General features: G+C 39.0%; 1 protein-coding gene across 2 annotated transcripts; it reads left to right on the forward strand.

Moving 5' to 3' along the window:
• Positions 1–51,847: 51,847 nt before the first annotated feature.
• CEP162 (centrosomal protein 162) lies at positions 51,848–120,280 on the forward strand. Of its 2 annotated transcripts, none has more exons than XM_058661049.1 (27): positions 51,848–52,003; positions 52,878–52,989; positions 55,736–55,847; positions 61,023–61,169; positions 61,495–61,678; positions 64,567–64,634; positions 67,850–67,968; positions 69,584–69,614; positions 70,465–70,581; positions 77,527–77,721; positions 78,096–78,177; positions 79,255–79,534; positions 80,385–80,643; positions 85,595–85,728; positions 85,983–86,210; positions 86,714–86,854; positions 88,560–88,672; positions 90,116–90,221; positions 97,639–97,765; positions 98,936–99,099; positions 100,205–100,306; positions 104,640–104,852; positions 109,238–109,887; positions 110,968–111,109; positions 113,148–113,246; positions 118,005–118,139; positions 119,472–120,280. In XM_058661049.1, the coding sequence occupies exons 2-27, from the start codon at positions 52,936–52,938 to the stop codon at positions 119,673–119,675; spliced, it is 4,206 nt and encodes a 1,401-aa protein (XP_058517032.1). In that variant the 5' UTR covers positions 51,848–52,003; positions 52,878–52,935; the 3' UTR covers positions 119,676–120,280. The 2 variants fall into 2 exon arrangements, with proteins under 2 accessions (XP_058517032.1, XP_004580478.2); XM_004580421.4 differs by having other exon boundaries at positions 77,530–77,721.
• Positions 120,281–121,896: the final 1,616 nt, after the last annotated feature.

Here is a 121,896-nt window from a genome sequence, read left to right on the forward strand (position 1 = left end):
AGAAAATTCAACGAGATACAAGAAAACACAGGGGCCAGTACTGTGGCATGCTGGCTGAAGTCACCACCTGCTACTCAGGCATCTTATATGGGTGCCAGTTCACTTCCAGGTTGTTCCATTTCCAATCCTGCTCCCTGTGGGTACAACTGAGAAGGCAATTAAAAATGGCACAGTGCTTGGGCACTGCCACCCAAGTGAGAGACCCAGAAGTCATACCTAGCTTCAGCCTGGTTCAGCCAACCATTGCAGCCATTTCCTGGATGGACTAATAAATGAAAATTCTCATTCCCTTTCTCTGTCTCTCATTTTTCTCTGTAACTCTGCCTTTCAAATAAATAAATAAAATATTATTTTCAGATAAAGAACTAAATTGTACTCTAGAGAAAAATGTATCTAACAGGCTTTTACAAAGCATTTCATGCAAGCATTTGCAGAATACATGCTTTTCATTAACACATGGAACATTTCACCGGGCAAGTCATATAATAGACCAGCCAAGTTTCAATAAACTTTCTAAAGGGTTTATTTATTTATTTATTTACTTATTTACTTATTTATTTATTTCAAAGGCAGAGTTACACAGAGAAAGAGATGTGAGAGAAGGAGAGAGAAATGGCTAAGGCTGGGCCTGGCTGAAGCCAGGAGCTCGGAGCTTCTTTTGGATCTCCCATATGGGTGGAAAGTGTCCAAACACTTGGGCCATCTTTCTGGGGTTTTCCCAGGCTGTTAGCAGGGAACCAGATTGAATGTGGAGCTGTCAGCACACAAACTGGCATATGGGATGCTGACATCATAGGCAGTAGCTTTACCTACTATGCTACAATGTTGACCCCTCAAAAAACTTTTAAAAATTGAAATAATAGGTATCTTCTCTGACCACATGGGGTAAAACATCAAGAATAATGGAAAATATATACATAAACTTAGGAACATGTTCCTGAATGATCAATGAATCACTGAAGAAGTTAAAAGATAAATCAAAAATATCTTGGGCAGGGGGTAGACCATATTGGCCTGGGACATGACACCAACTAGCTTGCAAGAGACCTGGGTCTGGGAGCAGCAGATCCTGTGGGGGATTTGTGGGCTTACCTCTGTGAAACAGCCATACCAGTTGGTTTGCTCAAGGACTGGGAGTGGTGATTGGCCAAGTCAGGCATGACCATGGAACTCACCAACAATCATGTGTACAATGGTTGGGAAAAGGCCATGCTGTTCCAGATTGTAGCACCTGCAGGTACACCCAAGAACTGGGTGTTGGGTAGGCTGGACTGTAACATCCATCAGCACAAAAGCCAACACTGGAGGGACAGACTATTCTGCGTAAGGGCCTAACAACCACTGGCATGTGTAAGATATGGATCTGAAAATGGGCATGGTTGTGGAACTTGGGGAACTCCCCTGTTGGACCGTAGCTCCTGCTGGTGAATATGTGAGTCAGTTGGCTGTTGGTCAGGCTAGACAGTGCTGCTACAATTGTTGGTGGGTGTGTGAGTTGACTCTGGGGGTGCAGACCAGGAAGAGGTAGACCAAACTGTAGTACACTTACATGCTTAGGAGCCAGGTTGGTTTGCGACCCATATTGGGCTAGGCTAGGCTATCACACCTACTGGTCTGTGTAAAAGCTGGGCAGGCCTAGGCTGTAGCACCCACCAGCAAGTGTTGTGACTTGGGGTGAGCTGGACAAGGCTAGGCTGTAGCAACTGATGACAAAGGCCAAGTGAGTAATGGGTTATGCCGGACTGAGTGGGAGCAATCACCAGCATGTGCAAAATCTATGGCTGGGAAATGCCTGGTCAGGGAGCAGAGAGGATGGCTGGTTGGGCTGTGGTTCCCACTGGTGTGTGTGAAAGCTGGAATGTGGGTGGCGAACTGGACTGGACATAGCTGTAGTACCCCTCAACATGGGTGTGAACTGGGTCTGGGATGTTCCAAACCGGGCTAGACTCAAGTACCCGCTGGTACTCACAGGAACCAGGGTAGACATAGGACAGGCTGGAGAAGGTCTTGGTAACTGTTGCACCATGCAAGAGCTGGGTCTGGGGTTAGACTAGGCATGGCTGGTTATAGCACCCAACGGTGAGATCTGGAATGGGTGTGAGCTGGTCAGTCAAAGCCGCTGTACTGGCCAGGACAGGAGATAGGCCAAGTTAGGCTGGACCAAGAACCCACCCATGTGTACAAAATCTCTGACTAGGAGGTGTCCTGATAGAGGAGCTTGGGGACCTTCTCCATCAGGATGAGTCCCTGCAGGTGAGTATAAGAACAAAGGCTGTGAGCAGCCCAGGCCAGGTTACAGTACCCACCAGCATATGTGTGGCTTAGATCTGGGGGGTAGCCAGGCTGTTTCAGTTCATAATACCCACTGGCAGACGTGAGAATCATATCAGGGTGCAGGACAGACCAGGTTGGACCACAACACCAGCCAGTTTACATTATGGTCATAACTAGGGGCTGTCCAGGCTGGGCTAGGCTGTAGCACCTGCCAGTATGAGCTGAAAGTAGGGTCAGAATAGTGGAGCCAGGCTGTAGAACAGTGGGGCCACTGGCAAATGCTGACCTGAGTGTACCATGCCAAACTGGGCCACAGCATCCACCAGAACACATAAGACTCAGGCTGTGTGGTGAGCTATATAGGGAACAGCAAGGACTCCCCTGCTGGGACACTGCTCCTGCTGGTGAGTGTGAGAGGTGGTACTGGAGGAAGACCAGGCTGGGCAAGGCTATAAAACCAGATGTACTACGTGTGAGCTGGGTTGGGGGAAAGCCAGGCTGGGTTAAGTGACCATATCTGCTGGTGTATGCATGAGCCAGATAAGCGTGGCTGGTAGTGCTTTGTCTCATCGTTGGCCAGCAGGTACTGAGACTGGGGGTAATTCCTGTCAAGCTAGACTGCAGAGCCACTTATAAAGTGAAAGATCTGGGAGTGGGAGTGAGGCTAGAGGGGAAATTGTGAGCACTTCTGTGATGTGCTATAGCTCCCACTAGTGAGCATGAGAACTAGGGCTAGGGGTGAGTTTGGCTGGGCAAGCAGAGGTACCCACAGGCATGAGTGTGGGCTGGATAGGGTGGCTGGTCAGATCTCTCACACATGAGTGGTTGAGGGGGGCCCAACCTAACTTGGCCCACCTCCTGTCCTGGCAGGTACTGTGGCCTAGCCTGACCAGCCCATTGATATACACAAATGGGATGTGGGATGGATTGGGCTAGTCTACTGCACACACTGGCATGCACAGGAACCAGGGCTAGGGGCAGGTTTGGTGGGGGTTACTAGGGTTTTCTCCAACTGGGCTACAGATCCCACTGGTGTGCGTGAGGGCAGAGTATGTGGTAGGCAGAGATAGGCTGGGCTGCAACATTCATTGTTTTGTGTATGAGATGGAACTGGAGACAGAACTGACTAATCAACCACCAGTATGTAGGCTGATGTTATCTCAAAAAAGTTTTAAAAAAGTAAAAGAGAGATGAAAGGATGGTGAGATGTAGGAAGGGAACATTATTATGCTTTTACAGTGGTATTAAAACCATTCTAATCATATTAAACATATTAAAAGCTAATTAAAATTTTAAAAATTAAAAGACAAAAATAAAAATTTCAAAGAATCAGCTTTTTAAATTCTAAAATTAATGCATAATTTTCAAAGCAGTTAAGAAAAATAAATTATCCACATTTATCAAACAAAGATAAACAAAAAAAGGAAATACTGGTAAACCATTTCCAACAGCATACCAAAAAGATTATATACCAGCATCAACTAAGATTAACCCAGGAATGAAAGAATGGCTTAACATGTAAGTAACTACATAACACATCAACAAATTGAAGAATTAAAACTATGTATGATCATTTCAATGGATACAGAACTAGCACTTGATAAGAATCCTCATTCCTTCATTATAACAATTTAGGCAGAAGAGGATCATGGCTAAACAAAAAAAAAAAAAAAGGCTTGATATGACAAACATGCAGCCAAAATTTCATAGGAAATAGAGGAAAACAGAAAGTGTTTCCTCTGTGAGCTGAAACAAGACAAAAATTTCTGCATAAACTACTCTTTGCCAGACAAGAGAAAGAAGTGGCCCTGAATTTGAAAATAGGTGGTCAAATTATCTTTATTTTGGACAACATAATTTTATGTGTAAGAAACTCTAAAAAACCCCGTCAAAAAATTGCTAGAACTGATAAACTGATAGTTACAGGATGCAAGACCACAAAACCAAAAACTTATTTTTAGATACCAGTAATTTACTTTCAAAAAAAAAAAGAAATCTTATTCAGAGTGCCTTTAAATTTTTAATAATAAATTTAACCAAAGATGTGAATGATCTTTACGATGAGAAATTTACAGTGATAACAGAAATTGAAGTAGACATAAAACCATGGAAATATATCCCATTTTCATGGATTGAAAGAATTAATATTAAAATATCCATAATATCAAAAGTAATCTACAGATTTGATGCAATTTTATAAAAATAATGACATTCTTCACAGAAATAGAAAAAAATCCAAAAATTTGTATTAAATATTCAAAGATGTAGAATAGAAAAAGCAACCCTGAATAAAAATAACAAAGCTCAAGATACCAGAGTACCTGGCTTCAAAACATATAAAATTATTACAAGTAAAAAAGCATGACAGTGGTGCAAAACTGGCCCACAGATAAATTTAACAGAATAGAGAACCCAAGAACATACTTTGACATAACGACATTCCTTTCAATAAAAGGGGAGGTAAATGGACTGTAGATACATGTATACACAACTAGGTATAGACATCTACACACATAAAACAGAAGAATAAAACCAGATTCTCACCATTTACAAAAATCAGTTCATGAAATATCACAGGCCTAAATGCCAGACCCAGAAACTATGAAAATATGAAAAGAAACATAGGAAAATACTTGGGGACATTGATGTAAACAAAGTTTTTTCATCTTTTTGGCTAAGACCCCAAAAGTGATGGCAATAGAAGCAAAATTATAACAAATTAGATTGAGAAGGTTCTGCACAGCCAGCAGTCAACACAGTGAAGAAAAAGCAGATGGGAAGGGAAAAAAATATTTGCAGTTGGTTTATCAGACAAGGTATCAACATTCAGAATATAGAAGGAACTGAAATAACTCCAAAAATCTAATTTCTCAAAGGAAGACACAAAATGGCTAACAAAGTAATGGAAAATGGAAAATATCAATAGCCATTAGAGAGACAACCTTGCAATACAATGGGTTAAGCCACCACTTAGAAAACCAATATTCCATATTGGAATACTGGTGTAAGCCCCAGCTGCTCCATTGCCAATCCAGGTGATACACTGGAAAGCCAGCAGAAGGCGAACCAAGCGCTTGGATCCCTACCACCAATGTGGAAGACCAGACTGCAGTTCCTGACTCCTGACTTTGGCTTGGCTCAGATTTGGCTCTTGCAGACATCTGGGGAGGGAACCAGCAGACAGAACTTCTTCCTCCCAACTCTGTCACTCTACCTTTCAAATGAACAAATGAATCTTTTAGAAAATTACCATCATATAAATACAAATCAAAAAGAGACTGAGATATCATCTCATCCAAGTTAGAATACCTATTTTTTTTAAATCCTGGTAAAATGTGGAGAAAGGAGGACTCACAAACTATTGGTGGGAACAAAAATGATAAAAGTCACTATGGAAAGTAGTATGGGAGTTCATCAGAAAACTAAAAATAGTACTCTTATTTCACCCATAAATCCCACTTATATATCCAAAAGAAATAAGATCATTCGGGTCCAGCGGCGTGGCCTAGCGGCTAAAGTCCTTGCCTTGAACGCGCCAGGATCCCATATGGACGCCGGTTCTAATCCCGGCAGCTCCACTTCCCATCCAGCTCCCTGCTTGTGGCCTGGGAAAACAGTTGAGGACGGCCCAAAGCTTTGGGACCCTGCACCTGCATGGGAGACCCAGAAGAGGTTCCTGGTTCCCGGCTTCAGATCCACGCGTACCGGCCCATTGCGGCTCACTTGGGGAGTGAAACATTGGATGGAGGATCTTCCTCTCTGTCTCTCCTCCTCTCTGTATATCCGGCTTTCCAATAATAATAAATCTTTAAAAAAAAAGAAAAGAAATAAGATCATTCAAAGATATCCCAGCACTTCTGTGCTTATTGCAGTACTATTCATGAAAATCACGATACACTATCAACTGAGATGTCCACCAGTGGATACATGGATAAAGATAATTTGATATACGAACATAATGGAACATTATTCAGTCATAAAATAAGAATGAACCTATCATTTGTAGCACTGTGGATGGAACTAAGGACTATCTAGTTAAGAAATAAACTAGGCAGAGAAAAACAAACATTGTATGCTTTCATTTACTTGTGGAAGCTAAAAAATCTTATGGAAGAGAAGGGTAGAAAGGTGGTCACTTAAGACTAGAAAGGGCGAGGATGGACAGAGGAGTTAGATAATTTTATGGAGAAAGTTCAATAGAATGAATCATTAACCACGAAGATGCTTTAAAAAGGTTTTCAAGAAGGGAATTAAAGTATAAGTTGACTTTGGTTCAAACATATTTTAAAATACATGAATACAAAAGACCTACCAAAAGGCCATGAGAAGCAGGTGTTTAGTCTAGCAGTCCACACAACAGAGTGCCTGAGTTCAGTCTCAATTCCTGTTCTGTGGCTCAAGAATAGGGATTCCTGTGGGCTGTGTAGGAAACCTGTACTGCACTCCCAGCTTCAAACCAGGTCCAGCCTCAGGTGTTGTGAGCATTTGAGGAGTCCATTAGTGAAATGATTCTCTCTCTCCCTCTCTCTCTCTCTCTCTCTCAAATTAACAGATACATAAATTTTCATGAAAAAAAAAATACTATTAAGAGAAGCTATGCACTGATTTCACAAAACTTTGTACCAAAATAAATTTTGTACTGAAATAAATAAATCTTGTACCAAAACTTTGTACCAAAATAAATAAATCTTTTGATTCCATTTTCATAAACCTTTTGAGACTACTTCTTGCAATCTATAAAAATATATGCTGTATTTCCAAATAACAACAAAAGAAGAAATAGCTATTGAACAAGAGTCCACAAATTTCCCACAGTGGAGTGATAACTACTTGAGGAGTGGGAAGTGCTAATCACACTGATTACATACACACTGTGTGCATGTATTGGACTATTACACTGTATTCCTTAAATACATAAAAAATATTATACCAAAATAAATAATATAAAATGACACCTTCTAGCCAAATGTTAAAAAGGTTATTTTTGAGATTTCATTTAATGGTAAGATGTTTAAATACATTAAAAGGGTGTTTTCTTTGGAACAGATGCACAAAGTAGTGAAAACAGATTTCTTACATCCCCAGATAGTACATGTAAATATAAATGCGCATTTGCAGGAAACTTACTTGTCCAGTGACTTAGCGAAGATTGGTAAGTTGGGTTCCATGTGGCTTCCTAGTCAGCTTTTTTGAAAATTCACAATTTCCTGTAAATTGCTAATATTATAAAGAAAAGTTTTCTTAAAGATTTGATAGTACCTTTTGTATTCTATCTAACCTGATAGGCTTGCAAAGAATATGCTTATTTCTCTGAAATTTAATTGCCTCCTCTGAAAAACAGAAATGATGCCCTCAGCTAGCTTCAATTCCGTTAACTTACAAGTGCGTTATATATGATTTTGTGAGGTCAACATGTTCATGACGAAAAGAATTATTGCTATGAGATGGTTATACTCAACTGCTAGTTATAATCAGCTTTCATCCAGAAAGAATACAGAACAGATAATAGCCAAGACTTATTTTTCAAAGAAATTTACTGAGAAGAAAAAAGCCTGCAAAATCCCTGAAAATACTAAGATTGTAGTCCTCTCTTTGAGGTAATCATAAGCCATTGAAATGCACAGGAAGAAATTTGACTTTTTCTTACCTTGAAAAATAGCATGACGATATTAAATGAACCACAGGCATGTGAAAGATAAAGAAAATAAACCCTTTGAATCTTCATTGTTTTACAGTGAGCCACAGTGACCTCAATCAGGTATGTGCTTTCCTGACCCCTACTCTGAAAGAGCAAATGTGGGCTGTAAAATGTATTAAGAATTTAACTTATTTGCCATGTGTGTTATCTGGAAAAAAAAAAAGAAGGGAAAAATCTTGCAGTGAAAAAACATTTTTTGAGAAGTTGACCACATTAAAAGAATAAGGCATAAAAGGACAAAAGGATAACGATTTCCCCCCATCCCTAAACTTCTGACCTGAACATAAGCACTCCAAAAGTCCCGCTTCGCAGATGGCTAACCCAGCCAAGGAGAAAGAGTCAACTGGATTTCAAATGTGACAGCAATTTTTTACTTAAATGAAAGATAGAAACTATCTCAACTTCATTATATTGAAGAGGGGAGCTCAAGTGTTCAACATGTGGGTCTGGTTTGAGTAAAAGTTTGCCTTTTTTTGAATAGAAATCATATGTAATCCCAGGCAGTGGCCTGAACCATTTGCTAATACTAATTGTTACTGGTTGAAAGAGGAGTAGGAGATTGTTCAAGTCTTCCCTGGCAGAAACCTGATCTGTGGAAATGTGCTTCACAGGAACAGTGATGAGGTTTGCAGTTGGCAGAAGAGTATGACATTGTGGCCACATGCGTCTGCATCGTCCCCTTGGAACACAATCAGGGCTCACATGAAACAACTCTGGGAGTGAGCTGATGGCCCAAAAAGGCAGCTTTGACATTCCTTTTCCTCCCCACACCCACTCCACTCTGATTTGACAACAAAAACTGAAGCGGGTGTGTGTATCATTTCTGAAAGCATACATTTTTCCAAAAAATGATTATTCAGTGATGTGGCTATTTTCAACTATAATTAATAGATGGGCATTTAAGATATAACACTGGCAAGTTAGAAAACCACCAAGTAAGGCCAGATGTACACACTGACTTGATATTTTAATTTAAAACAACAGCATCAAGTTGAAATGTCTGTAATAATGGGAGTGAAATCATAGAGTACTCATACAAACTGCTTACCCGCTACTTGCAGCATCTAAAAATCACCATGTTATAAAATTATTAACTAAATTATAAAATTATTATGAATTATTATAAAATTATTATAAATTATAAAATTATTAACTAACCAACACTTGAGCAAAATAAGTAGCATTTGTTTGTTAAAGCATTATAAAAATGAGCTTTTGCTCTTGTTAGATAGGCCAATATTTGACTATCTAGTTCTGTTAAATATAATAAAAATTATTTATGGTTTTATTTTTTAGTTATTTTATTTATTTGAAAGGTGGAGTGACAAAGACGAGGAGAGACAGACAGATCTTCCTTCCACTGATTCATACCCAAATGGCTGGAACTGGTCCAGACTGAAATCAGGAGCCAGGAGCTCCATCCAACTATCCTATATGGGTCCCAAGCTCTTAGGCCACCTTCTACCACATTTCTAGGACATTAGCAGTCAGAAATGGAGCATAACAAGCTGAACCACAATTGCCAGTATCATGTCTTATCTATTAAATTGTCTCAGGGCAAGCAAAACTGTTATCAAGTTACTTCATAACTTTTCTGATTTTAGATTTTCACTAATACAAAGAAATCCCCCCCTCTTCCATCAGCACTGCAGGAATGATATGTGAATCTGTCATTTCATTTTTATTGAGTATTACCATGGTTTCTTCCAGGTCATGGAAAAGGGTATCTAAGCAATATTCATTTGGGGAAATCAATATATAGTGTCAAGTGATTATCCTTTATGTACTTAGAAAATAAGGAATGACAATCCGATCGCAAAGTGACCATTCATTTCTACCCTTTTTTGTGTGCTCTAGATTAGTTGTCACATACCAGAGAAAGCATATTTGTCTCTTTGAGACTGTTTATTTCACTAAACATAATGGCTCCCAGTTGTATCCATGTTGCTGCAGAAGACAGGCCTTCATTTTTTTTATGGCTGAGTAGTATTCCATAGTGTATATATACTACATTTTCTTTACCCAGTCATCTGTTGATGGACATCTGGGTTGATTCCATAGCTAAGATATTGGGATTGGATTGTGGGTTTTAGGCCATATTTATATTCCAATGGAAATGTGACCTTGTGGTCTTTTTACTTTTTATTTGTTGAATGTCAAGATTAGTGGCAAATTACACCTGTGATAATATAGTGGATTAAAATGATGACTTTGCAAATACTGTTGAAGAGAGGGGATGGAAAGAACGGTTTTGTTTGGTAAGGGGGGAAATGGGATAAACTGTGCTTATGAAATGTACGGAATCTTTTCTTCATATTAATAAAAATTAAGGACCCAATGCTATAGCTCAAAAAAAAATCCCTCCCAACTGCAAAAGCACCATGATCCCATGTGCGTGCAGATTAGTGTTCCACTTAATCCACTTCCCATCCAGCTCCCTGATTATGACCTGGGAAATCAATGGAGAATGACCCAAAACCTTGGGATCCTGCCCCATCGTGGGAAACCAGGAGAGGGCTCCTGATTCCTGGCTTTGGATTGGCCCAGCTCAGCCACTGCAGACATTTGGGGAGTGAATCAGTGGATGGGATATCTTTCTCTCTGTGGATCTGCCTTTCCAATGAAATAAATAAATCTTTAAAAAGACAGAAAAGAAGGAGCAACATATGCCCCCACAGATCAGACATTTGTTAAGCAGTTATTTGAGAAATATAAACCCTACAAATACTTCTTTCACACTTGTTAATGTTCTAAATATTTTACCTTTTCAGCCAACATTTACTGTGATTACTTCACAAACAATGTAGCAGAGGTCCTGAGAGGCTGAGAACTGGTACTGAACATCCACGCTCTTTGTAAGACAGGACAATTTGATAGAGAGGAGGAATTATGATTACACGTTCTAACTCGGGAAAGGTCTGGAGTAGCCTAGCCTGTGGAAGAAATGCAAGAAATAAGAATGAATATGCCTTATCAACTGCTTATCAGACATCAAAGAATTATTTTGTGTTAATACTTTGCAATGTTACAAACTAGCACTATGAGGATGTTGTCACTGGCTTATAAAATAAAGCCTTGTCCTTTTGCCTGATTAGTACTCTTGAGCAGAAAACATAAGAAAAATATTCTCTTTCCACCTTGGGGTATTATAATCACAGTATATTATCAACAAATAATAGAACTTTTCCCAGAATTATAAGATTATTTTCAAGCAATTTTGTGAAAAGGGCTCCTTGGTTTGCCATTTTAAAAGTCTTTATTGTACAGCCTGGAGTAGATAGGCAGTTGTAACAATCCATACAAGCAGAGAAGTTAGTTCTCCAGAGTTCTAATCCTCACTTACTATCAAGTTTCTCCATTAGTAACTCCTCTAAAGCATAGCCAAGGTTTCCCAGGTGTAGACCATGACAATTATCAGTTATTTACCATGAAATTCCCTCTATTCCTTTCATTAATACTATTTGAAGCAAGGTCTACACTAACTTGTAATAGAATGTGTTCTTAAAAATAATTTATTTAAAAGGTGGTTACACAAAGAAGAATAGGGGAGAGGGGAGATACCTTCCATCAACTGGTTCACTCCCTGCATGGCCACAATGGCCTGGGCTGACCCATCAGGCTGAAGCCAGTAGTCTGAAATTCATCCAGATTTCCCACATGGGTGCCAAAACAAATTTTGTGCTGCTTTCTGGCATGTTAGCAGGAAGTGGATCAGAAACGGAGCAGCTGGAACAGGAATGCAAATAGGTGCCCAAAAGGAAGGTGGCATATGGGTGACAGCTAAACAAGCTAAGCCACAATGCAGGTCCCTAGGCAGCACTATTGAAGCCCTCACTAACTTCCCTCCTGTGGTCCCACTCCTGGCATGTAAAACATTAAAGGTCTGGCCTATTTCTGAGCCCTCAAGACTAACCACAGTAGCTGGCATATGATTCAGGTCAACTGAACTGATTAATTGGGACATGCTGTTTCAAATATGTAGTGATGCTGTGTGATGCATCAGGCCTTCTCAAACTAGGTTGTGAATTGGAATCACTCGTGAGGTGCATCTCACTAAAGTTCATGTGTTGACACATTAATTTTTCAGTGCAGTGGTGTTGCAGGTGAGGCCATAGTCCTCATGAACAGATTCGTGCCTCCATCTTGCAGAAATGGTTAGCTGCCATGGAATTGCCCCCACTCCCTTATCACTCCCATTCCTGCCTGTTTGGCCTTCTGCTTTCTGCCATGAATGAATCGTCACAATGCCCCACCCATGACATCGACTGGTCTCAGTACAGATGTACGGATCCCACTTCCAGAGATTCTGACTGGATTGGTCTGGGATATGGCCTATGCACCAAGATGTTTGAAGGTTCCCCAGATTATTCTTATTGGCAGCAATGACCTTGAACCATCCTAATGAACAAATGCCTCCCAGACTGAAGAAGAAAACTGCCGCTGCATGTTGAAGGGATAGCTGTGCTGTCTTCAGTCACCCTGCACCGACAGCTGTTCTTCCTTTCTCAGTGGTGCCATACTCTGCCTTTTTTTTTTTTTTTGAATAGTGAATTAGCAAAGTGTCTGCTCTTTAAATGTTGGCAACTAAATCAGTATTTAGATCAGTATGACGTGCAATGCCCCAAAATTTCAATGGGATGCAGTTGAATTGCCTTGGATATTTGTTCTGAGTAACTTTTCTGCTACAAAAGTCATTATGCCAGTCTAGGGAACATAATTTGCAACTCTCATTTACTGTCTCTGTTGTTTAGAGGCTTTCCATGCCGGTTATCTGAAAAATGTTTACATACCCTAGAAAGCACAACACATGGCAGAATTTCAACCAAATTTGTGATAGTATTATTTATTAGTGTAAGACTAGAAAGATATGTTCTATGAAGACATTTTTGCAAATACATTAGCATGAATCTTGAATCAATTAATAGCATTTTTGAACTCACTGGGTTTGTGCTCTACAATGAAATTAACTCCTTATCAGCAGTAGAACAACAGCCAACCTCTTCAACATGGCTTAACAGACCTTGGGGTTTTGGCTCTAGCCTACCCTCCTCTCCACTCCCAATCAGCTTTGTCAGTTGTCCCTGTGTCTCCCACCATCCATGCTCAATAGCCCCAGGTCTGTGTCTCTTATCCATAACACATGGAATATAAGTAGATAATTGGTCAAATCAGCCATGGCTATTTATGTAAGGGAGCTGAATATCCAGACTTTGAGTTTGTTAAGAGTATGAAAAGTAATGATTTGTGTCTCCAGTGATACCACTATGTGAAAATAATTGAAGTTTGTATTATTGTTCGGTGTATTTTAAGCATTTCCTTGGTGACAGAACCATTTGCACCAACAAGTTTTAGCACTATGCAGTTATTTAGTACCTGTACTCGCATCCCTGGCAGAGACAAACTAGCTGATCATCAAAACTTTTTTTCCCTTCTCCCAGTCAAGCACAACGCGATATTTTCCTGTGCCTTACAATTTGATATATCCCTATGAAGCTGGCCTGTGTTCTCAGCAGAAGCAGTAAGGCTTGGCTCATAAAGTCTCCCATGCACAAAACAGAAAGTGGTTAAGAAATCGCATTTATTTTTAACATGTTGACTGCTCAATATCATGTCAATTAATTCCATAACGATGTTAATTGTTGCAGATGGTATATTAGTGCTTTTATTTGACCGGGAAGATACTCTGCTGACTCTGCCCTCAGACCAGAGAGGGTCTTCCCAATAAGTAGATGGACTTGTCTGGACTATGGGATGTTGGACTCTATGCTTGGCAAATACTTGCAGGGAGGGAATTTCAACTAAACTTGAACTATGGTTATGCAGCAGGGTGGAGGAACCCACCATGGGGGGAGGGAGGGGGGAAGAATCCCAGATTCTATGTAATTACAACAAAATGTAATTAATGAATAAATTTAATTTAAAAAATGTGTAAAAAAATAAAAATCAAAAATCAAAAAAAAAATTCAAAAAAAATAAAAAATAAAAAATAAAAAATAAACTAAAGCTGCACTGTTTCATTCTTCTTCCAGCAGTTTTATGCCAACTAGTGGCTACAGACAGAGCTACAGTTGAAAGGAAGCCACAGTCACTGAATAGCATCTAGAAGAAAACTGCCTGTAGGATGTCAGGTGAATATGAATCAGTGCTTAATTCGTATAGTGTTAACAATTGAGACTTTGGATATACAGGCTACAGTCTATAATGCCATACTTGAACAGGAGACTCAGAACCCATGGGGTTTCACCATTTCCCCTCCAGGAAATAATAAGTTATCACAGAAACATCTCTGCAGAGGCCCACTCTAGGTTTTAACTATTTCTCTAGCCATTGCTTATCACCAAAGAAGTCCCTCTCTACTCACTCCTCTTTAGAGTTTAGTGAAAATGAGCAGCTGAGAAAGACGAAAAATACATTTGAACAACCCCTACAAGCGCTGTCCTGTGTGCATCTTCTTACATCACCTCCTCTTAACCATCATCAGACCCCATGAGGTAAGCAGACTTTGCTCAGTGGGCATAAGGGAAAACAACCCTCACACAGATTACCCAGGACTAAGTGGCAGTCAAGATTCCAAAGCACTCTCTGACCTTACCGTCAACAGTGGCTCAACTCAGTAGGGAGCCCTCCCGCACACGTGTGCGTGCACACACACACACACACACACACACACACCGCCTCTTCCTCCTCCCAACTTGGCATTGCCTGTGGAATGAGTACTCTCGGAAAGGCAATGTGGGAGCATCTACATGGAGGCCAAGTCTTCCTGCTGAGACCAGAGTGGGTGGAGGATGTGTAACTGGCCTCTGCATTTAAAACTTGGACCACTTTTTTGTTTCCATGGAAAAAAATATCATGCAGAGAAGTTTCATTTTTTCAAAACATATGCAAAAGCACTTGCAAAGCATCGAGAAGTATATAATATCCCTGTAAGGAATTATTAGTCTACAGTACATTAGCACTGCAATTTCAACACAGTGTGCATTAAGTGGCCTTTTGTGAAACAGTTTGAGAATTTAACCACTGAATGTTACATTGTCTCAAAGGAAAAATACATTCCAATTGTCAAACAATTGACTTACAACAGACTTTTGGAATCTGGTCCATTCATAAACTGAGAAGGGCCTGGATTAACATGAAGAGGACATATCATCACCATCTTCATCAAGTATTATTTATTAAGGGCAGAGCATGGTGTGAGGGCTTTGGGGTAAGGGAAAAAAATACAAGGGAAGTGTTAATCTAATTTTTCAATGGCTACAATTCCATGTCCCGATTAAGAATGAACTCATGCTGTTCCAAAACATCCTTCTCATCTTTCCCTTACTTCCCTTCCCCTATTTTCACTTATACTTAAGAGATAAGAAAGTAAAAGCCTTTATTATTTTTATTATTTGGTTTTCCTCTTGCTGTTCCAGTTGGGGGGGGGGCTGTATTTTGTATTTTTTGTCTCTCTAATGCACTTGGTCTTGCATTGGACAAACTCTTCCTCCTCTTCTCTTGTTATATCGGTCTTAACATTTATTTTTTCTCCTCTCAATAGTTCTAAAATTATACTAAGCAGTCACCTGATCTCTAAAGTGTCCTACTGTAACCAAATGAACACAACACTGCCAGATCAATGTCCTTTTCAGGCAGCATATCATGCTAACAGTTATCTCATTGAATTTTAAGCTCATATGATTTTAAAATATGTTTATACCTATAGCCCATCCCTACACAAAGCTTCCATATTCATATCCTCTTAGTCAAGTTAAGTTACATATTATTCCCCAAACATGCTTCCTATTTCTCTTTTCCAGAACTCATTGAAAGATCCAGCTGAGGCTTCAGGAAATGCTTTGGCCTTGGAGAAGAGTATTAAAGGGTGTGTAGATTCGTGTACCAGTAGTTTGAGGGACACTGTATACAGAGATGTCATAGTAAGCATATATAAAAGGAAGCATGTTTGGGGAATAATACGTAATGGTTATTGAACAACTTTCTTATATCAAGCACAGTGCCAGGCACTCTTCATGGGGTATCCTGTTTGGGTCTCACAGCATCTCTGTAAAGTGACTGTCAATTTTTTCACTACTCAGATATGGAAGCAGGAAATATGTGGTCCTGGTCAGTGATCAACAGAGGTCAAAACTGCAAAGCTCATGCTCGTCTCTTTTCACCGCACCCCTTTACTTTTTTCATGATTTCTCTGAGAGCAACAACTTAGAATATGCAATGCATGCTCACCAATGTACAGTGGATACCTTCGAGTCAGCAAACTTAGTTTCAAATATCTTTCTATTCTAAAATACTTACTACCATGCAATAAGCATCAGAAATTTAAAGTGATGTTAATGTGAAAGTTCCCTCATCCAACCTGATATTGTGGAGCTCATTCAACAATCCCCTATTTTGTTGCCATATGCCAGTAAAAAGCCAGGCTATCATGTTGTTTCGGGAGCAGTAATGTATTTTCATTCATTATATATGGGGTTCTCAACAGTGTGTTCCTCCGAAGAGATACTGAGAAAATAGGAACTAGAGCAATCGTGCCCTTGGTGTTTGCATCTGGCAAAATTTGAGGATAGGATTCTGAGTGTCAGCAAGTCTTGAAAATGCTTTGTTTATTTGTTCAGATATTCAAAGTGAGCGATTTGCCAAGCTTGCAAAAGCAAGAACAAGACTGAGAGACAAAGTGTTTCTTCTCAGTCAATAAGAGCTTCTAATATCATCGGGAAACCTATAACAATTGAGAAACAAGTACTCTTTTTCTCTTTCATTGGAAGACATCAAAGCTTGTAGACCTGGGATTTTGTGGGTAGGGATAAGAGAGTTCCAAAAATGAAATTCCTTCATAAAATTCAAGCCCCCTGCAACCAAGATTTCAGATCATAGAAACCATCAGCGATGGTGTTTACTCTGATCTCAGTGGGTTAGGAACAAAGTTAAGGTTGCTGCTAGCTCTCAAAGAGCCTCATTGTGATCTGATTCAGAGTTCAGTTCAAGACTGTAAATTACTATGATATTTTTATTGATACCATGAAAACATACCCTCACTTCTCTATTGTCACCAAAGCATGTTGTTGAAACACTTAAAATGCCTTGGTATGCTTTAAAAGTGCTTTTTCAAAAATAAAATAGACATGAAATTAATGGTGCATTTCAGTCAACACATACTGCACATTGCTTTCTTTCCCCTTCCTCAAAGCCACAGAATAAAACAAAAAAGGTCCAAAAAAGACTTCTGAACATTTCTCTGCTGGTAATAACATCTGGATAGGAAGAGGGGAAATTAGTGTTAGTCTCCTCTCATACTCTAGTGTACACATGAACAGCATTAAGGTAGTTTTATCATCAGATTTCACTTTTCAGTGAAGGTTTAATTACCAGCCCTTACCATGTCATTGCTGTGAGGGAGTTTGGTCATTCACCTCCCATCGTCTTGCTTCCAAACCTTCCTCTTGGCAGGCTGCGCCTACTCCCTCCCTGCCTCTGCTTTTCATGCCGCCTTGCAGAAACCTTCAGATCCAGTGTGACTGCTCAGCACTCCATCTGTTCCATTTCTTTGAACCCTGTATTATCCTAACCACACAGCCGTTTCCAGCCTTCGAACACATAATCTTAGTTGCACATTAGCCTGGAAATGGGCTTTTCCCTGCTTTGGTAATCTTATCCACAACATGTGCAAATATTACCTCATTCATCCTTGTGCTGGTTCCAGAGATTAACCCCAAAACTGTCACGATAAATGTACAATTTAAAACATAGTCCATTTCCTCAAACTTTATTTTGTCAGTCTTGTTTTAAATTTCATCCCCTGTTATGACGTGGCTACTAGAACTTGTCATCTTTCATACTGTTTCATTTCCAAAAGCTGGAGCCAAATATGATGTCATATGTTCTAGTAGCACAGCACTTATCTAGAGGAAAAAGCTTAGCCAGGACTTTTAATAATATTTGTATTTGTTATAATAACACATGGTGCGCAAGTTAGAAAACAGATTTTTAAGGAAAAGTGATGAGACAGGCTCTAGCCTCTAACTATGAAATAATTCCCTAAATATTTCCAATGAAAAACAAATTCTATTCTTTAAACTATTAGGCATTGATTGGTAGGGATTTTTTCCATCAATTTTCAAGTTTGGCAGAATCTTTTTAGTCAACCATCAGTTTTTCACACTGTCTCATAACCATTGCACAGGTAATACATAAAGTGTTAAGAAGTTATTCTGTACCTATCCAACAAAAAGGTTATTTAATCTTCATTAAAAGAAAAAACAACATTTAAAAGTCTGCTATCATCTAATTGTTAGTCATGGCGTTGTACTTATAGTGTAAGGGGAGGATGAAGTCATAGGAAAAGTAACAGATTCGGAAACAGATGGACCTAGTAAAATGATACCGTGCAAATCTCTTTTTCACTTTCATCAGAGATGACATGTTCTGCCTCAATAATGCTTGATCACCATCAAAAAATTAGGGAAAAGTGTTTTAGAACCATAAAATATTATGCAAATACATGGTATCGGGTGATTTGGGCCCTACTTGTACTTTTAACAGCAGGATTGGAGATGTGCACCCCATGTGGGCTCTTTCTCAGAGTTCACCACATGGCACTGTAATAACACCCTTAGGATCTTCCCTCTACGCTACCAGACTGCAAGCTTCTCCTTGTCAGTTCACCTCCTATCTCCAGGTCCTGGGACTTAGCTTGCTCTGGGAACACTTTTGCATTCATCTCTCCACTTTCTCATCAGTTCAGGTACCATTTTATTTGTTTTTTCCTCGTTGGAGCCCAAAGCTCTTGCTATCTTCATGACTCTGCTGTCTGCACAGAATAATATTAACTTTAATTTGCAAAGCCAAACCTTCCTCTACTATTATTTTTCCATGGAATCTGTTTTAGCGAAAAAGAGAAAAAACAGTAACTGAAGTAGCTAACACACACACAAAAAATTTCCTTGAAATCTTAGGCATGGATCTTTAAAATTCATGTAAATTAAAATAAAGTCTATAACACAACTAAGTTTGTCACAATAAAAATTATTTTGTCCTGAAAGCTCAAGTAAAATTGGTCCACCAGAATAACAGACCATATTTGTCCCATGCATTCCAAGACCCATTCTTAATACAAACTGGCAAAATGCACAGAAACAGTGCATTCTGAGTTTAGAATATGTTAAAGGTGAGGAGGCAGCACTGTAGTGTAGCATCTAAAACCATCATCTGTGATGCTGACATCCCATATTTGACCCACCTGGGTCCAGGCTGCTCCGATCCTATCAACCTCCTTCCTAATGGCTTAGGGAAAAGCAGCAGAGGATGGTCTAGGTGCTTGGGCCCCTGTCACTCTCACAGTAACTCTGCATGAAGCTTCTGGTTTCTAGCCTTGGCCTGCCATGACCCTGGCTTTTGCAGCCACCTGAGGAGTGAACCAATGGTTAGAAGATATCTCTTTCTCATTCTCCCTATCCCTCCTTCATTGCCCCCTCTGTCTCTCTGTAACTTTGACTTTAAAATAAATAAATGAAGGAGGAAATTTTACCTCATAAAAAGATAATTACTACATTTTGAGCAAACAATTACAACCATCTAATTACCTGAAAAGTTCAGATAATTTCCCTATTATGTCTCAATATTACAATAAAATAAGTTAGTTCTTATTTTTAAATTACCTCAAGAGATATTTGCTTAATACAAATCCCAATCATCAAAATTAGGTCTCATAACAATATTTAGCTATTATGTCAAATTTGAAAATTCTTGAAGTATCGTCAGTATTGATAAGCTCAAAGCAGTATAACTGGGGAATGAGGAACAAACATTAGCTTCTAGGTGCTAAACTCCCTTATTCTTATTTAAATCTAAGGTTGGAGCTAACTTTGATGTGAAAATGTACAAATCTAAAACAGATAAAATGACTCAGACACAGAACTTTACTGTAACTATTCTAGATACTGATATAGCCAGAAAAAGGACATTTTTTGTCACCAAGTGCTACTGGACACATCTCAGGAAGATAATCAAATCAATATTGCCAGAATGAGTAAAGCATTGCTTAAAGGGCGAGTATTCTGTCCTTCAAGTACGCTTTCTGTTAGCAGATATCACCCTTAGATAAGGCCATGTGAAGCACAGACTTAGATTCAAAATGACCTCTAACTAAATCCCAACTCTGCCACTTACCCACTGTGTGTTGTTTGAAGTCACTCCACGTATATCCTCCTTGTATTATCATATATAAAATAGTATTGTCGTGTGTGTATGTGTGTGTAAATCCATGTAAATTAACACATTGACTAGCATGTGTTAGGAGTTCAGTACTGGATGCAGGGATTTATATATCCACTGAAATATATCTACATGATACAGGTCCAAAATTGAGAACTTCTTGCCAAAGGATTTTGTAACTGGCTGTAGTGAACACATGGCTTAATTCCGGTGCATTTTGGGGGTTCAGTTAATGTTTACCTTTTAAAAAGAGAAAAAAAGCTGGTCACTAGAAGAACCTCAACTCCAAAGGAGTTAAATGTGATCATTCCTCTTAAGCAAGGTAGTTGGAGCACAAGCCTGATGCAGGTGAATTTGGAAAATAATGCGAACTAGAGGGAACCATATTAGCAATATTTATATTTACATTCACAAAATAGTGTCAGGAGTAGCTCTAAATCTGCATTGCATTGTATTTGACTATTGTAACCCTGTAAATTGATAGGGAGCTTCATAATATAAAACTGTTATTTCTACATGTACAATTAATTAATTTTACTTCCATAAAAGTAGAATGTTAAGAGCCTAGGGTATGTCGGCTTTTCTCTTTAGCTACTCTCATGGAAATAACATGATGTTTTCTGCACTATACCCTGCTTTCAACTTCAAAGATGTACCTAGATCTAAAAAGATATAGTTAGCAGTACAAAAAAGAATATTTCTGAAAGTATAGCTTTTAATTCTACCAAGTATTCTATTATTATACACTCTTGTGACCTTATGGAAATAGGAACCATGAAAATATTTTCTGGCTTGGGGGTTAATCTACAGTTCACTTTCTCCAATGTGTTCCACCAAGCCCAGATGGGATCCTAAAATGAAGTAGGTCCTAACTACAAAGCACCCTTGTAGCCTGAGGCAGGACAAGGCATTAGAAATATGTGTGCTATGTAGAAATCCCGCTGGGATCTCCACAAAGGGTCTGTCTGAAGGTGCGTGTCACTCTGGGAAACAAACCATTCTACAATTCTCAGTTCATTCTGAGCACTGACCTTGCAGAATGGGCAAAGGGGCCAATTCAAACCATGTGTACAAGCTGTGGTGCAGGGCAGACTGAAGTGCCCTTGCCACACTGCCTTGTGGTTGTGGTCCCAGACTCTTCCCAGCTCCATGCTTCCAGGACATGCTCACAAAGGCATTGACTTGGTCTTCTAGCAAAAGCATACTTAATATTATGGGAAAACATGAACTTTGGCATCATTCAGTAGTGTATTGGATTCTGGCTCCATCACATCCCAGCTGCATGACTTTACTCAAGTTATTGAATCTTTAGTGTTCCCATTTATAAGCGGAGACAACGATACCTATCTGCAGGATATTGCAAATATTAAATCAGAAGAAAATCAACCTAGTCCAATTGGTTAAGAGCCTTACTTTCTGTCAGCTTCAGTGTCCTCACCTGGGTCCTTGTTATTCAGTGAACTAATATATATATAAAGGGTTTCAACAGAGTTTGAAACATATTAAATAGTCAATATATATTCATTTTATTATGTAATAAAATATTTCACAGGTTGATATGGTAAAGTAGGGCCTCAAAAATGGAAATACTGATATTCTTTTATTTTCTCCCTAAACATAGTTTAAATGGAAAATAATGGTGTTATTTTCTTTGACTTACTGATAAAGTAGGAATGTTTAGAGCTCTTAGTATCTTATTGAAAGCCCCAAAATTTCTTACACCTTGTTTCTACTAAACTCAATCTGGTTCAAGTCCCCAAATTATCTGATACTATGAAAGACAGACTATGCTAAATATATTCAAATATAGCTAAAAAGAAATATACAAGGGAGAATATCAGTCTGGAATCAAAGTTACATGATAAAAAATTGGCAATATCTATCAAAAATATCATGATACTTATTGAATATCTTAACAACAAAAAAATCCTTTCCAAGTCACCAAATGAATGATTTCTATAGTATTTTACTCAAAACAGCAATTTTCGTCTGTGAACCAGGATACTTGAAAGAGGAGAAAGCCCAATTGTACACACTACCATGAAAATGATTCCAGGTGCAATGAGCCCTCAAGATCTAAATAACTCAGCTCTTAATTTATTTCCTTTAATCCACATGATTTCTCCTAGCTTCTCAATTGCCAGTCACATGTCTTTCAATAGAGTGCTGTGGTACCAAACTTTTAAACTAGATGATCTTGATCTGTTCCCTTAGTGTTCAATATAAAAAGTTTAGTTGGTATCTTAAACAATCATTTCCATTCCATTCACTGAATACAGGAAAATAGGTGTTTAAAGCCAAACTGACATTTTCATAAATACAAATATGTAATGCCAAGCCTTGGCCTAGCACATGATACTCTTCAAAGAGCATAAGGATTCAGAAGCAACCGAGTCATGGGTGTGAAGTGTGGCATACAAGGTGAAGACAGCTATTTGAAACAAATATCCATTGTAATCTCCGTTTAGAAGCATCCTTCAAAAAAATATAATACTGGAATATTGCCCTGTGGGCAATATGCATTTCTGTTCTGTATGAGAAAAATGCATGAATCTGTCAGTATCCACAAGGTAAAGAATGTTTACAACATAACAAAGTTCCATGAACAAATTTTAAACTTAGTCATTAAAAATAAATCTTTTGGCAACTAAAAATAAGCTTTTATGTATCATAAGTCCTAGTTTTATTCTGGCTTGTTCATATATTTTTTGATTTGTCTCTATTTTCTCATTTATATTTCATTTCATTTGAAAGAGATGAGGGAAAGAAAGAGAGATCAACTATTGGCTCACTCCCCAAATGCCCACAGCAGTTGGGACTGAGCCAGGTTGAAGCCAGAAACCTGGAACTCAATCTGGTTTTCCCAAATGGGTAGCAGAGAGTCCAATTCTAGAGCCCTCATCTGCTGCTTCCAGGATTCTCATTATCAGTAAGCTCAACCGAGAGAGTAGCTGGGACTCAAAAATGGGATGCAGGTGTCCCAAATGGAGACTTAACTGTTGTGCCATTTACCCATTCTACTTACTCTTCTTTACATGCAGGACTTATTTCTTGCAACCAATAATGTAAACAGTTAACTCTGCAAGCAGAAAAATCTCTACTATTATTGTTTTAAGATATATGCTTTAAAATTAAACTATGTGGAAGTTCAACCAGATTGAAACTATTAATGCTTTCCTCTAAGAGGTATGAGTAAGACTAAATTAGACTGAAAAGGTAATTTGTGAAAGTTTTATATGAAAAACAATGATATAAATTTTCCCTTTTAATAGTAAACTTTGTAACTTCCTACCGTAAAGTAGAAGAATCCATTCTGTAGCATCAGTCTAGAGTTTTTGGGAAAACAAACAGCAGTCATTTTTCATTGTGCACTCTGTGTCGACAATTTATATTTTAGAATAGAACATACATCTTCGTAACTTTTTACATGCTATGTAGGTGGTATCCATGCCAACATCAAACAAAGGAAAAAAGCACAGCTTACGAGCAGAGGTCAAATGATAGCTAAATCATTTCATGAATATACATAAAACTCTATTCATGGATTTCATGCTTTGGTGCTATCTTTATCTTTGCCACAGCTTATGTTATTATTTCTTTCTTTTTAATATGATTGCCCGGGTCTTTGATGTCATATGTTTTGCCTTAGTCAGCCATTTGGAGTACAGGTGTGGCACTGTGTTGTTGATGGAGTGTTGCTAGTCCAGAGAACTCCATCCAAAACAAACCCCCGCACGTGTAATCCAAATCCATGGATGAGTTAACCATTGTGCCTGTGCTGTGGTACTTACGAGAGCTCCTAACATAACTATACCAGAATATAGAATTAGTAACACACAAAATAAAGAAGACTCCTGAACTTTAGGAGATTCCTGTCTTCCCTTAAGAATTTGCAAGGATTTTTGTTTATAACTCTCTGTGTCCTACTGTAGTTAAATCAGTATTGCTTTATACCATCCTCAAAATAGGAACATTTCATGGTATTGTTAAGGATGCTTTAAAAGATTTTGCTTGAAGGGCAAAGTTACAGAGGAAGAGGGGAGACCGAGAGAGCCATCTTCCATCCTTTGGTTCACAGCCCCAAAGGATCACAAAGGTCTGGACTGAGCCAGTCCAAAGCCAGGAGCCTGGAACTCTGTCTGGGTCTTCCACATGGGTGGCAGGGGTTCAAGCACTTGGGCCATCTTCCACTGCTTTCCCAGGTACTTTATCAGGAAACTGATAAAAGGTGAAGCAGCTAGGACTTAAATCAGCCCTTCTATGGGATGCCAGCGTGGCGGCTTAACTCTGTACCATAGTAGCACATGTCAGAATGAGAGGCTTCAGAGAATTTCTTACAATGAAGGCATCTTAAATGCTGATCAAGAGTCCACTGACTCCAACAAACATAGGAAAAAATTGTTATTCCCTTGAAAATGTATTAACTTCCTAGCTTGATGGGGGAAATGATCACTTAGAACAGCTTGTTCCAAGTGATAGAACATAGCCTGGGTTTCAGACTCCACTTGGATCTTGCTTTCCAGGCGCTTTCTCATAACCTGTACTCTCAGCCAGTCCCGTGGCGGCAGATTGAGCACCCTGAGGGTAGTTGCCTGCCTTCAGCTGCTCAGCTGCTCTTCCTGCCAGGGCCCTGACACGCTGTCTCCTCCACTTTGGAAGTCTCTGTCAATGAATTCCTGATGCTTTTAAATGGAAAAAGCCTGAGTACCATATGATGATTCAAGAGATACCAGGACTTTAGGAAAAGCATTCATATTTTACCCTTCTGCAACGGGTCATATTGTCCTATTGCTTTTGTTGTTAGAAAACTCCCTCCAGTCTGCTAAGGTGGAGTTGGGGGAGGTCAGCTATATAAACTATGTACTAAACTTCTTAGCAGATTAAAAGTGTGAATATGATTTATAAACTGAATAATTTCTCCCTAAAAGTTATATATTTTATTTTGAAAACAAGGAAACAAATAACCAGAAATTTAGAAGTTTTCTGTTTTGTGCTGGATTGATGACTAATTGAATCATCACCTTGCACTGTCATGAAGGCTCAATATTGTGTAATTCATGGGACAGACAGACATGTATAAAGTTTAATGCAGAGCAATTGAGATATAGATATAGATATAAAGATACGCAAAGTCAGAAGCTAAAAATTACATCTGGGTCATCTGTGTGGATGTCAGTGACCTAAGTACATGAACTGTCACCAGCCACCTCCCAGTTACCTTTGCAAGATGCTGAATCAAAAGTGGAGGCAGAACTCAATTCCAGATTTGTGGATATGGGAAGTGAGCATCTGAAACAGGGCTTAGCCCTCTGTGCCACAATACCCTCACTGCACAAATACATTTTGTCGGGCCCGGCAGCGTGGCCTAGCGACTAAAGTCCTTGCCTTGAAAGCCCTGGGATCCCATATGGGCGCCGGTTCTAATCCCGGCAGCTCCACTTCCCATCCAGCTCCCTGCTTGTGGTCTGGGAAAGCAGTTGAGGACGGCCCAATGCATTGGGACACTGCACCCGCATGGGAGACCTGGAAGAGGTTCCTGGTTCCCGGCTTCGGATTGGCGTGCACCGGCCCGTTGCGGCTCACTTGGGGAGTGAATCATTGGATGGAAGATCTTCCTCTCTGTCTCTCCTCCTCTGTGTATATCTGGCTGTAATAAAATGAATAAATCTTTAAAAAAAAAAACAAATACATTTTGTCAGGGAATTATTTTTTTGAGGGGGGGAGTAAACGTGAGATATAAAACAGTATGTAAATTGCTAATATGAGAAGTCTCTCTGTGCCTTAGTCTGGGTTTCTATAATCCAAAAAGCAGAAAGATACAATGACTGCCTAGACCAGAACCACCCTTTCCCAAATCTCATGAATGGATTCCTGTATTGCCACACTGACAGAGCTACAGTAGTACTGAGAAACAAGTGCTAGGTACCCTCTCACGTTGCATCTCACAATGAAGAGGAGAGACCAAACCACATTGATCTCAGACCAGCTGCTCTCTGGCTGCCATAGCAGGCCAGCCAGGCAGCATCTCCACTTCCACTCTGGGCCTATCACTAGTGCTCCACTAAGTACAAAGAAGTAGATGCAAAATTATCATGTCTTTGCTTCTGGGTGCCCCACATTCCTCATCTGTCACAGAACCTGAATAACACACACACGCACACACACACACACACACACACACACACACACACACACCCCCCTACCTGTTTGCATCTCAGACAACAGTTCAGAAATCTGCTACCAGGTAAAGTCCGACCAAGTCACAGAACAAGCTGAGGTCTCAGCAGAGCTGACTACACTACCTCATCCCTCCTCTTGCCTTCCCAGAATGTCTCTCAGACCTCTACACAGTCCCCAAGATTTCCTCAGCCAACTACCGCTGCAGTTGCCTCTGCCTCATGAACCACCACCACCACACCACACCATCCAACTGTTGGTGATGTGTTAAAGAAGAATCCAGTGTTGACACAGAGAGAGAATGTGAGAAACTCAGAGGAGGGGAACAAAGGGAGAAAGGTGGCTTACTCATCCCTAAGAAACCAATTAAATACCTTGTTATGATTTGATTATTTGCTTCTTCTCCACAGTATTATCCATGAACACTGGCAATGAAGGACAAAATGGGTAGGGACTCAGGCTGATGTTCAAGTTATCAAATGAATATGAAACACAAAACAATCCCCGCATTTTCAACAGTGAAACTGAAAGGCAAAGTGCTGCAGTGGCTTCCAAGGCACTAAAGATGCCAGATGTCCACATCTTATATTTCAGCACCAACCCACCTTTTATTTGTTTGCTTTTACAATGTGGTGATGCCAGGTGTGCCTCACGCCACTTACTCCATCTCCATCAGAAGTTATGGATGACAACTGTCAGCACGTAACCACCCACCCCCACCTCCTTCCATTTTGCCTGATCTACACCAGACTAAAATAGAGCAAACTGATCACATATGACTAATGACAGAACTGGCTTGAGGGTATATCCACTCCCCGCCATTTTACTTCCATGATTCTCTCCCATTCTGATAAATCTGCATTGACTCAATCCAGTATCCTATCAAGAAGTTGAAAACAAGTACCTATTGCTGTAACCTACATTTGTCCTGATTTCCCTTCTCAATCTATGAGAGGGGTGAGAGCTGGTTAGTGCACAGCACAAACCTTAGCAGAAGGCAACATCGCTTTCCCAGTGCACTGCTGAGGGTAAAAATATATTCACATATTGTTTATTATACTTCAGAAATTAAAAAGCAAAAAGCTCAGTGTGGAGACAATTTTTCTAGCTGTATTTAGAGAGTGACCCGAGATGTGGGAAAGTTGTCTATTGCTTGTGTTATTTTTTTCACCCACTTTTGAATTCTTTGAGGCTCCATTTCCCTCGAGTTAAGCAGAGATTGCCACCCACCTTGGCTCTTCCTGCCTCTGCCCCAAAAGAACCTCTTTGTTGTTTTATCTAATCAGATTCAGAGCCCTGCTATGGTTGGCCCGCTTAGATTTTTCAAGGAGGTTATATTTCTTATTTCCCAGGCTTCAGAAGAACTAAAAATAACTGGTAAAAATCTGCAAGGCAAAGCTGCTTTCCCTGCCAGCATTCTAAGGAGATAGGATCGGCCCCAGCCACGAGGACAGAGTTTTGTTTTGCGACAAACTGGCTTCTGATATCAGTTGGACAAGCAGAGCCTCTGGCTTGGTTTTTGTCCTTCTGTAATAAATAGTTTTATTTTTCTCACTTTTCCAGTAAAAAAAAAATATCCAAATTCACACCTATACTTCGGTGGCCATATTAAAAATGATTTTTCTGCTAAAAATCTAGTAGATTTTAAATAGCCCCAATGTGCTTAATCTGAATGGCTGCTCTCATCATTTCAGTAAACTAATAGCCAGCTTCATGCTAATTCTTGTACTATACAAAGAATATTTCCAATCAGAAACTTAAGTAGCCTGTGTCCCTAAGATTCTTTGTGAAGGATTTGCTAATCAAGAAAAGCAAGCTTCTTTTTATGAGGTTTGCTGGCAGAAATGCCCGTTTCTAAGATGAATTATACCCACGGGTGAGGGAACAACTGCCATACATGAAAAATAAAATGTATCTGGTGCTTTTTCATGTTTTATTTTTTAAAGCCATAAAATATTAAGAGACTAAGGGGGAAAAAGTTCAAAAAAGGAATTGATCCCATTAATTAGCTAGGGCATCAGAGGAGATATAGGGTTTCAGTTCTAAACTTACAAATATGTGAAACTAGAGATTATGAAAATAAATATTTAACCATATTCCTAGTCATCTTTTTGCAAAGTTTAACAGTTTTGTCCTGAATTTAAAGCAAACAAACAATGGTGAATTTAGAACTTTGTTCAAGCTGCTTTCTTTGTCATGTTCACAGTAGTAATCCCATCTTGAAAAACTAAGCAATAAAAAAGATGAAAGACTCTCCACACTAATGCTAAGAAATGCCATTATTTTTTGCAAAGCACTTACATCCCACATTAAATTTTTAGGAAGTCATCTTATACATCACATGCACATATACACATATACACGTATACACAGACTGTGTAGTAGGAATGGTTAGGTTCAATTATCAGGCTTGCCAGACAAATCATTTCTCCTATCTGAGCCAATCAATTAAATCTGATAATAAAATTGATTTATTAAGTTAAAGATTGAAGAGGGATGAGTATTATTTCTCACATCTTTTGGGCTTTTCACAGAGGATCATAAGACAACCAGGAGTGAGTACATGTTCTCTATGTGACTTTTCAGTTATTTGCCTAACTCTGGCACTTTTTAAAAGTTCCAGTAAGGTAAGAATGATCTCTAACAATAGGGCTTCTTCAAGGTCTATAACAGTGCTGGCACATAATACTCCTAAATTTTCACAAAATAGTTTTTTTAATAAATGGATAGACAAATGAAAGCATTAGGCCCACCGTGGTGATTCAGTTGGCTAATCCTTCCCTATAAGGATCTCATATGGGTCCTGATTCATGTCCCAGCTAGCCACTTGCCATTCAGCACCCTGCTGTGGTTCAAAAAAGCAGCAGATTACGGCCAAAAGCCTTGGAACGCTGCACCCATGTGGGAGCCGCAAAAGTTCCTAGCTCCTAGATCCAGGCTTCAGGTCAGCTCAGCTCTGGCCATTGTAGCCATTTGGGGAGTGAACCAATGGATAGATAGTTCTCTCTGTTTCTTCTTCTCTCTGTAAATCTGCCTTTCCAATAATAAATAATTTTTTAAAAAATGGACACGTGGGGCCTGGTGTGATAGCATAGTGGTTAAAGTCCTTGCCTTGAACGCACCAGGATCCCATATGGGCACCAGATCTAATCCCGGCAGCCCTGCTTCCCATCCAGCTCCCTGCTTGTGGCATGGGAGAGCAGTCGAGAATGGCTCAAAGCATTGGGACCCTGCACCCATGTGGGAGACCTGGAAGAACTCTGGGCTCCTGGCTTTGGATTGGCTCAGCTCCAGCCATTGCGGCTGAATGGGGAGTGAACCATTGGATGGAGGATCTTCCTCCCTGTCTCTCCTCCTCTATATCTATATTTGCCTTTCCAATAAAAATAAATAAATCTTTTTAAGAAATGGGCACATGAACAGGTTGAATAATGTTCCCAGTGATGTTTTTAAAGTATGAAATATGAAAAGCATGCAAATGTTTCTGTTAGCATTAATACCATTTTACCTTTTCCTTTTCACTGTAAAATATTTTCCAATCTAAAATTTTTCAAACATTGGAAGAGAAAATTTAAGCCATTATCTGCCAAAATGAAGACCTCTACTACCAAATAGTTTTTCCAAGCAATTTTTTATTTAGAAGAAAGAAAGGATGAACATGTTAGTGAAGAGCAGGAAATCTCTGAGAAATGTTTTGTGTTTGCTATAATGTGGGGTAAAGCAAAGACCATGTGGCACCGAAAACCACAACAATTGACAACAGTTATAAAATGAAAATTGTCAACATCTTCATTATTTCGCCATTTTCAATAACCCTACGGTTTATTTTCGTTCCAAAAGCTTATGTCGCTAAAAAAAATGCTTTCAAAGCATGAAAGCTTATTCCAGTGACACTAAATGTTTGGAGACAAAAGGCACACTTTTGCAAAATATTTCCACAGGCCCACCCTTGCTCACAGATTGTTTTTTGGGAATATTTTGAAAATATTTTGTGCAACTCAAGCTATTTTAGAATGACATCATATACAGAACAAAGCATTTTAATGCATTATTTCCATAATAAAGAGAAGATAGAGATCCTCAGATTAAACAGTTCCACATATTTGAAGTCTCTGTGTACATGTACCTATCTCTTTTCTAATAAATATTTACATAAAGAGAGGAAGTTATTTTTAGTGGAAAAGATAAAAGGGAAGAGTGGAAGGTCACTACAGAGACCATATATGATCAAACTTTTCAAGTTATTTAGAAATATAGATCCGTTTAATTATTTTCCAATCACCTACTAGACTCAAGTATATCAGTGACACTATTTGTTTTTACAATTTTATTATTTTTATTGGAAGGGCAAATTTACAGAAAGAAGGAAAAACAGAGAGAGCGAGAGAAAGAAAGATCTTCCAACCACTGGTTCACTCCTCAAATGGCCAAAATGGCTGGAGCTGAGCCAATCTGAAGCCAAGAGCCAGGAACTTCAGCCTGGTTTCCCATGTGGGTGTAGGGCCAAGGATTTGAGCCATTCTCCACTGATTTTCCAAGTCAAAAGCAGGGAGCTGGTTCGGAAGTGGAGCAGTCAGGACTAGAAGTGGCACTCATTGGCATGCTGGCACTGCAAGGCAGATTAGCCTATTAAGTTTCTGCACAGGCCCTGGCACTTTTTTTTTAAAACAAGACTGTCAGATAGGGATCAGTGTGATAGCCTAGTGGGCTGGATCCTCCACTTGCATGCACTGAAATCCCATGTGGGTACCAGTTTATACCTGGCTGCTCCAATTATCATCCAGCTCCTGCATGTGGCTTGGGAAGGCAGTGGAGGATGGCCCAGGGTCTTGGGACCCTGCTCCCGCAAAGGAGACCTGGAATTGGCTCAGCTCTGATTATTGCAGCCACTTGGGGAGTTAAGCCAACAGACAGAATCTTTTTCTCTTTCTCTCTGTAAATCTGCCTTTCCAATTAAAAACAAATCTTAAGAAAAAAGACTGATAAATAAGTATAGTTGTTTCAGTATTAATGATGTTAATATTTAAGGGGCTGGAGTAGCTTAAAGCCCAAGCCACATAGCTATAGATTATATAAATAAGATAGTGATCTTATTCTGGTAACAAAGACATTGTCCTTTGCGCAATAGTCCCATGATTTTTAGCTGTGTTTCATGTATGCAAGTCATTTTTGGCCAGATACTGAAGGTCTAGTGTCAGTATTAATATCCACATCCAACTCTCACACATACTTGAACAAATGCAAATACACACTTGGACACATATTTGCAAATGCATCTGTTTGACTCCCTTCATTTATTTGCTTTTGTTTTATAACTGCGTTAGGGGCAGCATCACAAAGCATAGATGGGAGGGATTGGTATGATATCCATTCTCATCTGAATCTGTGAGCTGGATTTGCTCAAAGGGCAGTGGCCATTGGCAGAGGAGGATGTTCAGATGTACTCTGGGCAGACTGCAGAAAAGAAGACCTTTATGCCCAACTTTATGAGCACCCAGAACTGTTCTGGCACCCCAGGATTGGAAGCTGTGACAGCATCCTGAGAAAGCCGCTTGGTGTTTTCATAATAAATAGTGGTAGCCATGTATCTGCTCCATATGCCTCTGCAAACAGCTACAACAAGCATTCAGGGACCAGAGACTCAAGAGAAACAAAGCAGTCCTGCTAATGAGCACAGGTAAAGAATGGACAGGTGCTTTGCAGGGAGAGCATGTGGACTAGATGATAGATGAAAGGATGGATAGATGGGTAGGTAGATTATAGATTCACATCAGACTTGTTCTTTATACATGGAGACTTAAAGTCCTCAGGAGGTACTTCAAAAACTATCTTGATTGCGGGGGAACTTCAGCAGACCAAACCTGGGGCTCCCACATCTGTTTAAACCAGAGTGCTTCCGTTCTCAGATGTCTTTATACATCGGGGACCCACAGGACATGGCATTTGAAAAACCAATTATGCTGCCTGCAAAATGTAAATTACATAATAAAGCCCTAGTGTCTCTTTTTTCCAATGAAATTTGAGTTTCAATACCATTCCACAAGTTTTACAACAAAACAATCCATAGTGGATGAAAGATTAGAGTAGCTTTGAAAGTGATTGCTTTGATTGTCCTGAGCTAATTTTTCTAGCTATCTATATACTTGTAACTCTCAAAGCTACTTCATCCAATTTGACTATCAAGAAAGCAGTCCATTTCTTCCCAGCCCTCACTTTGCAGGGCAAATCCAGTTCTGCATTTGCAGCTGCCTCTTGGACATATCCAATTGTCTGTTAAATTCAGTAATTCTATGTATCCAAATCCTCTGATGCTTAATTGGTCATCAGCCCTCACCTTTCTTTCTTACCTTGTTTTCCTTTCTTCTATCCTTCCATCCACCCATCCACTGGTTCATCCATCCCTCAATCCAAACATACATACATATGTACATACATACAGACAGACAAGCTGAAGTCTCGCTCTTTCCCAAATGTATAGGTCACCCAAATAAATGTATGTTTTCTCTAACCCTCACTGTCTCTTCCATTTAAGCCTTCATTATTTCTTGCATGATCGCAGTAACAGCCTGAGCCTACCTGATGCTTTCTATTATAACTTCTTGCTTCCACATAATCTCAGCAAAAAACAGGAGGATTCTTTTTAAATTACAAATGTTATCGCATCATTCCCCTATCTTAAAGCATTCAGCATGAAAAATATACATTTAGTATTTTATATAATACTCTTCACATTAACCTTTCCAACTCAAACATAAACATCTATTGAGCTAGACAGGGTCATTAGTTACAAGAAGAATAGCTGAAAAAGCAAGAAGGGAATTTGTGATAGGATATACTGAACAAATCACAGAGAAATTTTGAGCTAACTGGAAAAGCAGAAAAAACCACAGTGAAAAACAGACCATGGAATCAACCCAGTTAAGAGCACCATCCTTACTGTTACCACAGAACAATGCTCCTGTGCTTTGATACCACCACTGTTGCTGTCTCTGGACATGGTCTCTGACCATGGTACCCCAAACCCCAACACTGCTGCCCCTGAAAGCCACAATTCCATGTTGTGAACACCAAAAGAATTCTACTACACTCGGTGTGTTCTCCCCGTTGATCCATCAGATCGGCAGAGCCAAAGTTAGTTTTTTCCACTCCTTGCCCAGAAAAGGGGAATAATAGCAGCTGCAAAAGCAAGAGGCCGCCCTTTCAGCTTTATATAAAGAGACTGGACATAAAATACAGATGGCAACACAAATCATGCTTTACTAACTCAGGATGTGCAGCATTCTTCAAAGAAGGCACGTGCCTTTGGCCTCTCTGAATCAATTGTTCTCAAGTTCTATAGAAATCACTTCCTATTTTCTAATAAAGGACCACCTATCATACCTTCATCCAAAACTACATTTGCTATGAAGTGCTGCCTGTTACCTCCAAGTCAAGCTCTTATATACGTAGCCACGGAGTTTTATTATAACACTGCTCACAATGTGTTATAAATGTATGCAATTTTATGTAATGTGTGCCATCCAACAGTGAGTTTCTCTTTGCAGATTCTATGTCTTTCATCTCTGGATATGGCACCTAGGACAAATATGCCCTCAGTAATCTGTCCCATCATTTTCTGTGGCTGTTCTTGGAAGTCCAGCAGTGAGGCCTGGAAGATGTGACCTCTTCTGTGAGTATCTTCCTTTCCCCAGTGACAGGAACTGCTAGTTCCCAGAGTTTCCCACAATATGACCTACAAGCTGGAAGGTACTTCTGACATGAACACTGGCCATCACCATCATATTCAATGCCTCTCAACAACTTTCAGCTTTGACGTTCATTATGTTGTGGTCTTTGGCCGGCCAGTAAGTTCACATCTGTATGAAAATGCACATGCAGCTGTTTCATTACTTAAACTGATTAGAAGCTAGGTGTTATAGCAATCTAGTAAAAAGTATCCCAAGTATTTCTCAAAGTTTAAAGCAATTTCAGAAACACTCAAATCCTGTTGCAAACTACACATGCACTGAAATTTATGCGTTTCTCTGTGTGTATCTACACTTCACAGATTACAAACAAGATAAAACTCCTTAACCTCTTCAAAGACACATCATACAGTATGTCAACCTGGGATTGTGTTGTAGTTACTGCATTTCAAAGAACAGCAAGTTATATGCTAAGCATTGTAAATTTGTCAATAAGAATATAGAATAATTTATATTATTAATGTTAACTGAGATTTAACATTAAACACTATGAATCTTTAACAAATAAGATTGTCATTGTCAGTTGAATGCCTATCAGACCAGAGAAAATACCCCTCAATGTTTCAGAAATAGTGGGCATATACTCTACCAACATGATTCAAACTTATTGAAGAAGAAATTAAGCTGAAATAGTTAACTTTGGAAAGAGAAAGTACACAGTTATTATAATGAGAAAATTCAGGAGTCAATATGCATAAATTCAAGGAAAAAATAATTTTTCTACATGTAATTTTTTTTTTCATTTTACAGGCTCTAGCTTTCATCAGTATGCCTGGGGAGCTGTGATACTTCAGGGAGTCTCAAACATTTATTTTGATAGACATTGTTAACCTGGCTTTTGACACACTTTAAGTTTCAACTTGCTTGAGTTCCTTTATAATATGCCCTTGTAGTACAGATATAAACAATGTTTTTTAACGGAAGATAGTTCTTTTATATTTTTAAATATTTTTAAATGTAGAGTGTATTTCATGTATATTTTAAATACAAAACTGTGAAGATAACTGTATTTCCCTACCTTCCTCAGTCTTCCTCCTTCCTTTCTGTATCAATAACATCATTTCAATTTACTTTACAATCACAGGCTTAAGATACAACTAACTACACGTTCAACAATTTTAAAAGTATAAAAGCCAATAACTTTACAGGAGAATAAATAGGATGAAAAGCAACAATCAAATCATAAGATGTCAGTTTCATTCTTACATCTTTTTAAAATAAACCTATATTAGCTACACATATTAGAAAAACATGCATATCTCAAGTTCTCAATATCAAAATATTTATATTGATGTTATTTAGAGAAAGATAAATCTAATAACATATTAAGGATTTGTTAAATTTATCCAACAGCATTTCTAAAGAATTTTGTCTTTCTACTTATTTTTTCTAATTATTTTATTTGTATAAGTTGTACCAATTTCTTATAATTCACAATATAGTTTTAGGAGCACAATAATATTTCTTACCCTACTCATCCTCCGCCTGAGTTCTCTGCCCACCTATTTCTTCCTTATTACTTTCTTGTAATTAAATTTTTGCAATGGCACACTTGTCAGTTCACCTTACAAACACAGGCTTAACACTCCATTACATAAAGAATTCAACAACTAACAAGTAGAAAAAAATCACTGTTCCTTAATATTGCAGAAAAGACTGTAAATAATTATCAAATCTGGAGATATTCATTATGTTTTTGCATTCTGTGTATTAGTTACCAAAATCAGCTTAAAATATATATGATATTTATATTTTGGTGCCTCTATTTCACTCAGCACAGTATATTCCAGTTGGATATTTTTTAATTGTAAAAATGGTATTTCTTTCCTGGGATGTATGTGTGTGCATGTAACATTTTATTTATCCAATCACCAGTTGGTCTACATTTGGTTTATTCCATATCTTAGCTATTGTGACTTGAGCTGCCAAAAACCTGGGGGTCCAAATAATTTTCTCATATGCTGATTTAACTTCATTTATATAAATTCTCAGGAATGGGATGGTTGGATCACATGGCAAGTATATTTCAGGTATCTGAAGAATCTCCAGGCCAAGCTCTTTATAGATACTAGATATTAATTCTTTATCAGTTGCATAGCTTACAAATATTTTCTCTCATTCTGTTGGCTACCTTCTCACTTTTTAAAGTTTCCTTTGATTTGCAGAAACTTCCTAGCTTGATGTAATCCCATTTGTTCATTTTTAATTTGCTATGCTTCTGGGAACTAAGAAGTCTTTGCCTGTGTCTATGTCTTATACAATTTCCCCGTGTTTTCTTCCATAATTTGATGGTATCAGGTCATAGATTTAGATGCTCGATCCATTTTGAGCTGATTTTTATATAAGGTGTATAAGATCCATTTCCCCAGCACCATTTGCTGAAGAGACTGCTCCTTCTTGCTGGATTTATTTCAATTCACTTTTCAAAAATTAGTTGACTTTTGGGCCCAGTGTGATAGCATAGTGGTTAAGGTTCTCACCTTGCATGTGCCAGGATCCCATATGGGCGCCAGTTCTAATCCTGGCAGCCCTGCTTCCCATCCAGCTCCCTGCTTGTGGCCTGGGAAAGCAGCCGAGGATGGCCCAAAGTGTTGGTACTCTGCACCCGCATGGGAGACCTGGAAGAAGCTCCGTTGTGGCCACTTGGGGAATGAATCATCAGACAGAAGACCTTCCTCTCTGTCTCTCCTCCTCTCTGTATATCTGACTTTCCAGTAAAAATAAATATATCTTTAGCAAAAATTAGTTGACTGTGGAGCTATGGATGAAGTTCTGAAACTTCTTTTTCTGTTCCATTGCTCTGCACTTCTGTTTCTATGCCAGTGCCAGTCTGTTTACTAGATTATATCTTGAAGCTATTTTAAATAGGACTTATCTTAAAAGTTCTTTCTCAGCCATGGAATTATTAGTGGATACAAAGGCTGTTGATTTTTTAAATTGACTTTTGTGTACTGCAGCATTGCCAAAGTCTCCTATAAATTCCAATAGTCTCCGGCCCGGCGGCGTGGCCTAGCGGCTAAAGTCCTCGCCTTGAACGCGCCGGGATCCCATATGGACGCCGGTTCTAATCCCGGCAGCTCCACTTCCCATCCAGCTCCCTGCTTGTGGCCTGGGAAAGCAGTTGAGGACGGCCCAATGCATTGGGATCCTGCACCCATGAGGGAGACCTGGAAGAGGTTCCTGGTTCCCGGCTTCGGATCGGCGCGCACCGGCCCGTTGCGGCTCACTTGGGGAGTGAAACATCAGATGGAAGATCTTCCTCTCTGTCTCTCCTCCTCTCTGTATATCCGACTTTCCAATAATAATAAAATCTTTAAAAAAAAAAAAATTCCAATAGTCTCTTACTAGAATATTTTCATTCCCCTGTATATAGAATCTTGTAATCTGCAAACAAAGATAACTTGACTTACTCCTATCCAATTTATGACCCTTGATTTTTTTTCTTGCCTAATGGCTCTAGGTAAAAATTCCATGACTACCTGAATACCAGTAGTGAAGTAGACATCCTCCTCTGGTTCTGGATCTTAGTAGAAAGGCTTGTGACTCCTGCAATTCAACACAATGCTGGTCATAGGTTTGTCATACTTTGCCTTGATTGTGTTGGGGAATATTCTTTATATCCCAATTCCCTCAACATTTTTAACATAAAAAGGATGTTGTGTTTTATCAAATGCTTTCTCTGTGTCTGTTAAGATAATTGTATGGCTTTTATTATACGGCTTGTTAATATAATATATCACTTATTGAATTGTGTGTGTTGAACCATCTCTGCAAACCTGGGATAAATCCCACTTGGTCCAGGTGAATGATCTTTCTGATGTATTATTTCACTTGATTAGCTAGCATTTTGTTGAGGATTTTTGCATTTATGTTCATCAGGAATATTATATAGCTCTTTCTGTTTGTTGTATGTTTTTCTGGTGTGGGGATTAAGGTGATTCTGGACTCACCAAACGAATTTGGGATAATTCCTTTCCTTTCAATTGTTTTGAATAGTTTGAGAATTGGAGTTAGTTCTTGAAAAGTTGGGTAGAATTCAATAGTGATGTCATTTGATGCTGAGCCTTTTTTTTTTTTTTGCATTGTTTTTTTTTTTAATTGCTGCTTCAATTCCTGTCTTATTACTGGTTTATTTAGATTTTCTATGCTATCATGATTCAGTTTAGGTAGATTGTGTGTTCAAAAATCTGTGCATTTTCCATTTGTTGGCATATGGCCGTTTGTAGTAATTGTTGGTCATTCTTTGTGTATCTACGGTATCTATTACTGTATCTCCCTTTTCATCTTTAGTATTGTCGGATGGGTCTTCTCTTTTGGTTAGTTGGACCAAGGGCGTATTGAGTTTTGGTTTTTTGTTTTTGTGTGTGTTTTCCTTCCAAAACGAGCTCTTCAGTTCCCGATCTTATTTGCCCTTTTTGTTTTCCTCTCTAATTTTAGTTATTTCTTTTTCCCTGTTAAGTTGGGGTTTTATTTATTGTTATTTGCCTTAAGATGCATCGAAAAATTATTTATCTAACTTTCTGATGGAGTTATTAAAGTCTGCTGTTTATGTGTGTGGATGATTTGCTGCTTTCCCTTCTTTCATCTCTAAATTGGTTGTCATCTTTCCCTGGGCCCCTGTATTTTGCCTAGTACACAAAAAGCAAGTAGTTCCCGAGTTTCCTACCTTAGGAAGAAATACTTTTATTCATTCTGACCTAGACAAAGAAAGAACAATGGAAGGAAAAGTTCTATTGTATGTTGCAATATGCATCTTTGCCAGTCCTATTTTGTTACTTCTTTTACTATGAGAATATTATTATTTTGGACTTCTTCCACCATGTTAAATCATTAATGCAAAAATAAAACTATTTTCAAGTTATAAATATCATTTTGGGTCTATTGATTATTCCCTATACCCTATTCTAGATTTTCTAAATATAAAATGTTTACGTTAGAAGCTGTACATGGAAAGCTATCTGTGTGAAATGCCACTGTTACTATGAACTTCTCAGAAAATTAAAGTTCTTATTTGTTTTATTGATTGTAAATATATTTTGAGATAAAAATAAAGCCTAGATAACTTTAACATTATCTTCAATACTTTATTCCTTCAAAAATAAATCTCAGGCAAAAATAACAAATTGTAAGCAAGAATTGTACACATTTGCCTTTTTCAAGCATCAAAAAGACTACATATTCAACAGAGATGATTAGGAAATATGATAAAATATTTTAAAAATGAAATAGGCCTTCTAGCCTAGACAATTTTACTTTACGTCCCAAGCAAACTTTATATGAAATTATACATGAATATTCAATAAGATTTTAATTACAATTTTACATTTGATATCTGAAACTCTATTATATCCTAAGATTTTAGTAAACATGTTTTAAAATTTTTTTAAAATAACTAAAAACACCTTTGTTTTTTGAAAGTTGCCTAAACTGAACATGTAAAACAAACTTAGATGAGTTTATATTCTGGCTGTGTAATCCAGACTTTAACATGCCACTGATCTGAGCCAACAGTATACAGTTCTCTTCTGATGTTCAGATGCTACTGTTCTCAGTAGCCTACTTCTAACTGGTTTTCCTTTCATTTGCTGCTAGCCCCTGCCAATCCTGCCTTCCCACCCGTGTAATTCACCAGGCTAGGGCTCCACCACAGGGATATCTGGGAGTTCTCAAACTTTCCACCCTAATCTTCCAAGACAGTAGACTTCTCTGGTGGCCCGTCAGCCATATTCTTGGTTAGAAAAGAAACCTACTGGATGTTTCTATTCAAATAAACTAGATTCATGATGGTGACATTTCGAAGCCATACACAATACAGTCCACCCCTGCAGTTAAACCATAACTTTGACTTCACACGTGAGGCCTTTCGCTTAAACCAGCCTGTAGCTCTCTTTATATATGCACATATTGCTGTCATTATAATAAGTATTCTTCATTGCTTTCAGTATTCTTGTTACATATTTCAAATGAAGAAGCGATTTCTGTGAAAATTGAATTAAATTTATTCCCTTGCAGTCTCAAAATACGGGAGTTTGTTCTGATGGGTTTTATTTTCTTTTACAAGAAAAATAAAACATTAACAGCACTGTTCCTTGAGGGATTAAGATGAGAGGAACATAAACTCTACATCTTTACCTATGTATTACCAAACAGCTTTTCAGAGTGTGAATAACCTAAACCCACTTATTGTAATAAGAAATGAAACTGATGAAGAGTCACTTCACAAGTTACGTTCACTTATGAGAAAAAAATGTGGTTAAAACAGTAATGCGTCTCCAGCTTCGCAAAGAAATCAAAGTATATAGCCTGGCTGTGTTGTGCATCAATGGACAATCAGTATTTGATCAATGTTCTTTAGTATTTGTGTTCAGAATTGAGACACAAAATGCGAGAGTTTTCTAAAGGGACAATATCGATCCAGATTAAAAGTTTCCTGGGAGAGCAGAGGATATGTGGATTTACCCTGGGTAACTGCTGAGTTGGTGGAGATAGCATAGCTCATCCCTCTCTTCTTGCGTCGCCTTTTAAAAATTCAGTCATCATTGCCATCACTGGTAATTGCAGAGTAGAAATGGATCATCACATTTCTAATGAAATTGTAATTACCCAAGGATAAAGTGCTTTCCCACACTCAAACCAAATAACAAACATTATTCCTAATACAGGGGTGTGGGCCAAAGCTGGTGGAGAGTGAAAAGGCAGGGGCATCCCAATGTATATGACATTACTCATGAAAGATACGGTAAAACTCACAAATATTTTAAGTTAAAATTTAACCTGGATCCAGCGTTGAGGCACTCATTTGAGTGCAGGTTCAAGTCCCAGCTGTTCCACTTCTGATATAGCCCCCTGCTAATAACTTGCCTGAGAAGGCAGCCGAGGATGGCCCAATTGCTTGGGGTCCTGCCACTCATTTGGCCCAGATCTGGACCTTGTAACCATTTAGGGAGTGAAACAACTGATAGAAAACGAATCTCTGTCTCCCCCTCTTTCTATAACTTTGCCTTTCAAATAAAAATTAATGACTTTTTTTTTTAAAAGCAAAGCTTAAACCATTAGAAAATGAAATTGCATCAATGTGTAATAAAGCCAATAGTTTTGACAACCATCAACTTCATGTAAAACATCTCTGTAACACAAAAGTTAATAATAGAATGCCTAATCCAGAGGATTTTATGATCATTTGGGGGTAGGTATAAAAAGTAGGCACTGGAATAAATTAGAAAATAAATTTTAAAAATAAAGAAAAACCATTTTTTACTAGAGCAAAAGCAAAGAGAAACTGTTGTTTCTAACTTGAAGTGTAAGAAGTTCACTGCCAGTTGGTAGGAGCATAAAATAAACATAAATTCAACTGTCCCTTTGTACTTTCTGCAGTTCTCTCCAAGCTAAATCATTTGCTTAATAAGGCAGTGGTGCCACAGAAGGCTGCTCTCAACGTTCCTGATCATTGGATGAGGAATAACGCAGGTGGTGGAGTACTCAGGACTCGGCTTCCTGTGGCTTTCATCTTTAGAACCGGGACCTTACTCATTAAAACCTCCTGCAGAAGGCAAGCACGGGAAGGGTTGGAGGGAAATTCATTTTGCAACTTGTTGGAAGCGTTGGTGAAAGGTTTGGTAGGATTACAGAAACAGCCTCTTGTATTTTCTTTTACTTTCAAAGAAACCTGGTTTTTCGTCAATGAGATTTATATGGTGACTAGAAAATGTCCATGTGCTTTGGCTTTTCCAGATAAAGCAGTTCTTCAGCAAGAAGAACTGCAAGCTTCAACATTTCGCCCTATTTCATATCAGATACTAATTTCGATTTTTCTATTAAAATTGATGACATAACTAAAAGTAAGCAAAATTAAATGAAATATTTCTCAAAAGAATACATTCTAAAAATTAGGTGGTAGACTTTCTTTTTGTATCTAGATGACATTTCCGTGTTAAAAGTGATGCTGCTCCTAAAAGTTCATGAAAAGAAGAATTAAAAGATAAGTTTAATTTGGTGCAAAAACTTTGAGATCTGCACCTAGCTTTTTTTTGTCATAATATCCATTTACCACACTTTCTGAAAAGCCACCTCTGTTCTGAGCCAGTGTGAGCAACAACAGTTGACGATACCCAAAGAATCATATTAGAATAGTTAGTTTTTCTTGTCAAGAGCATAATAAAATCCTGCTCACCAGTCCTCCTGGAAAGTCGTATCAGGTGATAAGAGAGCTTTCAGATAGGAGCAGTCTGCTCTGAGCAGCAGTGTGGAGCCTTCCCCAGAAAGTCACTAGATTAGGAAGTAAACTCAGGCAATAGGACAAAAACAAAACACTGAGGGAAAGGAAAATTATGTGGACATTTGTGAAGACTGAAATATGGTTGCTTAGATAGTCTGCAGATTCTCCTACTGAATCATGAAGTTGTCGTTTATGTTTCAAGGCTTTTTGACACTTGAAATGTTTCCTAGACTGGAAAAGACCAATGAAGAGAGTATTTGCTATATTAGAAGTATGGCACACTTAATAAGGATCGTAATAACAGCAATAGATTTCAAATCATGGTTTACTGCATGCACCATCGGTTGAGCTTCACAAAGAAAAACCCTGTAGCTAAAGTACTGAACATTATTATACACAAGGTACTGGTCAGTTTTAGGAATGTACTTAATACCAGTTAGTTAATACTGTTTTTGTACCTACTGAAGCAAAGAGAACTTGCAATGGATGCTCTTTTATTTTAACCTAATTTTGTTGTATAACTCAAACATAGTTTTTCTCAAATAAACCTTAGCCCTCAGGGGCTCTTTTTGCCTGTGTTGGCTCCTTGGATGGGGCAGAGCCCAGCTGTCAAGACTCAGGTCCTGGAGAAGAGCTGCCAGTAATGCCACCAGCCAACTTCAGCAGAAAAGATTTTAGCTGTTCAATTTCAATTCACGTGCTATGGTATTTTTTAAACTCCCATTTCAAAACTTGTGATAAAATGTACATAGCATAATGTTTTCCCCTTCACCATTTTAAATGTACAATTAGGAAGACCTAGGTACATGTGCCTTACTGTGCAACCTAGCTCCACAACCCTTTTCACTTACAAAACTGAAACTCTATATTTATTAAGTACCGACTTCCACAACCCTGTTCTCTCCTATCTCTAGTCTCTAGTTACCCTTTAACTTGCTGCCTCTGTGAATTTAACTATTGTAGCTACTTCCTATGAGTAGAATCCACAGCATTTGACTTATTTCATGTTTACAGTATATTCGAGAACATAGCAGACAACATGAATGTGAAAATATAAACTACTGCTTGAAAAAGGGTATTTAAAATTATTATGCAAAAAAGCAACAAAAGCTGATGAATTTATGTTTTTTATTCCAAAGGCAAATTATTTTAATTTACTGGTTTTTTTTGTATTTAAAATCAAATGTATTCCAGAGCAAGAAAAGTTTTAATTTAATATGGACTTTACCAAAATATATATAGACAGTAGTGTTTTAAATATGTTATTTTATCAATAAGGCAATTAATATATTTTATATAATCAGATTCTCAGATATCTAGTTTATGAGACACATTTTATATTTTTTGGATTTATGCCATGTTTTGCTAAGAGATATGCATATCATCTAACACAAGTTTTAATTTCACTTATTCCAATTCTTTTTGTTAAGTGAAATACCTTTCTTTGTTATAGACTAAAAATCCAAATAAAATTGAGTGTAACATGTTTCTGCAACAAGTAGAAATCAATGTTTTGCATTTTATATTTCATTCTTTTAAAAAAAATTGAAATCACCAAAGTCAAATAACCCTGTGTTTTTATAATCCACCAAACAATTTTATTCTTAATTATTTTCACTTAAAAATGACACAATGTGGATTGAGATTTTTCTCTTTGGAAACATTCTAAGAATGTGCAGCTCCAATTGCCCGCTTCTTGTCGATGGAGCTCCGATTTTCTGCTCTGCGTTGTCCTTTCATGACCTCTGATGGTGAAAGTGTAAACTGACATTATGAATATCAACAGAAAAAAGGCACAAATTCCATTTTCCTTGTTATTGAACAACATGTCCCTTCTTTTGCCATTAGTTGTTTAGCCAGAGAGAAGTAATATTCAGCAAGTTCTTACTGCTTCAATGAGTACAAATGAAGTAGCAACTCTCTGTAATCCTGTCTTTTACATGGGAGAGTGAATATTAGTGATATGTCTGCTTACCCCATCCACTGCTTACCCCATAACCAGATCATAATGAAAACTGGGTAAGACTCAGAGCCATTGAATCAATTATTTTTCATTTTCCAAATCACTACTTTCTTAAGCCTTTGTTTATAAAGCATGATTTTATAATACTGAATTATCTGGATGCTTGCTATTGCAAGTTATTTGACAAAATTACTGTCTAGGGCTGAATTTTTCCTGAAAAGGCTTGCACATAGGTACTTTAGCTGGCAACATCATCTCAGTAGGTAGGAATAATGAATAGGCAGGATAAGAACAGGAAAGAAGAGAAAGTGGATAATAAAAAAAAATCATTATCAAACAGTCACAGCTGTGTCAACCTGTGCTAGATTCAAAGATCTTCTGAGAAGTTTTCATGAAATGCATTTTAGAAATGAGAAAGTGGTTTCTCCATGGGCTTCCACCAAAACCCACCAATGTGAGTGCCAGCGGCTCCTCAGACTTTGACTACTGCATAAAAAGTTGTATGTTGCATATATGTAACAATTCAGTGAGCAATCTCACCTCCTTGTTGGGAAAGTTCCAGGCGAGTCAAGCTCCAGCTATAAGGTGAAACACTGATAAAAGTCTACTAACAGGTTGTTGAACAGTGACTGCAGCGAGATGTAGGGCCCAGAGAATTTGAAGTCATGTGAGATGTCACACTACTTGGATACGTAATGAAGTCTGGTTTGTCATGGAATGGCCTTTCATGAGATAGCCAGTCACAATATCTTCAAGAGTGTGTCACATTAACTATACCTGGGGCTGCTGCGGCTGCTCCCTGACCTAACTAACCACCATCACCTTTCCCTTAATACCCACTCTAGATCTCTCCCCCACTTGGGGGGAACCTAAGGTTGCTTTTAGGGGGAAATGAACCATACCTTCTTTCCCTAGGTTTGCTTGGCCTGATGAAGTTAATTGCCCAATCATTACTATCATTTGACAATGCACCAATCAAGGCTCTATGTCCTTTATATAACAGTGGTTCTAGATTAACTTTGCAAACTTACTAATATCACATCATTTGTCCTTGTCTGTGCAGAGTCTAGTCACTGGGAAGAAAAAGGCCCAAACTGACCACATGGTAGTAAATTTCTGTGGAACTCTTACCGTGTCCTCTGGTAAGGATGCTCTCTTCTGGGAAGCAAGACCTCTATTCTAGTAGGTTCTAGGGTTTCAGGAACCTTAAACAGTACCTTAAACAGGAGTCACTAGAAGTAGTGTTGGAAGGGACCAGTTTTGCTTCCATTTTTTGGTTCCTGAATCCATTATTCTGTTGTTAGGGACCCAGTACCATGTCAACCATTAATGCAGTACCTACATCTCATCCTGTCTCTAACCTGGAACTTTATCTCAGTCCTTAATAGGTTATTACAGTATTGTGTGAAGTCATGTGCTTCCAGGTAATAAGGTACATAGCAATCCCAGTATACCTTACATCCCTACACAGAATGTTGTATCACTTTTGCATAAAATAAGCTCTGTGGGCAAAAGCAATGTTGAGGGCAGGGGTGCCTTACCAATGGGTAATGCATTTTGTAAGCCCTCACTTAGTGTTGCTGCTGGAAGGTTTCCTTGAAGATAACCCATTGTGTACTATAGAACATTTTCATTCCAGCAAGGTAGAATCATTGCCATTTCAGGTATGAAAGGAATCTAGTAAAACTAAACTGGTCACTAATCTTTCTGATGACTGATATATCAACCACTCAGCATCAGTTTCTACTATTAATAAGCTGGGAATTTGGAAGATGCAGTAGCTAGGTCAGCAATCAAGAGAGGCATGTATGCTGCTGTGCCCAGGAATGACCATCTTGCTAACTCAACTATGATGGAAATTCTATGGGTCAACTGTCCAATCAGAGCAGTATCTGAAAGTTAAGGAGACAGTATAGTTCACATCCACGGGGCAAGCTATCCTGACTAATCAGAATGCTCTTGGTGAGAATTAACATAAGAAAATGTAAGAAAACATAAGAAAATAAGAAAAGTCCCTTATTGCAGAACCTTCCACATACTTGCCTGATGTTTCAGTCTTGCTTTATTAAGGATCCTGACCAGAAAAAAACAAGTTCTTTGCCACTTCTTGGTAATATATGCACAAACTACATCCACACATAATATCTCAGCCACTTGTTTCTCCAAATAAGTAATTGATTCAGCTATTTTAAAATGTTTCCACTGGGAGGATTTTTCTGCAACACAGTCCATTAGAGATTCCTCAGAAGCTGACAATAGAGTTGCAACAATTTATTTATGGCTGATATCAACACATCATTCTAATGCATATGTAAATAAGGTCAGCAGGTTGTAAGAGTTGTGTGAAGAAGGTTTCCTATGCAAGTCAGTAAAAGACATTAATATAAAGAGTCAGGTTGTGTGGAAATCTAGTCACATGATCACCTGATCATTTAATTTTAAGTAATTTGTGTCCAGATATTCATTCATACTGAGTCAAAACACAGTAGCACACTAGAATTGGCTAATAGTGTCAATAGCAGAAAACATTAACTTCTTTAAATTTTAGTGATCTGTCTTGTGACTGTCCGAAGCATTTATTTACCACCTGTATTTCTATCTGCCTTCAGACTTCCTGGGTACTACATTCCAAGCTTCTAACAAATTGAGTACAATTGCTGCAGGCCTTTACATTGCTCCAGGTGACACTCAAGTCCCATAAATGGGTTGGTATTGTATTGTATTTCCAGGTACTATATTTGTTGCTTCTAAAATCTAGAGAACACACCCCCAGAACTGTGCCTTTTTTTTGATGGTAAATTCTGATGTATAACATGTTTTTCATGTTCATTATTTCTATCACCTAAAGCTTGACTAAGAGCACCCTAAAATTTCTTAGGGTTTGTCTTATCCTCTAATGTGCATGTACAAAGGCAGCTGAAACAATTTGCATTCCTAGTCACCAAATGCAATCAGCATGATGTCATCAGCACAGTAGACCATAATGGTGATCCGTAGAGTGCCAACCAAACAAAGTCCGTGTGTGCCACATTACGATATGCTACAGGAGAGTCTAGGTAGCCCAAGGCAGTGGGAAATCTTGAACATGAACTGTTGTTCTACCTGGTTGTATGCCGACTGTTCTTGATGCTTTTCTTAGAGGATTTAAAGTACCATTTTCCCAGTTAAGTAGCAGCATACGAGTGCTGCTGACCGGAGTCCCTTGTGTATTGTAGTCCCTAGTCATCTATCTCATCTTTATATCATCTATTTCTTTTTTTGCTTGAGCCAAATGGATTAAAAAAGAATGTGTGGGGCCCGGCGGCGTGGCCTAGCAGCTAAAGTCCTCGCCTTGAATGCCCCGGGATCCCATATGAGCACCGGTTCTAATCCCGGCAGCTCCACTTCCCATCCAGCTCCCTGCTTGTGGCCTGGGAAAGCAGTCGAAGACGGCCCAAAGCTTTGGGAGCCTGCACCCGCGTGGGAGACCTGGAAGAGGTTCCTGGTTCCCGGCATCGGATCGGCGTGCACCGGCCCATTGCGGCTCACTTGGGGAGTGGAGCATTGGACGGAAGATCTTCCTTTCTGTCTCTCCTCCTCTGTATATCCGGCTTTCCAATAATAATAAAATCTTAAAAAAAAAAAAAAGGAATATGTGGGGTTGGCTACCCTTGTGTCTTTACATATTAATAACCTGCCATTTCCACTAGGAGGTGGTATTGTCTTCAATTTCTTCACTTGAATAGGAGATATTTCGGGAGTCTCCAATTAACCTTTTCCAACCACAGTGGCACCACAAACCCAGGAACTGAGAATTTTTCCAGTTCCTAAGCACACAATAATTTAATATATTCAAGTGACTCAGTTGTAGATCATAGTAACAACCAAAGGGTGGGTCACAGACCCATTGTAGCCTATGGGTGACATACTCAGGCTAGAACTCTCCGTCCTTTAACATCTGTGCCCTAACTAGAGATCATGGCGACTTTTTAGATCCTCTGGGATTAATGTCGGCTCACACTTCCTACCTGAGTGTTGAATGCTGCATATTCTAGACAACAATAATTTCTCAGATTTGACATATCTACAAATATTTTCTCATTGTCTTTATTTTTCAATCCTTTCACAGGGTCTTTTATAGAGCAATAGTTTTTCTTTGAATTGATTAAGCATAATTTATCATTTCAGTGTCTTGATATTTAAGTTATGCACATATGTATAAAATACTATGTTTGTTAATTATCTTATTTAAAAGCATAGTCAAATTGCCATATTACTCACTTATCCTCACTGGTAAGTTACTGAAATGGAGAATTCCTTTAAAAACAATTCCATGACCTAACCTCCATCCATGTCCTCATGGTATAATTGTAAACTGGCAATTCTACATAGTCTAGGGAAATAGCATCTGCCTGTGTTTCCTTATAGAAATGACTGAATAATTTTTCAATAATCTATAATGGATAATTTTGTTATTTTTCTTGGGGAAAATTGTAATAGCAGCAAAAATTTTGAACATGCTTCTTGACTGCTGCCATTGTCCATACCAGCAATGTCAGGACACACTTAAATAACAGAATGATGGACTTATGACTGCCTGTGAAGTACTATACTATTGTAATAATATGGGGGAAATAAGTTGGGGGTGGGAGTATCGGGAGGAGTAAGGGAAAATCCCAGAGCCTGTGGAATTGTACAATGAAAGTAAAAATAAAATAAGGGGAAAATGTTAATCAATTAAGAAAACTTTACTTAAAGTAAAAAAGCAGCCAGGATATGGGTAAAAAGGTAAAAATAAACAATAACAAAGTTACAGAGCTGTGTAATACATTAAATTTAGTGTTCTTTCTTTTTTTAAAAAAAAAGATTTATTTATTTTTTATTGGAAAGGCGGATATACAGAGATGAGGAGAGACAGGAAGATCTTCCATCCAATGATTCACTCCCCAAGTGAGCCGCAATGGCCGGTGCTGCGCCAATCCGATGCCGGGAACCAGGAACCTCTTCCGGGTCTCCCACGCGGGTGCAGGGTCCCAAAGCTTTGGGCCGTGCTCGACTGCTTTCCCAGGCCGCAAGCAGAGAGCTGGATGGGAAGTGGAGCTGCCGGGATTAGAACCAGCACCCATATGGGATCCCGGGGCATTCAAGGCGAGGACTTTAACCACTAGGCCACCGTGCCAGGCCCCTAAATTTAGTTTTCTTATGATCAGAATTAACACAATGCCTCCAACGTCTTCCTCATAATCTGTGACAGTAAAATTCCTTCATCTGAGACAAGCGGAAGCAGGATTTCGTTAAATGGCACTGCTGTGTAGCTGGACATGATTCACTCCTCCACCTTCACTCAGTCCCACAAGGCCCTAGGTTTGCATCCATCAAACACTGCAGGCTGGCAGCAACTGTGTTGTCAGTGTTGACCGATAGTACACACAGCAGTGTTTGCTGCAACAAAATGCAATAAAGATAGAAATAAATAACGTGTAAATAGCAGTATTTTTAAATGTTTAAAAAATTAAATAGAAACTGTTGGATGTGTCTTGACAATGGGATTCTGGATTCTCTGCCATTCTCTGCCATTCTCCATGCCCGCAATGATGGACTTACGGCTGTCTATGAGGAACTATGCTGTTGTAATGATATGGGAGAACTCAGTTGGGGTGGGGGGATCGTGGGAAGGTGTAGGGGAAATCCCAAAGCATATGAAACTGCATCACAAAATGATAATATGCTAATAATAATAATAAGTAAAAGAAAAAAGTGAAGAGAAAAGAAATACAGTTCTTGTCCCCTAGACCATCACTGGGAAGCTGGCAAATACAATATACACCTCACGGTTCACGTCAATCTATGAAACACACATAGGCCACCTGTAACAGAGCTGGGTCCCATCTGAAGTGAGCTAATTGACTCAGTTACTGAAGTGGTCATCTTACAATGTCACTTCACTGATGTCCTAGCTGGATAGATCTTTATAATAAATTAGTATGTTATAATATTTTAAATTATGGGTCATGTGGCCAGTGCAACACCGAGAAGATCTTGAATCCTTCCCATTCATAATTCTATTAACTTCAAAAATTTATACTTTAAATCTTTTTCCTTTCAAGATTTACGTATTCATTTGCAAGTAGGAGAAAGAGAGAGAGAATGAATATACCTCCCATCCTTTGATCTATGCCCTAAGAACAGTCCAAAGCCTGGAAGCTCCTCCAGGTCTCTCATGTGGATGGCAGGGGCTCAGGGACTTGGAGCATCTTCTGCTGCTCTCCTAGGCACACTAGCAGGAGGCTGTATCAGAAGTGAACTGTCAGTTCTCCCAGAAGGCAGCTTTACCCATAAGCTACTCTTTTAATATAGTTTCAATTTCTCTAAGACAGGGATAATATTATGTACTTGAAAATGTAGTTACAAAAATTAAATAACGCTATAAAAATCACACAACAATGTCCAGCATAGAATAAGTTTTAAATAAACACTCGCCATTTCTTTGATGACAAGAAGGGGGGGAGCGGGAATATAACAATTAAATTGACTATCCAAAACTTAGTGCCCCACAATCCAAACGAATCTTGCAAATCTAAATTCTGTAAAGACAAAACAGCAGTAACTCTCATTCTCCACTATTTACATGAAAGCGCTAAAGATACTCTCAACAACACGAAAGTTTCCAGCTCTAGTTGAGCTGCAATTTTGGGAGGGCTGGCAAGGACAGATAAGGTCAGGCTGTGGAGCTCAGTGCCAAGCACATCATAAATGACCTTGTAGGTGTTTGGATTTTCGTCTTAATTACAGTGAGAAATAGCTATACGATTTTCCAGCAGGGGAATAATCCAGTCTCCATTTCAAATCTTTTCAAATCACGGAGTTAAAAAACACCTTACTAGTCGTATTTTCCACTTTCTGTCCACTAGGTGGCGGCACGAAGCCTCTGCTTTAGTAAGAGTTCTTACACGTTTCTCCCACTACACCGACAGAAACCTCCCAGGGCAATGAAATCCAATCAATTGCATTTGTTCAAAATTTAGGTATAAGGTCCGGCGCGATGGAACCATTAGCTAATCCTCCCTTCATAAGCGTTAGGATCTCATATGGACGCCGGTTCCTGTCCCAGCTGTTCCACGTCTCACCCAGCTCCTGGCTTACGGCCTGGGAAAGCAGTAGAGGATGAATCAAAACCTTGGGACCCTGCACCCGCATGAAAGACCTGGAAGAAGCTCCTGGCTCCTGGCTTCTGATGAGATCAGCTCCGGCCCTTGGGGACACTTGGGGAGTGAACCAGCAGACAGGAAGATCTTTCCCTGTGTCTCTCCTTCTCTCTGTAGATCTGCCTTTCTAATAAACACAAATCTCAAAAACAGCAGAACTAGGCAAGGAAAACAGCGTTCAAAGGACACGGAAAGGGGAAGGCTTTAAGAGGACCAGGGAAGAGAGACTACATTTCCCAGCAAGCCACGGCACAGTTTCCCATTATTGCCGGCTCCGGGCTGTCCGTTAAAAAAGCCAGGGAGGGAGAACTGGCATAGCAGCGAAGGCTGCTCCCTCCAGCGGAGCCTGCCGAACCGTGCCTGTTCCAGCGCGCGCTTGCAAAGGCGGAAGAACCTCGTGGGTGCCCTGCTGGGCCCACGGGCCACGTGACTAACGCGGATCATGTGACGCCGGAGACCCGCCCCGGAGGTCTGTTACCCGGGCAACTGCAGGGCCCGCTCAGCTCTTCCAGGAAAGCCGGGAATGCAGAGGCTAAGGTAGGTGGGCCTGCACACTTGTTCCCCGCCCGCCTCTCCGCGTGCCCCCCCGGGCTTCGGGCCCGGGCCTCAGGGCCGTGGCGTGCCGCGCGGTCCCCTCCTCAGCCCAGGCCCCTGTGGCTTCCCGCCAACTCGGGGACCGCGCCTCCCGGAGACGCCAGCGGCCGCGGGGTCTGCGCCTTGCTGCGCTCACCCCGAGCTGACCCAAAGTGCTGGTAAGGATGGGAAGCTATTGTCTGCGGCGCCCACCACAGCCGGAGAAAGCCGGATTTGAACAACCTCAAGGAATTAAGCTCCAGAAACGGGGGCGATTCTGAAGTCGAGTTCATTAGAGTGTAAAGGGAGTGCTCTGTCTGCCAGTCACTGGATTCTAGGACAGGTGTTCGGTGCGTCGATTTTTGTTACCCTTCCCAAAAGAAACAGTGTCCATTAGCTTTCTTGTTTAAGTATTGTGAGATGTTTTCATGAATTCTGTCTGCAACAATCCCCATTTTTAGAAAGAATACTGTAGGCGGTGATAAAATAACCAGCTGAATGCTAAGGCAGCACAAATTGTGCTTTACAAGGGAAAAAAAGACCTGTTGGATTTGCATGGAAACCTAGTTTGTTTTTGAGATACTAAGCAGCACACACACAAATGTAGGAAGTAGTGGAAGTCCCATCCTTCTGCGCTTGGCATTCACAGGTGGAAATGTTTACTCTTAAGTACAAAACAGTATCAGAGCAGCTTTTGCAGTTTGGTTAATGAATAAGGAATATTTTATTAATTTACTAATCGATCATTATGAGCATATACTAACTCATGAGATAAATGCCTGAAGTCTTGTTTGTATAGTCACTAGTTCCCTCAAAATATTTTCGTCTTACCCTTTAGCGTTTCCAGTGTTATAAATATCGAGAATGTTTACATGGCAAAGTAAAAATTGTCGATTATGGCTCACTGTTGCAAAGACCTGGATGAAGAGTTTGAACAGTTTATGAAAGAGGTGAGTTTGTGATTTTAAAACGTTTGTCTCATCAGATTTATCCATCATTTCACCTCCAAGGTGCAATCAGTTAATCAACAATCTGTCAGCTCCACCCCCAGAATGCACCTGTTACCGGTTAGCGGGCCCCCTTTGCCCTGCAACCTCGTAGCTCAACAACGTGCTGAATCTCACCTGAGAAGTTCTCAGAATTCCTTGCCCACAGTGCAGCTGGAACAGTCAGTTACGTAAATGACACTGCCCCTCCGCAGCTTGTTCTCCCATCACATCGAATAAAATCCAGACTCCCTGCCGTGTGTTACGTTCCTGATATCCCGCATCTGCTGCACTGTTCATCACTCTTCCCCATCATCAGTTTTGTTTGGCCTACCGTGGCCTCTTTCCTCTTCCAGATGTGCCAAGTTCATTTTCCTCTTAGAGGCTCTGATGTAGCTGCCCGCTGCCTACAAGGGTGTTGCCTTAAGCTTCACCTGCCCTGTGAGGGTCTCACAGTAGGTATCACTACCGCAGGACTTTTCCACTTCAAAGTATACCGTGCTTAATCCTTTTATAACACTTAGCACTGTTTGTTGTTTTTCTAGCATGGCTCTACTGCTTTCCATGTAAGAATTCATAGCGTGTGACATGATGGCTGTCGGTACCCAATCAATGCTTACTTAGTATTTGCTAAATGAAGGGGTTCAAGGGATGCAGCGCATTCTACACATAAATTGAAGGACTTTAGAAAGTATTTTTGGGAGGTGTGTTTTAACGTGCCAACTTTCTTCGTTACAAAGGGATATTTGGAATAGTAAAACATCACCAGTTCCATTGTCTGTTAGAAAAAATGATGTGTACTTTGTAGATTTTTATGGATTTATAAAAACACGTAACAATTGCCAGCTGTAGTAGGCTGTTGAAATGAATCTCAGTTCCAGTTTGAGACATTTATTTTTAAAATTTAATTGTGGGTGTATTAAAAGGTAAATAGCAGTGCAGGCCCTTGGAAATGTTCTTCCGTCCATCTTTCATTTAGCACCTCTCTAATACACACTATTTCCAACTCTCTTACCCTTATTTCCAACCTGCTCTTCCCTTCTGTCTGCCTCCTAAATCTGTCCTCAACTTGTAAAAGCTCTTACCTCATGTGAGATATTTAAGACATTGTTTTTTTCTAAACAGTGTAACCCAGTATTAGAGTATGCTGACATCTTAAGTCATTTTGCTAACTTATTACTTCACTTGGTAAAAGATATAGCTTACATCTTTGTCTTGGGGCATGTGATGTGACCATTTTCTTCTAACACAGCTTTATTAAGATGTAACTTGCATACTGTGATTTTCCCACTTAAAGCGTATACATCAGAGATGTTACGCAGTCCTCAGCGGTGCTTGCGGTGTTCGCATCACCCTGGAGAGAAGCTCTGGAGAGTTACTGGTCATCGCCTGCGCTGTCATGACCCCTTCTGGAGCCTTAGGCAACCGCTGAACCCGTTTCTGTCCTGAAGATTGACCTAGTAGGGGCAGTTCATAGGAATGCAGTCACACACATGATCTTTGGGTCTAACTTTTTTTAGTGTTGTGGTTTATCCAGATTGCAGCATTGTAATTTCTTGCAATAGCTGAATAACATGCCAATGTATTGTTAAAATACATTCTGTTTACTCACATATCAGTTGGTGGATATTTGAACTCTTTCCACTTCTTGGCAGTTACAGATCATGCTGCATAAACAGTCATACACCAGCTTGCTTGTGGCTGTATGCTTTGGTTTCTCTTATGTTTATTACCTAGAACCAAAATTGCTGGGCTTTACCATCACTCTGTTTAGCCTTTTACTCTGTTTATTTGCCAGACAATTTTCTAAAGGGATCATTATTTTCTGTTCCCACCAGCAGTCTTATGGGTGCCAATTTTCACATCCTTGCCAACATGTTGTTTCTGAGGATCGCCTTTCTTGACTTTTTTGTTTTTGATGACAGTGATCTGGAGAGCAGTGGCGTGGGAATGCCTGCCACGCCCACCTGCGTTAGGCACTCTTCATTGCTCCTCCTGATCTTTGCCACGGCCCTGCAGGGTCGGCAGTCCTATACAGGTGGTGCCATTAGCCAAACTCAGAAAAATGTGGGGGAAAGAGAACTGGACTATTTCAAGATGGAGTGAAGTTTCAAGAATAAGTGATGCAAGTAGTTTATTTCAGGAAATCAGATAAGAATATTGTTTTTCTTCCCTTCCCTCCTCCAGGGAATGCTTTTTGCATTTTTTAAAACTGATACTCTTAAAAGCTATTGAGGTAGAGTTTTTCTGTGTGGAAGGTAGAAATGTGTGTATGTTGTTGCTGTTGTTGTCTTGGCAGTTTAAAGTGTAATCTGGATTTTAATTCTGATATGTAGCTTTAACTAACACTTGTAATTTGGGCAAGCTGCTTAACTTCTTTGAGCTTTCCTCATCAGCAAAGTTCTCCAGGATAATTTAAAGCTGTTTTCCTTTTTCTAAACAAGTTTCATGATCAATATTTCTTTATTTCTTTGTTCTCTATTGGTTAAGCTGTGTAATTCTGGATATGAAATTCAGTATGGAGATTTTTGCTTAATTTTTAGGTTGATTTGGCCACTTGTATGTAGGGATAGGAATCTAAACATCGTTGAAAAGATTGTCTGAATAATAGCTGAATTGTGGAAGGACCAATAGAATGTTTTTTGTGATGGATCTGGGACTGTTAAATTTATCATGCATTCTAACATGCAATAACTTATCTCTGATTTAGCTCTCAGATGATTCTTTTGAAAATTCAAACAAAACACCCAGACAACCTAAGAAGGAAATGAAGAAAGATACGGTGCCTTGGTGGTTAAGTGAAGATGATTGTGAAGCTGGTGGTAAATATTATTCGTTTTTCACTTCAAGCTGTTTGACCACAAGGGGTCAGTCAAGATTTTTAATTCTGAATTTTGTTACTTGCACTAAAATATAAAAGAGTAACACTGACTAGGTTTTTCAAGTTTAAATTGATTTTCTTGTTATTTCACGTTATACTTATTTTATAACTAAGAATCCACTGTTTTCTTACTTAGTTATTTTACATTGGGATAGTTTATATTTACTCAAATTCATAATTCAAATATGTTTATACTCTGTTTAATAATAGATTTTGGGTGGTTTTTACAGAGTATTCTGGCATTATATTAATGATATCACTTCAAAGACATTTACCTTATTAAGACTGATTTACTTATTTATCGAAAAGGAAAGTGACACCGGGCAAGGCCAAGAAAGAGCGGAAGATGTTCCGCCTTCTGACTTACTCTCCAGATACCCACAGTGGCTGGGGGTAGTCCAGGTCAAAGCCGTGAGCCAGGAGCTCCAAACATGTCTCCCTCTGTGGGAGGCAAGCAGTCCAGTGCTTGGGCCATGTCTGCTGCCATGCCAAGTGCGCTAGCGGAAAGCTGATTCTGAAGCATAGCAGCTCAGGTTGAACCAGGCAGTCCAGGTAGGCACAGTGCCCACCCCATATTGGGAAGATTCTAATAACTCTAGATATTTTAGTAGAACAATTAGTGACCATAGTAAAAACCGAATTTACTGATTTAATGATAACTCATTATTGAACCTCTCTCACATGTTTGTGTCTTTTCAAGAAAGACTCCCGTTCACATATTTACAAATGCAAAATTACTTTCTTGAATGATTTCCTAGACTTACTACACACTATATATAAATTATAGTAAGTATACATATGATTTGTCATATGTACTTAATACTGCCATATCTGTAAAGAACCCACACTACTTCTACCTGTATTGAGGAACATGTTAGCATTATTTGTGGGTCAGTGTTAAGCATGGTATTATAAACTGATGGGATTTCTGTATCTCTTTCCTAGCGGAAATATTTCTTTCCTCTGACTATTGTTTTTGTCTCATAAAACTGAGTCAGAATTGCTGGGTGAAATGGTTAAGGCGCCACATGATCTAACGGGAATCCCCCGTTCCACCCCATGCAGCAGCCACCCGCAGTTTTTCCTTACCTCCTAGCTACACTGTTGGCTCCCAAGTCTCTATACCCAATCTCACACATCCTTGCCAATTCCCCCGGTCCAGTAAAACAGGATATCAGTTTTTTACAGTCTTGCACTGATTCCTCTAGCTCCCTTGTCATAACAACTGTTTTCTCCTTTGTTTTGATGTTGAGACACCCTAATGGCATTTGTTCATTGAGTTGCTGGTTACAACCTATCTGCTACTCCAACTGAGTGTGGGAGCTTTGTGAGGGTTTCTCTTTTGCTGGAGCCTGACGTGTGTTTGTTATTATTACATAATACTATTTACTGTTATCTAGTAAGTAAATGTGTTTGAGAAACAAGTGTTGGGTAGCTTGAGCTCTATTCTTACAGTGTACATGAAGGAAATGCCTTCCTGAACAGCTCGGTGTGTGTTATAAATCCCCAAAGCATGCAATAGTGATAACATGTATATGTACTCTGGAATTTTTTCCCTCATGTTTCTTTTTTTTTGGTACTGTATTTATTATTATTATTATCTTATAGTGCAGTTCCATAGACTCTGGGATTTCCCCTCTCCGAGCTCTATCCCCTCACTTGTTTTTCCCATATTATTGTAGTAATACAGTCCATCATAAACAGTCACATTGTCCATCATTCTGCTATTTAAGTGTATCCTTAATGTTGTAGGTTTGGTCAGTGGCAGAATCCAGCATCGTATTGTCAAGACATATTTAACAGTTCCGTATTATTTCTTGAAAAGGCTATTTTTAAGAAATGATACTGGAATTTTTTTTTTAAATCATTAAAGTGCTCTTTCTAGAGTTAGAGCAGAAATCTGCAGACTGGCCCTGTAGGGAAAGAAGAATTCCTAGAGCAGAAACACTTGCATAGAAACTGAGTAACTGTATTATACTTTTTGAGAGTATACCAATAAGAAATATATTTGCACAAAAAAGCAAATATTTATAGTCCAGAAGCAAACATTGATGATGCACATATCATCAAATAAGACACTAATATGGGTGTTCCTAGGTCCAGAGCATAGCTGGTCCCTGGTTCAGTTAAACGTTTATTGAGTTCACAGCAAGCATGCAAAGGCAAGGTATACTTCCTGCCATCAAGAATGCAGAAGTTTCTGCAGGAGGATTGAATACCCCTCGAGGGATAAATGGACTAGCTGTGCTAGAAACTGTTGACACTGTGCAGCTTCTGTATTGTGATTTCCTTTATCTGTTGCCATAACCAGAAAATAATCTGTGCAGAGGGTGTGGATCATGTTCCTGAGTCCGCTTAGAGCAGTGTTGAGACATTGGGCAGTTGCCCTGAGAATGCTGCAGCCTTGGCATGCACCTCTTCATTTCTACAGCTGTTTCAAAGTTATGATTTGGTCCAATAAAACCAATATTCCTGTGAAGCCACAAAATGGGTTCTGCACCCTTTTCAAAACAGTAATTAGGACATAAAAGTTATAACTTGTAACTTATTAATAAGGCTTCCTAACGGAAGAAATCATGTTTTTTCTCATCTTAATATATATCACATCATTTTTTTTTCTACTTTCATTTATCAGTTCTTTACAAGTGTATACTTTAACAATTAAAGGGATTTCTTTTTCCCCAGTGTTTCTGGTGCTGGGCTGTTAGGAGAGCTGGTCAGACACATCTGCTTTAGGATTATTTTCTCCCAGACTCACCCTCACTGTCACTGTATAGCCTTGTGGCATTTTGCATCCTTAAATCCTACATCTTACCCATTGTACCTGTTCTCCGGTCTGTAGATGTTTCCAGTCCCAATTCACCAAGTTATTTCCTGCTCTTCCTTTACACCTTAGTATTACCTCCTTGCAGAAATGTTCTTGAATCTTCCAGTCTTGGCGAGAATCTACCACCCTACCCATGCCCACCTGTGATGTCTCACATGTTACCTGCCAAGAAGTTAGAGCTGCGGTTCATGTTTAACTCTCTTCTGCTGGTTCTCCAACAACCTGGTTCAGCGTTGTTCCGTCAGGCCTGGAAAAGGTGTCGATTTCTCTTCATGCGGCTTCATGACCTTCCTCCCTCCACTCTGTTCTACACCATGTTGTCAGAACACCTATTCCTTTTTCCTTCTCACAGTTACCTGTTGACCTCCAGATTATTCATTTTCACCGCTCAAAGGTGTTTCACTGTCAGTTTCCAGTTCTCCTCATTCTTACTGACTTCATTAACATGGAAGTAATACCTCCAATAACCTGGCTCCTGAGGACCTTGAACTTTACAGCCAAAATCTTGTCAGCTACCACAAGATGTCACTTCTCATGTTACTTATCGTAAGCATCAATGACTTTAAGCTACCACCCTCCCTCCCACTCCTGCACCAACTTTCCTGTCCTGTCAATTTTCACAGTGTTTCACTACCTCAGGCCACTGGAACTACACTGACCCTCTTACTGTGACATCTGCCTTCCATTTGTCTGGCTTAGAGGTTTTAAACATACACAATCTTCCTTAAGGAACACCTTAGTCATTGGTCTATTCAGATTTTGTATGTCATGACAATTAGGTCCTTTAGTCCATAATATGCATTATCTCCATTGTTCCATTGAGTTTCTGCATGGTTGATGGAAGGGAGGGAGTCCTCCATTATTATTGTGTTGGAGTCTTTGTCTTCCTTTAAATCCATTAATTGTTTCACGTAGCCGGGTGCCCTGGTGTTGTTCTATTGGTCCCTTAACCCTTATGCAATGCCATTCTTTGTCTTTTAATAGTTTTTCTGTCAAAGTCTATTTTTTCTGATATTTGAATGGCTATAGCTAGTTGATTTTCCTTTGTGTTTTCATGTAATATCTTTTCCTATCGTCTGCTCCCTCCAGGGGTCTGTATTAGCAAGTAGCTGGAATACAGAGCCAGGAGTAAGAGCAGCTACACCAGTGTGGGATGCAGGTGCTCCACCTGCTGTGTAACATGCCCACACATGAAGAATCTTTTTCAAATACAAACATTTTATCAAGAAATATTGATAAAATTTTATTTGTCTAATATCAAATCAGTCATAAAATGCTTTTTATATGTTTGAAACGTATTAACTTTAGAAAAAGTTTTCCATTCTGAAATGCTCTGCTCTAAGGATGGTTGCCGTGAGTCACATGCTGACGTCCAGCTTCAGAGGCAGTGTCAGACCTTGAATGGTTGCTACAAGCACCCCAACCTTGCCATGTTCTACTTTCATTTCTGCAGCTGTGTCGAGATTACTATTTGGGAGTCTTTCCACCCTTAACAATGTGTAGGTCCTAATGTGAGAAACTTTCCTGTAGTGAGCCACAGTTTCTGATATTTTTGAAATAGTGACTTTGAAAGATGTTTTGGGTCTTGGTACAATGGCTCACTCCGTAGCTAGATCCTTACCTTGCAAGTGCCAGCATCCCATATGTGTGCCAATTCATGTCCCAGCTGCTCCAATTCCTATCTAGTTCCCTGCTCATGACCTGGGAAAGCAGTGAAGGATGGGCCAAATCTCTGGAATCCTGCACTCACAAGGGAGACCAGAAAAAAAGTCCTTGCTCCTGGCTTCAGATTGACTCAGTTCCAGCCATTGTGGCCATTTGGGGAGTGAATCAGTGGACAGAAAATCTTCTCTCCATGAATTTAATATCATTCTAACAAAGACAAATAAATCTTTAAAAAAACACACAGATTGGTATTTTTCATCCCTACTTCAAGTGGTGTTTGTGCTAAAAAAAAAGTCTTGACTACCCACAAACTTATTTGCAATTGTATTACAAAGCAGTACAATTATGGTTATTATTTTATAGCATTGTAGACTCTATTAAGTAGTTGTGCTTCAATGTAGTTTTTTAAAAAGTTTTCATTATGCAAATATTGAAATAATTCAGTTGGTAAGATGCATTACTACCAAGTAATTATTTTCTTTGAAATTTGGGTCTGATGGATTACAGAGCATGTATATTAAAGAGTCACAATGTACAAAATTAGTCCAGCAGGTTTTATGGTGGCAGAGAGATCCGAACAGTTCTGTGAACATCAATATCTAATTGTTTGAAATCTCCTCCTAGGATTGCTTGGGACAAATGTGAGCTATCTGAAAACCAAGAAGATGTCTCCGCCTGTTCTGGAGGTAGACGAGGAGTCTGCTGAAAAGATTCAGTTTCTTAAGAGCAGTGGAACTTCTCTCTTAAGTGTTGACAGCTTAGAAGCAAATGGTAAGAAATGGGAAGAATATTTTAGCTGCTGTGCTGGAGTTCAGAAGTTTTACAAAAATTAACTCAAATATCTTGGAACCTCATTCACCGAAGTAAAAAAGCAGATTTAATATCTTTGTAAAGATTTAGAGTTACACCTTTGCATAAACCTTAACCTTAAACTTTATATATTGATACAATATGAATCTATTTGGTGGGTGAGCAATTCTGTTAAATTTGTTAAAAAAAAACTTTTAAATTTATTGTGTCATGTCAATAAATGCATCATGTAAATGAATTGTGTCAGAATTCTGAATATTAATGCAATTTTATGCTTTCTGTTTAGAATTCGTACTTCCTGAACCCAGTCCTAGTATTCTTGGACTGGGTTTAGACACATTAGAGGAACAGGAAGAGAAAGAGCAGTTTTTTGCCAGACTTGAGAAAGGCTTGACGTCTTCCATTGATTATTCAAAATTAAATGAAGAATTGGATTCTAATGACTCTACACGTTTCAAAGCTCTGTATAGGTAAATACAGTATAAGCTATTAGATACTTATGCTTTTGTATTTTTGAATGATGTATACATGGATGGTAATCAGAACAAGAGGCAAAAACCTTATTTTTTTAAGTTCTATTCTCTGTTATTATAGTCGAGGCCTTTCTTGTGTATAAACAGAATATGCATTGAGAGCTGAAATGGCTGCGACAACCAGGGCTAGAGAGGCGATAGCTGGAGTCCTGAAACCTCTGGATCCTCCATGCAAGTGACTGGGCCAGGCAGTTAATCTGTGATTTACCTCCCAGGAATATCAGCAGGAAACTGGATTGAAACCAGAGAGCCAGGATTTGAACCAGGCACTCTGATAGGGCATGCCGGCATCCCAAAAGGCAGCTTGCCCCCACTGTGGCAGAATACCTACACGTGTACTATTTCTTATTTTTTTGTGTGTCTTAAAAAAAAAAAGTTCTGTGTGCTGGTTTACTCCACAAGTGACAGCACAGCCAAGTGTGGGCCAGGTCAAAGCCAGGAGCCAGAAACTATCCTGCTGTCCTACATGCGGTGAAGGGCCTCTGTCTTCCCAGGCACATTAGTAGAATGCTGAACCCAAAGCCAAGCAGCCCAGCTCACCCTGGCAGTCTGATACAGAATGCTGACATTGTGGCAAGCAGCAGTTAATGCTGCGCCATACCAACTCCTTTTTCTTCTGCCTTCACCATATTCTTCCAGCTATTGATGTTTGTTGTTTTAGAACTGTCTGGCCAGAGTGCAGTATAGCATTGAGCATGCAGTTTTAGGTGTTTGTTGTGACTATTATTGCAGTTATAATTTCTCAGGTCTGCTTTCACTTAAGCCAGGATTCATAAACTGAAAAAAAGGTGAAGCTGATTCCTTGTTTTGGGGGAAAAAAAAAAAGCATGTGAATTAATATATCCAGTACACTTAAAGCATTCTCAGGCTTCTTTATTTCCATGCTGAATGTTTCATTTTAAGGTTCCTATTTCGCACCCCTAATCGGGGTCAGATTGCTTACTGGCATAGAAATGCTGACCTTGGCATTTATTTCTGACCTCCATGTAGACGTGACTGGTTATTGCAGTTTTGAAACTCTTAATCATCAGTGTGGAAGGAATTTCTGGGTTATGAGATGCATACATGTGAATGTGTACAAGTACTTTTGCAGCTACAATTAGTCTGAGCATCTGTTTTATTTTTTTAATTTATTTTTAATTTTGCATTAACGCATAATGCTTGTACTTTTTGAAGATTTATTTATTTGAAAGGTAGCGTTACAGCTACAGAAATCTTCCATGCACTGATTGATCCCCCCAGATGGTCACAACAGTCAGCGGTGGGCCAGGCCAAAGTGAGGAGCCACCAGGATCTCCCTCTTGGATGCCGGGCCCAAGCGTTTGGACCATCTTTTGTTGCTTTTCCCAGGCACAGTAGTAGAAATCTAGATGGTCACTCGAACCAGCTTCTCAGGCGGTGGCTTTACTTGTTAAAGCACAACACCAGCCCCTCTGGCACATTTTCAAAGGGTGCAGTGCAACACACAGACATGCAGAACAAGCTGACCTCACCAGCCTTGCCATTTCCTCATTTTTCTTTGTATTTGGAACATACTGGGTCTTCTGTTCCAGTTTTTTATATAAAATATTATGGGTATTCATGAGTCATAGTTACTGCACTGTGCTGAAAAACACTAGAACCCACTGCGTTAACACCCTGCTGTGTTTTTGTGCCCATTATATAAACTCTCCCAATCCACCTTGCTCTACCCTTCCCAATGTATAGTAACCACTATTTTAAACTCAAATCATAGAGAGTTTTAAAACTGTGTGTGTGGAAGAGAGCATGTGGTATTTGTCTTTCTCTGGCTTATTTCACATAAGACAGTGATCCACTCCTGTCCATTTTACTGAAGCTTTCAAGACTTCATTCTTTCTTAGTGCATATTATTACCTCATTGTATGTGTTTGTGTGTGTGCACATGCAAATATGTAACATTTTCTTTATCCATTCATACATCAGTGAACACTTAGATTGAGTCCAGCTCTTAACCTGTTGTAAATACTGCTGCATAAACATACTGATTGAGATGTCTTTCAGCAGTCTGATTTCATTTCCTTTGAATATATACTCAGCAGTGAGAAGGGTGGATCATATGACATTTCTGTTTCTGGTTTTGGAGGAACCCCTACACCCTTCTGCATGATGGTTGTACTAGTTTTTATTCCTACCAAGAGTTACAAAGGTTTCTTTCATCTACATCCTCCTCACCATTTATTTTTGTCTTTTTAATAATAGATCTCTTTTTAGTTTTGATTTGCAGTTTCCTGATGGCTAGTGGTATTGAGTATTTTTCCATGTTGTTGGCCATTTGGAGTAATAGCTTTCAGATCCATTTCCCATTCCTTAACTAGAGTATTTGTTTTTCTACTGTTGAGCTTTTCAATTATAATTCCATATATGGTATGCATTCATCTCTGCAGTGAGATGAATAGTTTGCACGTGTTTTTTTCACATCTTGTTAGTTGTCTCTTCACTGTGTTTCCTTTACTGTCCGTAAGCTTCTTAGTTTGATACAATTCTGTTTGTTTTTGCTTTTGATGTGCATGCTTTTAGGATCTTATCAATGAATGAGGATCATTTATAGCTTGGGTATTTTTAGCTTTTGATAGAGCAAGAGTACTTAAACACAATGTTTCTTCAGAAAGTTCTTGGAAAATGCACATTTCAAAAAAGCTACATGGATTTTTATATTTCTCATGTGAAAATGAACATGCTTTAATTCCCATTTTCCACAAACTTTTGTGCATGTGTTGAGTACTTCATGCATAACTTTTAAACTATATATGATTTTATGAAAATGTATTATTGACATGAGATATTAAATTAAATATTTTTTCCAGGAATCAGGCCAATGTGGAACTAACTAAAGATGAGTGTCAGAATGAATCAAGACATGAAGAACTAGCAGGTAAGTTATTTTTAAAATGTACAGTATTTGAAAAGATACACAGTTTGTAATAAAGTTGCTGATCCAAGAAAAAATAAAAAGATCGTATGGTCTTGGAAAGAGCCTTGAACAGGTGGAATATGGTTGCCTGTGTCTGTTACAATTTGAACTAGTAAGAAATTGTTTGAGATGAGAGTAGGCTGTGGATTTGTTGTGATTGCAGGAGAAAGCAATATTTGTACCAGGATTATGGGACTCTGAAATCACAACATGGCGGTGGAAAGGTACATAAGAAGCGTCTTTCTCTGTGCTTTGGACTTTCCGTGTGTCTGTGTTTTAGAATGCATATAGCTGGGTTTTTGCTTTTTTATTCAAGCTGACCATTTCTGATGTTTAATTAAACTGTTCCTACCCATCACAAAACATACTGATGCAGTAATTTACTGATATTTGCTATTCATTTCTTGAGTTTCTTATTGTTATTGCTGCTGCTTTTGTCCTGCATTCTAGAGGATGAAATATTTATGATTTTATTTCTTTAATAACTTCTTAGCTGAATTTTTTTTCAAATATTTTTTAGTCACTTTATGATACACCATATGTATCTTTGCCTTCTTAAAGGCTACTTTAAACTCCTCCCATCCACTGCATTATCTTATATATTTTTCTCCTACAAATTTTGTTTTTTAAGATTCACTTTTATTGTTTTCACCTTATTTGAAAGGCAGAGAGCGAGAAAGAGCCAGATGAAGGAAGATCTTCTATTTGCTGAGAATTGCCCAAGTGCCCATAGCAGCCAGGACAAAACCAGGCCAAAGCCAGGAGCCCAGAGTTCCATGTGAATCCTTCACATAAGTGACAAGAACTCAGGTGCTTTAGTCATCATTTGCTGCCTTCTGGGGTACACATTAAATGCAGGAGAGAGAATAAGAAGTAGAATAGCGAAATAGCAAGGATTCCAGCCAGATAGTCAGATATCAGATGCAAATGTCATAAGCAGCAAATTAATGCAGTATAACAGCCAAATGCCCACCCCTCTTTTCTGTGTCTTAAAGTCCCCCAGTGCGTTGTTGTTGTTATTATCATCATTATTATTATTAAGGCAATACAGGCAGCAGGGGACCAGGCACTTGGACTGCCTTCTGTTTTTCCAGCAAACTGGATGGGAAGTAGAGCAGCCGTGGTAGAAAGCTGTGCCCATTTGGGATGCCAGCATTGCAGGCAGCAGTTTCACCTGGTATGCCACTACACCAACCCCTCAATTATCACTTTAAAAAATGTTTGAAGAATAATGAAGTGTGTATTTAAATAAAAATTTATAATAGTTCCAGTTCTTTTCTAGAATTGAGTCTCCATCTCAAGTTATTCTTCAACTTAAAGAAATTCCTTTAGCATCTCTTGTCATATAGGTTACTACCAAGAACAAATCCTCTTAGCATTTATTTGTCTATAAATGTATTTCACCTTCACTTTTGAAGAATAGTTTTAATTGGCATAGAATTGTAGATGAGAAGGTTTTTTTCTTTAAGTATTTTTTTCCTAAGATTTTTTTCTTTCTCCTTGTTTCTTTGCAATTTGCACATGATGTGACTGCTTGCCCTTAATGTTTATCCTCTTTGTAATTTGTGCAGTGTCATCAATCTGTGGATTTATAGTTCCATTCACAATCAAAAATATTTAAGCCATTAATCCTCTTTAATTTTATTTTATATTGTTCATATAATTGAGAAGGATGTGTGCCCATGTGGGTCTCTGGTTAGGGTGGGGAGGGTCTAGGTGTGGAGGTAGGTGGGTGAGATAGATGTGTTAGATCATTTTTTTCTCCTGTGTCCGTAGTAAGGGGAGAGAAAGAGGGCTTACTCCTTGCTGTCAAACTATACCAGTGCCCAGGGACTGGAGACAGTAATTTGATGTCACCTTAGACTCCAGTGTGGGGAAGAATGTTCTGAGGGAGCTGCTTGAGTGATCTGGATATTAACTATTAGCCATTAGTTCTTTTATTTATTTATTATTCATTTATTTATTTAGCTTTTTACATTTTATGTAGAGGTAACAAATTTCATATGTACAGTTTTGAGAGCTTGTTTGGCGGTTCTAGCAGGGGAGCGCAGCTACTCGTATACCCTTGACTGAAGACGGGTCTTCCTCTAGCGGGGATGGTCGTCCTCTTCGACCGAGCGCACAGCTTCGGGAGGGATGCACATGGAGCGGTGAGGGAGGAAGGGGACACCCGCCTAGCCAGCCAGATCAGCCGAATCAACCCTGGCGATCAGTGGGGTTACCGATGTCACAGCCAGATCGCCCTCACATCGCATATGTACAGTTTTAAGAGCATTTGCTGTTTCCTTCCCTACCCTCCTCCCTCCTTATTCTTAATTTTCAATGACATATTTTCAATTTACTTTATAATCACAAGCTTAATCCTCCGTTACATAAAGAATTTAACAACTAGTCCCAGAAAACCAACCACAGAAGAACCACTGTTACTCGGGTTTATAGACAGGGCCGTAAACAGCCATCCAATCTCAAAATGTCAGTTGCACCCCATTCACATTACATTTTTTAAAAGATTTTTATTTAATTTTATTTGAAAGGCAGAGTTACAGAAAAAGAAGGAAAAACAGAGAGATCTTCCCTAAACTGATTCACTCCCCAAATGACCTTAAAGTATGCAGCTGAGCCAGTTGGAAGCCAGGAGTTTCTTCTGTGTCACTTAAGCATTTGGGCCATATTCTACTGTTTTTCAAGGCCCTTAGCAAGGAACTGGATTGGAAGTGGAGCAGCTGTGACTCAAACCAGTGCTTATATGGAGTGCCAGCACTGCAGACAGAAGCTTAACCTGTGCTATGGTGCTGGCCCCTCACTACTTTTTCTTATACTCTGTTAGTTGCTGTAAGTCAGGGAAAACAGCATGATATTTGTCTTTTGCGGACTGGATTATTTCACTAAACATAGTGATCTACAGCTGTATCCATTTTTTGTGAACTTCTTTCTTTGTTCCTTTTTCTTTTTTAATTCTTGAATTATGTTCCATCATGTACATGATTTCGTTATCAGGTAATGGACCTCTGGGTTGATTCCATTTCTTAGCTATTGTGAATTGAGCTGCTATAAACAAGGAGGTACAGATAGCTCTTTGATATGCTGATTAAATTTTCTTCACACCTCAGCCTGTTTTCCTAAATTTAACTCTTTTGATAGTGTCACTCTTATACTTTTAAAAATCATTTTTTTAGGAAACTACAGTGATGATTTTGAAGATGGTGAAGATATTGATGAACCTTTGACTACCAAAGATGAGGAGCCTCATTCAACAGAAAATCCCAAATCAAAGAATATATGTGTACCCGAGAAGGTATGCTTCAATTATGCAACCTCTTCAACTTCACTAACGTATCATATGAGGAACTAAAAATATGGAATTCTACCTAGTCTGGCTCCTTGTTGTCAATTTCTGTGTCCCTAAGCACTCAGTTGTACATTTGCTTAACTCAGGATGCCTGATGAAATTATGACAGTTGATTCCCTTATAGAAATTGAAAGCTTTATTAAAATCTCAAAGTGTCCTTTTGAATAATTTATTAAATTACAGTTTTGTTTGATAGGATTCTTTCCTTGTAAAGCACAGTAAATGCCCCCTCCTAGGAATGTATGCTAATTGTAGCAGAAGGATCTAAAACTTAGTTGACTTAGAAAATGAGTTACATTTTTCCTTTCCCTTTCAGAGAATTAGTACTATGCTCTAATTCTCTCCTTTCCCAGTTCTTAGCAAGACTTGTTTATGGCTAAAGAATTATGCAGCTTATAGCATATTATATGGAATTTAACTCTGAAAATTTTTGATCATGGTTAATAAGAAAGTTATTTGTTATTTTGTTCTGCTACACCTGGTCTTTTGGGACTACATGTTAGGGGTAGGTATTTTCAACATGTATGAAACACTGACTCCAAACCAAGGACAAAATAGTTTTCAGGTATACTTAAATACTCTTCACTTTAAAGTGACTTGGTACGTTGTCATTGGTTCTCTCTTTGTTATGAGACTTACGCGTGATGCATGGCAATCATAACATTTCATTAGAAAATCAGTAGGTCAGTAAAATGTGTACTGTGCAGTGCTAGGAAGGTTTCCCCTGCACGAAAATTTTTCAATCTGAATGTGGAAGCCTCACAAACAGTAGTCTGGGTAAGAGTCAAAATCAAAATATTGAAACTTTGTTACTGTGGGAAGACCCTCCACACTTTCTAGGCTAATGAGGAATATGTTGACACTAATTAGCAATTATTCTAAGGCAGTGGTGAGCCTTTTTCCTGCCAATGGTCATTTAAATATTTGTAATATCTTTTGAGAACCATATGAAATTATCAGCTTAAAGATTAGCCCACTCTAGATGTATTGAATTTTGGTTCCTGCCTACAGTTGCCTTGCCAGGCCAAATAATTTCACACACACTGTGTAGTCAGCAGGCCATACTTTCTCCATTTCTGTTCTAAGGATGCTTGTAATATTGAAGAACTTAACCTATCTTGCTGTTTAATGGCTTGCATTCCTGAAATTTGTTTCTTTTGAAATGTGGATGAAACAGAAAAAGATGTGTTTGGTCATCATTTTTAGCAAGAAAGAAAACTTTATGATGATGATACAGTTGTAGGACTCATGAAATAGTTCTGTTATCTTAATGTTCAGAAGCAGGAATTTTGAGCAAGTTCAGGGAGCAGAAGTGGATATCTAGACACTTTAAGCTTTTGAAAACCTAAGTTAATTCTGGTAATTTCTGAAACTTGTAAGAGTTTTCTCAGAGCTGTGAGTTGACTCTTCATGAACAAGAATGGAAGGGAAAACCTAGACTGCATAGTTCCTGTTCTATCCATAATGGGGTAAAGCACTAGTTTTTAAAATTTGCATTATGATCATTCTATGTAATTTTTGTTTCAAAACAAAAAATTATTTTCTTTTTCTTTTCCCTTAGGAAAAAGAGAAAACCTGCATGTTGGCTAATGGTAAATATTATCTATATTTGTATATTTTAGGTAGCAGAAATTAAACTCCAGAATACCTTCTTAATAATTTTGAATAAATCACTGTCTTTTTAAATATCTAATGAGTTAAAGTTCACAACTTTTCTCAATAATGTGTTCCGTGTGCCTGTCATGAATCTATCCTGTTACATTTGAGGTCTTTTTTTTTCCTGTTACTTTCATTAGATCTGTTTATAAGCGTAAATATGTATGTTCATGCTAACTTACCCTCTTAGACATAACAAAATCATACCTGTGGGCCCGGCGCAATGACGTCATGGTTAAAGTCCTCGCCTTGCACACGCAAGGATCCCGTGTGGTCTCTGGTTCTAATCCCAGTGGCCCTGCATCTCATCCAGCTCCTTGCTTGTGGCCTGGGAAAGCAGCCGAAGATGACCCAGAGCCTTAGGACCCTGCACCCACATGGGAGACACGGAAAAAGCCCCAGGCTCCTGGCTTCGGATTGGCTCAGATCCAGCCACTGCGGCTGCTTGGGGAGTGAATCATCAGATGGAGGATCTTTCTCTCTGTCTCTCCTTCTCTCTGTATATCTGCCTTTTCAATAGAAATAAATAGTGGGTCTTAAAAAAAATCATACCTGTTATATATGAGAGGACTTCAAAATGTTTGTGGACTAATGGAATTAAAAGATACTGAGAAGTTTTCATGAAATTTTTGAAGATTCCTCATATACATATTATGCTTATTTTATGTATGGATATGTACAGACTACCATTTATATATAAACATTTATCTTTGTATTTATATATGTTGTATGTGACAAACTACACAGATTTACAATCCTTATAAATTGTTTTCTATATTCTTTCAGTTGTACTGCTTGATTCATTAGATTCTATTGAAGAAGTCAATCTTAAGGAGCAAGATAAAGTGACAACTAAGCCAAAAGCCCTACAGGAAATGACTGATAATGAAATGACAGAAACAGGTAAATGTATTTGAAAACTGGCTATTCTCTGCAATACCTTATATTTTATTTATTTCATTTCCAGTGACAATAAAACTTTTTACCTCAGGTTTTCCCACTGTACTTAGCAGCTTAAATAATCAGAATTTGCTAATGATAGCAGTTAATACTAAAATGTCATGCAAAAATGAGGTTTAAAATAACCATTCTGTAATCAGTGAATGTGGCACTGAAAGTAAATAACCAATTTACTGTATCTCTCTGTAGTGCTGTTTCTGCCATGTTTAAGAGAAATGGGACTATGGCTTTCTGTTTTTTTCCTTAAGAGCAAAAACAGCTCTTTCCCTCTCTTCAGGAGTAAGAGTAAATCCTATGGTCTGAAATATGAACAGTCAATGAGGCTGTCCCAAAGCTTGGAAGGTTCTTCAAGATAATGCCTCTACAAACTCTATTAAATATTAAAGTAGCAGCAAATTTTATCCAATTATATAGAATGTTGTATATCGGTTAAATGCTATTTTTATGAATATAAATTTATAATTCACAGTTTTCATATTTACATATAAAATTAATTACACAGTTATTACTTGGGATATTTATATTTCATATGGGAACGTCTGGTTCAAGTCCCAGCTCTTCCACTTTGGATGCTATTTATTTTTTTTATTATTATATATATATATTTTTATTAATTATTTTGCATTATGTGACAGTTTCATAAGCTCTGGGAATCCCCCCACCCCTCCCCCCCCATGGTGGATTCCTCCACCTTGATGCAGTATTACAGTTCAAATTCAATCAAGATTCTTTCTTTGCAAACATATACCAAGCATAAAGTCCAGCTACTTATTGTCCAGATGGGTTGAACAGTTTCTAGGGGAGACCATTTCTGGTCTGAAGTTAGAGCTGGTAGAATATCATCGCAGTCAATTAAGAGTCCCAATATAACATCAACAGCAATTTGCAATATTATGGAATTGACATGATTTTGAGCAACCAGTATGTTAAAAAAAAAAAGCAAGTCCTAACCACAACCTCTGATTAGCTCATTGACATTTCAATTTTAGTTTATATACAGGACCGGCTGCTATATACCTTAAAATGGCTATAAGGTACCATTCAGCTGTCTCGTGTCTATTTCATTTTAGTATTTAGCCATTTGTTGTGTTGAAGTATAATTTTGCTGATCTTGGCAGATTTTAGGATAATCTAGACTGGCTTATAACTCTAACAAGATATTTGTCGACATTTAAGGTGCAGAACACGTTTTTTTTGGGGGGGCGGGGGTGGGTGTGCAGGAAAATCCTCAACACCATGGTGAGGAGTAACTAATCTTTGTGTCCCACCCAGCGAGGCATGAGCCAATCCACACCAGCTCTTTCCTGTCAGATTTCAAGCTCTACTTTCTGTTGTTTGTCTATTTATTTTAGGTTTTTTTTTTTAGTTTGTATGATTGTTTGCTGTGAGGGGTTTTTGAAGCAATCCCGATGGTCATTGCGAGGGAGGGCGGGGGTCCAGAGGTGGAGCCAGACTCAGACCAGAGAAAGCTCTCCTCCCTGGTCCCGAAGGACATTTATTGTTCTTCTGTTTCTGCGGACCGCTCAGGGCTTCTGGTTGTCTTTCCGATGACGTTGGTTTCTGCAAGGTAGTGTTTGGACTTCTTCCATCCCCTGCGGAAGCTCTGCTTGGGGGTGGGTGACCTCAGAGTACTTGGCCTCCGAGGGCATCCAATTCCCTGTGGCCTCCTTGGCAGTTGGGATATAGTCCTTGTTGCTCGTATTAATAGTTTGTGGTGAAGGTCTGGGAGTCTTCATGGTTGGGATCCAAGCTTCCTCCTTACCACCTGCTCCACTCTGGAGTGCCCCCCTGCTCTACGCACATGACCTCCTGTTAAGAGGTTGTCAGGATCGCACCCGATTCCCCCCTCATGCATTGGTATAGTAGTTTTATTGTTGTTTAGTGCCGCTTTGAGTCTGTTGTCTATGAATTACCAGATTTGATCTTGATAGGGTATATTGTACTTTTTCCTCACTCTTTTTATGGTCCTGAAAGATTTCCCTGCACTCCCTCCCCATTAGAGGTTAACATAGCATATTGAGGGTATAGTAGGTTTTACAGTTTTTCGATGTAGATCTTAAGTATTCTGACATTAATTGTTGGTTTATAGATTATATCGCATTATCTTGTTGCATTGGATACAGGTTGTTAGAGATTGCACTAATATTACAATATACAGGTACTATCTTCCAAGTTGTCATCTTTTCATCTCAGATTAAGGCAAACATGTGGTATTTAACCTTTTGGGATTGGTTCATTTCTCTTAGCATGATGGATTCCAGTCGGGCCCATTTGACCACAAAGAACTGCATTTTGTTTTTTTTAATAGCTGAGTAGTATTCCATAGAGTAGATGAACCATAGCTTTCTTATCCAATCTTCTATTGCTGATGGGCATTTTGGCTGCTTCAAGGTTTTTGCGATTGTAGATTGTGCTGCTATGAACATAGGCGTGCATGTTGGTTTCTTAAGTAGAAGATGTTTTGGATATATCCCTAGGAGTGCTATTGCTGGATCATATGGCATGTTGATTTTCAGTTGTTTGAGTATTCGCCAAACTGATTCCCATAGAGGCTGTACAAGTCTGCAGTCCCACCAGCAGTGGAGAAGGGTTCCCTTTTCCCTACAGCCTCGCCAGCAAGTGTTGGTGGTATTATGTATGTGTGCCATCCTTACTGGAGTTAGGTGGTACCTCATTGTTGTCTTCATTTGGATTTCACTCATTGCCAGGGAACTTGAGCATTTTTTCATATGCTTGTTTGCCATTTGGGTTTGTTCTTTTGTGAAATGTCTGCCCATTTCCCGTGTGGATGCTATTTAAAGATGCCTGAAAGCTTACAGTTGGTGCGCATCCCAGGAGGCAGCAGATGATGGCTCAAGTGCTTGTGTCCCTGCCAAGTACCAAGAGAATTCTGAACTCTTGGCTTGAGCCTGGCGCTGCCCTGGCTTGCAGGCATTTGTGGAGTGAACTAAAGGATGGAAGATCTCTGTCTTTTACTTCCCTCTCTCTCTTCCTCTCCCTCTCTCCTTCCCTTGGTCTTTCTCCTCCTTTTTCAATAAAATGAACATAAATAAATATTTCTAACATAGAACTGTTACTTTAATAGTTAGATGGTTAAAGTACAGACTAGAAGTGCTTTAAAAGTTTGAGAATAATAATGGTGCTTATACAGCCATATAATCAGCAACCAGGTCAAACACTGAGTCAGATACAGTGTTCTATCAGATCTCTTTATTTCTAGTCACTGTTGTTGCAAGAGTCATCACTGTCTTGTTTCATCCATTTGCATTTTGAAAGAAGTAACACAAGTCAGAACGTTACAACTGTGCATGGGAATTTTTCCTGCAGGGCATGTTACTTGCTTGTTCACTCTCATCCAACAAAATGCGCTACCATCATGAAAGTATATGCACATGTCCCTCAGCCTTACCAGGGTTGAAGTAGCCATGTCATGTGCTGTAATGGGCTACACTTGTACAGTTTTCATTACTAAGCATGAGTTGTTTTGAAAGACCAGTATAGAACTGTGACTTTCGGTTATCAGTGTGCTATAGGAAGTTCATATATCAAGGGTGGCCAATGGAATTTTAATCCAAGATGTCGATGAAAAGAAGATGACAGAAGTTACCAAAACTTCTTCCTCTCTGTCTCTCCTCCTCTGTATATCTGCCTTTGCAATAAAAGTAAAAAAATCTTTAAGAAAAAAAGTTACCAAAACTAGTGTAATTACATAATGTCTTCAAAATACTACAATTGCATAAACAGCACATTTGAGTGTGTAGACTAGGTTACTGTTCAACTTTTTTTTAAAGATTTATCTATTTTTATTGCAAAGTCAGATATGTAGAGACAGAGAGGAAGATCCTCCATCCAATGACTCACTCCCCAAGTGGCCACAACAGCTAGAGCTGCGCCAGTCCCAAGTCAGAAGCCAGGAGCTCTTCCAGGTCTCCCATGTGAGTGCAGAGTCCCAAGGCCTTAGGCCATCCTTGACTGCCCTCCCAGGCACAAGCAGGGAGCTGAATGGGAAGTGGAGCAGCTGGTATTAGAACCAGTGCCCATATGGGATCCCAGTGCATGCAAGGCAAGGACTTCAGCCACTAGGCTACAGCACTGGGTCCTGTTACAAGTTTTAAAGCATAATTCGAAATAGGATTTCAGTCAAATATTTATAGGACCTATTGTTTTCTTCGAAAAACTTCTTTTTCACGGTAAGAAAATCAGTAGTGTAGATTGTAACAACTCACAGGACAGATGTTTGGGCTTGGCAATTAATTTAGCCATGTCTTATATTAGAGTGCCTGGATTTGATTTCTGACTGAATCAGGTTCCACGTTTCTGTTAAGGTAGAACTTAGGAAGCAGAAAGTGATGGTTCAAATGATTGGATCCCTTTCTCCCACATGGGAGACCTGGAAGGAGTCCCCAGCTCCCACCTGGGAACCATGGCAACCATTTGGGAACTATAACAGCCAATGGGAGCACATTCTTTCTATCTTACTATATCTGTGCCTCTCTGGCTCTCAAATGTTAACAATCAGATAAAAATTTATTGCTCAGAGTAAAAATTGTATTTAGATGATGATCCTTGTTGAGGCCAGCACAGTGGTATAACAGGCTTTGGGCTCTTGCACCCACATGGGAAGAAGTTCCTGGCTCCCAGCTTCTGATCAGCTCAGCTCTGCTCTGGCCGCTGTACAGCCATTTGGGAAATGAACCAGTGGGTGAAAGATCTGTCTCTTTCCTTCTCTCTCGGTAAAAATTTGCCTGTCAAATAAAAATAAATAAGTCTTGGAGAGAAAGAAGATGATCCAAGTGGTTATTAAGTTTCTTGCTATTAAAAAATGTTCTTAACTCTGAAACAGATTATTCAATTACTAGAAGGTCATAGAACATAAAATTATTAGCCTGTAGACTTGTATTCATTTCCCTAACCTTTCCATTTAGCAGCTGTGTGCTTCTACGCCTACTTCCTCCTTAAAAATGGGACTTTTGATGGTCAGTGTACCTAGTACATTGTAAAACTCAAAACAGTAGCCCCTGTATGGTTGTTATCATTATCTATATCAACTCTTTTTAATAACAGAGGCTATTCAAACATCTGAAGACATATAGCTTAAACAGTTGTTGACTGTAGGGTATTTCATATACCTTGTATTTCAAAGATGCTCGCAAGCATTCAAATGATCATTTGAACTCTGCCTAAGAGCTGAAATATTCAATTTTTTTGTTTTTTTTTTTTACCATGTTTTGGGATTAAACAGACTCAAAGATTACCTTTTTATAATGTTTAGTAAATATGTAAAAAATGAGGTTTTTCCCAGTTGCAGGCCAGATCTAATTTTTCATTTCATTTATCTCACAGACAAGTATCATTTTGCTTCATGGCTGCATGCCTAGAGCACTTAGGGAAGGGTGGTATTACTCTGTGAAACCAGGCCCTTGCCTGCACAAAATAGGATCAACCAAAGATGTATTTTAGTATTTGATTTATTAGCATGAGTCTTAAGAAAAGATTTGTCACTGTTTCCCTTCTTGGCTTCCACTTTCCTATAACTCTAATTTGTAAAAAGTTATAATATAATTAAGAAAATACTTATAAAATCTGAGATTATTGTTTCCAGTTCCTTCAAATTATTTTTGCTAGAATTGGTCAGCTGGTGAGAAGAGGAGGATAGTGAGGAAGGAAGTGCATCGTAGTGTCAAAATTTTCTATTTTGGGTGATGGAGTATATAAGGATACCATTAGCTAAAATACGGAATGATAGTATGACAAGTTTTTGTGAAAATATATTTATATCCCCAAATTCACTTGGAGAGATTGTAAGTGCAGTTTTCTTACAGGACAATCTGAATGTCTGTTAGTTAGAGAGTTTATATTTAGAAAAGAGATGCAAATATGGATTGGGAAGGCACAAATGGATATAGCTAAGGGGAAGGGTCTTGATGAAACTAGCTGGGTCAAAACAGTGTGAGGATTTAAAAGCACTAAAAGTAGCCCCTGAAATGAGCTGTTGACACAAGAGATGGAGAATTAGGCTCAGCGTGGTGGGGATCACCCAGAAAAGGGGCCAAAGAAATGGCATCCAGGAAGAGGGCAGTGTCAGATGACACACATGGCTGAAGAAAGGGATGGGCTTGGCCATAGGAAACTGCTTTTGATTATAGTGGCTTTAAAATTTGGGAACACATACTTGATTACAAATTGAGAAGAATGAATTGAAACTGAAAAAAATGCAAATTGTGTGGCCCAGTGCTATAACCTAATGGCTAAAGTCCCCACTTTGTATGAGCCGGGACCTCATATGGGCACTGGTTCATGTCCCAGCTCCTCCACTTCCCATTCATCTCCGTGCTTGTGGCCTGGAAAAGCAGTCAAGGATGGCCCAAATCCTTGGGACCCTGTACCCTGGCTGGTATCTTCAGATGGCTCAGCTTCTGTGATGGTGGCAGCTTGGGAAGTGAACCACCAGACTGAAGATCTTTCTCTGTTTCTGTTTCTCTCTGTAAATCTGACTTTCCAATAAAAATAAGTAAATCTTTAAAAAAAAAGTTAAAAATTGTAAGGTTGTAAGAAGCAAAAAGTATAAAAGAATTATAGTAATAAAAGGAAGGGTACTATCCTTCAAAGGAATGTCATTTTGGGAAATTTAGGAATAGTTGTATCCAGTGAGATGTTGGTTAAATCCAGTGGTAGACAGGGCAATATGACATATACTGTTACATCACGCTACAACTCGTGGGAGAGTGACTGAACCGCTGTGATCTCATGCTGATTGACTATCAGTACAAACTGCCTAAGCTTGAGGTTAACTTTTGTAACTGTCCTCAGCCTTCTTCACCACTTATAACAAATTAATGATATCAGTGTTACGTATTCCCCATGTATTTTTGATGCCATTTATTTCAGCAGGTGTTTCTTATGGACAAAGCAATAGTGACATTGAAGCCCTGCACCAAGCCTATTGTCAAATAGCCCATTCTGTGGGGGATATAAATGAGCAGAGAATTGAATGTCACACTATGGAAAATACCAAGAGCTCAGTGAAAGATCATCCTCAAGAAAATGAAGAGTCTTCAAAAAACATTTCTACTACTGAATCTGGTAAAAGTTGATAGATCAGATTTTTCAACTATTTGAGACTGTATCTCATAGTTTCTAGTTAGGTGTCATTTAAAGACAGTTTGCTAGAAGTGAATGTTTTTTTTTAGACCCTGAACTTAATTAAAAGATTTGTGCACATGAAAATTCGGAAATGATTTGTTTAAGCGTAAGGTATGAGCCAAACAATACAATTTATTCTTCTAATCAGTATCAAAGAATATTTTCCCAGTACAAACAGGTCAGTTCTGGGAAATAGGTTATTGCATGAGCTATTTCTTTAACTATGTCAATTAGAGTAAATGTAATTTGGTCGTATTAGACATGAAAAATAAATGATGTATATAACTTTTTTTCTTAATTTAACTTTTTTTTAGATCTGCCAACAGTAGAGGAGCTAATGAAACCTATCAGAATAGACTCTTTGGGGGTCAGGGGTTTTGATTTACGACCACTCAGGTATGAGTTTTGTAGCTTGTGTTGTGTGTGCAGGGGATGACACTGAGATGTGGGAGGTTTTTTTTTACTCCTTGTGTATCATTGGAAACTTTTACAGTTTTTGGGTTTTTGTCCCATATGATGATTTGTAGTGAAAGACCAGTGGCTAACATGAGCTTGAATGAATTTCTTTAGGAATCACTGCTTTTTCCTTTTCATATTGTTTTTACTCAGTTAATTCATCAAAATTTTCCTGATGATAAAAATAAAAAGAAATTGATGTTACTAAATTGTCTGCCATTGCTCGTAAAACTCCACTGAAAGCTATGATTTCTCTTCATTTCTAAAATGATGCAGAAACAGTCGATTCCTAATGAGGAAAAGAGTGAACTTTATTTCTTATATGAGTCATAGATTTTTTTTTCTTCATAAACCTGCTAGTTTTGACTTAGTCACAGAGCAGCCCAGGTCTCACAGGGTCAAAATTCTGTTCTACATAAAAAACAGGCTTCATGAACACCTCGCAGGTCCTATTCAGTTTGGTGAAAGGATTTGTGGCTTATTCTTGTTTGACAGTAGCATAACACAGTAACTTGTCATAAGGCAGTTTTGCATTCGTATAGCCCTCAGTGTCAGATCTACTGGCTCACATGGTCTTCACAACAAGTAGCATAGGTACCTTTAATATCAATTATTCAAGTAATGAAACTGAAATAATCTTAGAGATTGCGCCTTCACCAGTACCAGAGTATGACTGGATCAGATAACTTTTATCATCTTTACTGACTCTCTCTGCCTCTGAAATAACAAACAAATGAATTTTAGTCTTGTTTGATTTGGGCTTTCTTTAAAGTAAGTCTTGAGTTTTTCGTGTCATTCTTCTATTACACTGTATTAAAATTGTCAGAATTTAAAATCAGCTATTTAAATACTATACGAATGTACCATGGCAACAAAAATTGTAAATAATATATTGAACATTAGTAACTTAAATTTGAATAGTTAACAACGCTTATGTATGCGTGTGTGTGCATGTATAACTGGTGTTTGAGGAGTAATTATGTAAGAATCATTCCTGTGTCCAATTTCATTTTATAGTTCAAAGAAAGTTGCTGATTATAAGGAAACTGAATACAGCAGCAGTTTACCCCTTCAGATGGACTCAGATGTCCAGACTGAAGACCTGTATCACGTGAACCAACTTTTGGACAAAAATGATGAGAATGTGATTTTGCAAAAGACAATAAACCAGAGTCTAGAAAACAGCTCCCCAGCAGTTACTGCTACAGAAGAACATATTGATAAAATGTATCCTGATATATTGAAGAAAAAATTATCTGTTAATCCTTCATTACCTCAAGATGACAAAATTAATAACGTAAGTATGGATCATTTAATATACTGAGAGCTGAAGTAATGTCAAATATATAAAACACTGTTGATAAACATGTGCTGTTTAAGCCAGGGACTGACTGCATCCTAACCTCCACAGTAAAGATTTGTGGGTGGTGTTTATGGGCATAGCTCCAGTCCCCAAATTAAATGTAGCTTCTTTCAGAGCTGTTCTTCACAGTAGTCCTTTTATTTCTGCCCCCCTCCTTTTTTTTGCAAAGATAGCCCAGAATTTGGATAGTAAAAGGAAAAAAAAAAAAGACTGTTTTCATTGTAGCATTCATTGTCAGTCTTTCCAACAGTTCACATTGTAGGTAAGTGAGATTTTGCAGGAATGGTGCCTGTAACTGAAGATATTTATGCTTCATTATCCCTTTTTCCTCTGTTCTTGACCTTCTGCTTTATCGTTCTATCTCAATATTCTATTTGTATTTTATAATTATGAATTGTATATTTACTATAAATCTCCAGTTCTTTGTGGAATAAGTCACGGTTTCAATATTTTATGACATCTTGAGAAGTTCAGAATGAAAGATAAGATTTCAAATGTCATTTCAAAATGTATTCTTCCTTGCTGTATTCCTGTTCATCTTAATAATTATAAATCTGGCTTTCCAGCAACACTATTTTGCTTTATAATCTACTTTACCCTGTTTTAATGCTAACTTTGAAAATGGATTGCAAAGTGCAAAGATTCAAATTAGAGAACCTTATTATAGTTGTTTGCTTTTTACAAACAGTATTGTTCAGTCATCACTAGCATTTTGCTGCATGTTAGCTTTTCCTTCCTAACAGTAGTTGAAATTCATGCTGAAGAGTTTGGTTTTTGTGTACAGACTTTTCGATCTCAACTCAGTTCTGGAGAAGAGGCTGTAACTGGACCACAGGTACCATACAAGAAGGCCCGAAGCGCACCTCCTTTGCTTAAAAAAAAAAACCAGAGTGGATTGTATGCATCAGTTAGGAGCTCAGGCTATGGCAAGCCCAGTTCCCCACTCAAGGTGTTTTCTACTCTTGAAAAGAAAACTTCAAAGGACATTATGAAAAACAGAAGCTTGAGATCTATTTCCTCCTCAAATCAAGCTAGGAAAAAAGGTAATTATATGCTTTTGTTATAATACATTTCTGTACATGTGGCTTATTTCTTCCCTCATTTTCATGAAGTGAATTAATTTTAAGATACTACATTTTTCTGAAATGCAATATATAGGATTTCATTTCTGGCGCTTGACCCAGGGTGGTGGCACTGGGTGGAAATAATAAATGATTAGGTAAGGATATGTTTGGAAGGCAGAACCAAAAGTCAGAAGAATTAGTCTTGGGTTACTAAATTTCAAAGCTTTAACACATGGAAGGATGGATTACTCTCTGCTGGAATAAGGAGTCCTATAGTAAAATAGGATTGCACATGGAGAGAAGACTTTAGCTTCTGAGATGTTAATTTTGAGTTATCTGTTTGATGCGTGAGTTGACAAAGAGGCAATTAACATGTCAACCTTAAGAGTTCAAAATGAGGAGCCCGCAAAATGGATTGGTTTAAGCCATCGCTTACAAAGCTGGCATTGCACAGTACTGCTGAATCAGATCCTTGCTGTTCTGCATCTGATCCAGCTTGCTGCGACTGCACCTGGGAAAGCAACAGAAGTTGACTCAGGCCCTTGCCACCTACTTGGAAGCTCCTGTCAAGCTTTCACCTCACTAGGACCTGGCTACTCTGACCACTTAGGCAGTGGACCAGTGGCTAGAGGAGCTTGCTCTGTCCTTCCCTCTCTGTGCCTTTCAAATAAACAAGCAAATCTTAAAAAAAAAAAAAAAAAGGCAGAAAAGAATTAAAATCACACGGAAGAAACTGCAAGTGAAGACTGAGATTGGAGGAAACCTGAAAGCACATGGAATCCTACAGACAAAGCTAAAGTTGTTTTAAGAAGAATTTTCTCAGTCATTTGGTGCCGAGCAGTAAAGAAAGATGAACTGAGAGTTCATCTTTTTCTTTAAGGATTTTTTTAGTTTAGCGGAAAGACAAAGTTACAGAGAGAGCAGAGAGACATGTTTTCGGGCCTGGAGTGATAGGCTAGTGTCTATATCCTCGCCTTGCACACACCGGAATCTCATATAGGCGCCACTTCATGTCCATGTTTATGGCCTGGGAAAGTGGGAGAGGATGGCCCAAGGCCTTGGGACCCTACACCCACATGGGAGACCTGGAGGAAGCTCCTGGCTCCTGGCTTTAGATCTGTTCAGCTCTAGCCATTGCAACGACCTGGGGAGTGAACCAGTGGATGAAAGATGTTTCTCTCTGTATATCCTTCTCTGTAGATCTGCCTTTCAAGTAAAAATTAAAATCTTTAAATATTTTTTTTCCAATCTGCTGCTTCCTGCCCCAGTCTTGGAGCAGGCTCAAGCCTGGAGACTGGAACCCCATCCACGTCTCCCATGTATGCAGCAGGAATTCAAGTACCTGAACCATCGAGTTCCACTGCTTTCCCGTAGCGTTATAAAGAGCTGGGTCCCAAGTGGAGCTGCTGGTCTTCCAGCGAGCACTTAGAGGGTGTACTGGCATTGCAGGCAGCTTAACACAATGCCAATCCCTAAGAACTCAACCTGGGATCTAACAAGAGGTGTCCTAGTCAACAAGCAGGTGTCTGTGAAAGGCAAATTAAATGTGAGTAGGAGGAGTAGAATGGATTGTAATCCATTACAGTAGAAAGTTGCTATAGAAGGCAGACACACAAACCCATCCCCATCTTCTGATTCATTTCCTGAATACCTACAACGGCCATGGCAGAGCCAAGCCAGGAACCCAGGAATTCATCATGGTCTCTCATGAGGGTAGCAGGGATTCAACTGCTTGAGTTTTCTTCTACTGCCCACCAGGGTGTGAATAAGCAGGAAGCAGAATCAAAAGTGAATCCATGGCTTAAATGGGGCACTCCTGTAGGGGATATTGGCATTCCAAGCAACTGGACCGTAATGCCTGCCTCCATTTTCAAAATAAAATTAGCTTTACTTTATAAGAAGAAAAATATTTTAAATTTATCCTAAAACATAATTTCCAAATATTTAATATGTAGACTGTTAAAACAGAGTGTCCCAGATGTAGTGTTGTTTCAAAATGACTTTTATTAATTCCTTCCCTTATTTGAAATATAAAGAAATGTATTTTCCTAGCTCACAGACCTTCTACATGTTTCTGTTGGTTTTTATTTCATTTGCTCAAAGTATCATGTTTTGTTCAAAGAGGAATCATCATCATTCCCCTTTGCTTTTTGGTTTCAGTCTTAGTTCTGATTAAACAGGTTGATTTCTTTCGTCTCCCCACCATAGTTTCTCCGTTCTAGAATTATTTTGATTGCTTTCATTTTTGGCATAAGTTTCATATTGGCTTTTCATTTTGGCTTTCATTTTTGGCAGAAGTGCTTTTTTTTTCAAGAGGAAGCCACATGTTCCAAATTCTGTGATGTCTTCCTGTTTGCCTTTTAGATTGAAGCAAATGTTCCTTCATGTAGAAAGGGAGAAGATGCCCATGTACCAGTGTGGGAGAGAATTATTTAAGATGCTTTAGTTCACTGAGAGAGAAATGGTAGCTGAAAACTCAGGAAGAGAGCAGAGAGCATTCTGCTGCCAAAGAGCTAACAACTACAGGTGTGCAGGGGGAATAACCCTTAAGTGCTAGCTTGTTCCAAGGAGAATCTTACACTGGCAAATCACAGCCTAGTCATTGGTTACATGAATGAACTTCCAGTGATTTGGTTAAGTTAAAGAACTACTTTTTCAGTGATTCAAATAGTTTCTTTAATAGTGCTTTAAGAAGTTTCTCCCAAGACTTACATCACACACTATAACTATAGTCATGATTCTTTTCCGTGCGTGTGTGTGTAAGCAAGATTTGTTTTTTATGGTCCCGGCGTGGTGGCTTAGTTGCTAAAGTCGTCGCTTTGAATGTTCCAGGATCCCATATGGGCGCCAGTTCTAATCCCAGCAGTACCCTGGGAAAGCAGTCGAGGACGGCCCAAAGCCTTGGGACCCTGTACCCACATGGGAGACCTGGAAGAAGCTCCTGGCTCCTGGCTTTGGATCAGAAGAGCTCTGGCTGTTGCAGCCATTGGGTAGTGAATCAGCAGATGAGAGAGCTGTCTGTCTCTCCTCTCTGGATATCTGACTTTTCAATATAATTAATTAATTAATTAATTAATTAAGGTTTTTATTGGAAAGGCAGATTTACAGAGAAAAGGAGAAACAGAGAGAGCAATCTTCCATCTGCTGGTTCACTCCCCAAATGGCTGCAACCCAGAAACTGAGCTGATCTGAAACCAGGAGCTTCTTCCTGGTCTCTCACATTGGTGCAGGGTCCCAAAGTCTTGGGCCATCCTCCACTGCTTCCCCAGGCCTCAGGCAGGGAGCTGGATGGGAAGTGGAGCAGTCGGGATGCCAGCACCCATATGGGATGCTACACTTGCAGGTGAAGGATTAGGCTGTTGAGTCATTGTGTTGGCCCCTATAGTCATGATTCTTTAAGAAAAATTTTTGCACATCTGGAGCAAAAGATTGGAAGAAAGTCTTTCAATGAGAAAGTGTTGGTAACTTGCTTTTTCTTTTGACTTTAACAATCATGTGTAACTGTCTTTGAAAAACTTAACTGCATTTAAAAAGTTAGCATTTCAAACTATTTGAAAAATGTTATTGTTGAATATCTTCATCTGCCTTTAAGGCAATTAAATAATGTTCATTGAGTGTTCAGTTCAGGACTTGTACTATATGAATGTGGGTTTTAAGATCTCTTCTGTTTCCTTTAATGTTGCTTATTATTAACAGAATAGCATATTGGCCTTAGAATTGTTTCTGCTGTTTGGAACTTTTACATGTTATCTTCAGAGCTGAAATTGGAATAGAATATACATTAGTTACATTTTATTTGTAATGCATATACATATGTGTTACAGGACATTATGAATGTATTATTAGTCCTCTTTAAAATATTTATTTGAAATGCAGAGATTTTCCATCTACTGCTTCACTCCACAAATGGCCACAACGGCAAGGAGCTGTGAGTTTCATCTACATCTCTTATGGGTGCAGAAACTCAAGCACGTGAGCCCTCATCTGCCACTTTCTTTAAACAGAGTAGCAGTGAGCTGGATCGGAAGTGGAGCAGCTGGGACTCTAAACTGTGTCCAAATGGGATGCCAGTGCTGCAGGTGGCAGCATTACCCACTATAGCACAGCACTAGGCCCATTATGAGTCTTTTAAAATCAACTTTACATTTGCTGTGAAATGGAGACTAACATCCAGATGTGAGGATGCAGTGTGGTATGCATTTCTGTTTCCAGACAAAGATGGACTTACAATGAAACTGTTTACTATATCTTGACAATAGGATTCTGGACTCTCTGCCATTGTCCATGCCCGCAATGATGGACATATGACTGAGTATGAAGAACTGTATGTTAGTAATGATACAGAGGAACTAGGTGGGGGGGGCGGAATTGGGGAGGGGATAAGGGAATATGGAGCTGTGTCATAAAATGATAGCAATAATAATAAAATGTAAAAAAAAATCAAATTTACATTAACTGATAGTTTTCCATGCAGCTTCTATTATTATGTAGACCCCACAGAATCTTGGGATACATTGTTTATAAATAGTGTGTCAAATGCCCAGTTTAAATGAAGTAAGGTACTTCATAAAATTATCAGCTGCTCTTCGAATTTTCATTTAGAAATTCTTGTTACTGTGAACACTCAAGAGTTACTTGTGTAAAAATAATGAGTCCTAAACGTAACCTACATTCCTCTCACATTTATTTAGCTCCATTTGTCATTAGGCTTGTCCTGGATCAATTAGCCATCTGTGTCAAGTTGAGTAAAATGTTGATTATGGGGTACATCATCTCAGAAACAGCTGTGCTAATGTTGTGCAGCTCTCGAGGTTAAAGTCCTCACTTTATGTTGGTGTTCCTGCTGTGTTTATACTTATTGTTACATAATTATGAATATTCATTCAACTTGGAATCAGCGGTGCTTTTATCCATTGTTTACACTATTTAGAAACCTTAACTGGAACAAGAGTCGTCAAACCTGCGGCTCTGGGTAAACCAGCTCCGAAAACTGAGGGTTGGTTGGCTGCCCCTGAGAAGCGTGAAGAGCCTACCGAAATTGACTTGTATTTTCAATCTCAAACCGTAGGTATTAGATTTCAAATTATTCATATAATTCTTGATATTCTAAAATGGCATTAAAACTCACAAATAAAAATACAAGTAATATAGTTTCATTTTTACAGTGATATTCTCTTTGTTGAACATATATTTATTTGCTTATATAGTAGAACACTTTCATGTCTTTTTTCTTGTGTTTGCTTTTTTTTTTCCTAATCACCTCCATCTCAAATGTCTGTGTATGTCCACTACATTGAAAAAATACTTTTCCTTAAAAGGATTCCTCAGGATACTGTGGTAGAAACAAGGAGAAAGAATTACTCATGTTTAAAAGAGTTCAGGAGGCTGAGGACAAGTGGAGGGGTGCACAGGCCCTGATTGAACAAATCAAAGTCACATTCTCAGAAAAGGAGAAAGATCTAGAACGTAAGTTGGAAGAACTAAAGAGACAACAGGAAAAAGAACTCTTCAAATTGAATCAAGACAATTACATTCTTCAAGCTAAGGTACCAGACACATTGTTTTAGTTTTCCTTCTAAATACATTGCCATCCTTGGTACATGGAACTCTTTGACTTGATAATCTGCTGTATAGAAAATATGGACATGACTCAAGAGAGTGCTTTCTTACCGAAGAGCCTAAAATTAAATTCCTTCGGGGTGCTGGGGGAATCTAAATTTAAACTGGTTCATTCTCATGGTTTTCTGCTCTTAACAATGCTTTGTGGAACATCTCAGTTCATTGTGACCTTCAAAGAAATACAAGTTTCAGCAAAAATTGCTGTATAGAAAGTTCACTTTCGGGGCCCATCACTCTGTAGCGTGTCTGAGTTTATTCTGCTTGCCAGAACCATGAGCACACAACACCGCTGTGCTGATTCAACTGTAGTGTCTAATTGTAATGTGGTCAGCTTTATCAGATGATTCTAGGGTATAATCATTTTCTGACTCAATTTTTACTTCATCATGTTATTCCCCCAAATATAACAATTTCTGCTTTTTTCCCAAAGTTAAGTAGCTTTGAAGAAACAAACAAAAAACAAAGGTGGTTACGTTTTGGAGAACCAGCTGACCCTGTCACTGGAGAAAAGCTGAAGCAAATTCAAAAAGAAATACAAGAACAAGAGACACTTCTTCAAGGCTATCAGCAGGTGTGACAGTTCTTCAGCCATTGATGAGTTTGTTGTTGATCCTTTAATTACAACAATAAGACATACAAATCTCTGAGAAATATGAGAAAGTACTAATTTGACTAGTCTGCACATTTCTCATGGCTAAGCATGGTCTGGATTTAGAGAATCTGGTTTGGGAGCTTAGTTCTACCACCTGTTGCACAGCTTCAGAACATCACTTTAGCTGTCTAGTTCAGTTTATTCATCTGTAAAAAAAGTAATAATAACTCTGCCTCCCTAATACAGTAATCATGAAACTAAACAGACAACAAAACAAACCAGCCTCTTAGTAAGAGCATTCTTTCTTAGCCTGGCCTGCAGCACCAATTGGTACATGTTGCCCGTTAGCATTTATTGTTTGCCTGGCACTATTTTTAATAGCATGCTCCTTAGACACTGTCCTATTTTTCTTTAGTTTTTATGATGGTTTTTGGTATATGAGACTGGCTTGCTTTGCTATTACATTCAGAAATATAAATCTGGAATCAATTCCCAATGCCAGAATGTTTTAATTTAATGTGAAAAGGTCAGTGTGTCCTACAGGGGCAAAGATTTTCTGCATGTCAATGCTCGCCTCACAGCCGGGACAGATTTACTGTTTCGTAGTGTAGGTCATCTTCATGCCCTCTTCCCCACCCCTCTTTTCGTGTTCGTATCCTCTTCTTTTTTCTCATGACATCCTTATCTTTTGACAGCTATTACCTGAGTGCTGCGCCTGCCTTTAAACTACATTGCCACCTTGGGATATCCTAAGAAAAAGCCTGTGATTAATGCATTTGCTCAAAATGAAATGGACATAATTTTTGCAGGCCATGCTGCCCTCTGTGTTAGAAGTGTTCAAGCCTTTTACCTCCCAGTCTGTTCTTGTCATGCAGTACATAGGATTGTAAGATTTCATAGCCATATAATTATGCACACTGTGTCGCTACAAAGATGATACAGAATTTAGGCATCTGAATATTTTCAGGGATTCATTAACAGTATGTTTGAAGCACAGACCATCTGCCAAGGCGTAAGTCCAGTCACACTGGAACAGTCTGTTTACATGAGATCTTCAAAGCCTTTGGTTTTCAACATATTACTAAGTTTAAAGATGTTAATAAGCCAGGACGTCTAGGGTGTGTGCCTTTCCTCCTCACTGTGTACTGAAGTGTTTTGAGTCCCTGTTTATCTTGGGCCCAGTGTGGGTTGGATCTACTCTCTGCTCTGCTTTCCTTGATGCAAAACTTTGTGAAACATCCAATCTTTAATTTACTTTAACTTACTGTCACCTACAAGCATGAATGCCCATCATATCTAGTTACCTTGCTCTTACATACCAAGCTTCCAGACTCCTTCAGCAGTAATTTTTTTGTTCCTTTCTCAAATGAAAACCAGAAAAGCATTAAAAGAGTGTTGCTGGGTCTTCCCACCAACAGCTGGGATGTGGTGATGCCTTCAGCCATTCCGCCTGCGCGTCTGTGAATTGCAGTGGGTTGTACTGACATTAAGCTCTTTAGTTAGGAATTCTAGAACTTTATTTTTTTCAAGTAGCCATTTTAAGTGCTTTAGAAAAATTGTTATTAGATACCAGATTTGCAAAAGATACAAAAGTCCTTACAGATATATAAGGATTTCTCTTATTACAAGTATTTATGTTAGTACTATTGACCTTTAACTAAAATGCAGTTTTCTATTTTTAAAGGAAAATGAAAGATTGTACAATCAAGTGAAAAGTCTCCAAGAACAAAATAAGAAAAATGAGGAACGAATGTTTAAGGAAAACCAAAGTTTATTCAGTGAGTTAGCATCTCTACAGTAAGTTCTTTTGAAATTCTAATATCAAATATACTTGGATATTTTCTAAGCATTTTATTGTGTTAGTAGTACATTTATTTTTAGTGAGAAATAGTAAATTTGCTTTTTTCCAATAATTTTCATATGTACATTGATTTCCAGTTTAGTAATATATATATAATTATATATATATATATAAATTTAGAAATTACTATTATTTGTACATCATTTCATATAACTGCTAATCACTTAGATAGGATTGCTTTCAGAAGAAGTTTCTTTAACCATGCATGTTGTGATTTTTACCATACTTATTACATGCTTTTTTCTCTTTGCTGTCACATAACCTAGGATAGGAGAGTCAGGACTGCAGACAGTTCATACTTGTATTTCATGGAAAATAGAAAAATGCATACCCTATGGCTTACAAAGCCAGCAGCTACACAAGTTGGCAACCAGAGGGCACTTTTTGTGTAAATTTAAACATGTTATTGTACCACCACAGAAGAAATGCAGCACATCCTTGCAGGGCCATTTGATATCTTAGAATTGCAAAGAAGTATTTCTGTATTATAAGTAAACCTGTTATCTTAGAGTTTCATTTTCTTAAGTATGCCATTTTGCTTACAGTGTACTGTTATTAGCATTTTAATCTTTGCATTAAAAGTTTTATCTTCAGTAACTCATTTTCTTCGACATTTGTTACTTTTTTTTAGTTCTGCCCAATTAAATCAACTTTTTGATTTCAATTTTATTTTTAATATTATTTACATAGTTGAGAGGGATACACATCCATGTGGGTCTCTGATTAGGGTGGGGAGGGTCAAGGTATGGAGGAAGGAGGGTGAGATAAACATTTTTTCCCTTTTTCTTATTCCTGTGTCTGTTGGGTGGAGGCGGGGAGGGGGCACCCCTTGCACCACCTGATGGTGAAGACAATCATTTGATGTCACCTTACAGACCCCAGTATTGGGGAAAATGTTTGAGGGTGCTGCTTGAATGGTCTTGATAATGTTGGCTTCAAGGCACCGGGGCTGACCAGGTCTACTTCCGTGTATCCACAGACCTAGACATTTGCTGCAAAGCCTGGCCAGGAGAGTTGTTTAACCTGCTCTGTTTTCCATCTTTTGATTAGATACTTAACATCGTCTACTAGTTTAGATGAGCTGGCTGTCATCTCTTTTTTTTTTTTTTTAATTATTTATTATTTAACTTCATTAATTACATTGTATTATGTGACACAGTTACATAGATACTTGGGTTCTCCCACCCCTCCCCAAACCCTCCCACCATGGTGGATTCCTCCACCTGTTGCATAACCACAGCTCAAGTTCAGTTGAGATTCCCCCATTGCAATTCAATTGACTGGGACATTTGTTACTTTTAATTTTTAAGGACTAAGTACTTTGCATTGAAAGGAATACATCTCTAAAAATAACCCTTTTTATTTTTAAAATACAATAGAGAACAGATGCACAAAAGTCATTTCTTATCTCAAGTAGTTGAAGATTCTGAGTCCACAAGAAACCAGAACTTTACAGATCTATTAGGAGAACTGCGGATGACACAGGTAAGTTGCCTAAGGAATTAAGATTTATTTTACTTCAAAGTCAGCACCATAGAAAGAAGAAGGGAGGAAGAGAGACAGAGAAGGATTTCCATCTGCCGGTTACTCTGCAAATAGCCACAACAGCCAGAGCTAGACAGATGTGAAGCTGGGAGCCAGGGATTTCTTCCACATATCCCGTGAGGGTGCAGGGGCACAATGCCTTGGCACATTCTATGCTATTTTTTCCAGCCTTAAGCAAGGAGCTGGATTGAAAGTGAAGCAGCTAGGACTATAACAAGTCCTTTTATGGGGTGCCAGTGCCATAGGTGGAAGTTTAGTCCACTGTGCCATGGTGTGGGTCCCTAAAACAGATTTTGTATTGATATGCACTACTTTCCACAGTTGTACATGCTGCATGTATGCTACCACAATGGCCCCTATAGAATTATTGTTGTTATTTGAGAGGCAGACAGACAGCAGTCCTGTTACTGGCTCATCCACCTAAATGCCCACAACTACAAAACTTAAGGGCCAAGAATGCCATCTAGGCCCTCCAGAGGGGTAGCAGAGGCCCATCTGCTACAGCCTTCACCCAGGGAAGCAGTCCCAGCACTGCATGAGCTGGAAATTAGAATCAAGAGCTGGAGCCAGACATGAACCCACACACTCAGATGTGGGACCCATCATCTTCAGTGCTTGGCCAAATGCCTGCATGTTGCATAAGGATTTTGACTATTTGGGATAGTGAAAAGTATTTAAAAACTCAGTAGGTGTGAAAAGTCTAGGGGCGACATTGTGGCTTAGTGGGTTAAGCCATTGCCTATGATACTGGCATCTTATATGGGTGCTAGTTTGTGTCCCAGTCATTCCACCTTCCATCTTATTCACTTCTTCTGTGCCTGGAAAGCATCACAGGATGACTGAAGTGCTTGGGTTCCTACACCCACATGGGAGACCTAGAAGAATCTCCTGGCTTTAGCCTACCCATACCGCTACCAACCACTGTGGCCTTTTGCAGGGTGAACCAGTAGATGAAGATTTCTCTCTCCCTCTATGTATAGTTGCTTTTCAAATAAATAAATCTATTTTTTAAGAGTCTGTTTTGCATAATATATGAGTCAGAACTGTGTATAAATTTTGCATCATTTAAAAACTAAAATTTCTTCCAAGATTAACATTTAGATACGTGTAGCCTTAATATAGAAAAGACAATATAATGTTTGTTTTAGACGAGATCCTATTTACATTATCCATCCTCTTATCAGGTATTTTTCATATGGAGCCACAAGAGAGGTAACTATTTCAAACACATGTGTCCTGTTTCAAACCATCAAAACAATACAGCTAAGATAGTAAAATTATTAAGTTGAGTTACATACAATATGTCCTAGACTTTTCTAAAGTGGTATTTATCATTGTGGATACTTTAGAATTTTGAGAAAGTTAATTCACTTGAAGCACATGTATTCCTTACAATGCATGATTTTTTTTTTCCTCATTCTTGTCCCCAGGTACTATTTAAGTATAGTAGTACCCATTTGTTACCGTAATAATCAAAGTCACTCTGCCACATTTCCAAACATCCCAAATGGAGGACAATTACTTTAATCTACCACCTTCTATTAAAAACCAAGAAGTAAACTAAAAAACCCTTCCAATCTATTGGAATTGTATAAAATGCAATTGCAAATGTGAATACACTAGACAACTTTGTTTAACAAATAATTGGCTACTTAGGTGAACAATAGATGAAAAGAATTAAGGAAAGAATAAAACTTCCTACTTACCAAAGGACCCCAGAAATAAACAAACTAAGACTACTTTTTCCAGATTTTTAAATGAATATTTGAGAGGAATATAGTAAGATTTTTAAACAGATTGTTAGTTGCACTAAAGGACTGTTAGTGTGACCGTATAAAAGTTCTTTTTTGTGAACATGGTATGTGACAAATAGGATATTGGGAAGTGTCCACTAAAAATACCAACAGTGCAGAATAAAACATTGAGTCTTATAGAAGGGTTGAGCTCTTAGGAAAGTTAAGGAGATCTAGGGATCAGAAATAAAGAGGGATTATAGTCCAGCACTAGGTATGTGTCCCTCAAGCTACCAATTCAGTAGCTATGAGGCCTTAGATTTAACAGCCAAGTGTAGCAAGGGTACCTTTAGAAGATCATATGTTTCAGTAAAATAGTAAAATGCATTTAACTAATTAATTAGATCCAGCGATCTTAAGAGATGGAGATGTCAGTTTTTTATCTTAACTTGATCTCTGGATAGAAAGGAAAAAACACCTACTGATGATGTGCCCCATACTCATCCAGAGTGAATGTCATTGACTTCTTCTTTTGTGTGTTATTATTTTAGTTGACACTACTTGCACTGCTCAAACTGAAAAAGCAATATAGACAATGGTCCTGAATCAATGACAACCTCTGATGCACTTAAAAGAAATAAATGCAAAACAAGTTTTACAGGAATATACCCTTAACACAGCTCAAAACAGTATTGCCACAGATAAAAGTGCTGATATTATACACAAAACAAGAAATTATTAAACCTAGAGAAAGACTCATCCATCAGCAGCATGAGAATTACTGGATAGGCTTGATAGCCTAGTGGCTAAAGTCCTCACCTTGCATGCACTGGGATCCCATATGGGCGCCGGTTCTAATCCCGGCAGCTCCACTTCCACCAGCTCCCTGCTTGTGGCCTGGGAAAGCAGTTGAGGACGGCCCAAAGCCTTGGGACCCTGCACCCACGTGGGAGACCCAGAGGAAGCACCTAGCTTCAGAACAGCTCAGATCTGGCCATTGCAGCCACTTGGGGAGTGAATCAGCAGATGAGAGATCTTTCTGTTTCTCCTTCTCTCTATAAATCTGACTTTCCAGTAAAAATAATAAAATAAATCTTTAAAAAAAAAATAGAAAAACTGAGCTCTGGAAACTAAAAACAGAAGAATTAAATAGATGGCCATAAACAGCTAAGAAAAATAATAAATATATAATAAAATTATTAATATAATAAGATTATATATTAATATATAATAAAATTGTTTATTAATATATAATAAAATTGTTATGTATTAATATATAATAAAAATAATAAAGATAAAAGAACTTGGATTAAAACACAGAAAAAAAACCTCAGAATTGAAATAATATTAGAAACAGGAAATATGAAATGCTTTAAAATGTGTTCAGCTTTGTGAAACAAAGGGCTTCAATCTGCTGATTGGTTCTCCAAATGCCACAACAACCCACGCCAAAGCCGAGGGCCAGGAACTTAGTCCCGGTCTTCCATGTGGATTACGGGATCCTGCTACTCGAGCCACCATTGCTCCTCCCAGGTGCACATTAGCAGGGGTTGGCATCACGAGCAGAGCCCACACCAGACACTCCCATATGGAATGTGGTTGTCCCAAGTGGTATCTTGACTGCCAAGCCACATTCCTGCTCCCTGTATTGTAAATATTTTTGATAGTAATCGCTGGTAATATCTACAAGTAATAAGAGTTCTTAAATTAAGAAGCATAAGGAAGGGCCTTCAGTGTGGAATAACAAGTTAAGCTGTACCTGCGAGACTGGCATGCCACCTAGGTGCACATTCGCATCAAGGCTGCTCTTTATCCTGGGAAAAGTAACCAAGTGTGGTCCAAGTTCTTGGACCCCTGCACCTACATGGGAGACCTGGGTCAAGTTCCTGGTTCCTGGTCTTGACCGCCCAGCCTTGGCCATTGCAGACATCGAAGGAAGGAACCAGCAGATGAAAGATCTCCCTGTTCTCACTCTGGAACTCTGGAGCTCTTTAAAATAAATAAAATCTTTTAGAGAAAAAAAAATATTATGAGTCCTGTTGAAAATTTAAGTGAAAATATACATCTCGGTCCATAATGAAGCCATCAAAGGCAGATTTCTCTGAAAGAAAAATTTTGTAAATAATGGAAAGTATTAATAATCAAAAAAGTTGGATTTTTTGTGCACAGATATTGAAAATGTATTATAAGCATACTTTTATTTTTATTGATTTTGGTTTTTGAATTTAGATGATTTGAAGTACAGATGATGCTGCACTGACACAGCAGGTTAAGCCACTGTTGGGGACACCTGCATTCCATAAGAGAATCTCAAGTCTCAGCCCAGCAAACCAGGCATTGTGCTCCAGAGCTTGAGAGCTGTGTCTCTCTGCCTCTCAAATGATAGTAACTTAAAAAAAAAAAAAAAAAAAAAAACCAGAATAAATCTTTAATAACAATCATGGCAAGTATGTTTGTGCAATTTATACCTTAAAAATTAGCACCAGTGTATTCTTAAAATGTCAGCTTGTTCTTTATGACATGTGGCTGGAAGCACAATAAAAGCTGAGGTGCTGATGCCTTTCCTTGTAGTATCCCAGACAGCTGAAAACAACATTTATTCATTCAGTCAGCTTCTGTCGGGTACCTGTCACGTGCCGGGCACTCACCTAAGCACTGAAATACAGAAAGTAAACAAAACAGATCTCATTTGTTCAGAACAGAAATTCTAGTGGGAAAGACAGACAAAGTATAAACAACTCCATGCAGATAGAAGTAAATGCTTTGCAGAAAATCAATGCAGAGTACCAGGCAGTGAAGTAGAGGTAAGGCAGCAAGTGTGGACAAGAAAAACTCAGAGAGAGTTGAAGGCTAAAGAGAAGCAGCAGCCAACTGCACCCGGATTGAGTCTTCCAGCCAGAGGGAAGAGCAGATGCAAAACCCCTGAGCCAGATGTGCTCTTGTTACCTTCTAGATGGCCTTGAGCCTGAACTGGAGGAGGACAAGAGAGGTGGGCGATAAGGTCAGAGGTAGGCCAAGTTCCCTTTCAACCTCACTACAGCTACTCAGTGATTTTAACGAGGGAAAGCATGTTCCTGCCCAAAGCCCTGTGCTCCTCAGAACTGATGAAAGACACAGTGGTTTTCTTGAAAGTGGGCTGTCTCTGTCCCAATCCTACAGTGGACATGAATTTAAGCATGATAGAACTGAAGTTACTTAAAGTACGTTGAATCCTGTCACTGCTCAGCCTTTTGGGTAAAAGGAAGTGTGGTGAACTTCTGTTGAATTCTACAGTTCTGTATTTCCATAAAGAGACACTCCTGGAGCACATTTCTAAATTGAATGAACTTATTAAATAGAAGGTGTCTGCAGAAAGATATTGAATATGCGAAGATTTTAAGATCAGCGCTTTCCTGAAAAGACATCTACAGGTCACACAGAAGATTAAGCAATGCAATCCAGCTGAAAATGTGGTGCAGCCAAAATCCAAGATTATATCATACTCTATGCATGCACTTGTTTTCTTTCTTTTTTTAAAAAAGATTTATTCATTTTATTACAGCCAGATATACAGAGAGGAGGAGAGACAGAGAGGAAGATCCTCCGTCCGATGATTCACTCCCCAAGTGAGCTGCAATGGGCCGATGCGTCGATCCGAAGCTGGGAACCAGGAACCTCTTCCGGGTCTCCCACGCGGGTGCAGGGTCCCAATGCATTGGGCCGTCCTCAACTGCTTTCCCAGGCCACAAGCAGGGAGCTGGATGGGAAGTGGAGCTGCCGGGACTAGAACCGGCGCCCATATGGGATCCCGGGGCTTTCAAGGCGAGGACTTTAGCCGCTAGGCCACGTCGCCGGGCCCACTTGTTTTCTTTTTTAAATTGAATTTTAAATTTTAAGATATGATAATATGCTTAATAGAATTTGTAAAAATTGGTCACTTAAATAACACTGATGGAATTATAACCCCTTATGAAGGACTATACTATTGTAACAATATGTATACATTGGGAAAATCATTTGGGGGGTGGGGAATCCCAGACTCTGTAGAATTGTACCATAAAATTCAAAATTCAAAAAAATTAAGATGTGCAAAAAAAAATTGGTTGTCTTGAAATTCAACTCTGCCTGATGTACTTCCAGCAAGTTCAAGATTTTCTTCAGCAATTAGGCATTCAGTGTCGGTCTATTGAGTTCATTCCGTGTACTCAATGCCAAAAACAGGTAGCAATAAGTTTTTCCCTAAATAGAACTCTGCATAATGAAAGACAAGAAATCTTTTCACAAATCAGTATCATATGATACAAGGTATGAAGGCAGTACTAGTTTGTAGGAGTGCCTAAGTTACCAAGAATACTTGAGTTTAAGTTGAACTAAACTTTGATGGATAAGTATTTTTGTCAAGCAACAATGGTACATAACATAGGCCAAGCACACTAACCTAGTGGCTAAATCCATAACTTCACGCACCAGGATCCCATATGGGTGCCGGTTCATGTCCCCTCCACTTCCAATCCAGCTCCCTGCTTGTGGTCTGGGAAAGCAGTAGAGGATGGCCCAAAGCCTTGGGACCCTGCACTAACATGGCAAACAAGGAGGAAGCTCCTGACTCCTGGCTTTGTATAGACTTAGCTCCAGCCTTTGCAGAGCCACTTGTGGACAGAAGATGTTTCTCTATCTGTATCTCTTTTCTCTCGCTCTCTCTCTTTCTGTATATATATGTATATATATGTATGTATGTATATCTAGATATGTATTTATATATACACACACACTGGAAAGGTATATGTACCTTTCCAGTAAAAATAAATTAATAAATCTTTTAAAAAATGATGCATAGCACTTCAAGCTATTGGAAGTTGTATGGAATATAGGGCATATTGAAAATTCATTGGGTTTTTTTTTTCATTGTTTTTATGTTTAAGCATTTTTTTATGCTGCAACTAAACTAAATTCCTGCTTTAAAATTAATAATATGAAGGACTTTTTTTGTAATTCCTGGAGATGTGTATTATGAAAAAGAAAATTCTGTGTAAGTTTCATAGTCTGGTGATGTGAAGGAGCTAGCTACTGGGCTGGGAGGCAATGGTACAGACCTGGAGGTGGGAGTGTGCTCAGAGTGCTCAGAGAAGTGCAAGAGCATCTCTGGTTGAACACAATGAGAGGCCAAGGTTCACTGTAGGTGAGTCAGTGGCAAGGCTGGGCTATGCGAACTAGAGGATCTGGTAAGGATTTGGCTGTATCCCTGGGAAGGAACTCCCAGACTTTCATACAGAAGAGTGGTAGTAACTAACCCCTTGCAACAGTTCCTCTAGCTAACAGTTCCTTTCTGAGAAGAGAATAATCTGTAGAGGGTTGCAGTGGAAGAATGAGACTACTAGGAGGTTATTGCATCAATCCAGCCAGAGAATTAGTGAGTCTTTAATATAACCAATTAGAGCAATTGATAGGAAAGTTTTTAATGCTATGCTAAGAGTATTAGAACTGCTTCTAATAAGCCAGGGTGGAGTAGATGGTAATAATAAAATCATACCTAATATTTAGGAAAACTATTTCACAGCAGTATTATGGCATGGACAAAAGAGAGATCATACCATAATTTATTGTGATGGGAAATGACCTGTTTCTGTATTTCTTTGAATGTCAAGAAAGAAAAAAACAACTTATTGGAGGACATCAAAAGACTGAAGCAAGACAAACAAGCTCTTGAAGTAGACTTGGAGAAAATGAAGAGAGAAAGAGACCAAGCCAAAGATCAGATAGCTTATGCGACAGGTAAAACATTAAGCTTCAACACTGTACCTTTGCATAGATAGACCTTGTTGTAATCTTGGATCTGAAGTAATAGAAATAGAATGGTATAATCAAGATGCTGTCCCTTGAATTGTGTGGCAATTGTAGAAATATTTTTAATTATTTTTTAAAAGATGCATTTGATTACTTTTAATAGCAATCTTTGCAATCAAATCAAGAATTATATTAAATTCATAGCATTTTCTGTTCAGTTGTTTCTCTGTCATCTAGACTGTGAGCTAAGAGCAAACTTTGTCTTTTTTTACTCCCTGAATCTAAAATGTAGGCTTTTCATTGTTTTTCAAATGAATGATAACACTGCATTGTGCTTTTACTAGAATGCAGAGATAAACATTGCATGATCCTCTTGAAAAACAAAAGAGGTTAAGAATTCAGAAAACTTCAAGAAAAATCATAAACAAACACAGAAGTATTCATGAGCTGGGTCTTGATAGTAAGATGTGAGAGTGGAGGGGCACTGGATGCTGCTCAGCTGCACCTCACAAGCGCAGTGTCCCATGTGCTTGAGAGCTGGAAGTTCTGACAGCAGCCCTTGTTAACCAAGGGAATGAGCTTTCCTCCACAGTATTGCAAGCTTCAGGGTAAGACCTCTACAAATAAGTATATCTTACCTGGTGGTAAGAAAGGACATCTACTTTCCTTCTCTGTAAACTACAATAATACTAATACCCATTTTATAAATCTGTTGTGGTAAACCAAATAATACATGGCTCGTATTCATGAATATTTGCCACGGTTTAATACAATTGTAGACATCTTTTTTGTTTGTGTTTTTGTTGTTGTTTGTTTGTTTTTTCTCCTGTTCCCAACAACATTTATTTTTCCTATGGAAGCAACTTTACTTTCATAATAGAAGACTATAGGGAGACAAGTAATTCATCACAAAGTTTTGCATGACCAATCTTGTCCCAGTGTAAGGTTTCGGGTAAGAGCACTGTGCCTTGTTTCTCTTTACTAATAATTATATACTAGATGCTGTGTTGCAGCACCATTTGTTTTTATGCCTCTTCTTTCTTCATGATGCCTTCATTCATGATTTTTTAATTTATTTTTAATTTTTAATTAGAACACTGATTCATTTCCATAGTTTCAAAATGTACAGTCATGTTATTGAATTACTGTATTTCATAGGTGAAAAATTATATGAAATAAAAATTTTAGAAGAAACACATAAACAAGAAATGAGTCGCCTGCAAAAAAGATTACAGTGGTATGCTGAAAATCAGGAACTTCTGGATAGAGATGCTGTTCGGCTTAAAGAAGCAAATGAAGAAATTGGGAAGCTCAAACTCGAGGTAATAAATCATTTTACAGTGCTTTTCTGTAGGTGAATGTTTTTGTTCTGAATGTCATTTCTCCATAACCTTAATACTGTTAATAACCATAACTCTTAATACTGTAAATGAAAATAACTGTGGTCTTGGTCTGCATTTAGTTATGTCATCTATTTTAGAATAAATGTAGGCTCCTTACTCTCCAGGAAGTCCTAAGGTGGTCTGCCCCGGTTGCCTCTTCAGCTCCATCTGGGTAGAACCACCCCTACACTACTCGAGTCACTCTTCTCCAGCCACACCAGAGCTCCTGGTGATTCACAAGCTTACCCATTTCATTCCTCTTAATCCTGTAGCTCCAAGTACTCTGGACTCAGTTTTTCCCATGTCCCACTACTTCTCATTCAATTAGCAGCTCAAATCTCTGCTCCATGGAAGGACTTTTCCTGACTCTTGTATCTAATGTTGCAGCCCTTCCCGCCCATTCTGACTGTATGTGTTCCTTTACTTGGTCTTACTTTCTTCGTATCACCTGTTACTCTTAGAATTGATCAATTGATTAATGAATCAACTGTCTCCCTCCTTTGGAACATAAGTAGCATCAGAGCAGTACCTCATTTATCCTGTCTGTGCTCCATTTATCCAGCTGCAGACCAATCCTGAGGAGTGACTGAAATTTCAGATGAGTGTAGTCGGTGCTTATTGAGGAGTGAATGAACGAGTGAGCAGGTGAAGGACAGAACAGTGTAATACTCCCTGCCACTACCCCCACCCTCGGCATTTTCATCTTGCGTATGTATTTTTGAAGGGAGAAATATGTAATTACTTTTTGGAAGGCAGAGAGAATCTTGCATCTACTGGCTCACTCCCCAAGTGTACACATCTAGGCTGGAGCCAGGAGGCTGAAATTCATTGTGGATTTACCCCAAGGATGACAAGGACCCAGGCATTGAGCTATTGTCCGTAGCAGAGTGTGCGTTAGGGAAGCTACATCCTAAGTGGCACTGGGAATCAAACCCAGGAAGTCTGCTCTGGGATGTGGGCCTCACAGTGTCATAAGCACTACACCAAGTATTTGTCCCTTGCCTTTTTTTTTAAATATGCTTCTTAATATCTTCTTTACTGACAGATTGAGAAGCTAAAAGCTGAATCTGGGAATCCATCTATCCAGCAGAAGATGCGTTTAAAAGATAGAACAGATGCCAAAAAAATTCAGGATTTGGAGAGACAGGTATGTGTCAAGGCTAAATTTTCATTAATATTTTTGTATAAATAAATGGTGTGTCTTTTTTGTTTCAGTTCTTGTTTTAAGATAACATTAATAAAAATAATACACAGTATCATTCTATATAATCTATAGTTTTATAATTTTTAGATTAATGTGCTTTATTTATGAGATGGTTTATTTATCAATGGACAGTCATTTTGCATCCTAGCTCTATTCAGACATGTAGGAAGAATGAAGCAAAGTTTTGAAGCACTAAATAGAGTAAGAATTCCTGAGCAACCATAGACAAGAGAGAAGTACAGGAAGGAGATCCTTGCATTGGAAGCAGGTTGATAATGCTAGGGAGATGTTGTAAAGAATTGGCTGTTAGCCTGTAAACTGGATATTCAGCCTCCCCAAGAACTGCTTATAATTTGAGCTGTTGACTTGCTGTTTAGGCTTCATAATAGTATGGCTAGGAGACTTTTCATAAAATTAGAAGAATTTGGACCAGGGTTGTGGCATAGCAAATTGAATTGCTTCCCTATGGTGCTGGCATCCCATTTGGGCTCCAGTTTGTGTCCCAGCTGCTGAACTTCCTATCCAGCTTCCTGCTAATGTGCCTTGGAAAGCAACAGAAGATAGCCTAAGTCCTTGGGTCCCTGCAACCACGTAGGACACTTGGAAGAACTTCCTGGTTCCTGGCATCAGTCTGGCCAAACCTTCGCTGTTCTGTTCATTTAGGGGGTGAACTAGTGAGTGGAAGCTCTTTCTCTCTCACTCTTGTACCCTCAGTTTCCCCCTCTCTTTCCCCCTCCAACTCTGCCTTCAAAACAAATAAATAGATCTTTAATAAATAGTCGAAGAGTGAAGCTTCTTGAATAAAAAGTGATTTTCAGAGAGGTAGTTGTTTGGGAATTAGAATTTTAATTCTATTTTAAAACTTTCTGTAATGTATCTTTTATATTCATAAATAAATGTTAAAATAAGAAATTTGCCCTTGCTCATAAGGGAACATGATTCTGTAGTCATGATAATTGTGACTATTATTCCATCACAAATCCAAAGCTATGAGGTCATCAATAGCATGAATAATATGTAGTTTTTTATCAGGAGGAAAATCAGACCAAAGCTACTTTGGTTACTTTTACAGAATCTGTTCTTACATTAAAAGGTATGATTTGATAGTTTGGGTCACAGATCAAGGAAAGAGCAAGCAAAGTCTTTTAAACAGCAACAGTTACCTTCAAATTAGTCTACTCCAGGATTAGATAAGCCAATGTAGAAGTTATTCAGACTGTGACAGAGAAAAGGCCAAAGGAACTATTACTCTTCTACTGCTACTTCATGTTATATTGAATGTAGGAGTGAAAAATAACACTTTCTGAAGAACTAAATTGAAACTTTAAATGGTGATCACAGTAGACCAGGAAGGAATATACCATTTTATAAAAATAACCTGCCTGATTTTATTAGCACTTGGATTAAACATTAGTCTTATCGCTTTTCGGCCTTTTGGCTAAGATCAAGTGTAAACATTAGTCTTATTAGCCTAGATTATGTGTATCTAAAATTTTATTCCTTATTGAAGAGAATATTGTGTAATTGGTTTGCTGCATGTATGTTTTAGATCTTATTCTGTTTCCATGAGCATTCTTTCCTAATGATTTTAAGCCTTACGAATTTTATAATCAAGGTGTATAACAATACATTCAGAATCATTTTGGAACCATATTCTGAGATAGACTACTTTAAAAATACCTTTTTCTAAGTAAGGCATAGTAAAAATGGAGCTACTAGGTGCATTTAACAATGAAAATCTCACATTTTGTTCACTTGTTCATTGTTTCATCGAATGGAATTTTTCAGTTTAATTTTCACTGTTAAGCATTTATACCAGTCACATTGGTATCATTGACTAAACAATAATATTGAAAAGCAGAATTGAAGAAGATACAATAAAATTTAATTTTATCCAGAAATGTAATAGTTTAAGATATTAAGATTTGAAACTATCTTAAATATTTAAATATATTATTTATAAATTTATTCATAAATTATTTTAATCTAGCCCATATTAATGCGTGGCATGTATGTATTTGTGTTTGTGTGTAGCATGTATCTCCATATGCTAACAACTCATTCAAATGACTAGAATTTTTAATACCAGAGAAGATAAAATTTCGAACATTCTGCAGGCACAATAAAGTATAGTTTAAATAAATAGATTCCAATTTATGAAACCTCAGTGAATATGTAAATAGCTTTACTAAAGGAAATCTTTACTTAATTTTGCAAATGATTTGAACTTTAGGTGCCTAATATGAATAATTTGAGTACATATGCAGAATTTTAAATACTAAAAACCTTTCTTATGAAAAGTAGTTTGAGACAAAGTCATAAAAATGCCAACATTTATCAAGTCCTCAGTGTACACTGAGCACTCTATTAAGTGCTTATTAAGGTGAAAGATATTTGATCCTCTCTTGATTGTATCAGCCTCTTGAAATTGATGCTGTTGTCATCTCCCTTTTACCCATAGGACAGATGATTGAGACTGAGGAGTTGACACAAGATCTTCAAGCTGGTTACACAGTATAAACAAACATACACTTTTTTTTTTAAGATTTATTTTATTGGAAAGGCAGATATACAGACAGGAGGAGAGACAGAGAGGAGGATCCTCTGTCCGATGATTCACTCCCCAAGTGACCGCAACGGCCAGGAGCCAGGAGCTCTTCCAGGTCTTCCACGCGGGTGCTTTGGGCCATCCTAGACTGCGTTCCCAGGCCACAAGCAGGGAGCTGGATGGGAAGTGGAGCTGCCAGGGTTAGAACCAGCGCCCATATGGAATCTCAGCGTGTTTAAGGCGGGAACTTTAGCTGATAGTCTTATCGCACCGGGCCCAACAAACATACTCTTGACGAATACACTAAACTACCTCTCAAATGTGATTTTGTTACACACATAAGCTAGAAGAAATTGTTTAACAAGGAACATAGTGTATTAATACATGTTTTTCAGACATAGAAAGTATAATATCTCTTAAAAAGCATGGATACACTTGTAAACCTATACTCAAATATATCAAACTGTACTTTCTTGTTTTAACATTTATTTATTTATTTATTTATTTATTTATTTATTTATTTATTTATTTAAAAGAGTTAAAGGAAGAGATCTTCAATGCCCTGGTGAACTCCCCAAATGGCCATAGTAGCCAGGGCTATGCCATGGTGACCAAAGCCAAGAATCTGAAACTTCTTCTGGGTCATCCACATGGTTGCAGGGTCCCAAGCACTTGGGCCATCTACCACTGCTTTCCCAGGTGCACTAGTAGGGAACTGGATTGGATATGAAGCCACCAGAACTTGAACCAGCACCCATACTGGTTCATATGATACTGGCACATCATAACGTGCTAAGCCACAGCACCAGCCTCTCAAGCTGTATTTGTGTGCATAGTTCCACCTTACAGAGATCATTCAATATCTATTTTTAGACTGAAAAACATTTATAGTCTTTTAAGGAAACTTCACAAATATCACATAACCCTCCTGTTTCTCAGTTGATAGAAATCATTTTTGAGATAAGCATCATTTGAAGGGGACTTTTTAGAGGGACTGGGTAGAGGTGACTGTTGCAGGGCAGGCAGGTGCTTAGGAACCTACATGGTGATACAAAAGGTTTGGGTGCTCATTTGCATATATGGAAGTTCTTAATCAGTAGTCTGGATCGGGAGTGGGGGCGCGAAGAGCTTTGTAAGGAAGTTGGCTGCTACTAGAAAGTGAATATTTGTTTCAGATAAATGTCAAAAAATTTGGTTAATTAGTTGCTAAAAGGACACTTTAGAGTTTTTTTAAAGATTTCTTTATTTTAATTGGAAAGTCAGATATTACAAAGACAAGGAAATACAAAGAGAAAGATCTTCCGTCTGCTCGTTTACTTCCCAAGAGGCCATAACGGCCAGACCAGTCCAAAGCTAGAAGTTTCTTTTGGGTCTCCCACAGGGGTGCAGAGTCCCAAGGCTTTGGCATCCTCTACTTCCTTCCCAGGTCCCAAGCAGGGAGCTGGATGGGAACTGGAGCAGCCAGAATAAGAGCCAGCGCCCTGTGGGATCCCAGTGTGTGCAAGGCAAGGATTTAGCCACTATGGTATTGCGCTGGGCCCCGCTTTAGTTCTTAATCAGATAATCTAGGGATGTAACATTTTAAATTATTTCTGTGCATTCTATTTAGTCTAGAGATAGGTTATGGTATCTGAAATCTCAGCATAACTATAATCTATGTGTATACATTAAACTGCTTTATTTGTATGTATTTGTGACCGTATGTCTGTTTAAAACTATATATACCAGGTTAAGGAAATGGAAGGAATTCTAAAGAGAAGGTACCCCAATTCTTTACCTGCTTTAATATTGGCTGCATCAGCAGCTGGTGATACAGGAGATAAAAATACAGTGGAATTTATGGAGAAAAGGATAAAAAAGCTAGAAGCTGATTTGGAGGGCAAAGATGAAGAAGCAAAGAAAAGCCTTCGCACCATGGAACAACAGTTTCAGAAAATGAAGGTAAGCATGAGGTTGCCATGGAGATGGACTAATGGGTAGGGCCTTTGTGTCTCACTTAACACACATCTCAGCAGCCTTTCTCACAAACTGTGCCCGTAGAGCTGAGTAGATGCAAAAGAAACCCCTCTTATCTTCTTTCTCAGACAGATTGTCAAACACAGGATAATCTTCACATCTTCACTGTCAGTATCTGTTTAAGTGGAAATTAAATGGTGAAAATCGGATTGAAACACTCCTAATGAATATTCAATATCAAAAAACCCAACCACACCTGAAACCCACTGAAAAATATCTATACAGGAAAAATAGAATGAGACAGAATTTTTGTTTTGGGAGAAAGGACAGGAGTAAGGGATCATCACCCAAAAATTTCTTAGTTTTGCATTCCTTCATGAAACAGGAATAGATCAGAAAATACAGGTGCTGGAACAGACCAAATATAAAGACGACATGATATTTACTTGATTTTAAAACCTTGTAAAGTCATATAGTTTCTGCCAGGAATGCATAGATGCTTTCACAAACATCACAGATTATCTTGGGTCATCTTTCCAGTCGCCTCTGAGTAGCTGTTCTTAGCCAATTTTTAAAATATCTCCATTTTTCTTGAACAGTCCTTTCAGTCACCTGTGAAAAGCAGCTGTTGTTTCCTAATTATAAAGATGAGGCCCCGTTGCTCTTATTCCCAGCAGATTTCTAGCCTGAGAAAAGCAGCAAGTCAGACTATCAGATTCCAGAAACAGGAAAGATTGCTGACCCAGGCTGGTAATTAAGGTCACATCAAAGAGGTTGTATATCCTTTATTTCATTTTCTTTTTCAGGTCTCTCAGTCCCTGCCTGGTTCAGTTTCTGCTCTCACTACCCTGCATTCTAATGTATATTCCTTTAACCACTCAGGATTTTCGTTGTTGTTGTTGTTTAATAACTTTGAATTTCTTTATTATTGATGATATTTACATAGTTGAGAAAGATACATGCCCATGTGGATCACCAATTAGGATAGGAGGGTTGAGGAATGGGAGGAAGTGGATGAGACAAATATTTCCTCTCTCCCTTTTCCTTCCTCTATCTAGGGAAAGTGGGGAGAGAAAAGGAGAGGGCTGCTCCCAACAGCTGAGATGCATCAGTACCGGGGGATGGGGTGCAGCTACCCAGAGTCATCCCCAGGTCTCCAATGTAGAGCATATTCCGAGGGTACTGCTTAATTAGTTTGATAGTTCTGAGATCTGTTATTCCAAAGTTGAGGAAATCCTTCCAAGTTCCATTGGCTGACATATTCCACCTTGAAGGCCTCCATTTGTCCATATACTTGTTGTCAAAGCTTGCAGGAAAGCTATCAAATTTGTTCTGCCCTCCATGGTACTAGACATCCTCTGCAGGCTTCAATAAACTGGTTGGTATGTCCTCCCAGGAGCATGTGGGCATGCCATCCACTGAACAAGCCTCAGCAAAGGTGGAGACCTAGTTCTGACACATGCACTCCATGGTCAGACCACAGATCCTGTGGTTTTCCTTGAGGTTTGGGTTCTGAGTCCAGTGATCCAGTTGAGGGAAACCTCTCCAGAGGTGACCACAACCTGACTCCTGTGTGTGCCAGCCAGTGCAGGGTCCAGCTCAGTCCATCACCCACATCGGCCAACCACACACTAGTGGTTATAGTCACCTGGTTAGCTCTGTCCCCAGCCCCATCTCATATGCAAACCAGTGGATGCTGCAGCCCAGCCTAACCTTGCCCACCACACGCTCTGCCCTCACGTATACCAGCAGGAGCTGCAGCCTAGTCAGCGCAACCCACAAAAACCCCCTCCAATCCCAGCCCCAGCCCCAGCCCTGGTTCCTGTGCATGCAACCACTCAGTTTTCAGGTACCTTCACTTCCTCACCCTGTGCACTGGCTAACCCCATTTCCCTCTCCACGCCTCATATCAGAAGGCTGCACAGTTGTGAATAATGCTACCACATATGTTCAAGTGCTATGTCTCGAGAATTCTCTCAGTACTGCCTGGCAAACCTAGGGCATGTAGCTGACAGTTCCTTCTTCCATTCTCCTGAATACTTACTCCAAGCCTTTGTCAGAATCATTTCGCTTCTCCATGCCTACTCTAACTTGTAACAGGCCTTGCCAACAAAGACTGTAGTGTATTGGAAAACTGAAGTGTCAGGTGACATTCGCTCTGGGCTTCCTTCATCCATTTTGACTTTGTACTAGTAACTTACCCTTTCTCAGCCTCGGTTTCTTCATGTGTTGTAAAAAGCAATACCTAGGTTACTGCCAGTTGCCCTTCTTAGTCCCCAGTACCTTTCCATTCTACTGTATCTTTGTCACAATATGTCACTATACTGTACTCATTAATAAAAACTAGCCTGGATTACTACAATAACCCTCTTAACACTAGAGACAAAATTATATTTTAATTTCTGTCTTCTCCACATATCTCCCCTTTGTCAGTACCCCATCACCAATTTCCTGTTGCTTTTAGGCTATTTGGTGGCGTGTTTATCCATGAGTGGCCAGGTCTTTCTTCCTCTCTGGGGCTTTCTCCCACCATGCTTCGTCTGTCCAGATACACTCGCTTCTCTCTTCTGTTTGTTGGCTGCAGCCACAGATGTTTGTCAACTCTTATACCTCTCAGTGGAGTGCTTCTCCTCCCCTTGCACCCAGCAAAGGTGTTCCTGTCCTTCAGCTCCCAGCACAACATCACTTCCCCAGAGAAACATTCTCTCAGCTGCCCAGCAGGGAAATTGCCTTTCCAAGCACTATTGGCCCCATGCTCCTCTGATTTTCATGGTATTTGCCGTGATCTGTGATTGCCAGCAGTTTGATACGATTATTAGTGCTCCCTCTCCTCTGCCCATCCCTTCTAGGTTGTGGACTCCACAGCGGCTGGGACTGTTCTGCTCTCACTCAGTCGTGCTGTTCCATTAATCAACACTATGCCTGCCACAAGTAAACATTTGATAAATAATTGTGTTGTACTCAATTCATAATACATAGGATATTGGGAGAATTAAATGCTGAATAAAACCCAGTGCCTGCTTATATAGCAAACACTCAGTAAATGTCTCTAATTTTCTACTGACAAAAACTCCAATACCTACTCTGTTTATGTTTCTAAATTATCCATCCTAACTGGTCCCTTTGTGCAGTACCCTAACCCGTCCCACTCCTGTTGCCCATGTTCACTGCTTGTTACTTCTTCCTTTCTTCTCTGATTCCCAGTATACAACAACCATTCAGTTACTTAGAAATATCCTCTTCCTAATTCTAACTCATACCTGCTTCCACTTATCCCCAAATTTGTACTCATTCCTCAGGACCAAACACAACTATGCTACCTGGACATTGTCTTCCTTCCCTCAGGCCTGCAGATGCTTAAGGCTGCCTTCTTCCTCTAAAGCACATTCATGGCCATGACTGCAGCTATCGGAGTGCCTTGTAACCATTGCTGGATTACTATCCTCATGAGACTATACACTATTTGAAAACTATTCACTTTATCTCTGAAACTCAGCATAGTACCTACCTGGTACTATGAAGTGGTAGCTCAGAAAGTATTTACTGCATAAATGATCGAAACTTACTGATGATTCCTTCCATAGAGTAAACAATTTATTTGGTTTGTCATACTAATGTACAGTATATCTATGAGATTAACAAGTTGATGTTAGGAAGTTGTAAATGTACTGTTGCTCAAAGACTTCAGTATTGCTAATTGTGTCCCTTATTAATGCTCAAAGAATGTATTTGACAGCATTGAAACAGATTCATAATAGATTGGATTATGAAGCTTAAAGTAAGTTTTGTACTGTAAAAGCCCATGTGTAATTTACTATTTTTGAAGCAGCATGCCGATTAGGAAATTACATAGCATATATCAACAATAATATTAAACTCTGCAAATAATAGAAATGCTATTTGGCTTACTCAAGGAACACAGAGTTGGTGACATCAAGAATACGGGGCAGGTGTTTTAGCTCAGTAGTTAAGACACCTGTATATCCCACATGAGTGCGCTTGTGTTCTCATGTGGCTCCTGACCAGCTTCTACTAACAGAGACCGTGGGAAGCAGTGGTATGGCTCAGGAAACTGGTTTCTTGTCACCCAATGGGAGCCATGCATTGCATTCCAGGCTCCCGCCTTGGGCCTCAACTCTGACCTGATTTTTTGCAGTCATTTGGGGAGTGAATCTATGGGCAATGATTTATTTCTCTTTGTCCCTCTCCCTAGCTCTTGCCCACCCCTCCCATCTCTCAGGGAACTTTGTAAGGGAATATATAAGAAATGCTTAAAGGAAGGACCAGGCAAGACCACATAGAATGCAGGTTTCCAGTAACTAGTGAAATGTGTAACAGAAATGTGTTATTACATGGATTCTGTTCTTCAGATCCAGTACGAACAGAGGCTAGAGGAGCAGGAGCAGCTACTTGCCTGCAAATTGAAAGAGGCACCCCAGAACCAGCACGACAACCCCAGGGTTACAGCACTGGAGAAGGAGCTCAGCAACATTAAAGAAACCCATGAGATCGCTGTTAGAAACCTGGAAGCTGAGATAGATGGTCTTAAGCAACGGAATGCTGAGCTGGAGCTCAAGAAAAATGATAAGGATGGCAAAGATTTCCAGTCTATAGAGTTCCAGGTGGAACAGGCTCATGCTAAAGCCAAACTGGTGAGACTCAACGAAGAACTGGCTGCAAAAAAGAGAGAAATACAAGACCTTTCAAAAACTGTGCAGAGGCTTCAAAAAGAGCGAAGGATGCTGTTGTCTAACCAGAACTCTAAGGGCAGAGAGGAAACGTCTGCTCCAAGGCTCAGAAAAGATGGTTTGCACCCAAGTAAAGGAAATGTGAATCCCTTCCCTGCAGCCTTGGACAACAAGCTTTACCTACCTCACACTTTTACCGATTCTCATGTTTCAGAGGTTTTACAGGAAAACTTCAGATTGAAAAATGAGCTAGACGGATTAATTTTAGAGCGAAATGAGCTGAAGCTGAAAGCTGAAGCAGTGAAGAATGAATTTGAAGACTCTATTAAAAGGTAAAATGTTAAATTATCTATCACAAGTATTTTTATCCACCTACTCCTTGTGAATAATTAGTTTGACCCTGAACTGTGTTCGTAATTGGGTTTTAAGACGTTGTATTGCTTAGTGGGCACAGCTCTGTTTCAGGGTCGGGACCTCTGCATGTTAGAGGTCCAGATTGTGCTGCACCTGAGCTTCCATTAGCACCTCAAACTATCAGGACCCGCTGGGCCCTTTGTGCAGAGAAATTAGGATTGCAGAGTACTGTCAGAAAAGACCTATTGCTAAAACTAAGCAGCTGACACATTTGTGTGTGGCCTAGGAACTATTTTATTAATATGCATCAGTAATTCACTAAAATACCTTCTTTGTGTAAAATCTGTCATTCTGAATAGGCTTCCCAGAAGAGAGAAGATACGAGTCTGAGAAAACTTACCAACTCATTCATAACTCTATTTACTGAAAAGCCCCTGAATGCATAATTTTCTGAGACAAATGAATAGTGTCTCACATTTTTGGGCCAAACTAATTATAAATTGCCCTTGCATTCTGAGAATTACCACAGAGATTATTTTGTTCTTACAACATGAAGCTTGCCCTCGTGTCAGTCATATGTATGCACGAGCACTAGCTACAGAACATTGACAATCCTAAAGAGGGAGTTGCTATGATTTTCTAGAAAAGAATCTATACCGGAAATCTGCGTTTATCTTAAACAGTGATGCTGAACACTTTAAACTCAGACATATTTAAAGACCTTAGATTCCTTCAATAAATGCAACCCCAGGCAGGGGACCAAACAGAAGGCCCAGACTTTTGAAGTCCAACTCTGCTGGACTTAACCCTGACTCCACCAGTTATATCACTATTTCCCAAACAGGTGTGCCCTTAATGTAAGTCAGTAAATGGTAGTGAGCTCTTGAAATGATTTTAGGAACTCAAAGGCAATAATGTAGTTAACTCCCAATACGGTATAAATATTGATGCCCTTCCTTTGTTGATTTTAATTTCCTGATTCTTACTTTTTTGTTTTTACTAATGCTGAACTAGAGGTTGAAGAGCTACTTCTAGGTGTGGTTTTCTTTCATTTACAGGGCCCAGGAAGATTCCGCAGCGCATATCGCATCCCTCAAAGCCTCTCATCAGAGGGAATTGGAGAAGCTCCTCTGTCAAAATGCACTGGGAAATTCTGCTTCCAAAGTGGCGGAACTAAATCGTAAAATCGCAACTCAGGAGGTAAATAACAATTGTTATCTTTTGACTTTGAATTTCTCCATAACTAATAACATTATTTCATTTGGAAGTATTTTAACTTTAGGTTGGTAATGAGAAATACTGGCTTTCTCTAAGAAGGTTGTTACTGCTGATGTAGTTTATACGACTTAGATAATTGGGACCTTAGCACTTAAACTTCCTCTACCCCAAATCCCAATTGAGAAATTGTCCTCAGGTGGTTTTCTGGCTCACTTTCACTAAACAAATGATCCAAGTCCATGGACCATCAGGCGCTGGGCATGAAATAACATTGATGCACGTAGCTCTAAACCTTTATGAAGTATCACTAAGCTGATGATTCTTCAGCAGTTCCTTGAATTAATGTCTTAGTTAACTGATATCTGTTTGGAATATCTATTAACAGCTCCTGTGTGGCCATTTTTGATAGTACTAGGTTGAAAAATACTACAGAACTTAATTTTGTAGGTACACAAAAGTATGGCAAAAAGGTAACTGTTGGTGAATCAAACTGAATGTTTTCTATAAACAAGCTTAAGTTAATCACTCATTTCTCACCTATAATTATTTAATGCCATCTTAATTGAAAACAAATCCTTGGAGTACCTCGAAGATGAAAGGATATTAGATATATGAATTGAACATGACAATTTAAACATTCTTTTTAACTGTAAAAATGTAATTTTGTTAGAAGATACCTGCTAAAGTATTTAAGAAATCAAATGTAGTAAATTAAGTAGTACACATGCAAAGAACTGTTTTTAACACTTTAATAAAAAATACTTAAAGTGCTTTTGAACAAGAATCCATGCAGTGTGAGAAAACCACTTTAGCTCTTCTCAGCCACACTCCCCAGCGGTAGGGTGTCAGAGGGCAGCTGCGAGCATTATATAAATTGCCTTAATGGTGAGGAACAGTCCGGAGAGTGAGAAAAGTAACATGAAAGTGCCACAGTGCCATAAACACCAGGGTACCTCGGAAAGTTCCTTGAAAAGTAGAATTTAGTGGGTAAAGCTCCTGTATAGGCACCATTTCAAATCCTGGCAGTTCCACTTCCCATCTAGCTCCCTGTTAATCATCTGCGAAAAGTATTGGAAGATGGCCCTTGGTCCTCTACACTCAGAAGGGAGACCCAGATGTAGCTCCTGACTTCAGCATGGCGTAGCCATCTGGGAATGAACCAGCCATCAGAACATCTGTCTCGCCTTCTCAAATTCTGACTTAATTTTTTTTTAACTAAAAGGGAAGTGTTTTTTTGGTGCAAACACTGAAATCTGTGAAAAAGTTTTTCATATGCATTTTCGATGATCATTTTAAAGGCCATTTATATGGATTTCCAAATGTTTTAGACCAAAATAAACTTACCTTTCAGTTATATTTTTCCACAAACTAAAGTCCACTAATTTTTCCTAGAGTTATAATTTTTTTAAAGATTTATTTTTATTGGAAAGGCAGATTTACAGAGAGGAGGAGATGAAGATCTTCCATCTGCTGATTCACTCCCCCTGTGGCCACAAAGGCCAGAGCTGAGCTGATCCGTAGCCAGGAGCTTCTTCCAGGTCTCCCACATGGGTACAGGATCCCAAGGCCTTGCTAGGGCTGTCCTCTACTGCTTTCCCAGACCACAAGCAGGGAGCTGGATAAGAAGTGGGGCTGCCAGAACACAAACTGGCATGCATATGGGATCCCGGCACATACAAGGCAAAGACTTTATAACTCTGAGGCCTGGCACAATAGCCCAGTGGCCAGTTTCATAAAATTTTGAGTAAAGTAGAAGTCAACATGGTCAGATCACAAAAATAAACACAGCATTAGAGAAATGTTTCCTAATTTCCCACTCTCTTGATAGCTAAATAAAGCTAACACAAATTTCTAATTGCTCTTTAATAAATACTGTTCTACTTAATATTGTCTATTATCTATGCTTACACTTCAGAGGTTTATTCTAAAAGGTATTCTTTTTTCAGTCATGGTTAGGTTGTCTTATCTGTTTCAGATAGTATCAGAGAACCTTAGCAAACTCAGTACTTCTGTTTCCTAGGTTCTTATAAAGCACTTCCAAAGTCAAATTAATGAGCTGCAGGGTAAACAAGAATCTCTTGCAATTTCCCAAGTTAGAGAAGAAATCCTGCAGAAAGAGGTAAGAAATAATCAAAATATTGGGATAAAATTAGCTTTTCTTGAACACTTTAGATATATACAGAAGTGAATATCATTAACTAAATTGACATAATTGAAATTATCACCTGTCCAGAAACTACTACTAAAAGTTAAATATGCTTTCCCAGATGAGATCCATGTTGCTAGCAAGTTGTTTATATGCTTGCTTTTGCTATCCAGGTTTTGTGAGAAATGGAGACAAAAATATTTGCTTGTTTTTTTTAAGGAGGTAAAATTGGATGATTAGTGGCATGTGTATTTTAAGCAATGTCAGGGAAGAAAAGCAGTTTTTTCTCACCCATCATGGTGAGCCTTATTTAGAACAGTCCTGCTAATAAGGGAACAGATAAACACATGCAAGACAATTTAAAAATCTTGACTTTGTATTCCAACAGTGGCTTAGTATTTGCCAAGTTGGTAAATTGTGAGTTTCAGATTAGAGGGTGGCAAAGGGGGCAGAGGAAGGAAACAGATTGAGAGAAGCACCAAAGTGAAGTACATTGCCTTATACTTTAGGCATTCAGTGCCTCCGACCTGAAGATAGATCTGTTAATTGTCTCATTTCATGATATGTTCGGGGTGAGCTTTCATCAAACTTAGGGCTCTATGTGATGACTTCTATGCAAATGAAAAAAAAAGTTATTGGTGAGAACAGACTGTAACCCAGGTTCTGAGTCTTGGAGGAGGCAGTTGGGGAGATGCTTGGTGCTGAGCTCAGAGTGTCTGCAATGACATGGAAGTGGCTCACAGCTCAGGCACACAGGCTTTCCCTGGATCCTGAGCACAGTGATTCTCTGCAGCTTCATTCATCCAGCGGCATCTTGGGCAAAAGCGCAGCATTACAGTGATTCCAAACCTGAAGAGTCAACTTAAAATAGGAAGTGTTATTTCAGCAAATTAAATATTAGAGGAAACTTGAAGAAATTAGAATCCAGCCCAAATAACAGGTAGATATTCACAACGACCACGGTTAGGCCAGGAGCCTAGAGCTGAAGCCTGGTCTTTGGTGTGGGCCCTCATCTACACTGCCCATTAGGTGCCTTTGTAGGGAACTGGGTCTAAGGCAAAGTGGCCAGAACTCAAACCAGCACTCCCAGGTGGGATAGATGCAAGGTCCCAGACCAGGACTTTGTTGACTCCATGAAGTCAGTAGTTACTAAAGAATCATTACTAGGTAGTTTTAAATAAGTTAACCAGTGTTTTGCCTTTTATTAGAGCTATAGGGTGACGTGGGGCCAAAAATAGTGGGAGGCCAGGAGCTGATGAAGTTTGATGGTAGGGCAGTCATGGCTGTGAGTTCCCTCAGCTGATCTACTGCTGGTTATCATCATTTTCATTAGTCCTCTGAATGCCCCAGGCCTGCAAATAAGCCTGGAGTGACCTTTTTTGGAAATACTTCAGAAAAAATAAAGCAGTTGAGCATTTTAAAGAAATTTCTGGGGAAGTGGGGATTTGTGGAGGGATAAGACCTGATTGTGCAAAAGCATTAAAACCAAGGATCAAGAAATCCAGAGCTGGAGAGTTTGGGGGGAGAGAGAAGACTGAATTGATACTATTTTAACAGGGCTAAAGTCTGACTTACACTTTGATTTTTCATTTGGTTGATTCAGTTAAAGGCATCTAAGACCAACTGTAGCAGTCTTCTTCCAAGGTGTATCTTGTCATGTGTTCCAACAAGCATTTTCTCGGGTGGGCACATGTTCAGTTTTTTAATGTATCTCTGGCCCAGTGAGACTTTATAGTTTAACTGTGCATGCTAGAGGTGTCTTCAAAAAAGCTGCAAAAGATATTAGTCCCATAAAGATCCACTGTTTCTCCCATAGAAAACCTTGGAAAGCAGAGACCCTTGTTGCTATGTAAGTGGTAAGAATGTCTTTCAAGTCTGCAAAATTTGAGAGTCTCCTAGTCACAGACCAAACCTGTCATACCACAGTGCTGACTGTAGCTTGTAAATTCACACTGTATCCTGGTGGCCTTCTGCAAGCCAACACCTCTGCATGCTCCCACCCACACTGGAAAGAGCATTCTCATTGGTCACAAAAGCTAAGCTGTCAAGACAAAATAAGTCATCTTTTCTTCTGATCAGGGATCCACTGCAGTTATCCTAAGAGCGACCAATCTGCTTAGAATCATGAAGTCACCAGTCTGCAAGACCAGCTCAAGCAGTAGGCCTGTAAAACTCATGTTTGTGTTTACCCACGATTCTCTTCCTTACATAACATGACGCTAAAACAAGGAAAACAGTGGCCATCTGTGGGCACCTAACAGTAATGAGGTACCCAAAAACCAATCCTTATGAGTTATTTAAAGAACTTACGTTTAGAAAGATTTTTTTTCTTATCAATTTAGAAAGGAACAAGCAAGGAACACTTTTACCTTCCTCTCAGCCACTTCACAGACAAAGATCTGGGAGGGTTGACTTTGCTAGGAATTCTTACCTTTGACCAATTTCTAGTTTTGCTAGGATCTCATGTCAAGTAATACAATCCAGGAAGTTCCATTTGGATCACCAGAAGTGATAAAGGAGGGAAAAATATTTTCTCAATCCTCAAACTCGTAGTTGGGATGGACCCTTGTAGTAAAAGATTACCACGAGAAAACAAGATATTAATGTACACATCACGTGGGACAAACCTCAGCAGAAAGTAACTCAGAACAGTGACTCAGAACGCTGACTTCTGTAGCATCTCCAACAAAGAACAGATTTGTAGAGAGAGATGAGAACAAAGGAAGAGAGGAAAAAATTGTACATTCCTGATTAAAATCCATATAAGTTTACTGATCCTCACAGAACTGAAGTAAAGGTTTTAGGAAAAAGTAAAAAGGAATGTATGCATGTTTATAGGACAAAATATGAGGCTTAGCCATATGAGTAATTTTTAAAAAGGTCATTTGCTCCTGGAGTCTGGAAAGTATAAAACACAGTCCTGGACTGTAAGGAGTTTGCACCTTCTGTCACAGGGTGAAACAGCACTAAAGACAAAAAGAGGGACCCAACCATGGCCTGGAGATAACCCAGTCCTAAAATGATGCCTTTCATACTCTTAGAAGGGCAGTCCTAATAACCTCTTACCTGTTTCCAACACTTTTGCATTGGGAGTTTTGCCCTCAACACTTGTACTCAAGGACACATTCAAGCCATCTCATCTGCAACACAGTATTTCTAAGCCTAGTTTCTGGAAAACTAAAGACATTCAAGTCTATTAAAATAGTGACATTCTGCCTTGTAACTTGAATACCTGCTTCCAATATGGAGTTAGTTTATAATAGCTGTCTTAACAGGGCTGATTTATTACTACTAATACACTTCCCTGTGCTCCCTAATATCCTCCTATGTGTCCAGGCATTTGCTTTCTTACCCACTTTGTGAGTTCTCAGATTTCCTTTGGCTTCAAAACTGCCTCCAGGCAATAAACAAGCTAATCATGAGAAAGATCACTGTTTTTCTCCTCTTGGGAATCACAGTCCTTCAGTGCTGTTATCCAGGGCCTAAAAACAGTTGTTTCCTGTATTCAGTCAAGTTTTCCAGGAAAGAAGGTAACTATCTTTTTTATTATATATGTTCAGAAATGAAGGTATATTATACATTTTAAAGCAATGAGGAACTCTCTTCTGGTAGCTTCTGTGTTTTAAAATAACTTTTCCTAAATTATTTATTATTTATTTGAAAGCAGAGTGACACAAAGATCTTCCATCCACTGGTGCACTCCCCAAATATCTAACTGCCAGGCCAGAGCCAGGTGCCTGGAACTCTGGGTTTCCCAATGTGGTAGCATCCTCAATCACTCTTAATTATTTTGACACATAAGATCTTTTATGCCAGTGCCCATCACCACAGCATGTTGTATTCTACAAGTGAGCCCAGTTAAAGTCTTTGGTCACTGAAGACATCAACAGAATATTCCAAATTTGAAATACTTAAATTCTGATTGAATTTGCCTTTAGTTTGGTTGAAAAAAAAAAAAAAACCACTTGCTTAGGTAAGATACTTTTTTTTGTTAGTATTATTTAGGTAAGGATGTTTTAAATTTTTCATGGAAAAGAGAATTGAGAGAAGTATTTTTGGTGAAAAAACATGACGTCCATTTTTTCCTAATACATCTTTCCATTAATTATTGGAGACATATGCATAGACTTTGCAGTTTTTGTGCAAAATAAGCTTTATCTTACTTGTTTCAGCATCCTTGTGTCAAAGAAAGTGCTGTTGGTTGTTTCACCCAGCCCCATATGAAGAACCCCTTCAAATCCTCTCCATTTTACTCCCTGATGCTAACAATTTAGACAGAGAAAGCAGAGGTGATACAGTGGACTGCCTCTGTGAGGACACAGTGTGTCCTTCGCCTGCCTGCATCCCTAGGTCCAACAGAGAAGCTCCACTTACATATATATACTTGTGCTTTCTTAGTAAATTTCTAACATCATCAACAAAACCATAAAAATTACATATATCTTTATAAGGAATTGTCAAAAGAGGGATACATTACGGAAGTCCCTGCACGTTTAATCCTAAAAGGTAACTAAGACAAGACACTGTAGCATAGCACCAGGTGTCACAGGTTTGAACCTCATAACCAGGGAGAGGAGGTGGTAGCACGCTAAGGGGAACTTTCACTTCATTGACACAGCGCATGAAAAGTGTTAACAAGCCAAGGTAACTTCTAGAGAAGCTTTATGAAAACACCTACGTTTTCAAGATTGTGTAACTTTGTGACTGTTTATTTTCATATTTCAAATTTAGATTACAAAACTCTTAGAAGAATTGAGAGAAGCCAAAGAAAAGCACACGCCAGAGATGAAACATTTCATGGGCTTAGAGAAGAAAATTCAACAGATGGAAATGAGACACAAACAGAGAGAGCAGGAACTGCAGCAGGTAAAGCAGATCACACTCACGTGCGTGGGGGTCTGTAAGCGCCTTTCATTGGCTAGTGTTGCACTCCTAGCAAAAGCTGAAGTGTGTTTCGATCTTGTTAAAGATAAATGCATCACTTTTAAGAGAAGATAAAACTTTAAATCTCTTAAAGATCAGCTTGCCTCATATTGAGAGAAACGGAAAGCATTGGGTTGAGTTCTTAATTATTAACGGGCATCTAAGAAGTTACACATGCTGCCCTGGGAACAGTGTTCTCTATTCAAGTCATTCCAACAAGTGTTCACTAGGAAATACATATGTATTGAAATATTATTTTTAAGTTATTGTACAGCTAGCATGTAATATAATTAATCATAAACAGTAGAATTTAAACTGTTGAATGTAATGATACTGTGCTGGTGCTAACATTTAGCTTTTCCTGTACAGTGTATTAGCCTGATTGAGCTACTGACAAAATGTCAGACTAATACATGGCAAGAGTAACAGACTTACTTTCTCATGGTTCCAGGGTCAGGTGCTGGTTGGTTTGGTGTCTAGTGTGGGCTTCTCTCCCAGCCTAGCACCCACCACTGTCTGTCCTCATGGGACCCTTCCTGATGCAGGCAGGAGAGGAGAGACAGCAGAGATCTCTCTGATGACCTTATGCAGATAGAGAGTAACCCCATCACATTAGTAATCCTGTCTCACTTTCTTTTTTCTTTGAGATTTATTTGAAAGGCAGACTCGGGGGGACTGATGAAGAGGTCTTCCATCCACTGGTTCACTCCCCAGAGCGCCCTAATAGCCGAGGCTAGGCCAGGCTGAAGCCATGAGCCTACAACTTCATCTAGGTTGCAGTGGGTCATTCTCTGCTGCTTCCCATCACATGAGCAGAGAGCTGTAAATGGGGGCTTATATAGGATGCTCGTGTCAACAGAGGGTAACTTAATGTGCTGTGCCACTGTGCTAGCCCTAGGGCCTCAACTTTAAGACTTCATTTACCTGAATTATGCCCTTCCACTGCAAACAGCCACACCAAAGGTTAGGGCTGTTCAACATATGAATCTTATGAGAACAAAAACACTTTGTGAAGAACCCTTATAATTTCTTCAAAGTTCACAGAAATACATGTTATGAAAATATTGCACACACACTTCAGCATTCTTTGCACCAAAATAAACATTGTTCTGTACTTTTTTTTGGAGTACCCTCACACTGTATACCCAGAGCTTTATGATGGAGCCAGTTCTCAGGTTTGCCTGTGCAGCATTGTCCCACCTTAGCTCTTTGAGACTGAAATGTTCTTCACTCTACCATGAACTGTTAAGTCATGTGGAATTCTTGTACTTGCAGATAATACAGCAAACACACCAAGTAGTGGAAACGGATCAAAACAAAGAAGTGGAGAAATGGAAAAGACTCGCACAGTTAAAGAACCGTGAGCTGGACAAGTTCCGCACAGAGTTAGACTCAATATTAGATGTTCTCCGAGAGCTGCACCGGCAGGGGGTGGTTGTACCAATTGCTCTTTCAGATGAAGTGAATGCACCAGAATAGTACTAGAAAGTCAGGTTCTGCATGACTTCAGTGAGAGGCACCAAGATGGATGGGACTGTACACTGTCAGGAAAGTGTGTGAAAAAATGTGTTCCAGTGTGATTGCAGAAGCAAACACCAGAATAGCATTTCAAAAATAAATCACCCTTAACGTGGGAAACAATCCTGATGTACTGACTCACCAGCCACATTTGGACCATGAGCAGATTCCTTTGTTTCAGATTCATGATCCTTTGGTTGTATATACTCTGCTGATTGTTACCCAACTGTGCAGTAATTTCTCTGTGACAGGAAGCAATTTCTCTTTCCTGTGAAGGTAGGTGAAAGTGTGAGCACAGTGGGATTGACAGGCACATCACCTGGAATAATAGGATTTCCTCGGTAATTCTGAAGGGAGTTGTAACTCTGAATTCGGAGGTGGTGAAGTCTCCTGTGTTCCCTCAGTCCTCCACTCCTTCCTCTGGGTATTTGTTTGCAGTTGATAAGAAGGTAAAGAAAATATTTTACAAGTAATAGGGAAATGTAATTTTATCACATGGTTTTAGTCTTTTAAGCAACAGGCCAAATGCCATTCCTGCTTGTTAGTAAATAATGTGTATTTAAAATGTGATGCATGTCAGAAAAACACACTATAAATACACATAAAAACAACCGTAACACCACTTTCAAATTCCCATTTCCAAAAGCAGATGGCAATTCTATAATATGGTAAGTCAAAGCTACAGGGACTCTTCCAAATTATCTAGCCCCATACTAGGTAATGACAATGTAATGTAAAACATGGCCATATAAAATTAGTGTGTGCATTTGATACTTTATCTTCAACATATTTTTCATAAGAGCATGTCTCAGTTGAAATAGTCACATTCCAAGTGCTCGGTTACCGCATTACCAATAAGTGCAATTACAGGACAAAGTTACAAAGTCAGACACCTCGCAACGGACCAGTGAATTAGATGTTCAGACAGCAATGTGAGATGTCCAAGTTAATTACAAGGAATGCAATCATTGTCTTATTGTCCATATTTTTGATGTACTAAGAGGGTAGTAAAAATACATAGTATTTTTATGTGGAAGATTTTTAAGTTATAAATAATTTATTTTGGCTACTGTTTCTGTGTCATTTTTTCTACAAGCCTGGTTAATACTTAGCTGCATCCATCACTCCTGTTGTCCTTTTAACCGCCTATCTGTGGCACATGCATTCTGGACACAACCTCAGCCAGTTCTGAACAAATGGAAGAGCAAATCTCAGGTAATTGCCAATGTCCTATTTGGACAAGGATTCTGTTTTAGAATATGCTATGCACGTGACAAGTCTGTCATTCTCTTTACAAATAAAGATGCATAAGTGCCATCAGAGGAATCTGTCATAGGAACTAAAACTATTCCTTAGTCATTTGGAGACCAGGATGAGAACCCAGATGGAGAACACATTTAAGTTCTTTTGAATAACAAGCTTTTTGTGAAAAGTTAATCTCCCAGAAATTCTCTTCCACTGATGATTCATTTTAGGTGTCCACCTGACTGGGTCAAGTGATACCCAAACAACTGGGAGAACATTTGGGGGAGGTGGGGTTATGAAATTATTTATGGCATAAACAGGCTTTTGAATCAGCTAGCTGAATAAGGACCCTTTGTGAGTGGGCTCCATCCAAGTAGTTGAGTAAAGCATAGATAGAACAAAAAGGCAGAGAAAAAGTAAACTCCCTGTGCTGGAGCTGGGCCACCCGACTTCTATTCTTGAACAGCAGAATCCAAGCTACTCTAAAGACTCCAGGATTTGTACCAGCAGACTTCCTCCAGCACTCCCACCGCACCCTGCCAACACATACTTCAGATTGTGAAGGCCTTCAGTCTTGCACTAATCTAAGTGGTTGGTTGGAGAGATAGAGAGGGACATACACAGAATGATATTTTTTTCCAAGAATTATTTTACTTGAAAGTAAGAGAGACAGAAATCTTCCATTCACTGGTTCACTCCCAAATGGCCAAGTACAGCCAGAACTGGGCCAATCCAAAGCCAGGAGCTTCTTCTGTGTCTTCCATGTGGTTGCAGGGGCCCAAGGAGTGGATCCATCCTCACAGCTTTCCCAGGACATAAACAGGGAGCTGGATCAGAAGTAGAGCAGCTGGGACTAGAACTGATGGTGCCCATGTAGGATGCCAGCATTACAGGCAGAGGATTACCTTGATATGGCACTGCGCTGGCCCCTGATCGA

This window comes from Ochotona princeps, chromosome 1 (assembly GCF_030435755.1).
Source record: "Ochotona princeps isolate mOchPri1 chromosome 1, mOchPri1.hap1, whole genome shotgun sequence".
NCBI lineage: Eukaryota > Metazoa > Chordata > Mammalia > Lagomorpha > Ochotonidae > Ochotona > Ochotona princeps.

Bases quoted from the DNA above. Each gene is read 5' to 3' on its own strand.
- CEP162 (XM_058661049.1), top strand. From the start codon at position 52,936: ATGGCTCACTGTTGCAAAGACCTGGATGAAGAGTTTGAACAGTTTATG. The intron at 55,848-61,022 runs GTAAATATTATT...ATCTCCTCCTAG, and splicing joins AGATGATTGTGAAGCTGGTG to GATTGCTTGGGACAAATGTG. The intron at 79,535-80,384 runs GTAAGTATGGAT...TTTTGTGTACAG, and splicing joins AAGATGACAAAATTAATAAC to ACTTTTCGATCTCAACTCAG.